At 47.1% G+C, this 144,179-nt stretch overlaps 1 protein-coding gene across 1 annotated transcript; it reads right to left on the reverse strand.

Moving 5' to 3' along the window:
* Positions 1-17,664: 17,664 nt before the first annotated feature.
* Positions 17,665-102,667, reverse strand: Dbx (homeobox protein Dbx). Its single transcript, XM_075689917.1, has 5 exons — positions 101,937-102,667; positions 72,790-72,930; positions 64,732-64,875; positions 47,964-48,283; positions 17,665-20,150 (listed from the first exon to the last, which is right to left on the reverse strand). The coding sequence occupies exons 1-5, from the start codon at positions 102,427-102,429 to the stop codon at positions 19,842-19,844; spliced, it is 1,407 nt and encodes a 468-aa protein (XP_075546032.1). The 5' UTR covers positions 102,430-102,667; the 3' UTR covers positions 17,665-19,841.
* Between the last annotated feature and the right edge of the window lie 41,512 nt (positions 102,668-144,179).

A 144,179-nucleotide genomic window follows, 5' to 3' on the forward strand; every position in this document is an offset into this window, starting at 1 on the left:
TTATGTAACATCAATGCCTCCTCTAACTACATAGAGGAGGTGGTGGTAATATTCTAACATGTCGCTATCGCATTCATTGCTTCGGCCTGCACCGCGTTCTCATATTTTCGCACGTACGTACGTGGACTTCACAGTATACGCACCGTGAACGGCAGAGGCAACTCCTTGACCTCAGCGGTCTCCGTCAGGGTAGAGACTCCAGCTGCGGCTGAGACCATAGCTGCGGCGCAAGTAATAAAGAAACCAGACGGGGACGCTCACGTCGTTACCGACTCGCAACAGGCCTGCCGTAACTTTACCAACGGACGAGCACCGTTGCTGGCGGCTCTCAGATCCTAGGCCTGAGGCTGGAAGAATCCCTTCGAATCACGTGGACTCCGGGCCACGCGGGACTGGAGGGGAAGGAGAGGGTGAACGCCTTAGCTCGAGCGCTAATCAACCGAGCTGGGCAAAGCCAATCATCCCATCAATCCCCTCCATTTACCTTTGTGTCCCTGCCATCCAAATTCGACCAACGCCTAGAGGTCCAGCGGCTCAACCGCAGAATTTATTCTCCCCCTCACAAAAAGCTCGGCACTGAAGAGACCGTAGCTCTCAGACTTAGCCAAACAAACACATTCTTAAACCTACACACATACATCAAAATATACCAACTAACATGTCGCGGCATCTGCCCCTCGTGCGGTGACATGCGCCCTACGTTTTTTAACATTCAGTATTGATTTAGACACAGTGAAGGTCTCGGATGGCAAGGCTAAGGGCAGAGCATCGTCTGCCTGACGAAGGCCCTGTCACTCATACATTGCTCAACCGTGAGGTAGCATATCACAAAATATAGTATACACATATATCAATAGCGTGGATTACACATACATCGCTTACGTTACAAACATACGTGCATTAAATACAAGAATCATTGTGCAACTTTCTAAGTAGAAACAGTTTAGGTCCAACAGAGTAATATGAATACGAAAAAAAGTTTTTTATATATACAAGCACAATAGGAAACCGACATAAGATAATTATACCTAAAACACATAAGAAACCAATTAGCACAATGTCACACTCTTCCACATCTCGTGGGGGTTCGGGGGCAAACCTTAACACTTAAATACACATAGCACGTCATTTGAGCGGTTGAGGGCACTGCTGACAGGCGATACCCTGGCGGGCCAAAAAGCCCTCGTTCAGCAAGGAGCAGCCATGGCCGGTGGAGTCCTGGAATGAGCACACCACCCACTCGACGTCTAGAGCGACGACCTTTATGGTTGAAATAAATGTTCTCTCTCTTTCTCTCTCATATATTTGACGTGAAATTCAGAGGCGGGCTACGCAGATTTAAGGTTACTCGTATCGACATGCCTTGGTAGGACAATTTGCAAATTCTGTATACTGTTGTTGTCCGGTGGTTTGCAAAGCGGCGCTCGAGAAAGGTTCAGAGTTCGTCCACATATAGAAAGTGTACGAGGCTCGCCTGTAGCGCTCCTCTACACAACTAGAGAAATAATTGGCCCGGTATTTCTGCCATGCCGACCGTGCATCCGTGATACTTCGCAGTTCACTCCCAACTCGGCTGCTCTGCGTAGATCCAAAACGAAACTTTCACTGCTTGGATGGAGGGGAGGAAGAAACCGCGAAGCTGACGCTAGACTCTCTTGGCCGAGTCCGACTGAGACAGAGAGAGATAAACACTTTATTTAGACTCAGTAATGGAACTTATGGAGGCTCTCAGTCCGGCGTTAGCGACAATGTTTATGCCTGCCTATAACAATATCTTGGTGAAATTTGTTCCTTTGCACATGAGCAGGTGCGTATATGGTGCAGGAGAGACATCGGCGCATCACGGCTAGTACTTGTATTCCTCTTTCACTTGTGAACATGGGCGAAGAGTTTCATTTGATAGGAGGGGTGGGGGACGTATTTTAGGGGGAGCCCAAGAGGGGTTTCCCATAATATACGTGTCTGGATCCCAAGGGAAGGGAAGCGTAGCAGGGGGCGGCAGAAAGTTAGGTGGGCGGATGAGATTAAGAAGTTTGCAGGGACGGCATGGCCACAATTAGTACATGACCGGGGTTGTTGGAGAAGTATGGGAGAGGCCTTTGCCCTGCAGTGGGCGTAACCAGGCTGATGATGATGATGATGATGACGTGTCTGGTATACGTTAATAAGGGGCGTAAGCTTGTAGGTTAACAAAAAAAAAAGCTCGAGAACAAGTTAAGGCCCGCGCAACGAGTGATGGAACGAAAAAATGTTACGTATAAAGAGACAGGAAGAGAGCGGTGTGAATCGGAGAATAAACGGGAATAGCCGATATTCTAACTGAAATTGCGAGAAAAAAATGCGGCTGGACAGGTCATGTAATGCGTAGGGCAGACAACCGGTTGACCATTAGGCTTACAGAATGGTTGCCAAGGGAAGATAAGCGCAGTCGAGGACGGCAGAAAATTAGGTGGGGTGATGAAATTATGAAGTTTGCAGGCACAAGTTGGAATCAGCTAGCGCAAGACAGGGATACTTTCAGAGCATAGGGAGAGGTCATTGTCCTGGAGGAGACATAAAAATAGGCTGCTGCTGCTGATGATGATACGTTAATATCTCTGACTATTGCTACGTCGCGTTACGTCTGCATTCGCGTGCTACAGATGACAAACAGCTGCTGACCCCGCTTGCTAGACTGTTGGCTGAATGAATAAACAAACTTGGAAATGAAAGCAAGTGAAACGCTCGAATAGCGCCAGCGTCTTGTGAGCATAACCAGTTGCTCGTACTGAGGAATATAATCAGACAGACCTCTTACTTCCACGTTCTCACGCAGCCTCAAATACTTGGAAGTTAGAATAAGGCAACAATGAGAACAGCAATGAGAGCGGCATAATGTGCTTGCGGTCACCCCAAAGGTACCCCTTTCTTTTTTGAGCAGGGAGTTATTTCTCGCCTCTGTGCCTAAGCGAATGCATGCAGGGAGCGGGAAGATAACGAAGAACTTACTTATGCGTTGGTCTGCCCGAGAGTCCTGAGCAATATCGAAATTGCGCGCAAATGTAAATAAACCCGGAATAGGACAAATTGCAATGCGTCAACGAGATGTTGCGCGATCTTGCATACACGGTATAGCTTGCTCGCATGTTCGTCGATTGGAGCGCAATTTGGTAAAATGAGACGAGGGAGCGGCCAAGAAAAAAAGAGGACGTGAGGCGAGCAAAATAAATCAGCACGGTTAGACTGCAACTACGGCAGGTTGGAGACACAGGCAACAAGAGCTAGATTGCAGAGAGAGAGAGAGAGAGAGAGAGAGAGAGAGAGAGAGAGAGAGAGAGAGAGAGAGAGAGAGAGAGAGTGATCGGAATAAGTCCTTGCAAATTGAATCTGGACTGTAGAAGGTACACTGATTTTGGAGGTTATGAAAGGACCCGCAATCCACCGCTGCTGCTATACCTGCTGCTATACTGCTGCTGCTGTTGCCAAGAGCGAAATGGAAACCTTGAAAGAGTAGCATTAGCTCATATTTCACCGCTGAGTATTAAATTATGCCGCTCGGGCATGGTCGGTTTCTTTCCGCTGATTTCTGTGCTTGCATTCGTCTCTTTGCCTCCGGTACGTTTTCTTTATTTATTCTTCTATTCCCGTTTCTCCGCCCAGGTGTACGCCTCTCGTATCCTTCCGCCCTCATACTATGCCATTACTGATTTCTACGTTTTCGTCGGCAACTCATCAACCTCGGCTTGCCTTAAGCACACGCGGTCGCCAAGCGAGTTCTACTGCGAGAATATTTATGTCGACTTCGCCTGAGAGGGGACGAAGGGGAAGCGAAGAAGAAGACGGGGGAGAATAAAACAAAACAAAAAAAGAGGGGGACATTCAGACCTTAAGCGAGTGAAACCAGTTTGAGTGCAGCCGAGCGTGCGCGGAAAAACGGGAGGCTTTGCGGTGACTTATGACGAGTATAAGAGTATAACGTTGCTTCGGTTATTACCTCCCCATGTTTTCATTTTATTTCGCGGCGCTTCTGTGTCCCCTTTGCTTCATCTTTACGCGTTGGTCTTCCCGTCTTTCGAAGACTGTACCTTATGCCGTAAAAGATTGACTTTCTGCGCGACGTATAAAAGATGTACGAAGCGAGAGCCGGCGAAAAGCGGGAGGCGAGAGAGTTTTGACTTCGCGCTTATTTTAATCCTCTTTTGCCACCACTTCGTTTCGGAAGAGTATAAGTTGGAAGGGAAGAGGAAAGTTAAAAAGAAAGAAAAAGAAATTGGTTCTGCGCAGTTAAGTTCCCTTCTATTCTTGCTCGGATCACGGGTCGAAGCTGTGCTGCTGTGTATTCGCAAATCGAGGCACTTGAATCATGAAGAGACCGTGATACCTCCTTGACTAGAAAAAGAAACAAGTGCTTTCAGTGCAGCAATTAACAGCGTCGATGTCGCGTATGTTTAACACTCAAAACCACGTAAAGCGCTACCCGATGAAGGTACAAAAATGATATGAGACGTTAAAGAGAAGTATTAAGTTGAGGTATGTCCGCAGGTAGGTAGGTAAGTAGGTAGGTAGGCAGTTAGGTAGGTAGGTAGGTAGGTAGGTAGGTAGGTAGGTAGGTAGGTAGGTAGGTAGGTAGGTAGGTAGGTAGGTAGGTAGGTAGGTCCTACCTACCTACCTACGGACCATACCTCAACTTTATACTTCTCTTTAACGATAGATAGATAGATAGATAGATAGATAGATAGATAGATAGATAGATAGATAGATAGATAGATAGATAGATAGATAGATAGATAGATAGATAGATAGATAGATAGATAGATAGATAGATAGATAGATAGATAGATAGATTTAGCTATAGGATCGGGTGAGCAATTTGGAAGAATGTGCTTCCTGTTGCTTCATTTTATTTCTATAAGCACTAAGTGATAAGATTACCCGAAAAATTTTGATTGACATGAACAAACAAAAAGAAGAAACAAATGGTGGATGACGTATATAAGTGGATTACGTTTATGCAATTACGAATAGACTGGCCTTACCACAAGCAGAGTCGTGTCATGATAAAGGGCTACGAAGGAGAAAGACGGGTGTCGAAGCCAGCTTGAAATTCTGGCGAAAACCCCTCGTTACTTCATACATTTCGGGCAGCGTCAAGTGGAGCCTTTGTAACTGTTCGTTCATAGAAATATTAATGCAGTGCGATCATAAATAAATGAGAAATTTACTTGGAACATTTGTGATCTTTTCCTGAAAAAGAGAACGGCCCTAATAAGCGAAGCTGATGTAAAGTTTCTGATGTCCCCTCGATGTCTCGGCGCCAAAGTTCGGGCGCGAAGCTCGAGAACAGAAGTTTGGTTGCTTTAAGAGGAAAAATCACGACTATAACCTGATTTACTGTTATCATTTTGTGCCTCATTACCAACAAGCGAATGGACAGAAGATATAACTAACTAACTAACTAACTAACTAACTAACTAACTAACTAACTAACTAACTAACTAACTAACTAACTAACTAACTAACTAACTAACTAACTAACTAACTAACTAACTAACTAACTAACTAACTAACTAACTAACTAACTAACTAACTAACTAACTAACTAACTAACTAAACTAGAAAGTAAGCAAGCGAGCGTACGGAACGAACTCCAAACAGGGTCGCGTGTTACCCTGACACGTGACGCACTGAGGCAGCGCCTTACGCTCACACAGACGCGCATGTGATTTCTGCGACATACCACAGAAAAAGTGATACGGTATTAAGGGTAACGTCTTCGACAGTACACAATGGAGCGTGTACACTGCACACCAAGCCATGGAGATGACCATGGATAAATAATTGATCATTGAAAATATGTGGGGTTATGTCTTTAGACCATGGGTCCAGTAATTAAAGAAAGCTGTTACTGTGTACCATAAATAGGAAAGTTGTAGATCTACTGCACTGTAAAAGAAAAAAGTGACCGCGTCTCTTCGTGTATAGCGGGAAATGACGCCAAAGCGCGGCGGCGAAAAATAAAATGCGGTTGCTGAAAGCATTCTCAAACATTCGTTGTATCGTTCTGGTGCTCAAATGTCACACTCAGCTGATCAGCCGATGGTAAAAGCCCTAATATAGCAACTACCACTTTTCCGTGATCACAACACTGCCTGATAAATTGAAGGTCCGTTTCACCGTTATGAATGTCGCATTGCAGAAAAGTAACCTTTCCCGTTAACGTTCCCAGAACGAAATCGCGCAATCTTCCTCCCTTTTCATCCACCTTTGACCTCAGGTAACGACCGCTAACGAAGGTGATCGTACCGCCAAGAAAATGGAAGACACATTTACGTCGTTAGCACCTCTCCTCGAATGGCGTTTATCATGGACACCCTCGTGAAAGAGACGGTGAATATATATATATATATATATATATATATATATATATATATATATATATATATATATATATATATATATATATATATATATATATATAGGGCGGGATCGAGGGAGGGAGAGATAGTGCACGTGCGCCTCTGTGGCGAAACCTGTCGGCAACGCGAAACTGGATAACGCGCTCGCGCGCTTTAACTCGTTCGGCTCGTTGAGCAAAATAGTAACTGCGACCAAGCGGGCCGCTGGCCACGCACGTCACACCGAATGCGGTCGCTAAATAAAGGAGTCCGGAGGGGACATTCTCCTCCGGAAAGATGAAAAGAAGCCAGGCGGGTGTGCGGCATAACGAGGGCGCTATATATACTTTTTTTTTTTTCTTTCGGAGGGCGGCGCGCCCGCAACGCACGGCGGTGGATCGTCCTTTTAGAGAACGCGGGCCATTAGGAAGCGATCAGCAGGAGCACTGCACTCGACGTCCCGCTCCTTCTCGATAATTGGCGGCGAGGGAAAAATCGGGAGAGGAGGGAAGAAAAGAGGAAGAGGGAGGGCGATTGAGAGGAAAAAGAACCCCATTGTTATTAAAACGGTTTAAATAGTCTCCGCCGGGGCCACCGTGACCGTCCGCAGCGGCAGCAGTGCGACCGTTTTGAATTCTCCCTCCGGCTCGCGGCCGCAAGCTCGCCTTCCTTTCATCCCCGACTTGCCTCAGGCGAGGGCTCCGTGCCCATAGTTTCGTTTTTGTTTTTGTTTGCCCGTGCGTTTTTCCATTTATTTGCAAGGGACCTGTGCCCATCCGTCGGTTATATCTCTGTCGTTTTCTGTTTTGGTTCACTTAGTTCTATATTCTTGCTTTACTCGGGGACATGTGGTCAGTTTGTTCTTTTACTATTTTTCTTCCACACACACTGAGAATGGCTGAGCGCGGACGAGCTTGCTAAAGATTTCACAGCAGTCAAGAGGTGGTTATCGAACTTTCTAGCCCCCATTGTCGGAAAGACGTTATTAAGGATTGCGACCATCGCGCCATTAGGAAAGTCAATTGCGAGCACGATGCTGGATGCCGCGCGCAGGGTAGGCGCGAGTCAGTTTTTCTTCCTTTTCTTCTTTTGCAGCCGTTTGATATTGCGCCTGCTTAGAATTTGATAATGAGTCGCTTTATTTCTTGAAGGTAATTAATGAGGACAACGGAACCACTTAAAGTTAAGCCCAGACTATCTTTATTATTTTATTTTTTATTCATGTGCTTTCAATTACAGGACCGCCGTTTCATTGTTTACGAATAAGAACTCATTAATTCCAGCGTTATTTGTGGACCGAAATTTAACGCTTGTCAGCTGATTCGAAGCATGCTGAAATGGATTTAGGCATGTTATGTTATCGAAATTGTTATGCCATAATATTAGGCCACTTGAATCATCGCTTTATTTCTTGAAGGTAATTAATGAGGACAACGGGACCACTTAAAATTAAGCCCAGACTATCTTTATTATGTTATTTTTTATTCATGTGCTTTCAATTACAGGACCCCCGTTTTATTGTTTACGAATAAGAACTCATTAACTCCAGCGTTATTTGTGGACCGAAATGTAATACCTGTGAGCTGATTCGAAGCATGCTGAAATGGATTTAGGCATGCTATTTTATCGAAATTGTTATGCCATAATATTAGGCCACTTGAATCATCCACCAAGCGCGGCAGTGCGGCTTTAAACTAGCTTCATAAAACTTGATGGCTGTTGACCTGATTATGGCAGTTCAGTCCAGTGAATCCTCATGGCACCTCACGTGGTAGGAATCCTGAGGCTAGCATCTGTACTGAGGTATCCTGCCCCAAAATGTGCAACGTTATACAGAACTGCGTTCCACATGGTTTTGATGCACAGTTCCTATTGAAGAGAAGATAGAGAGAGAGAGAGAGAGAGAGGTTAACTAGAGATTATCTCCGGTTGGCTATCCTGTACCGGGCGAGGTGAAAATGGATGCGATACGTGAGAGAGAGAAAAAGAAAAAAAGGGGAAGGGGACTACGTGAGGCGTATCGTTAAGGAAACAACTCGATCGGTAGTTTCTGAAGGTGCTCTACAAATCTGCGTATCATACTTGAGGTCCTCAGCCAAAAATTAAAAGGTTGGGTAATTAAGCTTAATCAGTTATCAATTTATGGGGAAAACAAAAAAAAATGGCTGAGTTAATATAGGCTATTGCGAATAGTTTGCATTTTGTTCAATTCGTTCCCGACGCGCCTTTCATATTTAAATTCAAGGCTCAAGTCATGTGGGACACCCTGTATATATCGCGCGCTTTTTCGATAAAGCTGTAAGTTCATCTCTGGGCTGTAGTCTCGGCCTATGACCCAGTTCACGTGCGCGTGCGCTGCTTCTCGTTCGCCAGAGATGCACCGAGCAACCCGAGTCTCCCTGCTGTTCCGGGGTAACACGGTATAGTCTTCGCTACGCGTCTGCGTCGCGCGCGCATCTCACGGTCCGGCGTCGCGTTGTCGATGCCCTGTCGATATACATGCACTCGGCGACTCTCCCTCTTTCTCTCCGTCTCGCGTGGCGCGTGTGATTGCGGTGTAAGGGGCGGACCGGCGCTCCTCTTCTCCGTGAGTGCGCGCGCGTGCATGAGCAGCGGCGACGACGTCGCAGTAGCAGCAGCCAGCGGCGTCGGAGGCCGCTGTGTTCGGGACAGGCCACGGGTGCGCAGGGGGAGCAGGGAGGGAGGCCCTGCCGTTTACAGCTGTCGGATAATTGAAAGCAATCAAACCGGGATCCTGGCACGATGGAGGGGAGAGGGACCGGACGACTGGTGCGTGCGAGCGCTAGAAGGGGGCACAGCGCGGAACAAAATGCATCTCCCCCCTCCCGTCCTCCCCACCCTTTCCTTCCCTTGGAAGTTCGCACTCGTCGGCGCTGACGGCGGCGGAGAGGCGAGGGAAAGAAGAGAAGAGATCGAGTCGCTGTCTCCCTTTAACTCCCGTCACCGCAGCATCGCAACTGAATTTGCGCATACTGTACTCACAACTACTGCTCCACCCCTGGTTTCCCTCTGGTTTTTGCTCCGACCCTCCGAGAAACACAACGATAAAAACACCTGAAATATTAACAACAGCAAAAAGAAAAAAAAAGAATAGCAGGGCGGTTCGCGTCTGATTTGCGTGTTCTTTACAACTTTCGAAACCCTCGTCCGCTCGGCGAGACGCGGCGGAAGCGACGCGCTCATGCGGTGTGGCGGGAAAAAATAAATAAAAAGAAGCCGATGGTCTGGCTCGCGCGCGTGCGTTGTTAGCCCAGGAATCGCAGGCAGCAGTATCTCGTTGTGGATGAAGGTTGGGAGTGATGGTGGTACTGTATGGGGGGAGACGTCAACCGAGGCGAGGGAGGGGGGTGTTGCTTATAGCGAGTGGCGGCAGCAGCAGAAGCAGGGGAGAAGTATGCGCGGCCGGAAAGCCGACGCTCGTGTCAACGCCTGCTGTGCTCCAAGGGGGCTTCGGTGCCTTTTTGTTTTGTTTAATTTCGTGTCGATTATGTTGCTTTATCCCTTTCTTTTTCACCGGAAGTGTCACAGGGGTATTGCTTTAACCCTGCGGTGAAAAGAGCGTACATTGAGTGGGAGCGTAGTGTTGAATTCACTTTGCACTGAGCGCTCTGCTAGTCCGCAGTCTGATGCCCACCTCACCGCATTCCTGCGTCTTCGGTCGATGCGGTTATTTAATGTGTAATGCGGAGCTTTTGTTAGATGGTTTTATCATATAGCGAGGCGTGTCATTTATGTAACTAGTGAGTTAATTAATATAACCAACTACCAATCAAACTGTTACACGTACGAGTCGATTCGCTCTCCCTGGATTGAGTTATAAAAAATGTATCGCTTATTGAACAAACTGGACTGATTACCCAGATGATCATCCAACTAATCAGTCGATCAACGAATGCGTGTCCCGGACTTAAATTTAACAGTACCGGTGCGAAGAACTAAAGCCTGGAAGCATCTCTGAAAGTTGTTTCGGCTACTTGATTAGGAGCAAACAAATGGGTTCTCGCTCATAGCTCGAAAGCCCACGTCATGGCGGTGACTAGCACGCTTAGAACCATGATGCACCCTAACTTTGGAGCGCCTTCTCTGAGCGTCCAATGGTGAAACGGAGAAACTAGACAAATGCTTACTCAACCTAGCCAATCTGGCACAAACGAATGAGTGACCACGCTTTGCTGGCGTTCTTGCTTTTTCGATCGCAGGAGAGAAGAGACATCGAGCACTGATACGGAAGAGATCCACTCTTGTGACATCATTTAATGCGATATTTCAATATTGAAGACATTTTGATTCACCCGTCTCGCGCGACTCCCTCCCTGGAAACGCGAGAGGCGTCAATTCTTCGAAACAGACGCGAAAACACCTTTCGGGAGGAAGAGAGACAAAGAAAAAGAAAAAAAAAAGAATAATGACGCGGAGGAGTATTTGTTGACGGGAACGTTGGTTATAGAGCACCAGGAAACAGGCTCGAGGAGCTCGCGACGATTCTCAAGCGACAGGAATAACAAGAATTAAAAAAAATACATAATCTACAAAAGATTGAGAAAAGGCGAAAAACATACCAGCTTCTCTACTCCCTTCACTTTTCAAAAGGCTGCCCGTATTATTGCCTACGGTCGCAAACACCTCCCCGCACCTTGAGTGCCCTGAAGCGAAGCCGCTTTTTGTGACGCGCCCCGGACGACCAAGCCGTCTGCGTGAAGCGAGGCGTTCGATTTAAAAGCCCTCCATTTTGGTACACCGTCTAGATTTCCTTTCTTTCCCACTTGTTATTCTCTATTCCGCCTTCCTTTATTTTTTTTTCAGGCACTGAGTGACTACCGTCTCCGCCTCACTCCCATCCCAGTTTCGTGTCAGGTGCGCTTGACTCGAGCATTGAAGGCATCGAAAGCGGGCCTTGCACCCGCGCTCAAGGGTTTCCATGTATATGTCTATATATATTTCTTTTTCTTCGCGGCACGTTACGTACTATAGGCATAGCCGACAAGGCGCCTGCTTCAAAAACCTTACGCTTATATATGATTGTCGTTGACGTGCTGCTTTAATATGCTTTCATTCTCCGTCACGTATTAACCTAAGCTGCGAAGGTTATACCGTAACTTTATACCAGAGCCACATTTCCTGGTAAATTTTCGAAGCAACAGGGAAAAGGCAGAGGATCAATGTCGAGAACCACGATCACTATGGTGGTTGAATTTTTCAATATTTTGCTTGCAACTTGATATAATTTGTAGTATATTTTGTTCCCCTATTCGCCTTACAAATATGAAGTCATTTTTTTGTCTGGTTGGCACGTTGTTCGGTTGGTCGGTGATAACAACAGCAACAAAAAGAACGAGCCTACTTTGGGATTTCGCGATGATTTTCAAGGAAGAGATGTGGTGCACTAGTACTTAATATTCCGTGTGAGACGCAGTGCCACCGGTGCTAGTTTTTCTTTCTTGTCGTCACTGCGAACCAGATTTATTTTTCTATGTTCTTTCTTAGTCATTAAGTTCAGATGACAATAATTGAGCTTGTCACTTTTTGTTTTTTGTTGTTGCTATATCTTTATTAGTTATCAACATTACTTTGCGTGCAACATTTACATGGACGACTCTTCTAACGATCGATTCGTCGGGTATCTAAAGGCCAACTGCAAGAAAATTTGACTTCGACTAAATTTGTTGTAAATGAGTAGTATATGCCACTGAAGCAATCTTGGCAAATCCGCAGAGCTGGTAATTGTGTAGGCTCTCTCTTACCAGTTTTTAAGCAGCACCTAAGCAGAAGACGCATGCAGCTGGTGGTTGTCGCTATGACGTTGGTCCCAGCACGCCACCTCCGAGATTTTTCAGCGCGCCGCGTAAAGCCGCATGCGCCGCCTAATCTCGGAGGCCATTCCGAGTAGCCGCGCCTTCTAGGTCACGCTTCACCCCCGGCGAGCAGTAGTGGCAGCATTCTCGCGACGCTTCTGCTCTTATTTGAAACGTCAGAATTTGCAGGAAGGATCTTGTGTGTATACGCTATGTTAAACTAGGCTTCTTACTTTTGTCCAAAATTTATTTGAACTTGACCTTTAAGCATGTGTTTTGTATGTATGTATGTATGTATGTATGTATGTATGTATGTATGTATGTATGTATTTATGTATGTATGTATGTATGTATGTATGTATGTATGTATGTATGTATGTATGCATGCATGCATGTATGTATGTATGTATGTATGTATGTATGTATGTATGTATGTATGTATGTATGTATGTATGTATGTATGTATGTATGTATGTATGTATGTATGTATGTATGTATGTATGTATGTATGTATGTATGTATGTATGCATTGCTGAATATCCCATAAATATGATCTCTGGCGCAAACAAGGAATGACGGAAGGGAACAAAGGAAGCGCCAACTTTCGACTGTTTATTCTCTAATGTACAACATGCAATATATACACGCAGGCGAACGCGCAACATACGAAACAGCTCCAATCGCGCAACCCCCTAATCACAGCTGGCTATAAAAAAACCCCTCTTTCTGCATGCAAAAGTAAAACTGATGCGTCGCTAATACAAGACGAACCTCGCTCTTTAACATGAAACACCTCTAACAATTCACGTGCCGTGGCGTCCCTTCTTCTTCCAAGAATCCGTATCTTGTGCAGTCGTGGCTCACAGGGATGTGAATTGCAGTGCTCAGGCAAATGTGCTTCGCCTTTACCTTTCAGTGACAGCTTCCCGCGCAAGCTCATTTTCGCATCACCCAGTGTGGCCGACATATGCCTTACCGCAAGACAGCGGAAACACATACACGACTCCGGTCGCACATTTTGTGTCCGGCTTGGCATCAACACAGGAGAAGCGCTGAGCAAGCGCAGATAACGGTGAGGCCGGAGGTGTTACCTCATATACACCATGTAGCCTACAACTTAAAGAAGGTTGCAGACAGACACGGGGTGCCAGTCGTATTATCTGCTCCACGCAAGCTCGCCCAGCTGTGTCCTCGCATTCTTTCTGAAGGGAGCAAGAAACGTGGTTTTTGCAAAGTGCATGCCTTGCATGTACTTGCAAAGTATGTACATGCATACATGCGCTCATACACATGCCAGTGTGCAAAGATAAGGGCGTATGATGGCAATCATAGAAAAAAGCTGATCGAGAACTCAACTATACACGAACGGACCTGTAGCACGCTCGTCATCCAACGAAAGGTGCACTGACAAGTGTAGACGTAAGTCGTTTTATTGTTTGTCGCTTGCGCCGTTGTAGTATTTTAAAGATGAAGTTGAGGTGCATATAATAACTGGCGTGTTTTTCCACGTCTCTGCATGGGGTGCAGTGGCAGCGGGAGCAGGTGCACCAAACTGCAGGTGTTGAGTCACTGAGCACCTCGCAAGCCTCGGCAGCCTAGTTCGAAAGCTGCATCGGGCAGTCAGCTTCCCCTGGGCGCTTTTGGTGCAGGGCTGGCAACCCATTGCTGCCAGAGGGCACTTTTTGTTTTACTCGTTTGTTTGGTGTACAAGCCTTTGTTATACATCAGTTGAATGGATGGCCTCTGTTAAATTTCCGGCTACTTATTGTTGGGTTCCTTATGAGCCTTGTTGTGTTCCAAATGGCTTTCTTTGCATTTAGGATTCTTTTGGGGAAAACACGCGCAGTGAGACGAAACGCTCTGTCGCTTTTAAAAGGCAACGTGCAGAGATAATTGCACTTAATCTACATAGCACTTTATAACGGCAGCAGAAAGAAAAAGCATGGATGCAATAATTAGGGAATCCATTCACAAATCAAAAAGAATAAGAACATTAAGAAAATTAATCTGGCTTCTAGGAAGTCAGAAAACGCGTGTAAGGATCAGAGGCCGGTGCAAGTACTGCCTTTGTTTTTTCCTAAGCCGATCCTTCTGCGGGTTGATATTTTCCACAGTTGCAGGTGAAATAATTTTGTTTTCGGACCGCTGAAGCACGTTTAGGCCGGTAATCATGCGCGCGTGCTTCTCCACACCAACCCTTGCTGCGCAGTCAACACTTCCAGTTATATTTCTTTTCACTACGTTCGCGCCAAATTCAGCGCATGGGCCTTCCCTGATCTTCCGCTGCCAGATTCACTTACAGCCTTACTGAACCTCGTGCACTTCCTTTCAGCGCATTTATGTCAGCCTCACGTGGGGCTCCTATTCCTCCTTGACTGCTGCAGAACCCTCCCCCCCCCCCCTCGCCTACTTCCTCCCCGTCCATCTCGCCGCGTAGACAGAGATGCTCGCGGCAGCATGCCACTTCTATGGTGAAAAAAACGAAAGCAATTGGAGCATGGGAAGAAAAAGCCCTATCAAAAGGTGCGAAGCAGAATGGATGCAGAAGCGAGAAAATCAGCTCCGTCGCTTATAGAAGTCTAGGAGGCGGTTGCGCGAAAGGAAAAAAAAAAAAAAAGGGAACGCGACAGTGAGCGCAATATGTGATGACGCTCGGAATGCGCGCGACCGGGCGGAACGCACTTTCGCGGCCGCCACAAATAAGACGCAAACGCACAACGCACTCGCGCATCGATGGTGCCGCCGGGCCTTTGTTCTCCCCCGTAGGAAAGAAGCGCTAACCGGCCCGCACCACCGCAGCGGCACGCCACGCCGAAGCTCCCCTTTTCGAGGACGCCTCCCGGTGCCGCCGCCTTTCGTTGTCATCCCCTTCTTCCCGTTATGCCTTGGAGATCGTCTCGCGCGTCTTGTTCTCGCCCTCCCCGCGACCTCGCTGTTCTCCTCAGTCGCGGCTCCGGTCGTTGGATTTGTTTCCTATTCGCTCCGGTTGCGCTCTCTCCGAAGTCTGAAGCGTTTCTCTTCTTTCTGCCGTCGATCGCGCCTTATGTCTTCTCCGCATTACTTCGTTTCCCGAATCTTTGTAGTTGTCTCCCCGATCGCTCCGGCTTCGATGTTGTGTGTGTATAGCTTTTTTTTTCTTTGCCATCTGTTTCTTTCTGCACTCCCTGAGGCCACGCTTTTTGTTCCTTCTGACCCATCGAACCACGATTTGCTTCTCGCATTTTTTTTTTCTCATCGTCACAGGTCTCGCGTCTCTGGTAGCGGAAAAATGAAGAAATGGGAACAAAAAAAAAATGCGGAACGTGATGCCGCAGGGAAGAAGCGCGGCTTGTTTGCGTTATGCTCGGTCGACGTCGACGCGCGCGCACGTATACGCCTCGCGCCAGCGCCTCACCGCTGAAGGGAGAAAAGGGCGACAGGGAGGAAATAGGGGTCGAAGGAAGGGATACTGGAAAGAGAGAGAAACAGGAAAGAAAGAGACGAGAAAGAAAGAAAAAAGTATCAAGATCAGAGTAGCGCGGCGAAGTGAAAAGAGAAGAAGGAAGGGGGGCAGGGCAGACGTGCTACTGCTGCTGCTGCTGCTGTCGGTGACAGCTCTCAACAGCCCCGCGTTCTGACCTCGTCTTCGTATTAACGCCTCCCCTCTCTTCTCCTCAACCTGTGTTGGGGAAGAAAGGGGCTTCTCCTTATGCGTATCTCTCTCTCTCTTTCTTCGTCTCTCCTTATGCTTTCCTCGTCTTTGCCTTTAATCTGAGGTGTCGTCGCCGTTCTTGTGGGAGTAACGCCCATTTGCTGCTTATTCTTTTGTTTCTCGATACCCCCCCTCCCCCCCCCCCCCCCCCCGTCGTGTTCTCTCTGCACTCACTACGGTCGGGATCATGATTGTTTATCTCCTTCTGTTTCTTTCCTTTCTCTCGACTGTCGCTGTGTTCGCGCCATTTCCTTTTTTTTCTTCTTGTGCCCTGCTTGCATTGGGTTCCTCAGAAGAGAATATTCTTACCTCTCCATTTGTCGCTCCCCAGCGTCCTCGCGTTCTCCTCCCTTCCAACGTTCTTCCTCTGCTTTCTTCTATCTTTTTTTCTTTCTTAAGCTGTCGGCAAGATTTTATCTTCCGCCTTCTCAACCCGCGGTAGTGTCAGTATCTTTGAAAATCTTCCCCCTTTGCCGCATTTGTTTTCACCTAGTGCACCGAGATCTTTCCTCTTCCTGGGAACGTGACGTGGCTTCAAGTGTCGCTGCTTCTTAAAATCTTTTTCTTACCCTAGAGGATTTAGGCTCGGTCAGACGTGGACGGAGCTCAGGAGTTTGTGGAATATGAAATGACACGTTGACTCTCAATTGTCCGGTCTTTATGTCGCGCCCTTTCAGCTCTTGTTGGTGCACTTACTTAAAGTGTTCTTTTCTTTCAGATTCGCATTTTCGTTTTTGTTTCTGAGAATGCGTATGTTATAAATTGCCTGGCACATAAAAATTAATTCTGTCTTGACACAAGCTGCAGTACTAAAAACAAGTTAAGAGAGGCTTCAGTGAGTTGATTAGCGTTTAAAAGCTTGCTTAACGTGAACATGGACATTTATCCGTTTTGTTTCCAATAATGGTTAACATCGAAATGATGATGTGAGGCCGCAGCCTTCTCCTCTGCTATAAAGTTTACTTTTAAGCGAAAAAAAAAAATAAAGCGAGAGCAACCTTAATGCGGTGCTTTCGTGCTTGCAATACGTCAGTTCGCAGTTTCAAAATACCGGTTGCCCTTAACGCTGTCTTGGGCTGAGAAGTCTTGAACTTCTACTTCATGACCGCCTGTACGCATGAGAAGGTATTAAGAATAACTTTGCAAAAGCTTATGGCTGTTTGAAGGTGTCTAAAGGATTAAGAATTGAACTAAGAACCATTATATACGAAGTACAGAGTGGAACTATTGCAAAATTGTGCGAAGTAGCGCTAAGTGTTCATACAATGCAGATATACCACCGCACGACCACAAGTAATCAATAACTATTTTAGTCGTGTGAAACACACGTCATGAGGACTTCTTTAACTTTTGATGCCACTCAGCTATGAAAAATGACGCATGAGCCATAACATACGTGCCCAGCAATCTCCTATGACATTATGGAATTATACAGGTGGGTATTGTGTATTTCATTGGAAGAAGAGGTTTGGAGGTATGTAAGTTTTTATTCAGACGCCAGTGTTATTCGAAATAAACTGATGATTTCTATGCTGAAGACCCACGTGACTGATGAGTAAGCACTGTAACTGACGAGACGTGACAAGGACATCTAGTGAAGAACTCGATATATCGGTAGTAACGTATTCAGCCTTCACTTTTTCCTCTGAGCGCGAACGTTGTCGTTCTCAGTGTCTCTAGCATCTCAATACGCTAAATAGAAAACATTCTGAATCGAAAAAGTTTGTTACATAAGGCAATGCGCTTCCTTCTTTGTTTTCTCTACTAAAATGCATAGGAATATTGACGGATTTTTCAGGTATACTTGACAGCGTATACATAGTCTTTTTTGTCTTCCGACAAGGTTGTGTTGTCCCATCGTACACAGAGCAAAGTTCGCATGCAAACAGCACAGCAGCAATAGGAAGAAATGACAGTCATACAAACTTCACGGGTTTATTGTACAAGTCGTGCAGATGCAGTCTCTCAACAAGAGAGGAACATGGCTTACAGAAGCACCTCACATTTGTCACTGGGATCACGTTTCTTTCTTGACCATCCTTTAGGTCAAAGAGTTTTTTTTTTTGCGTCACATTCGCATGCTCTCTTCTTCGTCTTCTTTTTGAGCCTCTGGTTAACCGACCTCACCGCACAATGGTCGAAGTGACCAAGCAAACTCTGCGTACTCGTGGTTAAACTTGCAGTAGTACTTCGCAACGATAGCGTAGTGGAGTGGGGGCATCCTTTTAGCAGTTTTGATTTGGCGAAGTTCGAGAGAAATTTCGAGTTTCTAATGAACGAAAGAAAGAAATGGGGCTGTTTTTGCCGGCTTCCCGATGTCGTTAACGCATAACATCATTGCCAGTAGAAAATGCAATGTTCGTCTGGAATATTGCGTTTGGAAGGATTAGCATGACTTTAATATTACAGTTTTCTGAGGTTTTCTTCAAGTTCTGGGCTGCACAAAAGAATCAAAAAGCGAAAAAAAAAATATAGTGAAAACGCATTGACTTCCCTGCTTCCAGTGTGCTCAGATGAAGTAAACGAGCTTTAGTAAAATATGGACTAGGTAAAAACACTTTTTGCACTGTGATATCCGCTCTATATTTTCCATATGCCTTGGTAACGTCTGGAAGTTTAGTTTAAAGGTGATATTCAGCATTTTAAGTGGCACGAGAAATATAAGAACCCACATCAATCGTCAAAGCGGCTGAAGACACAGCCGGCAAGGATGGGGTGCTACTTTCACTACCGCCAAATTCCGGCTTGTTGAACGGCCTCACCGATTGTGTACTTCTGGCAACGTTGGATTCATGGTTGGGAGGGGGGGGGCATCGATACGCCACTGGAGGTCACCAAGTTTGGCATCGAGTGTCTGACACCCGCCACCAGACGCAGTTCATCAATGGTTCGTTTGCTGTTGGCCGCTCTTTCGGGCAGTAAAGCCAAAGCTAAACATAAGCTCTTTTGCATACATAAATACCGTCAAGCCGCCTCGATGTCAAATCATTTCATGAACGCTATACTCTTCCTGACGCCCGCACAGACGTTGTAGGCGCCACGTACCCAGGGCACATTACTCGGGAGATCTTCAGAATTCTTCCACTGAAGGACGCGGTTATGGAGCCAACCCTTAGCCGATTTCATGTAGATTGCAAGAATCATCTGCTGTGCGCCGAAGGCTAACTGCACCAAACATTACTGAACTAGCTAAGTCTTTACTCGCGTGACGGCCGCTGACTGTACAGTGGATAAACCTTGCGCACAAACTAATCACTCGTTCATAAAACCGAGCAATAGGCATTTTACGCACGTTATTTGTCGGTTTTGTTTACAGTCTGGCGACACACTCGTGGTTCAGGTTTAATTAAATCGCTGTTGATCACTTAGTTCAGGTAGCTCTAGCAGCCTTCAAACCAGCGCTCAAGTAGCGGTCTCTAGACCAGTTGAAGTTGCACCGATGTTAGCCACTGCACACGTGTATTGAGAATTCAGGCTGCCCAGCTAAGGTGCGCGGTAAGACCTACAGGAATCGGCTCTTCCTAAGGAGTCCTTTCAGATGCGGGGCTAGTGTCTCTCTCGGCACCGGTTCAGACTGTTCTTTCTACACCAAAGGGCATCTATATCGCATGGAGCGACGCTGTGCCATTTCCGAGTCCGGCTTTGAGTCACACATCACAGAAGAACCCGCGTTTCTGATGAAAGGTCTCTTGACTTCCGGCGGTACACGAGTCGCCTTTTTCTCGCGTACGTGTTCAGTGTGCAACAAGGTTTTGTGGGAGGGCATCTCGACACCTTTCTCTCGACGGCGCTGGCTGTGCTTCCGATCCAGGGAGGGTCTTGCCACCGTTCAATGTCACGAAGGAAGATTGCAAGGTAGTCCATAACAAGTCACTGTACACGGGTCATATTTCAGTTCGGTATGTGCGCCGGCACAGCAGCGACAACGCAGGGGGACAACCGCTCGCGTCACGTGTCCCCCGCTCAGAGGACCTTGATCTCGACGTCTTCGTCGCTGTCCACGTCCACGGAGCGCCGGTCGTCGTCTTCGTCCCGCGAGGCCCTCATGAGGTGTTCGGCGAGGCTAGCGGCGGCCGTCACCGGCTGGTGTGGGTGAGCGCCGTGACCGTTGGTGGAGCCCGCGGCCGCCGTGGAGGAGGACACGTCGCTCAGGTCCGGGTTCGGGTTGCTCTTCGTCGGCAGGGTCTGCTCCCGGGAGCCTCCGCTGGACAGCAGCTCACGCTCCTTGGAGTTGCGCCACTTCATGCGCCTGTTCTGGAACCAGATCTTCACCTGGAGAGAGGGAATCAAGGAAAGAGATCGGTTAAACAAAGTGCGAAGGAGAAAAGGATAGATTCAGCACAATGAAAACGTACTAGCGTTGAATGTACAGCAGGGATAGCGCGAGACGTAGACGAGGGCAGCAACGCTGGTACTGATAGCGCTATCTCCAGCTCCATACAAGAGTTCAAGAAATAAAGCTGGACAAGGCAGACCTTGTCCCTGTTTCAACTGCTTGTATTTTGATAGAACCGTGTGCGTATATGTCCCGGCTACGTTGAATTTCCCTAACAAAAGAAAAAGAAAGGGTCTACAAAGTGTCGACAGTAAATAAGACAAGGTCACCGTACATGGTGGTTCAAGTGATTCGATGAGAAAACGTTGATTATATCTCTCTATCGCGTCCCTTTTTCATGTTCATTATTCAACCATATCGCATCTTATTCGTACCGTATTTCACGCGCAACTACGTCGACATCGCCTTCTTGAGCGTCGATACTTGGCTGACGCGTTATTCTTTCTTTTTCTTTCTGGAAGTGGGTACAATATAGCCAGATTTCAGACATGCCACACCAGTTTGAAATAGCAAACAAGAACTTGCCTTCAAAAGCACGCAAACTCGACGCGTACGGCGAAAGCGTGGCGCGTCCATGAACATCCGGGATATCGCGCACGCACGTGTAAGTTAGCGCATATGCTGCAGGTGGTGCTAGTAGTAAAATATCACACACTCTACGACTGTTTACTACCAATTTTACTCCTTTTTGATTATATCCTTAATTCCTGACTATTGCTACGTGTTCTCGGCCTGGAGGCGTATCGTTTAGTACAATGTTCATGTTCATAGGACATCTAAAAGTGACCTAACCGACCGTTTCTTTTTTTTCTGGAAGAGGTTACAAGATAGCCTGATCTCAGATATGTCAAACCAGAGCCAAGTAAATAAGGAAGAAATTCTCTTAAAAAAGTCAGCATATAGTAACGCTGCTTTATCCAAATCTATTCATATGCCATCATCTGGACTTATGCTTTATATCCAGCAGAATAACGCCGGCACGGTTCGATACAGCCATAGCCGAATCGAGCCGGCAGTTTCTTTTACTCTAGTGACTTTATTTGCCCTTCACTGTTGGAAAAAATGGGGGATTGCACCGAGCGATTGATTGTACAGAGCTATGGGTGGTACAAGGGCAAGTCACGAATGACTTCAGAGTGCCTGAAGGAGAAAGCTGTCACTCAGGCAAAAAAAAAAAGAACAAATCGATAATTTAATTATGCGATCATTTCAAGGCGAAAGTACTTGCTTTGCCCCGCTATTTTTCGGAAACACATTGCAGTTTAACTATATTTCCACTTCACTCGCTTGAAAAAAAAGAACGGTGGATTTTCACTCAAAGTGGCGGTGGATTTTGACTCAAGTTAGAGCAATATTAGTGGTAATAAGGCTGGCTCATTTTCCCACTCTATTAATTACAGAGGATATTCTTACACGTACGCTTTGATAATTAGCTTTATAGAGGGGCTGCTTTTGCTTCCCCTTCCTTTCTATAATTTCTCTCTCTCCCCGTCTCCCCATTCCTGCCGCCAGCGTCGTCCAACTTTCTTTCAACTTTATGCTCGATAAACATCATTTCGCGAAACATACGGAACCCACTACAACTTCCGGATTGTTGTGCAATGCCACTCTTCGTGCTATAGTAGAGGCCCACCGTGAAAAACAAGGCACAAAGGCACGCATGCCCTGTAGTACACGTGTGCACGGAGCTCTGTGAATCGCAATGTCAAAAACATGGCTTACTCCTGAGTCCTATGTCGCGGGTTCGGTTCTCGGTCGCGGTGGCCGAATTCCGATAGCGGCAGAAGGAAAAGAGGATAGTGTGCAGTGCTTGCGGTGCCCCTTCAAGAACCCCCAGGTGGTCGAAACTGATATAGAAAATCTAACCCCCCACCCCACCCCCCCCACTCACTATGGCGTCACTTATATCCCGCGAACTGCCTCGGGACGTTGAACATTATAACGACTGGAAAAAGTGGTTACAAGCTATCGGCCAAATGGTCGGATGACCGTGGTCTATAATGAAGATACATGCGCCGCGTTCGTTGCGCATAGGCAGAAGTTAGGAACAGTGAACGAGTAAATATAGTCGAGGGAGAGAGCGGGGGAGAGAGAGAAAGCGAAGAGTAGGGGGAGAAGGAGGGCACGAGACACTCAAAGCCAGGCCCCGCGGCTGCAGCCGTCGTCATCATCCCCCGGCGGCTGCCGCTGCGACGGCGTGTTCGCGGACCGCGCGAACTCGTTAATTAAGCGGACCTCCTTCCGAAATGAGCCTCCGCCGACGCCGTAATGCGCGCCTTTAGCGAATTAATATGTCGGAACGCAACGCGAGCGCACAGACGCGCGGTGCTCCCGCGTGGACCCTTCCCCCTGCTCGCGTCCCGTTTTTTTCTTCTTCTTCCCCTCCTTCCCGTTCCGTCGTCGATGTGGCCTCCGCTCCCTTTTCTCTCGCGCCACGTGCGGGAAGAAACCGCCCAGGCGTGGCGCGGTTGCGCAGTCGCGTTTTGCCGGAAAAAACGCGCTCACATGCACGCGACTGACGCCGTTCCGACGGCAATGTGGTGGCGACGGCAATTAGGCCGTCATCACTGCAACCCTATACCCTCCCCACTGGCCTCCTTCCTTCGTGATCTCAATTTTCCCCCTATTCCTCAACCCTTTCGAGTACACCAATGGCTATACGCTGTGTGCTATGCATTATGCCGCCATTTCCGGTTAGTTCTCGGACTCTCACCAGAGTGTCGTTCTTCGTTTCCATACTGACAGTTGGAAAGAGGCTAAAAAAGTGCGCCGAAAATTCGCCGAGCGAAAAGTGACACAGTAAACCTAATCGTGAGCATTCCGTTAACCGTGGTAATTCCATTTAATTAAATGCGAAAACACCCGTGTACTTAGATTTAGGCGCACGTTAAAGAACCCCAGGTGGTCAAAATTGCCGGAGTCCTCCATTACGGCGTGCCTCATAATCAGAAAGTGGTTTTGGCACGTAAAACCCCATAATTTAATTCCATTTAATTGTGCTCAGGGGTGCTACGCAGGATGCCCCGAATTTCTCGCTCGCCTGCATTGCTTGCTCGACGGCAGTGAGTGAACAAAGATGGTGCGCAGCACATGATAGCAGCACACGATAGAATGTCGAAGTAAAGTCGGGCATGCCAACACGAGTAAATCCTACGCATGCCGCGTCCTCGTTTCAAACACAGAAGGCTGTGCAGTGTTACGCACCGGCGCCGCTTATTGTTATCAAGACTATATCGCAATACTGGGACTGTCCCACCCATATACACACGCAAGCCGCTTTCCACGTCTTTCTGGGGCTCAAGATGGGCGTGTCTCCTCTTTCGGATGTAATCTGTCTATCCACCATCTATCGAATGCCAACAGTGCAGACGGGGCGCAATCTCACGCCAACCCTTTCTTTTTTATTGAATACTTTAAATGGTGCCATTTTTTTCTATAACTTACTCGGACAGGTAATGCACTGGGTGGAACAATAAATAAATGACAGAAGGCGCGCACAGTTTGACCACGTGACTTCTCCGTTTTCAGCTGCCCATGAGGTAATGCTATGGTTCTTAGAATATGCTCGTATATTCTAGGTACTATAGTAATGCCCAAGTCAGGCTAACCTAAGAATGAATCTGGATAAGCCAATGAAACTGGAGACGTATTAGGAGTTGAGTTTTGTGTCTTGATACTATTAGCTCATTCACCTGAGGGTGTCGCCAGAGCTCGCGGAAATCCCCAACTTTGCAAAACTCGGGCCTTCCTTCATAGCATCCCAGGTATTTACCTTAACAGCGTAAGTACGATTTCCTGCTTACGGAATTTTGGGCAGAGCTAACAGAGAATATCTGCGCTCGTCTAAGAGTTAAGGGGCTGATATACCCACCGGACATGGTCAAGCAACAGAAAGTCGCTTTCATTCCACGAAGCATTCCTCAATGAGGAGAATGAAACAGAATTGTATTGAATTCCTGGAAAGTTCATCCCGTCTCTGAAAGTCGTTCCGTTGTACTGCGAGCCGCAGTATCGTCTTAGAACTTCTGCAAAGAAAACTGTATATGTATATGCGTGAATAAAATTTGCCACTCACGCAACGATCTCAGTATTGAACCGTAATTATTGAACCGTATTGAACCGTCTCCGCGCACGTTATTATCGAGATCGGCTGGCCGTGAAGAGTGGGTGATAGGAAAGAAACAAAAAAGAAAAGATCGAGCCAAATAAGTTCTTACGTTAGACTGGCCACGGCCTCATTAGGTTAACACCAAACTGTGTACAACAAGTTCTTTTGCTGATAAGTACTGAAATTATGGTGACTGCCGAATGTACAATATCTTTATAGACCTACTACAAAAATCAGAAAATTTGCCAATCAGGAAACAAACTTGAAGGATTAAGTTTACAGCTGTGCAACTACACAACTAAAGCACTTCTCCAAACTTTGTGAGCTTTCTCTGCTAGAGCGCTGAAAGTCTAATAATCACCTAAAGAACAACAACGACCACGATATAACATACTGGGGAGTCGGGATAGGGGGTAATGACATGCTGTTCGCAGTAATTGAGTCAGGTGAATGCGAATCACTGGAATTTGGAGATATTTTGTTTGCACAGTATGATTCGGCGTATCCATATAAACAGTCCCATTGAGAAAGTGCTGGCGTGTCCCGCGCACTTTCCATTTCCTGCTGTTGCCCAAAAGAAGGCCTGGTCGTCGCGATACGGTATTATACGTGTACTGTCATTATTATTTTCTTTTTTTATGCACTGCAGTACCGCAAACTGGTGCGTATGACACACCTACTTACTAGGTATGAGAAGTCGATCTCACATCTGTATATAGCTGTCACCTGACATCTGTGTTGTTGCGTATGAGTAGACGCACTGAATAAGTGCGTATGAGTAGATGGCCGGGGGCAAGTCAGCGTCTACCTTCGGAGTGAGTGTCACGTTAGGGTTAGAAAAAGTCAACCTTTAGAAAAGCCTGGCGGTTCTACGCGTTCTAGAGACCGTTGCGCAATGCCTACAAATGTCTACAACACCCAAAGCCCGTCACGAATTTCTGACGTTCTTCGGTAATTTCGCTAAAGCCATCTGCGCAGACGTTCATCAAGACAAGAGTTCAAACCTTCTAGTTTCTGAAAGTGTTGTAATTTCTGTGACAACATTCGCCGAACAATGATGAATGCAAAGGGGCTAAGAGCACCAAAATCAAGTCGTGGCTTTAATACTGAATGCACTTGCTCCACTCGGAATACTTAAAACAAGCCCTTGGAAGCAGCCAGCTTGCTTGTTTTCCGTATTTCTCTAGATTTTTTCTTATACGAATAAATGGCTTGTCGATGTAACTTTTCTGTCGATACATCTATTTCTTCTCTGCAACGCAATAGCTACACATCACAAATGCAATGCATCCTTCGTTCTAACGCGTTGGCTTTTTCGCACGCCTCCGCTGACACGCCGCGAAGCAGCCTCAAAAGGAACAGCGAAGAACGACCGCGTGCTTTCCAAGGGCCGAGCTCCCAAAGCTCCTCATACCTAACCATGAATAATACATGCCGCGCCTCGGAGATAAAGCCCAAACACAAAACTAGCTCGCGCTGCCGCCGCTGCCACATCTTCGAGAGCAACGCGCATTCGCTCCTCCGCGCGCGCGTACACACACGCACGCCAAATACGAGATCCCGATTCTCTCGCCGCGACTGAGGGCGCCTTTTCCGAATTTCATATCGGAGTCAACTCGCCAAGTAGCTCAGCACCGCGTTTAGATGCCCGGAAAGAAGAAAAGGAGAAAAACAACAAGAAAGCGTGACGGCGTCGCAGGCACATCAGCGGCAGGCGCCCATTGCACATCGAGGAATAAACAAGGCACACAAAAGGCGACTCTCTTTATGAAGCGGACTACGAAAACGGCACGGCAAGAGTATAGTATGTGCGGTCGGTCCCTCTACCACTGGGGTCTTCTGCTTCGTAGCACGCTCTTGTTTTCGTTTATGCGCCACGTGCGTCGCCGCTGCTGCTTTTTCTCTCGCCCCTCGTATGCAGGCAGGAACGCCGGGCAGAAGGAAGCTGCATCTAGCAGACGAGGACGCGGGCAGGAGAGAGAGAGCGAGAGAGAGAGAGAGTGAGGTAGTGGGCGCAGCGTTTTCGTTTGCCTGGCTAACCGCGTAGTGTTTCTTTGCTTTTTGCCTCTTCCGGGCGCCAGGTTCAAGACGCGAGGCTGCTCTCGCTCGGTTGGGTGTTTCCTGCGGAGGCAGGCAGCCGCGACGCTCCCGCTTGAATGCGCCCTCGTAAGCGACGACAACGTCGACGACGACGACGACGGCTGGCCCGAAGTCGTTGATTCGTTCCTCTCTCGCTTTGTCGGTCGCTCGCAAGCGGCGGCGCCGACAGTCAGCCAGCGTGGCCGCGCGTGTGTATATGACGCACTCAATGGAAGAGGGGGGGCACGTGGGGGTGGCCGCGGCCGGGCGCCGGTTAAGGGGGCGACCGCCGGTGAATTATTCATGCAGCTGAGGCAATTCGCGCGATGCCGCGGCCACGTCGAGCCGAGCCGAGCCGAGCGAGAGGCGTTAGCGCAACCCGACGTACTGGGACGACTGTGCGAAGCAGGCGACGCCGGTGACGCCAGCCTTTCACCCCCCCCCCCCCCTCGAGTTCGCGCGCCAGCTACCCGAGAACACGAGGGGCCACGCCGCTGTCGTCAGGTTATTGGCTCTTTCTCGCCGAAATCCTTCTCTTTGCCGACATACGCGCACTGTTTCTTTTTACCACTGGGCGCCAAGTGGCCCCTTCTTGCTTGCCTGTCTTGCTGTCATGCAGGCTTCCTCGGTCATCGGATGCGAAAGAACGCGCCGCGGTGCTTGGAAAGAATAGGCAACAGCGCGCATCTAAGCCTCTCGGCCCGAGCGATACACGGGGGAATAGAACTGACTTCTCCTCTAGAAGGGCGCTGAAGGAATAATTCGAAGAGCTGGGCTACTCAAGAGCCCCGCAGTTAAGAGGAACCTTAAATTCGGGGGTTCCTCTGAATACATGGAAAATGAGAAATCGTTTTTCTCGGCAACCATTGCACCGAACTTGATTAGGTTTGCTGCATTGAAAAGAAAAAGAGTCACAATATAGTGACCATCGACAGCAAATTTTTGATTTATGCCGTAAATGTTTTAGTAAGAATTGTTGGAAATCACAAATTCTCAGAAAGCGATACTATCAAATTTTCAACTATGTAACTCCGCAATGAAAAACGATATCACAGCTCTGTAAAGTGGATCTAATGGTACACCCTCAGCAATCGATGTATATTATGCATAGCTCTCCAATAGAGTAACAACACGTGAACAGAAGGTCTGCAGAACCCTTTTAAACAATGCAACAAGTTGACGTAAGATATAAATTGATATTTTAAATTTGTCCGCTTTCGATGCTCTAACGGATGCAGTTCACAGATCTGCGATATCTGTTTATGGTGCAAAGCTACGAATTTGTAAACATTGTGCTTCAATTTCTTGAAGCTCACTAATTTTCGAAAATTGCTTTTAAAAAATTAGAGCTCGAAATCAAAAGTTCGCTTCAATAGTCATTATAACTTAACTTTCTCACTCAAATGCAACAAATCTCACTAAAATCGGACCAGTGGTTATCTCAGAAAAGTGGTTCTGCGTGTTACGTGCATTTGAATAGGTGGTATCTGAGTTGGGTCCGAGCTTAAGCTTCCTCTTAACACAGCTTTGAGGATGTAAACAATCAGGACTAAAATTGTTCGGTGCACTGGTAAATAGAACCAGCTTGATGACGGGCAGCGCTGACTGCTCGGAGACATGCATTTACCGGGTGTTTTTAGGAAGACAGGTAGCAATATCCAAAAACAGCCTTTTTTAAATGAAAGGACGGTTCCTTCGGAAACATGGCGTTAGGTGTGGTGACCAAAGGGTGGCGGGTGATACAACGTAATTATTCAGTAATTCACCAATAATTAGGTTTTACACCCTTAATTGCAGCGGACTCATCGTAATTGCTCATTGTAACGGTCCCACCGCTCAAATTGAAAGTTTATAAGTTAATTGTATAATTTTCGCTGATTAGCGACAAACTACAGCGTATTAGCCCTCCTTCCATGGTTGCCACAGCTCACGGCATGTCTCCGAAAGAACCGTCCGTTTATTTTAAAACGGCTATTTTTAAAGAGAGAGAGAGAGAGAGAGAGAGAGAGAGAGAGAGAGAGGAGAGAGAGAGAGAAAGTGAGGGAGGGAGGGAGGGAGGGAGGGAGGGAGAGTTATATGAGAAAGCCAGGGAGGTTAACCAGGCTGAGCACGGCAGGCTACCCTGCACTGGGGAAGGGAGAAAGGGGAGTGAAAGAGGAGAAGGAAGAAAGGAGTTCAGAGTGTCCACTGTTACACACACAAGCGTTCATCGCAGAGTCACTCACAGGTGGTCATACGGGCTGGTGCATTTCAAGAAACCCACCAGCGCCTTTGCGGCCTTGCACATAGCATACGCTCGAGGCCACGGGCCCAAAATCTTCTCTTCTGTGGCCCATCCTTTCCGTCAAACTGTGGCATTAATCTGGACTCCCGCACATGCGGGCCTTACTGGAAACGAGGCGGTTCATGTCAGTGCCCGAGGATTTACAGTCCGGGCTCAGGCATCAGATGTGTCGGACCTCGCCACGGAGGAGGCGCCGTTTACAGCGCGGGATCGGCTTATTGCCTACCACGACATCTGCACACACTACCGATTAGACCGTTTAACCTTTCCGCCACTCATGGGCAAATTCCCGCGCAGGTGTGAAGTTCTGTGGCGACAGCTGCAGACTCGCACCTTTCCGTCCCCTTACCTCCTCCACCGCATTCATCCCTCCATTCACCTTTCTCGCTCTTGTATATTCGGTCTCTCCCAAATCAGACTTAACCCACATCATGTGGGGGTGCCCTAAGCACCCCCTTCGCCCTTTCCTCAAGCAATTAATATCTAGTGAGGAGCAGTGGGAGGCTGCCTTGCGCAGCTCGAGGCCCGACATTCAGGAGGCCATCCTGGAGTGGGCTGAGAGGATAGAGGAGGCCTACTCCAAGTAGTTGCACTACAGAGGGTGGAAAGTTCCGATCTTGTCAATGTTACGACGGGGCTGACGTTGAACTTCCTGCAGACTGACATCGACGGAATGACTACTGCCCAAGTAGAGCTGGTTAAAGTCGAAGAACCTTCTGTATAAATGTGAACTCGATCGGAGTATGAATCATGCAGTCGATATAGAGCGGCTTGATACAGGGCACAAGTTGACAAGTCGGACTTCTTTCAACTCCTGAAATGGAAGGCCGCACTTGTGGCTGCCGGAGTCATCACAAAGGACAAGGTGATCTTGCTGCAGGAGTGAAATCGGATGGAAGAAAGGATCGGTACAAGGGTACAATGCCCGAAAAGGTTGCCTCTGGTCTACTTTCCGTGAGAGAAGCAAGGCGTTCAGACTGGAGTCGGTAAAGGTGACGGATATGATGTCTAAGGGTGTCTATGACGATATACGTACTGATGGGGTGTTCCCTGGCGATGGCAATTGTTGCGGCTGTTTAAGCGCATCGTGGTAGACCCAGACGTGTTCTAAGCGCTTGAACTTGCATGCTCTTAAGCACACTGAGATTTGTCTTCCGGGCGCTTGACAGCATCGGAGTGCTGTGGCGCAAGAAACCCACGAAGAGCGCCTTGTATAGTTGAAGCATAGAACACACCGATGGTCCTCATGCTTATCCAGCAATGGCTTAGAAAAGGTGACTGATTGAGAGGAGTCTCTTCTTTACGTAGAATACATGGGGGATACAGGAAAGGTGGCGGTTGACAATGATCCATAAAAATCTATGGGTTCTATTGTACAAGATAGGCTGGCCATTAATAGGTACCAGGTATCCCGTCACCGATTTTCGCGTGAAGGCGACTAATGCACACTTTTCTGTTGAAATTCCGAGGCCTTGTCTCTGAAGATAAGTAGACGGCATCGTTGCAGCCTCTTGCAACCTTGCGCGAACCTGCATGGAGACGAGTCACTCCTAAAGCATAGATGCAGATGTCATCAGCGTAAATTGACAGACTGACCGACTGTGGCAGGAATTCTGCCAGCCCAATCTAAGTCAGATTGAACAAAACCGGGCTCAAAACACCACCTTGTGGAACTTCACGGCTGGCGTAGTGGTCGGTAGTTCGACAATCATCGGTGAGTATAAAGAAGGGAGCTATTTTTAAACATTACTAAGAGTCTCCGTAGAAACACACAATATATGTATTAGGGAGTGCGCAATGGTTGTCTCTATTACACACCTGGCAGTATTCCTTCTTTATCTCTATGCTTTATTGTCTGCCCTGCGCCCTTGCTCGCCGTTAAATACTGGGGACATCTTTCATTAAATGGTCGTTAAACAAAAACCTTTAAAAACTATAATGGCGCATAACTTTTTTTCAGAAATCTTACCCTTCTGTCAGAAACAGACATAGGCAAAATAATAAGAAATATACTAAGGAACGATAGTTTATGCAGTGGTTTATAAGTAGCATTGAATGCTTAGCTACCCTTCTTCGCACTCTAACCATATCAGCCGTAGACTCTTCCGAGTTAACTTCAAGAAAATCTCCGCAGTCCCTTTGGTTTCGCCGCGTTTTCTTTTTTTTTCTCCGGCTGAGGATGACAGTCTGTACCAGTGTCACAGGATTCTCTTTACCGACCAGGGAAGAGGGCATTCAGAAAAATCGAGCACAGAATGTGTTTAACGCGTTTCTGCGCTTCGTGAGGACATGGGGACTAACTGACCTATAGAAAGTTGTCGTGTTTAACGTAGCTAAAGGAAAGGTCGGAGTGCCTAGAGTGATAACTTAGAGAATATCGCGCATATGTTCAGTCCCCCCTGCCCCCCCCCCCTTTTTTTTTCTATTTCAGCTCATCTTTCCTTCTGTCACCTTCAATTACCTTTAGGCACTTATCATAGCACATGGTATAACCATTCAGACTACAACTAATGACCTCGTCATTCTCTCTCATTTGTCCGTTTCATCTTCCTCCCTTTTGCATTATTCTGCACATAAATAATGCAACTGAAACCTAGGATTGAAAACCTACTGAAACTATCTGCCGATTACCATAATCCTATATGGTCACATGGTTATTTACGTGAACTTGCTCGCTTTCATACGAGATTCAACGTGATCATATAAAATTATGCACATAGGGCGTATCAGGTATGCGGGTTTTTGGAATAGGAGGGAGAAGTAGGCATCCCTAAAAGAGGCATCAGCTGGTTTAACGTAGCTAAAGGAAAGGTCGGAGTGCCTAGAGTGATAACTTAGAGAATAAATACGTTTGAGGTCCGCCCACCACGATAAACCTTCTATTAACTGGGCGTAAAGTTAAGCACAATGTCACGTGGCCTTTACAATCGCATTTTGTATTACTCCCTGTCGCTGACCGTATACAGTGACCGCTTAGTGACAGACATCCGAACAAATGCCATTATTTAGCGCAAAACAAATTTCGGGCGTTCCAAGAAGCAAGCCTTCATCGGCTGCTCATGAAACACGCCTAACGGTGGACCTTAAGGAAAGTGCTGCATGCAAAATATTTCCGCAGTCCTAAACTAGAATTTTTTTCATACATCGCGCAAAACGTTTTCGGAACACTGCACCGTAACCCACATTATTATTACCCTCAAAACGCATTACGTACACGAACATGCAGATGTGTGGAACAGGAGATCGCGACGGCGCTCGCATTATTCCCCGTTAAATATGGAAATTAGGTCTCTTCGGAGGCGATATATATATAGTACAAACGCGAACGGAGAATACCGCTACCTATGGCACATTTATCGGCGTCATAATCATAAAGCTAGGCTTTTGCATAACGGAAATGGTCCTTCCGATCTCAGCCACGTACACCAGAATGTGCCCCCGAGCGGAAACGCATTTGGCGCGGCAATATTGCCGAGATCACCGAGAAAATGGGCGCCGATATCGACTCTTGGCCTTTCGAGCGTCTCGCACGAAATGACGAGCATTCCTTCACGCTTCCGCGGTCAAAGCGGTTGTCGGGCGCTCCAAGAATATTCAAGGTGGAGTAGAGTGTTCAAATATGAAGCGGAAATATTTCTAGCATTTAGCGACGACTGTAGCCGTGTTTTCATTGGGAAAGGCCTTACTCCTAAATTAGACAAAGTAGGCTGCTGTTGTTGCTGCTGCAGCTGATGATGGTGGTGATAGCCGTGCAAACTTATTTGGACGTTTGCAACAGCTGCGTGACTGCGTTTTGCTACAGGACGTTCTTAACTCGCGAGAACCATCACCGCAAAGGCCGGTGCATGATGTCGGCGTGCCGTACTAGGTAGAATCACGTGACGGCGGCTAACTGCGTCCCTCACAGAGGGAGCAAGCTGGGAACAAACATTTGTCTCAAAACTGCGCTGTTGTTATGTTTTCCCACATTTAGCGTCGTTAATTACCACATTATTTGTCCTTCCATATAGGCGTCTATGGACGTGTGTGGCTATATCGGCCGGATGTACTCGTCTATATGAACGTGACCAATAACAATTAACCGTTCTGGTCTACCAATGTCGGACGTCTCTCACTAAAGCCGGCTTAATCTTTCCCAAACAATGACACGATAAGGAACAACGATTAGTATTGTGAGAGGCGGCAAATAATCGTGGTTTATACTATTTCAAATGTAACGGCTCCTCTTTACTCGAAGTGTTACTATGACGAAGCCTTTCAGCGTGACCTTTCCGGACGGCACTAAATCTGTGGATGGCTATCTTGAACCGCGAACTCACGATGCTAACTAACCGATACTTTCTGATAAAATATTTCCCCAAGTCTGGTGCTATACGCCACCCCCTCAGGCCGATGTCTTGCGAGTTATCAACTTTCCATGCGGGTTCGTGCACGGGTTCAGCTTGACCTGAAGGTTATTATGGTGTTCTTTATTTTATATATATTTTTTTGTTTCTTGATTTGTTTCATGATCCCCATCACTGACTCGTACCCCTGCTTAGGCCAATGAGCCATTACTTGTTATTAAATTTCATTGTCTCTTTCATTTGGTGCAACCAGCATTTGTATATCAAGTCTTTTTCATTGCAGGTTTAAGGCAGGCTAATTGCTTCAATTGTTTCTATTACCACTTGAGTCTGTCCAAAATTATCTACATGCCACGAACAGTGCTGCTTCAACCCATTAGGAGACCTCGGCATAACAAGGGAGAAATTCGGCTCAACGTCACATATTCGTTTTGCTCTGCATAAATAAGGAGTACGAATGCGTTAATTCTCAGAAAAGCCCATATAAATTTAACCTCCTATTGCGTAAACCTTGGCAAAGAAACGCTTTCTTCAACCTATACTTATTTAAAGCATACATTTCTGACAACAGTTATGCAACGACATGTGCCAACAATATGTGGCAAATGATATTACTACAATCAATACAAATGTTACATGTGTCATTGTAGACACTAAATTAAGTAATATATGTACACATAGGGTTCGTAAACCACACAGATACGATGAAGAAAATAGATATTGTACACCGATATGTTATGGGTAAATATATGTTTATTTTACGACAGAGTTACAGTATGTCCATGATCTCAGAACTTTTTCATTTCTGTCATATGGACGATGAGAAAGCTGAACCTAAATACCACGTTTTATTGCTGTAATGGCTGAGAAACGTTTGCAGGCAATATTTGAGCAAAACGCTTGAACGAAAAATTCGGACGCAGACGCAGGGAATAGAAGAGGACGAACGCTGGTACGCGGGATGATAAGGCACGAGTTTTCGCACGGAAGTTAATAAACTAACTAACTAACACTATTGTGGACCCTAGTTGCTTGGCACTATACATCCGTGCCATCCGTGAAGGAATGCGTCAAGGCGGTGCCGCTATTGAAATCGCTCTCGACACCAAGGCACTAAATCTGTAAACTTCATAATTAACCTCTTCACAAGGCGTGAAAATTTTCGGAAACTGAACCTCGCAAGAAAACAAAAGAAGAACAAAAGCCCGCGCGTCTCCTTTCCGCGCGAAGCGCCCCAAATAGGGGCGATGAAAGAAGGAGGCCCGCAATAATCGTCTCAAGGGCCGGATTTCACCTCGAAGCAGCTGACGCCCCGCTTTCGCCATGCAGCTTAACCAAGCGCGTTGTAATGAGTTCGGGAAGCGATCGAGAGAATGCGAGAGTCGGGGCGATGATGAAGGCTTTTCTTCCACGGCCGGATCTCGCCGCGGAGTGACGCTGAGGGAACGCTCGAGCACGCTCGATCGCTCCCTTCGAAGAGAAATTCGGGCGCTATTCATCCTTTGGTTATATGTACACACGGCGAGCTGTATTATATATACTTGTTACGCAAGGCACATCAACGCGACGCAAGCTGTTGATGGCGGCGGTACCGCATATACAGAGCGCCGCAAAACACCATATAACGGGAAACGTCGATGGCGCCTCGCGTCAGGAAGCTCGTGTCGCGGCTCGCTATACACACAGTATGCAGATAGGAAGAGACGCCGATATAAGCGTTTAATTCATGGCTCCCGCGGACGCGAACTGCTCAGCAGAGCGTGCGTGAGGTTCGGGCGACGCAGCTAGTATATATTAGCGCGTCGAGAGGTTGCAGCTGCTGCGGCAGTGAACGGTTGGTTAGGTTTGAGCAACGCACCATGATTGCCTCGCGGGCGCGTATCGCTCGAGACGCTGTTATCTGTGATCGCTGGCTGGACGAAAGACTCTTCACTGTGCGCAACGAAGCGTCCTCCCTCCCCGCCCCCTTTCAGTTTTTATTTAGGCTACCTCGGGAGCCATTTTGTTGGTTTGACGCCGGCGCGCACGCGCGAGAAAAAAGAAATGTCTTACAGTGACTTGCGGCGGTATACTTGGTTAGTGTGGTGAGAGCGATCGGTTTTCATTGTAGCGTGTCGTACCGAAACAGCCCTCGTGACGTCGAGTCGCTTTTTAATCGCACGTGTTTCACCGACGTTCATACAGAGTCAATATTTATCCATAGCGGAGATTGCATTTATCCTTTCCAGAGATGCTTTTTATATGTCGTTGCGATTTGGCGAAACAAAATCTAGCGTTTTCGTACTGGCAGTAAAACTCCGGACATATATATCAATACATAAACAATAAATATTACTTATTGCACACAATGAATAAAATAAATAAATTACAAAGATGAAGTAACCGAGTTTTGAGGCAGTTCTCGTACAATTTCTGCAATATAATTATGTTTGGGCGACGCGCATTCTGCACTGCATGTCGACAGAACTGTGTAGTGTCAGGTTCCCAGTGCAATCGCCGTAGCCACAAATTGTATAGAACTTGTTGTACGTACTGTAACGTTCATGAGAGCCATCACCTTCATATATATACACACACACACATGATGCCTGCACTGCGACGCCCCCCTTACCCCCTCCCCCCCCAAAAAAAAAGAGATCTTTTAGACTCCACCTTCTGAGAAACTCGCAATACGTTCGTATTCTGTGAAGCCATTTGGATATTTTAACGATTAGGCACTGAGGGAAAGCAGAGCACGTCCCAGTTATAACACAGTGGACATAATTTCAATAAGTAGCGTGTATGTGCTTCGGAACACACGGTCATGTGTATCTGTAGTTTAGCGGCTATGACGTCCTGCTGCTTAGTACGTGAGAGTGGGTACGTTTGCGAACTGTGGTTGCCGCATTCCGAGATGGGCGGAATGCAACAGCTCCTCGGCATGAAGGGCGGAAGGTGCAGGAAGCGAGGCGATTGCTGTTTAGAGCACAAGTAAAGTCAAGGTTATTCAAAATGCATGGTGGCGTAAGCTGTGCATGACAGCAACATCTTACAGCAAGAGTACCCAGAGTTTAAGTTTCAGGTATGAACCGAAATCAGTTGGAATTTGTTCACCTGCAGCAAGCACAACAATCTGCTGTAAAATTTTATAGATGAAGGTGTAGAGAGAGACAGAAACATAGATAGACATGGCTGACCACTTCGCGTGGACAGATGCTGATGCGCCATGGAACGTTCCTGGCTTCGCATGGTAAACGATGAACGGCGCTGCTCCTACACAAGCCAGCAACTCGAACTGTATAATACTCCAGCGACGTGATCCGCGTGGTACGAGGAAGCGAAGTACAAAGCAGAGCGTTCCTTTAGGAATTCAACAATTGACTATTAGTCGCTTCACCACAGAATAAACTACGGTACGTTAATCGATTCTGTTTGCGCACAAGGCAGGACGGCCTCTAGCGACGAACTTTATTCCCTCCCGCGGGAGGTGTTTCGGTGACGCCGCATTTAGCGAAATCATTTCGCGCTAATTAGAGGGCAGCGCAGCGCACAGTTTGTCACTCAACAGGATTTAAGCTCTTACGACACCCTGCAGACGAGGCGCGCGAAATTTTCGCCTGCCTGCAAAGTGGCCGCCAACGCGTGCCAGAAGCAAACGCCTCGACGCCAAAATCGCGCCACCGAGGGCACTTAATCATCATTACGTATCGGTGATAAATATGAAATGATCGCCATTAGGGGCTGATACTTTCCGAGATGCTGAAGAGAGAAAGAAAGATAATAGAGGGGCTGTAATCGAGCTCACAGCTGAGGTAACATTAGTGTGTCTCATTTCGCGGGCTCTCTTCCATTCTTTCTTTTTTTATTGCTTTCGTGGGTTCATATCGCTGTAATGATGACGACTTGTTCGCCGCGCTATAAATGCCAGTTTGCGTGCATGCTGCAACAGCGCGCTTGAGGGTGCATGCGTGAGAAAGGCCGAAGCGTGCTCCCAACCGTGTTGCGTCACCCTGTATACGCGCAGTCAGTGTGCTTCGGGAGGCATCCTTTATCGCGCCTTCCAATCTCCCAGCATGCAAGGTATCTCGAAACCTCCTTTTGGAAACCTGTTGGGCCCCATTTAGGTCGAGGCGGTCAGCCACAAGTGAAGTGACTGGGTCCACTATTCATCTAACGGTTAAAAATCTGTTGAGATAACGTTAATAAAGGATGACAGAAGAAGACAGCGTCATTTCAGCTGACACTTGCTCGGTTTACAAGTGTGGCTACACACATTACCGCAGTTCCTTAATTGTGGTAGCACGAGGCTAGCAGCGAAGTTATTGCACGTGCTTCTTACATTGAAATGATTATACCTTCACTATGCATGTGTGAGAAACAGCAAACCTTTGAAAAACAGAATCGGCATCGTCTCTTATTTCAAGCTCCACGGAAGGGGTGGACAGCGATGACTTTAAAAAACAAGCGCGTGTTGTAGAGCGATAACATCTGCAAAAATTCATATAACACTCAGCGCATAAGCAATGGCCAATGTGCGCTCAAAATTCGGAAGGCACACCCATAACAAATAAAGATAACATGCGCACTTTGTTCACGGACTGCTATAGGTGTGATCCGAAGGTTGCCAGAATCCCGCTGCCTTGCCTCAAAGAAGAGTAATATACGCCACTCCGCTGCTGGAGGTTGTGGCTAGTAAAGGCAGGTATAAAACGTAGAATGAGAAGACATAATTTTTTTAGGAGAGTGAGTTTATTCATGAAAACTTTTATAGAAAACGGTGCTCAAGAAGATCGAGACCCTGCCCCAACAAGCACTCACTGGACGCCGCTGTTGTAAGCAAAGAACGTAGTTAAGGACTCTGGGTTTTGATGCCGGTTAGAGATACCATAAATATGCGTTTTGCTCGCGGTAAAGAAACTAAGTTCGAGATTTATATGTTTCGAAGAGTGTTGCCGGGGGTGGTTTGTCAGTTGCAATTACGAGGATGGCTATAACAGTCAAGCGAGCCCGCGGTACGGGTACGCCAGGCACCAAGATGATGTTACTCACAGCGTAAAACACACAACAAATGGGTGACATAAATAATTAAAAGAAAAACTGTAAAAAGAATGAAGAAATGCCGATGCTTCCGGTCGTCATGGTTATTCGGGACCAGGATGTTCTGGTCAAGGTTGCCCCCGTGAAAAAGAGATAACATCCACAATATCACAAACGAAACGTACACGGCGACATTGTCCTCAGGGCACGTACGTGCTTCTTTGCGCTCAAAATACTAGACTCTGGGCAAACAAACATTTCTCAACTTGTTTTGCGCACAGTAAAAAAAATGAATAAAGAAGAAAGAATACAGCGCACGAGATTTCGAGGGTAGTGCAGCGATAGTCTGGCGAGATGGTGTGCGTTGCTCAATAGGGGACGACGTAAGTGCAATCGGTTGGGGCAACGTGACGCAAGAAAATTAGGCTGCATACGTGCAGAGTGCGGTCGAGATTTTATGGACTCTTCAGGAAGGCATTACCCACCTTCGGGTTTAACGTTTCAAGCTATACTCGGCGGCGTATATAGCTTTATATACGAGGCGCACGGGACGGCCGAGGATAGCGAAATAAGTTATAAGCGCCGGGGAAATGTACGTCTATCGGCTGAAGCAGCCAGAAACGAGCTACAGCAGCGAAGAAACAAGCCGTGCCCATAGCCGCTGCTGACGTATGGAGCGCGTGAGCGTATACGTGTGTGTGAGTGCGCACGACGAAAAAAAAATGGAGAGGTGATGAGGCGTTCCCGAGCGTGTAAGATTTCAACCGACGAGAGAAATATATGGCAGTGGGCGTGAACCGGCGGCGTTGCGAACGAGAGAAGAGCGGTTAGGGCGGAGAGGAAAGGAGGCCTTCGCGCCAGGCCCGACCGACCGGCTGGCGTTTCGTGTATACCATATACACGGCGGCGGGTAATTAAAAGCGCGCAACGTTTAAGGCATGCCGCCGATTAGCAACTCTTGGGGGTGGAGAAGAAAGAAAAGAAAAGAAAAAAAAAGAAAAGAGAAATAGAGACGCCTGCATACATATACTATATAGTATATCGCCTGTATAGACACGCCAGTTCGTTACAACTTGCGCCTTTCCCGCGGCACTCACTCCGGCGCGCGGTTTTGAAAGTGCCCCGAGCGCTCGTCTTTATTACCGTTCATCTGAGCTTTCGGTGCACGGTGCTGTTCGTAGTGAGCACAAACTTGCATACATGGTGATCTGGGGTGCGCGAAGGTATGCGGAGGGCTCTATAAATAACGACGAGGGCGGATTGGATAAGAAGGGAACGTGTGGAGAACCTGGAGCTCCCGCGCGCGCGCGCGCGGGAGCACCTCTTTGCACGTAGAAGTAGCTCGGGCGGTGCAAATCAGTGCGACTTTATTTACGACTTCGGCGAGGAGTGTAACAGATAACCGAGAGTCGAATGGTAATGGGCGTCGCTTTCCGAGCGAGGAGGAGGGTTGGGTAAACAGGGAATGAGGAGATCCCACGGGCGGCGAAATTTTCCGGGCTCCAGGTTAACGCATTAATGCTTATTGGTGCGGGCTAAATCACGGCGAATCCCTTTCTCGTTTCGTTCCGACGCGGGCCTCTGATGGCTCTATCGGAGCGTGCTATGGTTTGCATGCATTATGTGCCGTGCGGGCTGCACGTCGCTTGTTTTCGTTGTTGTTGCCGCCGAGTCCCGAGAGCGAGCCAGCTAACGGGCGTGTTTCGACGCAGCGAACGGATAGCGTATGCGCAGTCCCTATAGCCGCCAATAAAAGACCGCGCACGCACGAACACGCATCGATCGATGGTCGGACGCCGTCGACGCGTGCGCGAGTGTCTGTGCGTGCGGGCGTACGCAAGTGGAGGTTTATCATAATGTTAAACGGTGGCAACGAGCCATAGACTCGTGTAATCGTACGCGGCCTGTAAGTGCCGCGCTAGCGCGATGCCGCTTCGAAACGGTGCCGGCACGGGAGCGCCCGATCGCCTGTGGCCTGCAGTGGGAGTTGTTTTGTTCTCCGGTTTTAGCCTGTCAGCGCTGGAGTGTGCCGGTCCTTGATGCATCCGGCCTCTAGGTGGGAGCCACGGCGTTGGCCAAAAAGGTTCATCGCTTGGTGGGTTTCACGACATGTGCTTACCCGCGTTTAGGCCGAGATGCTGCGTGATGAAGCTTCTGAAGTCGAAGGTGACCCGCCGATATGGACGACGGACGGGCACTTATGAACAAAAGGTACTCTATGCCGCTGACGTGCAGGAAGTCTAGTACTTATGTAGCCCTCAAGTGTAGCATACTTCCGTATTGGCAGTCGAAAGGTGTGATATCGCGCACCGAGCTTGCCAACGCTGGAATAGATGTATATGTTGCCAAAAATCTAATGTTTGGGTTTTGATAGTTATATCAATGGGAAATTCTGTTTAGAGAGGCCGTTTCCTCCTTCATTATGAACTTTACCCATCCTTGATAATCACGGACAAGCTGACCTCATTGTGCCCCCCTCTCGATGCAGCGTTACGCGCCACCACTTTTAGGTGAGACGACAACAATAGACCCAAATATATGCGAGAAATAAAAGAAGAAAGAAACAACCGAGCAAAATAAGCAAACAAAAAAACGGCAACAAACTTAGTGTGCCTCGCCATACAGGCACACACACGCCCACACCAGCGGGCTTCCCCCCAGGACGCTTCTTACTGCAGAGAAGACCGCTGTGACGAATGTTTCTTTATGAATTTACGCAGGGCATGCAAGCATGAACTCCTTTTTCAAAGCATGACATTTCGCAAGTAAATATATATACATGAGTACAAAAAGTACGTGTTTTGTATTATTCAGCCAAATGTCACAAATACAGCCCGCATCGTTAGGTGTGACTCCTATGTTGGCACTACTGCCTTCCACGGCTGCGTAGACTTTAAAGGAAGTGCTCATTTCACGATGTTCCTGTACATATTAGTAGAGAGAACCACGAGGAAACGCGGCACACACAACGAGGGGCGAAGGACCAAAGTTATAGGCGAATGTCTTCGCCCCGTGAATCTCCGAAGCTTCGGCCCGCCTTGCGCTATCGAGAGCCGCGTGGAGGCGTGTGTATTCGGCAAGTGCGTGCGCACGCTTGCTGGTGCTCGGAGCTGCTACCCAGCTTGCTGCGTGCGACGCTATATAGTCGGAGCGGGAAGAGGCAATTAAGCGAAACGCGAGAACTAATAAATAGTCCTCCCGGAACACCGCGCCGCCGCAGCCGTCGATCTCTCAACGGCATCAGTGACGCCCCGCAATAAAGACGATAATGGCGATTCGCAGGATTCATCCCTGGTTCGCCGCTTGCCTTCTTTTCTTTCTTTCGCTTGCACTTAACCACTCTCTTGTAACCTTTACGGCCCTCGCCCGCACACACTGCATCCCTCGTGCTTACCCTCCTGCTCCAGAAAACTTTGTGAGCCATGCATGCAGAACTTCGCTGCCTTTTTCGGTCAGTTGCACCGTATGCGAACTGGATATACGCGAAAGCGAAGTGGGAGAAAATCACCCCGTGTGGTGTGCACGCAAGAGCTTCTGCAGGCACGCGAGCACGTGACCGAGGTGAGAAACAAAGCGCGCAGAAAGAACGAACGGAGGGGGGCAGAACTGTTGCAAAGGCGGTCGGCTTAGAGTGCCCCTCAAACAAATGCTAAGCTATGTTAGGTACCAGGAGCGTGAGGAAAAAAAATGCCAAGTAGCATGAAAAGCAAAAGTAGAAAACAACACGCAAAAATAACGAACTACGGCATAATAAGCGTGAACAAGAGCAGCCTGCTGAAGGAAGAAAGGAATAGTCTGTAAAGACCGCTGAGAACCGGGAGGGGGGTGGGGGTTGAAAGAGTGATGGCAAGTTGTCTTTCGACTCCTTAAAAACCACGCCCCGACTTTGTTTCCAGTTGTCGCGTTTTTAATTAAGCCTGCTCCCGCCGGAAAGGCGCATTAGCGAGAGGACAGACCGGGCGGAAGAGAAGGAGGGTTGATATGGGCCATGGGACGGGCTCTCTTCTCAGGGTCACGCACCCTGTCTCGATCGAAGTTCCCCTCTTCGTTGTTCGGGTGGCGAGCGCTGAATTGAGACATCCGAAAGGCGGGGAGACAAAGGAACGAGCTGACGCACAGGGCTTTGATGGCTGTCATGACCAAATAGCGTTTTTTTTTCATTTTCTTCTGACTTATTAATTTGTACAGGCTTCGAACACGAAAATACGGGAGGCATGGAAATCGCTTGTGTCCAGGTGATCGGAAACTTGTGCCAGTAATCACCGGTGTCTTATAGTAAACCATCGACTCCGCTGTGGGGTAACGTGTCCGCGACCGAAAAAGGGCAATTGACGCCACACTTTGACAGGTTTCGCATGACTCGATTCTTCCCAGAGCAGCGACCTTGGCACGTGTCACAGGCTCACGCGTCACCAACTCCTTGACGCTTTGGACAGGGGTTTATCGATTATGCTGTCAATTCCACACGATGTCGCGACCACTGGGTGATCTCCACCTTGAGAACTAAAGCATAACGCGATCTCCAAGATCTGGCTGCTCCGATGTCCCCATTTATACGCTCTTGACGGATAGACAGCACTGAAAACACCTTTATGCGTTGCGCCTACTATTTCTTTTTGCATCGGTTAATACACTCCTGGATAACATGCATTCCCAGTGATTACACTTAAGACCTTGCAAAACATTTTTGTCGGTTATTACTTTAATAATTCATCTTGCCAGCGCGATAGGGACGGGAAACAATGAGGATACGCAGACTCCACACAACGCTGGATGTTTGCGTACTATATAAGTATTATCAATAAGTATCGTCAAGAATACTTTCGTGATCGGCAGGAGACGCACTGACAGAGAACCAGTGGACCCGGCCTCAGCACTGGTGGCACAAAAGGCAGGCACGAAGAGGGGCACTGAGGCCCACGTGGCGGATTTCACGCAGCGGTATACAAGAGCCAATGTCTTTTGATAACACCTTCTTGCGCTGCCTCCCCGGTACCACCAACACCACCGGAGCGTAGACAGCGGTGATCATGGCATATAGAAACCAAATAGCATTTGCACTTCCCTCACTGAATCCTACCTTGCGTCTGATTGCCTCGATGCAGTTCTTCAGGCGTCTTAAAGCCTCGAGTTCTTCCTATTTATCTGTCATGGAAAAGCACACACCGACAATTAAAACAACGTTATGGAGGACATACAGTTGGCACCTACTTGGAGCACGAGGCTGCGAAGGATATCCACATGCATTACTTAGAAAGAAAATCTTGCTGTGAAGCATGAAGCTTCGGAACCTCGCACAACGTTCCAGCGGATGCCAACCTTCCCTTTTATGCAACTTCCTCCACCTTGGGGATTGAACAAATATCGTTCCTTGTAATGGTGTACTTATACTACAAGAGTGACGTCCTGGGCGTCCTATTTCTCTCTGGCCGTCTACAGCATAAGCTGGAACTAATGCTGCGTATGGAGCGAGAGGGTGACCATACCAGGTTGCGTTCAAGAAAGACGTAGCCAGGAGTCTTGCGAGACCACAACCTTGCATCTCATGTACGAATAGATCAAAATCAGCGCGCAAATCACACGTTCACATTGATAGAATACCTCGTCGGACCATAACCGCATTCACTAGATTTCGATCGTCAATGACAAGTCCTCACGGCAGCTTCCTGTACCCCTGTAGCGGTCCGCAGACAACAGTTTGAGAACTGCGCCCGTTATAGACAGCGAAAAATATCTTTAGAATAGCATGATTTGTTTTAAAATATACTTCTCAGTTTCTGCGCGGAGACAGCGTTTCAGGGTATGCGCAGGTCACGGCACACAGAAACCGCAGCAAACACGTTGTCAGAAGACGTCCAGAAGGCGTATACAGAAGACGCATAGTCGCGAAGCCAGGAACATGTAGGTGCCATATCAATGTGAAATATTGTGACCAGTCTCACATATCCCGGCAGACGCTCCCGTAACTGCAAACTCGACAAGTTTGTGTACATCCATGGTAGTAACAAAAACCGCGTCGCATAGGATGGCTAAAGAAACGAACGAAACGAAGGAACGAAAGGTAATCACCCGCTGAAAAGTAAGCGGCATTTGTGTTGTCAACTTCTTTCTTCATCCCACGTTTCTTTTTTTTTTTTTACGGTGCTTTCAAGGAAAGCATATGCGCCTGAATTTCCTCGGAGGCTTACAATTCGTCATTCGTGTTGTGTACGATAACCGTCGACAGAGCGCCAGATGCACGCGTTGCGGCGGCGTTAAGTGGTCCGGCTGGCGTGTACACGACATCGATGGCCCCCCCATTTAGGAACCGTTCGACACGTATAAAGCGACACACGAAGGAAATAAAGGATGAGAGGCAACGCCCCAGTCAGGTTTCGCATGGCGCATAAATAAGACCGGAAGGAAAAAAAAAATACGATGAAGATCGAACTACAGTATATAGTACGCACATCGCTATGCAGCTGCGGAACAAACGCCCTCTGGGCGTGATCATGCTCTTGTCCGGACAGAGTCGTCTCGACCAGATGAAGAAGCTGTAAAAATTCTAAAGGAGGGGTGGTGGGGGTTGGAGAGATGAGTACAAGAGTGAGGAAGCGGGCTATAAACAACTACATTAATAACAAGCCCGAGCGGTGAGGAGGAGGAGAGGGCGGCTTTAAGAAAGGACGAGGACGATAGATTAAGACGCGCCAAGAGTGATCGGAACACAAGACGGCGGGGCGACCCACTGGCTAGATATACCCTACACTGTCTCGGGCGTGCGTGCGAACGCGCGTGCACGCACTGTATATAAGCGTATACATGGATGGATGTGTGCGCGCTACAGCAACCCCTCTCCCCACCCTTCCCCCTTACGGATGGATGCTCTCTCGTTAATGCGTCGAGCCGCCGCCGCACGCATTCTCTGTGGCGCTGCTTGCCGCTGCTGTTGCGCCGTCGAGAAACAACGGAGCCGCCGTCGCGGCCGCCGCGAAAGTGGGCGGCTTTCGACGACGCCCCCGTGAAGCGACGGATGGCCTTATCGCGGATATTTATGGGCTTCTCCGGGGCATCTGTAACGCCGCCGCAGCGGACCGAGGGGTGTGGATCGAGAGAGCTCGGGGCAAGCGGCGCTTCGCCGCGGCAGGTTTCGGTTATGTAGTGTCGTTGAGGAGGAAGGCGATCGTGCGCGGCCAAGCCCCCTTTCCCCCGCACCACCTCCACGCCTGCCTGCTTACTTCCCTCTTGGTCCGCAAGCAGCAGTTCTTGAGGCAGCTTAGCGCTGCAGTGCCTTGCTTCCTCGTGAAGGCGACGTGGTCTTGCGCGCTCTGGTACTTTGGTCGCACTCCATCTTTCTTTTTTTGGGGGTTTTCTTCTTTGTCTTCTCAGCTTGAGGAACGGGCAGCGCTTGGAGTACGGTGAGATACGAGGGGCTATCGTTACGGGGCGCCTCGCGCGTCTATGTTCCTTGAGCGTTGCTCAGAGCGCGTAGTGCAGCTCTAGCGGAAACAGGGCGGAAGATGCAAAAAAAAAAAAAAAAAGAAACCAGGAAGACAAAACAAAGAAGGATGAGCGAAAGGGGTCGGCCATCTCTCTCTCTCGCTCTCTGACGCGTACTCGCGCGCGACCGAGCTTTTCCGCATGAATTATGGCGGAGGTGTTACCCGACTTTAATGTCTTCATCGAGCGCCCGGGTTATGTATAGCCGGGGCGTCTGAGAACTCCGAGATTATACACCGTCCGTGCACTGCGCCTCGCCGGCGAGCATACACGTCATTGTTGTTTTCAATCTCCCGCAACCATCGGTAAGTGTGTAGTGCATAAGAGCACAATTTACAGTGCATCATCTCCCCCCATCCCTCCCTGCGTTTTCTGTGTCATGAGCAAGAGATGGAACTATGCCTATGTTGCCTATGTTAGCTACATGGCCCCCTTTCTGTAGTCAGTTTTTATTAGGCACGCGGCTCACGCTCGTAACACTCTCCCCTCATTTTCGTCATCTGGAAACAACAGCAAGCTCGTTCCTCTCTCTCTCTCTCTCTCTCTCTCTCTCTCTCTCTCTCTCTCTCTCTCTCTCTCTCTCTCTCTCTCTCTCATTTTACGCCTCACTTCGGCTGCCCTTGTTTCTCTGTGACGTCTTCACTACTTTTTTACCTCTTCTGCCACCCTTACACGTTTATTAATATTTTAGTGCCTCGTATAGCTCTACGCCTTCCTCCCGGTGTATCCGCACCCTCCTGTGTTGTGCGCCGCTGCCGGCCGGTGTCGGGCGCAGGCACGCCATCTATCGCGAGAGACGCGAGCTGCCACACCCACCGCGGAATAGAGTTACATCGCCCGGCAGATGCGGCGCACGCGGAGATCATGCCCGCTGCGCACGATGACCATCATCGCCATCATCGTCTTTAGCGGCGCGGCGGGCGAGCTGGGAACAAGGTGGGAGGGTGCGTGCACCGCTCAAGAGAAGGCGGGCGGCCGAGGCGTAATAAAATGCTCCCCCACCCGACTCCCGTGCTTGGTGGCGGTGTGAGCCTTACAGCTCACTTCCAATGCAACGGACGGCATGCATAGTGCGTGGCCTTGCCTTGAACTTCCGTGCGTGGTGGCGGCGGTGTGGTTGCCTTGTGGGAGTCGTGCGCGAGCTCTCGTTTCGCGCGCTTCGCGGCGAGGTATAGCGTCCGCCACCACCTTGCGGGCGTCTTTGCGTGCTGCTTGTGTAGAGCGTTTGCTGGCGAACTCGCGGCTGTAGAGTGAGAGAGAGCAGGCATTTTACGCGCCCGCCCAGTGATCGCATGCGGGAGGAGCAGATGGTGGCCGAAGCGGATGCGCGAGCTCCGTGAGGTCTGTTTCGGAGAGAGTACAAGAGGGCATGAATATTGCGGCGGCGAAGGAACCTAATGAAAAGGTGGCGATGCAAAGTGATTGGGCTGCAATTAGGCGTAAAGACCGCAAAGCGTCTAAACAAGTTAGGCAGAGAATTCGACGGTACATGCGAAAGTTGTCAGACTGACAGATTCGTCAGGCTGTGCTGGACAAATTTGTCGAGGATACCAAAAAGGCACTTTTCCCAACAAGAAGGGGTGGTTAGTTTACTGGCAGAATATAGGTACACTCTAATAAAGTATGGCCGGGTCTCACGAAACTATTTGTGAGCGACATTGGCTTTTAGGAGGACCCGCCGCCCACTCAAGGCGGCCAAGCAGATAAGGGAACCATTTGATAGCGCCACACGCTATGAAGCAACAACTCTCATGCGTGCCAGCTGTCATGTTATGGGTTGAGGAGGACTGGTGCATTGAAAGACAAATACGGCGATCGGTGAACGAAAAACAAACAAACAAAGAAAAAAAATAACACGGCAACGTAATGGACGTGATAGTGACAGTGCAAAGCCATTAAATCCATTTTCCCAGTGTATCAAGCCTTTCATCGCGACAATATTAGTAGAAGTGAGGGATTCTCATGCCATCGACAGCAATGACGCATCGAAGATTCTACTGGCAGCCAATTGCATTGCGAGTACGAATTCTACCGGGGCATCTCCGCTGCACTGGACCACATTCGTGTAGCTGCGCGCGCCCGTGTATACACCATATACGTACAACACAATGAGAATTCTGACGAACCGCGTCACACGTGGTCATAAAACGCAGCTCTGATTATAGGCGATGTTATAGAAGATTCAGTTCGTGGGCACCGCCATCTCGGGCCCTGTTACGCGAACAATATTTCAATTTTCTGCGCAGTGAAATCAAATCGGCATGATCGAGAAACCCCGGACGCCTCTGTAAACCAACTTCACGCATACAAACCGACCGCAGTACTGTGTATGTTGTTACATACAGAACATGACAGCGCTGACAGCCCGAGATGACGGCACTCCAGCGCTGCCTGTCAAGTAGCCTAATGCACGGCGCTCGCGCGGAAGGCAGCTCACCTGGGAGTCCTTGAGGCCCAGTTTCTCGGCGAGCTTCTTGCGGTCCGGCTTGCTGATGTACTTCTGTATTTGGAAGCGTTTCTCGAGCCCTTGCCTCTGCGCGTCCGAGAAGACGGCCCGCCGCATCATTCCGCGCCTGGGTTTGCCCCTGGCCGTTGCAGCCCACGGGAAGGTGGCCGGCAACGGGAAGCCATGGTGCAGGGGGCCGCCGGCTCCGGTGCCCGGAGGACCACCGGGACCTCCCGCTCCTCCTTGCAGAGGACTCCGGCCGGGGCCGAGACCGAACTGCTCGCCGCCGCTCAGGCCAGCGGGTCCGAGACCTGCGCGATGAAAAAAGAAAAGGAAAAAGAACAATGCAGCAATTGATTTCAATCCCGACACCGACAAATCACAAGCGCTCACCCTCAAGGCTGCGGAAAACAGTTGACGTAGCGCAAATCTGGGCTGGTAAGAAAGGGTCTTTCGTTGTCGGGAATTTATTTTCAAGAACGTTCTTTAGAGAACAGCTGGCTTAGCGATTTGTTGAAGCTGTAAGGCACTACTCGTTGAACAAGGAGAGCATATAGGGCCAGTTCAGACAGGCGCGGCTTCCGCCTTTCTCGATGTTTAGCCGTTAGTCAGCACATGCGTCGTAAATTACTTGCGTTGACTGAAGAACATGCGCAACATCCCCCCCCCCCCCCTGCCGTCTTGCGTTGGGAATCTGGGATAATTAAGTGTAAATGACGTGTACGGCGCCCGTAATGACGCATCGGTGACGTTGCTCACCTCTAATGCTGGTTATCCGGTATAGGGGATAAATTATTCTGGCGCGAACCATGTACTTTGGCGAGGTTAACTCAGTAAACGATCGTGGTTTTAAAAAAAGGCTTTTGCTCAAGTTTGCGAAAAACTTAGTCGTTGAAATTTATTAGAGCTGACCCGGTAGTTCAGAAGAACGTAAAACCTACACACTCCATTTCTTAAAGATACGTCGAAAGAACCAGGGGCCGAATTCACGACGCTTCTCGTTCATGAGAGCTGTTATTTGCCATTGGCTACAGACACATTCGCTAATATATGTGAAACATTACGATTGGCTGGGACCTGCTCTTACAAATAGTTCTAGCGTAAAAACGTTTCTGTGACTGCGGGCTCTGGGGCTGAATTCACCAAGCTTTCTGTTCGTAAGTGGTGCTCTTCGCCATTGACCGTTTGCCTACGGTATTAATGTGTCCAGCATCATGACTGGCTGGAATTTTGTCTCACGAACAATACTTGCACAAGAGCTTTTTCTGAATACGGGCCCTGGCTTTTTATTTTTTTTGTGAGCGCGACGGGAGGGACGAGTTTATTTCCGAAGGGATATCATAGCGAGCGTGTGGTTAAATTTTGCGGTGTTATACTTGGAAGACATTCGGCTATATAAGGCTGAAAGATCAATAATGAAGGATGTGCACTCGGTGGATCGAGATGTGATACAACCTTTTGCAGCATGCACTAGACAAGGACGGAGACAGGGGAACACACACACGGACACGAGACGGTATAGCGTTTCTCTGTCTCCGTCCTTGTCAGATGAAGCGGACGAAGCCCGATCACGAGCCGACGCCATCCACGTCACAGCATCACTCCCGTTTCCCGCCGCCTCTCACAATCCCCCTGACACCCACAGAAGCTCCGGATAGCGAGGCCGAAATAAATGTTTCTCTGTCGCTACCTTTATCCATATTTATATATATATATATATATATATATATATATATATATATATATATATATATATGCAGCAATTATATCTGAAGCTGCAGTAGACTTCCTTCCTTCCTTCCGCCCTTCAGAGATTAAAGACTTGCCCTCTACATCGCTGTAAACCTGATAGACAGGATACCCCTCTCGTTTAGGAGTATTTTGGGACCACGGTAACTCGCTCCAGAGGCGCTGGAGGCCGCAAGAGTCCTTCTGCTGTTTACGAAGCCAACCGGACTGAGCAACCGTCTGTACCATGGTGATGATATTTACGATACGTCGGTCACTATACAGTGTACACTGACTCATGACTTTCTCTTATTCTTTTCCACCGCTTTCGCTTTCTCAACTGCATACAGATAGCCAACCGAGTTCACTTATAGTTCTACGCCTTTCATTCATCTTTCTCTCTCTCTGTCTCGGTGTCAACAGCGAACCAACTCACCCCAATTAAGCTGCTTCAAGTGATGTTGGAAACTGTTTCGCGCGCCACCGACCAAGCATGTTGTAGCAAGAGTTGCGAGTTTGAGACGGTGTATATAGCGAGCCACTCAGTTCGTCGCGGTTGTCTCGGCGCTTCAGCGCTTCAACTCGAGCGAGGCCGTTAGTTTGAAACGTGCTGCTCGTCACTCGCAAGTGTCCTCGAGCAGCGAACGACATAGCTGCACGAGCACGCGCTTTCATGACGTCAGCGCACGTCATATACATGTGCTGCGTCATCTCGGCGAACGCAACTAAGTGCACTCATCCCTGCAACAACGACCGCGGTGTCAAGGCACGCATCAGAAGTCCCCTTGCTGCCTCGGATAGCTCGGATGCACGCCTTAAAAGGGGCAAATGGTGTAGCAAGGCCGCCTGCTCGCAACTGGTAATGCTTGGGCAACTTGAAATGCTTTAGCTGCGGATTATGCTTAAGGCGATGGGCGCAAATGACTCCGTGTTCCAACGCTGTTGTAGCCATTCTGCAACTACGAACACGTTCGAGGACAAACCGCGCACAAGCGATCAGTGGATACGTTTATACTAACCAGAAGCGGCGAAGCGCAACTATTCAACACCGCATCCACTAGTCACTTTAGGAGCCGTCGATCCTAAGATTACGCGACTGGAACCCTCGTCGTATCACCCCCACTGTCCCTCATATGTGGTTCCCTCAGACTTTCTTTCTTTTTTTGTTTGCGAGAGGCTATGCTCAAACTCGTGTTACTAGGCAACATTTTATAACAACTTTAAAGACAAAGAACGTTTCAGCTCGCTTGTGTCGCATATCGGTGTCGTATCAAATGTCACAACTCTGCATAAAAACTTGATTAAAGACAGTACATGTCAAGTGTATGTAAAACGCTTATGAACCCTATATGAAAGTCCGTAAGTTATAGGTCACGAGCAATGTGATACATCTTATACTATTCCGCCTCTTTCTAAAATTGCAAGTTACAGGCCCTGCGTTTGGTTGCGAAATGATTATTAGCTGAAAGGATTCATTTTTCCCCGTCGTGGTGGCGTTGTGGCTTTGTTGTTGCGCTTCTGAGCCTGAGAGCGCGGGAGCGAATACCGACCGCGATGGTCGCCTTTTGATGGGGGCGAAGTGCAAAAGCACCCGTGTACCATACATTTGGTGTGCCTTAAAGAATGCCAGGGGGTCAAATTTACACCGGAGTGCCCATCACTGTAAAAATGTTTAAACCCTTAAGGGTGTTTTCTTGTCGCACTGGTAACACCCTTACCGTTAGGGCCTTAGAAAAATTTATAGAGGACGACAACGGCGCTCTAACTAGACAAGCGATGACAAAAGACGAAGTTCAAAACTTATGTACTCATTCCGACAGGACAGTTTCATATATCTCCCTGTGAAATACTCTTGTCGGATATTTCTGTGCGCCCAAGGCTGTCAGAATGATTACATAGTTTTGAACTTCGTCTTTTGTCGTCGCATGTCTACTTAAGCTATGTTCAGACTGCGGTCGTAACTTTAGCAAAGCGCGCATCTGTTGTAAAGCCCGTATCGCGCATTATACTAGGATTAAGGTCGATAACAATGCCGGTCGCGGCCATTGTAAGTTGGGGCGCTATAACGTAAAACTATTCCAAACTTTTCTATTCCAATTCTGATATCAGCCCTTCACGATTGGTCAAAAACTTTTTTTCGACCACCCCCACTTCACCTGTCGGTCACGCGACGTCACGAAAAGCGCGATACCTCCCCATCTCATATATGATGTGTACACAGTGATTATGCATTATTTGACAGAAAAAAGAAAAACAGTTATTTCTGATTCGACCCCTTTTCGCCATTAGCCCTCGGCTATTGGTAAAAAGTTTTCGGGCTGCACCCACTTCACCTGCCTGTCGCGCGACGTCACAAAACCGCAAGAACTCACCGCGTCAAAGTGACGTGTACGCGATAAAGATACATTAATATGCCGAACAAAACTGAATTTTCAACGGAATAGCCGCAGGCTGCCCCGTTCCGAAAGGAATCAAAGATGGCTGCCGCCGATCGCTCAGACGCTGGCTACTCGCACCTGGCGGAGGGCATGGGTGTATTTGCGTAGAATAGAACTTCTTGCGTGGCCGTGTAACGTTTTCTAGCACTTTCGGCACGTTTACCCCCTCATTCTGCCAACTCTTCTTTGCAGGGGGTCCGTTTTAGCGTCATTCCTGAGCTTCCGTTGCATGCCGCCGCGATTTTCGACCAGCCACCGCAAGCTAAATAAGGCAAAGCCGACCAATCGTTGACGCCGGCACCACCCTCTTCATCCGGTTATCGACTTTCAGTGCAGTGGCTCGGCCCCATCGAAACCCTCTCCACATGAGCGTTCTCCTCGCTTCTTTTCAGCCAATTAGATACGACAAGCCACTCAGTGCAGGCAATGTTATTCGTTTTTCAAGCAAACAAAATTGACCTCCTATGAACGAGGAGAGCGTTTGATTGGTCTGTTCAGACAACCCTGCGGGTGACCGCCCGCTGCTTGCGTTGGTGGTTACGCAAATTTGACGTCAGGAGATTGGAATAGAAACATATTGGAATAGTTTTACGTTATAGGGCCCTTGGATACGCTACGCTTCTTAAGGCTGGCCAATCAAAGCGTGAGCTGACGAGTTGCGTCTCAGTGGATTTCAACATGGCGGGACTATCAAAAATTTCTTAGCGAAGGCACCACATAAATACGGGCGCCGTTGCAGCTCCAACAACGCACACACGCATACGAAGTTATGGCTGTTGCTTCAACTGGGGATGCCGGAAGTTGTGTCACGAGAAATTTGAAACCGAAACTGCAGCGTTTGTTGGCCACGTCGTAACGGTCATGTCTGTATGAAACGTAAAAGTAGCGGACCTTCCAACAAATACGCTTGCGTGCGTAATGACTGTTGCACTCGTAACGCTTCATACGACTGTAGTCTGAACAATTCAGTTGCGCTTTTAGCATTTGGGCTTGCGTTTCTTGCGAAATATCTGCACATTACGTACGCAGTCTAAGCGTACCTTAAGAGCTCCGTTGTCGTCCTCTGTAAATTTTTGTAAGGCCCTAACGGTAAGGGTGTTACCAGTGCGACAAGAAAACACCCTTGAGGGTGTAAACATCTTTACAGTGCACTATGCTGTGCATCATAATCATATAGTGGTTTTGGCAAGCAAAATAGTATAATTGAATTTCAATTCCAAAGGTATTTATTCATTTATTTAATTCTTTATTTATTTATTTTATTTATCTATACTGTCAGTATAAATTGGAACCGTAACAGGAAGGGCATCTTCGTAGAACAGTCAGTGCGTACAGGAAATGTGCCAAATGTAAAAGAAAAATGAAATAAAATAAATAAAATGTACACAACATAAAACTTGGTTAAGCCACATAGGTATAAGGTGAACAGCTTGCGTTAATGAAGGGCAAGAACAGTCAGGAAACCACGAATACAAATGATTTCAGAACAATAAAATAAATACTTTACAAAAATGCCTTCATCTATCAAAATCCTTCATCAATATTGCGTAGGTTCATGCGACATCTACTTGTTATCAACTTTTCCCAATCTATAACAAATAAATCTATCAGTAAAAGGCAGACTCAGTCATGTGAGCTTATGAGTCGTAATAACGGACGTTGCGAAGTTTTGGATGCATTAGCTCATCTCAAAGACAATAGCAGCCTGGTTGAAGGCTCGCCTTTGCGACGACAAAAAAAGAAGAAAAGGAAAGAAACAGAAAGAAAGAACGAGAATTACAGACTTTTCGGGTAACTGTAGGCGTTAAATATGTTTTAACTACAATATTATTGTATACTATATGTGTAAAAAGCATAACAAATGGTCATTCGCAAACAGATAGATCAATGTATAGGTGTGGTTACGGCACCGTATTCACAACAACACAAATGATGGACACGCGCCGAGATGCTCGGAAGTATTTTTTTACTCGACCCCAACACTTCGCGGTGTATAAGTAGCTGGGTTCTGGTAGCGCCCCGTTTCGTACCTCTTCAATAAAAATGAATTCAAGTGTCCGGATCCAACCTCGGCCATTCGCCACAACAGCTCCATGCTCTAACACAGTTTCTGGGAGCCTTCTAGATTACTTTTAGTACGTTCATCATAGCGCAGTATGTGCAGTCAGTGCCGATATATGTTACTGTCTTGCCCGGATTATTCGTTCAGAATGCAGAAACGACACCTGCTCTATACAACATTAAATTGGTCAGTTTTTTTTTCTGCAGCTTGAATGGGTTAAATATCCATTCTTTGAATTTTGTTGTAACTAAGTGACCTTGTTGTCAAATGTTGTCAGCGTTCAAGATGCGGCCGGGTTACGGTTGGTGACGGCGTTTGCTGCATAGTGGAAAAAGGAAAATATTCGACGCGTTTCTTTTTCATCACATAGCGCAAATAAACACGGCCCTGATTACTACACGATACAAGAAAAAGTGGTTATCTTATGTCAAATTTACCGTACAGCTCAAAAACATGAAAGTAGTTTCGCGTTTTTTTTTTATTCTTTCGGGGCGTCGGCTGCCGCAAGAACAAGTTATTACAGCAACTTTCAGTGTCTGCGTTAGGCTGCACTGGGGCGCAGGCGAATGAGACACGACTACGAGACACGTTGCGCTTCTTACGCAAGAAACCAATAAAGGGATGCGCTGATAAAGCCTAAGAGCGCCTCTACAGAGCTTTATCCAACGATGTTGCTCCTAAGCTAAGTGAGGAAGATACTTGCAGCGTAAAGTTATGCACAGATTGGGAGCCGCATATTATGGTACGTAGACGGCAAAAGATGACCTGATCGCACCAAACGATCCAATACATGCGCGTGCGCACTACGTCTAAGAGAAGAATCTGATAATAATAATTAAAAATATTAAATTGTACCTGTAAATTCCGAACATCCACGTCAAGATCAATGCTCGTATTCACATGAACTAGACGCAATAGGTTTACGAGATATGCCCCGGTGCCACGCGCATGCGTGGTTGCATTAGACGCATATGCCTCGCTTCTGTAGGGTTCTACTGCTTCGCACATGGGAATGTAAATCATTATTTCTGCATGTATATAGGAGCTTTAATATTTGCAACGGGGTTTAACGCCCATTGAGCTTCTGTACAAGCTACCATACTCTCTATTTCTGCGATGGTACGTAGAGCAAAATCTGTCCCCAAATTGGCACGGAGAAGGACCGGATATTTTAAAACTGCGGATAAAACCTTAAAATCAAATCAAAGAACAAGAACTTTTGCTTGCGTAAAACTGCTACAACAAACCGAAATTCGGAGGTAGTATGGCAAAAAATTTCGGCGACTATTGCGAAATTTTCTCAATGCGAAATTTGAGCGCAGTTCCATACGTGTTCGCACTTCGCGAATCAATATTTTGTATTATGATTATATAGGTACACAGTTTTACAGCGAAGCTCTTTATGGTATAGGCTCGCGTGCATTTTTTTTCTGCGTCAACAAGAACTATCACCATCAGCAATGGCTCATACCCCCACAAGTAAACAAAATATGCAATGGCTCATCCCCCTCGTGATGCGGAGGAATTTTGAACAAAGGTAGGAACACACACTTATTTATGCACATTTGCGTGGACGACAATATGTATACATGTGTTCAAAATTCTGTCACCTCCGCGCCGTGTACTAAACAGCTTCGCTGGTCATCCTCCTTCACAGAGTGGAATGACTCATGTTTTTTTATTACGAAGAAAACGCTGTGAGTAGCGTAGCTGGCGCGGGCAATCTGTCTCGTGCGGCACGTTGCAAACGGAGCGAAGTGTGGTGCGACCTCTTCGCTAAACGGGAGAGCCACGGCGTGGGTGACGCGTGGGAGTGATTAACAGCAGCCGCCATGCATCTCGTGCAGCGCTTTATTTCCATACAGACGACGCGCGCTGCTCTGGCGCCATGTCGGAGCCCGCAAAGTCCGTCGTGCGCGGCACTACGCTTTTCCTCTCAGGCTTTCGTTCCACCAACGATGAGAGCGGCCCTCCGTCGCGGGGAAATCGTACCACAAGTGTCAGCGGCGACAACAACCAAGGGAGCGTCACATCGAGCCTTAATCGTAGCCGCTCGCCATCGACCCTTGCAGGAGCAGTGATCCCCATCACACACGCTGGTACCGTGGTGTGACCTCAGCAGCTGACGCCGCGGACGAGCGTAGCCATCCCCACCTCACGCACTCTGGCCCCACTCGGAAGCGCAGATGAGATCGCCTACGCGGCTGACGATGCCATGGCCGCCGACAACTCAGCGCATGAGCAGGCCGCCTCCGCTCCGCATCTCCACCGCTCCCGCCTCATGCTCTCACTAGCCTCCTGCTTCACTTTCCTCCTCGCGCGCACTTCTTTCACCTGCCACTGCGCTCCGCGTTCGCTCGGTTACGAGGCATTGCAACTCCGACGCTCAACGCTGGAACGGGTGCCTAAAGGCCACTTTATAGTCCGACGTAGCGTTGACGCGCGTGCCCACTCGGCACGGCGACGCCACGCCAGTGAAAGCGCAGCACTCTATACGACGCGAGGCGTGGCCGATGTATCCGGCGTCCGTCGACGTTCCCCGGCTGCAGCCGGCGCGAGGTGCGACATGCTACATTCCGTGGCGGCCTCGTCACCCAGAATGCACCGCGTCCGCGTCTCGCCCACGGTCTCGCCACTGGTGGCGGTGCGTTCCCCTGCACATTGCAGCGAGCCCGCAGTTTCTTATCATCCTGAAACTGTTAGTTTCGTATGAAATGGACGCTTTCGCGCCACCATAACGTGACGAACCTGGCGTCGCCAACTGCTCAAGGAATCACAAGGAATCACGCGCGACGGCCCCCGTCGCAGACGTTCCGGCACTTTATCCAGCCTTAAACGACACCCAGGCGCTGCCGGTAGGTGGCGCTACGGTAAGTCCTCGCGCCCAATATCTTTCTGCTTTTGACCACATTTTATACCGTTGTCATGCGTTGCAAGGTATTCATTCAAAGCTTTCGGATGAACCTACAAGAAGTGTTATGTAAAAAGCCATAAGTTGAAGAGAAAATGCTTTAATAATTTGATCGGAAACCTGCAACTGCCACAAATATTGCAGATATACTTAGATGCGAGAGGCGCTCTTGGCCAGAGCTATTATTGAGGTGCAAGAGATCCAGCAGGTCTCATTCTAAACGCATCGCACAATCATTTGTGTAGCAATACGTTGGGCAATAGATTGTCCAGTTCCAACGTGCCCATTCTCATGACAAGCGCTGTAAGTGCTGAACAGATATAAGACAGTATAGATAGAAAGAAATCAGTACACCTTTGCTGCTTGGTATGTAGCATCTGGACATCACAATTCGCTCCACATGTGCACGAGCTCGAGCTGGTCAGAGACACGATGGACCGATGCTAAATCTGACCATTTACTGCCTCGAAGCGAGCAAGCGAGCGAAGAAATGGCAATACGGAACCCAATGTGACGTCCTTGTGACAGGAAAAAAATTAAGAAAGGATCTTGCGTAGTCAGTGTCTAATGGCATTCGATACATGAGTAGTACAGTAGCGTTTGCTGTATAATAATAATAATAATAATAATAATAATAATAATAATAATAATAATAATAATAATAATAATAATAATAATAATAATAATAATAATAATTGTTGTTGTTGTTGTTGCAGCTACCGCGCCTAGATTGTCTTGCTTCCCGGCAGGTGGCTATCTCGGAGGCTGTTTACTGAACTAAAGCTGGGGCTAAGTTTTCACTCGGTGCAAGACGGAGCTTCCTATATTAAAGACTTCGTGAACGCTCCCTCCCCTTTGACAGCGAGACAAGCATGCCTAACGAAATTGCACGCGCGGTGCGAACAGTCAAAAAACGCGACTGTTTTCTTTCGTGCCTGTGATTTATGTGTGTCCTTTAAGTGGCGGTTGTGTCCCGCAGAAAGCATACCCACTAGGCCAACAACAAGTGCTGGCGCAAATAGTACTGTGCCACGTCCAATATATGTGAGCTCTAGAATACACGGCGGCACACATGCACATAGCATATGTATGGCTTGAACAGTGACTTCATTCGACAACCGTCGATCGTGCTCACCGTTAGCGTAGTATTTTGTTTATTGCTTACTGCGGAGGTTTATTCCTTCGAAATGGCAAGCCCGGACACTTGCCACGTAATACGCATGCGCATAAATATTTGCCGCAGTGAAGTAAACGGAAAAGACGAGAAGCCAGCAGCAAGCAATGAAGTTAGCGATGGGAGCAAGCAGCGCTCGTTCAGCGTAAATGTTAAGCGCGGTATCTTTGTTTACGGGCCAGATAAATGACCCGAAGAAAGGCGAGCAGCAACATCGTGTCCTCGTAAACGCCTCTCGCGACGTGTGAAGCACGAGAGGTGGGAGTTAGCGCCATGTAATCATGCAGCGACGAAACGAGGGCGTCGCCACTGTTTACGACGTCCTTGAGTTTTCGTTTATGTGTCTTTTGTTCTACCCTCTTGCAGCAAGCCACGCCCATTAACCCACATACATGGCCAGCGCATAGCCCCCGCGCACACGTTTCTTTCGAATGATAAACTTATGATTTATTTTCTATTCTCGCATCACCCATCGAATCATCCGCAGTTCAAAGACTGAGGGATGTGGAAGGCCAACGGACGTTAGCGCGAACTTTTTTCTGGCCCCATTGAACGCGCGCGAGGGCCTCGGGCGTTCCGCTTCGGAGACGCGCGAAAAACAAAACCATTTTCCCGGCAGTCAAACGGAATGCCGCAGAAAGAGGGCGGTGCTGTCATGGGTCTCGCCCCTCTGTCAGTATACAGTTCTGGCAACGCCTTCGTTTTTGCCTTCCATCGCTCTGCCTTTCGTGCCCGAAAGAAGGCGCGTGCTTGAAGCTCGCGAAAATTTTGACTCACGCCTCGTGAATACGACTCTTCCAGTTGTATTTTTTTTATCGAGCTGTTTCTCTGACGTTCGTTCAAAACAGGCGATGATGCATCGGCGTATAGTATGCGAGTCCACGGCGGAAATTCTCGCGGGGTCGTGGCCCCTCGCGCCATCCCATAACTATACACACTTCCGCCCCGATTTGCAGCTTAAAACGGCGCGGGGTCCCGCGCGAAGTTTCGTTAACGGGCCAATAACAAAGCCGAAAAAACAAAACAAAGGCACCACCAAAAAGGTCAGCACCGGCCGCACGCTTTGTTATACCACAGCAGCACCGCACGTAGGCGAGACAAAATGCTCCGAAACTGTGCCACAGAAGCTGCCGCATAACAGCGGCGGAGGCTATACGGGTGCTGCTGGCGCTCCCCCAAAACTGCCCATAAATTCATCCGCCTCGCGGCTCCGTTCGTAGAGCGAGAACGCTGTGTATAGCTGAGCGATATCCGCAGCGCCGTTCGCTCGCTCGGAAACGCGTTTTGGCGCACGCTTGTTTTGTGCCGCGAACGTGGCGATCTCGCGCACACTCGCCCGAACGCGCGTGCTATGCGACGTTCGACGCCTGCGAGTCCGATGCCGTCGACAAACGAGGGGAAACAAATGAAAGAAAGCTTTCACGCGTCATTTGTCTACTCGTCGGCGCAACGGGCGCGCGCGCGCTCGAGTCTCTCTCGCCTCTGGTCGCCATATAGTCGTCGGTTCGTTCGTTTGTATACGCAGCGCGCAGCACCGACCAAACGTAGAGACGATGAGGAGGAGGGAGGATTGAGGAGGAGATGGTAGGGAGGGGGAGGAGCTGGCAGCGGAAACAAAGCGAGCAGCGGCGTTGTTTCGTGCCGCGTTGAGATGAAAGTGCCAAAGGGGCCATGTTTGAAGAAACAATGGAGGGGAAAGAATCGGGCGATGGCCAGAGGGAGAGGAAGTGAAGCGGAGACAGGCGGAAGGAAAGGAACCATCGCGCTGCACGAGGCTTCTCTCTCTCCATAGATTCGTTCGCATTTTATTTCAGTTCGTGCTTTCGTGCCTCGAATGTCCTTGCAGTAGACGTTCAATGGCCGGTTGTTACGACGTGGAGACCTCCGAATGTTTGCTTTCGCTCTATTCCGCAGTGCTCGCGCGGTTGTTCAGCGCGGGCATAGCTCATGCAATGGGCCGTGTAACGCGGCATTGTAGCGTGCGCGTTAAGTGTGAAATGTCCATCGCTTGTTTCCGTTCATACTTGCTAGCTTCGAGGGATCAGTTTGCACTACTGCACGGTGGTTGCACTACGTCACTGTACTGCGCACCGAATGGGTTAAACCAGTGAAAACAAACGTGGCGAGGGAAACTTGTGGGAGGGCATGTTTCTATATATGTGTGGCGTTACTTTCACGTCACCTATAGTTGCCGACTGAGCTTCAAAAGCAGGGACAGTGGAAACTTCATGACGTCAACAAGTGACCGTAACTATACAGCGAGGTACTGCAGTGGATGCTACGTTACATATGTGGTTAGTGAGAGGACTCAGGAAGTTTATGTTGACTGATAGATGTATGTAAATTACGAGCATTCCGTTTGAACGTGCCAGCACATCGTTATTTATTAATTACGAGGTCTGGATCCGACCAGCTGGCGGACTCGATAAGCGTGACGTGTACGACTCGCTTCTGGCATTCGCTGATGAGTTTGGTTTGTTGTTCAGACTGTGAGGTCTATGCAGACATCTGACGCATATGCTTATCCCTGCCTTTCCACCCATTCCTATACCTGAGGGAAACATATGTATAACGTCAGTGCCAATTTCATGGACAGGAAATTAGGAAAATCGCTGATTGTTCGCCGCCTCTGCATCTGTTCTTTGCTTGCATACAGGCTATGTTCGAAAAGTAATGTCAATGAGTCGATTAAAAAAATCTATTAGTCAGATCAGTACAATGCATTAAAATGTTTCAATATAGGCTCCTCCCGCGTTGATACATCGCTTCCAGCGAGATTTCCAGGCATCGAAGGTATCACGGTAGGCCTGTTACGGAATGTCCTTTAGAGCCTTGGTGCAGACCGCTTTGGCTTAGTCAACTGCCCTGAAATGATGTCTTCTCATGGGAATTTTCAAGCGCGGGAACAAAAATAAGACTGGGAGAGTCATTTCAGGACAGTACGGTGGCTGGGAAACCGTTGGCACCTTTGAATTGGCCAGGAAGCGCGACACGAGGAAGGCGGTGTCGGCTGACGCATTGTGACGGTGAAGTTCCTATAGCCGCCCCCAATGTCAGGCTGGGCGGATTAACTCTTCGTTTGAGTCTTTTGCGCACTTTCACATAACATTCGGCGTTTGCGGTTGTATCATGTGGTACCAACTCATGGTGGATGAGAAAGGATGAGAAATAATGCAGAGAAAGGCAGGGAGGTTAACCAGAGGTAGTTCCGGTTGGCTACCCTGCGCAGGGGGAAGGGTTAAGAGGACACAACGACCATGGTCTTGACCTTTGACTTGCTCATTCTGGCCTTTTTTTATGGGCGAGGGGACGCCGAGCTGTGCCACTCGGCACTTTGCCTTTTTGTTTCGGGGTCGAATTCAAACACCCAAGACCCGTAACCTGTGTTGACATTGTCTAAAAAGCGGCGGTCACTTTCACACAAGTACCAAAGTTCCTGGGACGTTTCAATTCGGCGTGATTTTTGGTCGTCTGTTAACACTTTGGGCACGATCTTCGCGCGCACTTTTCGCATCTGCAACTCATTCGTCAAAATGTGGTTAACGGGACTTCTTGGAATGTCTAGTGTCTGTGCAGCTAAAAGGACACTCAAACGAGGGTCTGAGTCCGAAAAATCTCTCACAGGCGTCACATTTTTGTCGGTGATGGTCGCTGATGGTTGCCCAGCACGGGCTTCATTGCTGACCTCGTCAAGAGCTTGTAGAAAGGCTTTGTGTCACCGGTAGACAACGTTCCAACAAACAATTGTCAGTAAATGTCATCTTTAACATAGGAAAATTTTCCACTACGGACTTGCCAAGTTTCACGCAAAACTTGATGCTAATCCTTGGTTCCAACGAGCGGTGCATCACGGCTTGCACTGGAAATGAAGATTAGTGCCACGGGAAAGCCTGTCATTACACTAAAGATGGCCGCGGTTGACTGAGCGACTGCGCGGGCATAAGCTAACATGCCCCTCCACCAATCCCAACTGAACCTATACGCGCTGAGACGTGCAGTCGCTTCACAATATAGTCAATGACATTACTTTTCGAACAAACCCTGTATATGCTATACAGTAGAGTGGCCACTACGGGATCGGATTCTCCGGCATTGGCCTCCAGCTATTGTCTCACTAAAGAGCTGCGGCATTGTTTCGGCGTTCCACCCTTCTCGCGAGTTGAGATACTAAGTTTTACTTTTTTTTAAGTTTTCCCGCGTTGCCACACGCCTGCGATAAAATCAGGTCCGTCACGTTGCCTTACCACGAGGAAGCACGGATTGTTACCGAATGCAACGCGTCTCGACGCATATAGACGCGTATCTCGGTTGGAGATCCCGAGGTTTAAGCGGGCTAAGTTGGTCACGAATTCTCGCACGCGGCGCGCGCTTTCCCGCTGCATGGGGACCGCGGCCGAACACGACCGGCGCTCGTGGGTCAGGGAACCAGGGGTGATTGAGCGATCACGAGAGAATGATGAGATGCGTGCGCGCTAGCTGGCGGGACGGAGTCATTAATAACGAGCGTTACGCGATACGGCCGCCCTTAGACAAGGCGTCTTGTACGTGGCGCTTTCATGACTCGCGCCGCGCGAGCACAGGTGATCGAGGTGTAGATGCAGCCTATGGGGGCGCAGTGTTATGCATGCATGGCTGGACAGTGCATCGTTCCTTGAGCACGCGGCGCGCTAAGAGCGTTCGTCGGGCCATTAATCTGTCATCACAGCTAGATTAATCTGTTACATTCTGGCGCGCGCCAACAGAATGGCCGACTCATCGTGCTTCTCTGTATAGTTTTTGTTACTGCCTGCGCTCCATACCTCGCTTTATTCTCTGAAAAAAAAAAGTTCTCGCTCAGCGTGAAAGAAACACCAAGATCGTCTCACGCGCGTTCTATACTGCGTTCACATTGTTGGAACAATGATCGTTTAACCGTCCGCCTCCTCTCTGAAACTGAGCGGTAAAGATTTTAATAACGAAACCCTTACCATCACTGACAGATCCCTTCTAAGTATCCTTTGTCTGACTCTTTTTTTGTTTCTTTCACTTCTGCGCGATGAGTGAACGAGGAGGAGTCGACAAGATATTGGTGCACTCTATACGATTCTATCAGAACACAATACCCGACTGCATTCGATCGTTTTCGATGCATTCCTACGATATCGCAGGGTCTACAACGAATCAAATGGCTCCCGCACTGAAACCGTCCGTGATTCAGTGCACGCGCGCGCACATCAAAACAGCTGGGCAGGATAAAGGAGGCCTATTATTGGCGAATGAGACTGGTAAACTGTACAGATTTGTCCATGGATTCTTTTAAATTTCTTGCATGTCCCAGGCAACAAACACACGTGCTTGTACAATTGGATGTGTATTTAGAGTGAAAATGAAGAGTGTTGAAGCTACGAAATAACTAAGAGAGACGTCATCTATAAATCATGGCATGTTCTACAAATCGCACCAGTGGAGTGATCGCCGTGGTGCGCGCCGGTGCGATTTTTTCGATGATGCCATGAGATTTTTAACCGTAGAATTATCTAGCGTGTGCCGAAGCATCAGCACACCGGAACATTTGCCTAACACCCCCATTGGGACTCGCTCGAAGAGTCTGGAAAGCTTGCTCGCGCTGCCGTGTGCTGAGTCATCGTTCGCAGAAGAACGCATACAAGCACAGACGATGATGGTGAACTGGGGCTGCTTGCGAGAACATTTTATAACGAAAATAGCAACAAATTTAAGAACGCTTTTTATAGAACACATTCTTGAATTCGTTATTAATTTCGTTACTAAATGTTATTAAAAGATCAAGCCGCCCCTGGATATCACCACCGCAACCCTGAATATGCGTGACCGCGGAGGCGTTGCTCAACTTTTTAGCAGTGACACAATTATAACTGTTATAATTTAACCTCCTTGCTCTATCGAAATTTTTGTGAATGCTATCGCAAGTTTCATACCGATACAGGCCCTGTGCAATCAGATTGTATACGCGCAATACGAATAGTGTACGCATATATTACATATTCGAACCTTACAGAACCGCCGAGTACAGCATTGAATGTGCGACGAATGATCTCTAAATAGCACACGGACTTGACCTGTATGGTTCGATTCGGTGACCACCAATGGTTGTCGCCGATGTGGCTGTCAGTTTTCCTTCGCCTTCTGGCTAAAAATTCGCGCGCATTAAAAAGTTCGCGCTCATTTCGTTCTCCCTTTCCACTGTAGTCCCTACAGGCCCCGTACGTCACTGCTCCGCGACAGTACACAGTATATATGACAGGGTTAAAAGCCCGAGTAAGCGTTCACCTGCGCGTGGATGGTCAAGGGATGTATGTGGCAAGAAGCTTGGGAGCAGGGATGCCGATCGAAGGGTCAGCGCAAGAGAGTACAGACTCGTCTCTCGAGCAAACAGCTGCAGGATCGAATCCAAGCATACAAGGCACATAAGGCCGCGCGAAACTCACCGGCCAGGTAGGACGACCTGCAGGCGACCAGCGACTGCAGGGGAGACTCGAAGAATCCTCGCGGAATAGGCTTCGCCACGACGGGGTAGGAGCCGGCCAGCTGCACGGCTGCCGCCGCCGCTGCTGCCGCGCCGCTGCAAGACACTGCGCACGGACACCGCGCGTGGTTGAGAATGCCTGCCCCGTTACGAAGCGTTTCGACGAAGTATTGTTGTTAACCGAGCAACGTCCAAACACAGTTGCACACCAAGAAATATTGAAACTTGTCAACTTGTATTTCGGGCCATTGAAACTACATATGTTAAAAGAAAGTGAAATGTTATCTCAGCTAAAACCTAATTAGTATAGTATGACGAGTTAATTAGTAACTGGTTTGCTGAGGAATCCGCAACTGAACTCCCTCTCCAGAGTACCAAAAACGCTATGAGTCATGCTTTAAGCTTCCCGCGCTTAAATCACAAATTTTGAGGTTTCGAACTCAGCGCAGCATCCATGTATACGGTAACTTGGGCACTACAAGATTAAGCGTTAAAATGCAACACTAATGATAAGAAAGCTCTTTTTTTTTCCGACAACGTATTACACGTGGAAGCAGGTGTGAGGAATTGTGCGCTAATTAAGATATTTCACTAGATTTTGCTCAGTACCTTTTTAATTAAAGACGTTAGCGCACGTGCCTTAGTTGTGTAGTAGAAACCGGTGAATATCCATGACAAGCACAGACATTTGCGCCAAACATTCGCCTCGCAAGTCGTTGGAGTACCACGAGCCTAGGTGCATGTTATGCAGCTGGGTGCGCGCATATAAAAATGCAAGTTTCTGTCTGAGTGTTTTCTGTTTCCCAAGTGTTTTCGCTGGTCACTGAAACCAATTAGTAATGGAGCGGCATTGTTTCGAAACAGTAGATTAAACGAAATGGCAATTGCTGTGAAATGGCTCTGGTGGCTGCAGCTTCTTATTTAAATTTTCATTCCGTAGACCACAGTTTAGTACCGAAAAAACCGTGGAGACTATATCAAAAAAAAAAAAAAGAACTTTACAGATTCAATTTTCCCACCTCTCCTCTTTATATCTCCTCTTCTGCTAAACTCGCTTCCCCAAGTAGGGTAGCAAACGACGACGCTCGTATGATTGGGCTCTCTACATTTCTCCTTGCTTTCTTTCTCATCGCTCTTTCTCTCTTTCTTTGAGGAAAGATGTTTGCGCTGTGCAATCGGATTTGCCGTATACAACTTGATTGGTGTCTGCCGCCCAATCTCTCCGACAAGTCGAAGCTTTCGATCAACCTTAGCGCCTGCGTTCCCTAGTGGTGAACTTAGACGTCCGGTCCCCTCCTGATAATATTGGGCGCGTAAATTTGGTCGTCACAGCCTTGTCGTTTTATTCTTGACAAAGGAGCCCCCCCCTCCCCCCGCGACGCAACTGCTTCCGGTCGATTACCTTCTATACGGGAAATTGTTTTGCGGAGTGGACAAATAAGTCACACCTTCCTCATACACGAACAGTAGCGAAAAATAAAGAATATAAAAATAAACGATCAATGTATCCTGTACAAACAACAAAAGGACACTCGATGAGTACATCTGGTGCACCTGGTACATCTAGTCTCTATCAGAATCACTTTCAAACTGTCTTTGACGTCAAACCGTGGAGGCGACTGCCGGGCGTATTAAGGAAGTGTATAGACACATAGGAAGGCATTGATTCATCCCGATAAACAACTTCTATTGCGAAAGTCGTTGTTCATGGTTCAGAGGACATAAAATCGGTGTCAGTTTTACGCTTTATTCTCTAGACCAAATTTTTTCTTTTGACCGACTGACATGTTCTTCATTGAAAAACTGGCGTTGTCGAGAAAGCGCTGCGATCGATATAAATTGTATCTGGGTCCAGCATTATTACGATCGAAAGTGCCGCATAATAACAATAATAATAATAACAAAGCAGCAGTGGTGTGGTTCAGAATACCAAGTCTCTACATGGAGGATGTATGGGAACATTTCCGAAATCTCTCCTTTATTTTTTTTTTGTTTTTCACAGGGAATGCTAGACAAAGGGTTTCTCATGCTTCCTTCCTTTTCTTTTTTTTTTTAACTGAGTGAAGTATTGAGAAATAGTTCGAGTCCCTGCGTCAGTGTTTCTACCCAATACAGAAGAGAAGAAAGCGTGCTGTTCTTAAAATTTTATTGCACTTTATCTTTAATTGGGAAAAAGAGCGTACTCTCAAATTCGGTTGCGTATGAAAGAAATTTCGCTCGAGGTCGTTCAAGCGCTTGCTCCGATGATTTTTCGCGGCACTTTTGCCCATTCACCGAGAAAACCATGGCGAGCGTCGTTTCAGTGGGTGCCGAACTGACGTCTTGTGCCAGCTTGTCCCAAGCCTCGAGCACCAGCACACGACAGCCCGTCGCAACAACCAATTAAGCACAACAGCTCCAGCACGATAGCCCACCATAACAGTCGAACACAATGTCGAATCGCACTATCCCATCGCTATAGCGGCTGCGCGACCACCATTTGTGTGCCAAACAAAGCGCTATGCAATCAGCGCAAATGCTACACAGATGTGCATGGTTTCTGCGGATACATTTTTACAACGAGCGTAATACTACACGCAGCTTCTGGCGAGGCTTGCAGTTTCCGTAAACAATGTCGCTATCAAAATAATAATGTGACGGGTTGGATACGCTTTAAGTACAATTACGTGTAAAATCAGATGCATGTACGGCCGTACACAACTGACTGGTTGGTTTCCTCCGATTAAAAACGTGGGCTTTTAACGTTCCCAAACTGCCCAAGTCAAGTTACATTACAAGGCGCACCATTTACTGTTCAGGGCCATCGGTGCAGTGCGAATTGGCCGTGATCGAGTAATGATAGCCTACAGGTCAGGGGAACGACTTGCACCAACGCCCGGGCTAAATTAATTCCTTACGGTTAGCCGGGCGTCCACGCGCCGACTTACGAGCATAGAAAGGAGGAGAATATTGCGAGGTCGTTATTGCCCGGCGTTTTCATAAATGGCCCGGACACCACGCAACCAGAAGGCTTGACGACGCACAAAATTTGAGTCTCGCGATGTCGACACTCTAAAGGCAATTTCTCACGATCAGGAATTTCTAATGAGCTCCAAGAAAATATGTTCTACGTGTTTTTCTTTTCGCCGAAACGCATCGCGACCTACCGTGTTACGAGCCATCCGCTTCTAGTAACCGCGCTACTTTAAAAAAAAAAATATTAATTTTGCGTCGCAGAGTTCATATTTCTTTATTCGGACATGTCGATTACACATACCAGGTCTACCGGCCCATTAGGCAAGTGAAGGGTAACGGGAGGAAAAAAAAAAGAATAAGAGAGCTAAATATTGTCGAGGCAGCGTTATTTAAACCGGCACAACCAAAGGGACAGCGCGCCTGTGGACGGAAGGGGCAAGTATAAAAAAGTGTTCTCAAACGCACGTCATTTGCGGTTGTAGGCGGTGGCATACGTTTTTCGCTGGCCCGCACCTCCGTCCACAGCGCTTAAAGCGCCTGCGTACGCAGTCAAGGAACGCGAGTGTCAAAGTTTGCGGTTCTCACGGAGAATTAACCTTAAACATTAGTGGACTGCGCGCTGGATTTGCTTTTTGACTTTATCAGTAGTCTTGTCTTACTTTCACTGCGTGTTCCTTTTTTTATTTTCTTCGTCTTCTTTCTGTGGACTGAATCTTTTTCGAATTTGCGGGCCGCCTACGCGGCACTTTTGAGAGATTAAAAAGTCATTTATCACGCCACGATGAAAACTGTGCTTCGGTGCGTGCAGCAATTTTCGTACCATAGTTCGTCTTTTACGATTTCCTCTTCGTGTTTGCATTCTAGTTACTTTTTCGTTCTTTATTTTCGTCTTCCGAATGGAAGAGTGTACGCTATTCGATGCAAGCTTCCCTTACGGCGCATCTATCGCACGATTACGCGTGTACGATCAACCCCATAGATTTTTTTTTTCAAATGGGAGGCGCTCTAATCGGCAAAGGTTCTACCTACATGATTCAGCCTTTCCACATCCCGTCGTTTAATTAACTTGTGCAACACCTGCCGGCATTGCTTTAAACAACTGCGCTATTTTCGCAAGCAAAAGTCGAATTTCGAGAAGGAAATAACCAGGTATACAAACCGATGTTATAACCTAGACGCTGTATTACGACTGCATGTAGAACTTATACACTTATATTTTAGTTGTGTATGATGGAGCTGTCAGACTTGAATAACGTGCAACGTTGTGACAGAAATAAATAAACACTTAGGGCTTACGAAGGCGTACTAGCACGGCCGTGTTACAGACATGAGGAGGGCACCAATCGTACTCTTACCCTAAGTGGTGGCTCGGTAAGACATAAATGACGCAAGAAAAAAAAGCGAAAGACGGAAAAAACGAAAGACACTATTATATAGAGTTGCTCTTTAATCTACCACTGAACTCGTGTGGGAACCACACATCACATCGCTACCGAGCAATCAGGCGTGGCGGTGAAACCGCAACTAACTGTCTACTTCCCCCTTCCCAAGTGTAGGGTAGCGAACCAGATGCAACCTGCTTAACCTCCCTGCCTTTCCTCTTCTCTCTCTCTCTCTCTTTACAAAGAAGATCTGGATGGAAATCCCACGATCAGTTTTGGCAGCCGCGCTGTTTATGTACCTTTCCCGCAGTTTGTGAGTTGCCTGGAAATACACGTCTGTTTACGTAATACCTTCACCATTTTCCGCATCGTCACAATAATAATGAGACACATTTCACAAATGACAGCTGTACGAAAGGGTTGGCCTGACCATCGCCTCAATCTTTTCTCTTATTCCTTTCGCTATCGCTTGCGGTTCTACGTCGAATGGCGTGTTACATGCGAAGTTAATGCGCGTGACTTGCTATTAATTAAATGGTGGGAAGGCAAGTTTGATAATCATATGTTTCCTCTGTAGCCATTAGATCTGTGCACCCTGTATCTGCGTCCTACGATTCCGAATGAAATTTCTCCGAAATTTGTGGTGCTTTGAGTTTGTAATGCACTTAATTCCGCTACAAGGGCGTAGGTCGGCGGTGTGTACGCCTGTGTCTTGGTTGAATTTCCCTTTCCAATTGTTCTTTTTTTTTTCTTTCTCAGTGTTGGGCTATTTTTGATTACGTTAAATCGATAACGTCGCGCGTACCAAAGCTCCACAGGGATCTACACGACTGTTGTAGTAATAAAGGGATCCGGGTTAGTACTTTATACCACCTGAATTTCCTTAGCGCGTTCCTAAATCGAAATGATTTGATATTCTCTCGCCACATGGACATGCGTCCTCCGTTGCCGGAGATCGAACCTGCTACATCGCGATCGCGACGAATGCCACAGCCGCTGAACCAGCACGGCAGCTAATCGATGATACTGGGATATAACCGGCCCTTCGGTAGCCCCACTCCATCGCGGATTTTCATCACATGTATAGTAAACGGCGGCAAATGAAGTTGCAGTTGTGAATAGTTGAACATTCATTGACTAATTGATTGAAACTATATTAATTATATTTTCACTCACATAACATTGCGCAGTTATCTTTTTTTTTTTTTTACAAATGCACTCCTCACAGTCCGAAATAAAGGAGTATAATTTTTTCCAGTTCGCTTTGATGTAGATCTATGTTTGGGCGCTGAAGGGTTAAGCAACAGAAAGCTGACAGTGTGAATAAATATTGTCACGTAGTAGTGACGGCAAAGAACACAGCAGCAATACTGTGAATGACGAAACTAACTTTTATTGGGCGAACCTGTGCCCACAAAAACAGGCTGCATTTAAAACACACAATGATAGCGGCGAACACAGTCGGCGATCGTCGAAATCTGATGTGCCGGTCAGGCGCGTCGGCTTTTACACATGAGTAATCGAAGGTTCCAAGGTAATCGCTGGTGCCTGCGTGTCTTCCAGGAAATTCTACATAAGTTGCGTCGCACGTGCAATGAGATTACAAAGGCTTCGGTGACAACAGAAAACGGGTAGAAACAGCGATAACGTTCGAGAAACTTCCAATACATCCGGGTGCGTCCCGCGCCGAGCGATATTTGTTAGACATTGAAAAGCGGTCATCAAAAAAAGATAAACAAGTGCACGAGTCAATATAAATTTGGCCCTTGTTCCACCGCTACACCCGGCGCCAAATCTTTTACTTGCACGTTTTCCTTTACGCTTTTTAAAAAATCTTAAAGCGAGAGATCTGCCGGGGTGGGGTGTCTTTGCTGCGTGTAGACACATTTCCATCTACTCATTAAAATATATTTCTCCTTCTCAACAATCAATAAAGAGGAACTGAACAAGGGATGAAAGGGTCCAAATGGCTTTGCCACCTTTGAAGTCTTTGGCTTTGACACGTGTGCGGGGTCCTGGTAAAAATAAAAATAAAAGCAAAAGAAATAAAACACGGTTTAGTTCTTTATATTCTCCTCATTTTATTTCTGTTCTTAAGGTTGGCTTGTTATTGCACTGAACTTCCAAGGAGACATATTAGTCTCCGTCGTATCTCGAGTACATTAATAGACATGGTTTGTCCTCGTAATCACCGCAAGTGCTTCGAGAGCTCAATTTGCCACTGATTACGGCGGGCTTGCTATTTATTAAAGAAAGGTATAGGATACCAAATGTCTCGCATCACAGCTGCAGCGAAATATCTTCCTAAAGGAGCTACTCATTAATTACTTGCTTATAATGTATTCCAATACGGAATAGTGCCGAAATATAATAAGTGCGGCTGCGACGACACGGTGCGAAAAGGATATCTCGGCGTAAGGTGAAAGGGTAATGAAAGAAGCGCTACAGGAAGCCGATCGGTAGTCCTCGCCGTAATTCGTTAAACTGCGGCTTTCCTTAATTAAACGTCGAGCGAAGGCCCGGGTGCGTGAGAATTCTCTATCATTTGATATTCGCACGGTCACCACCCCGCAGGACTGAATAAATATGTACGCAGGGCAAAGATTCGATGTCCTCGCGGCTTCCTAGCGATAAAGGCTTCAGATCCAGAGATAATTAAATTTCGGGGGAGACACCCGTAAAGAGGCTTTTTATTCCTTAGCCATCTGGCCCCTGCACTCGCCTATATTATATTCGCTCGGTCGGGGGTGACTGTGGGAATTGGTGCGCCTATATAACTCTATATGTATGCTGTGAGCAATATTTCAGGGATATCTCGTACGGTTTAAACTTCACGACAATTGAGCAGTCCTTCGTCCATTTAGCCCCGTGAACATGGAAGTCCCTACGAGTAGTGATATTACCCATGGCTGTAAATATCGATTGATGTGCGAAGTTATAAAAACATTACCTGCGACTGTATCTTTGTCGAAGTAATCACTGCAGCTGCCACCAGCGGAGCGTCCGTCATGAAGACGGAGCGTCGGCCATGCAACTCCGCTTATTTCATTTTTTTCCCATTATCCTTGAGTTTGCGTGCAGACGCATATAAGATGTCTGCCGGCGCTGTTACGGAAACACTACAGTGCTTTCGTGCCGGTGCAGGTCATCAGGAAACTTGTTCAAAATGTAACCTCTTGATTGAAAACTCCATATACCGGTCGTCACGTGACTCCATCTATAGCACTTCGGTTTTGGAATATGTATAACTTATGACACAATTTCACTCCGCTGAAAACGCCCTAATGCACGATCATGCGCATATTTCGTGTTAAACCACCGTCGCGGATTAGTGATGCGCCCCATCAGTCATGCTGGGGCGCCTTGCAATAGCGGGACCAAATGCAAAACTTTTCATACGTATCTCAGGCCGAGCCTGACCCGTTCGTCGGCGCCTATGCGACTTACAGCGTGCATCGACCACAGTGTTATCGCAACCGGTACGCGCACCGTGACGTATCGTTATTATCGGTAAGAAATTTCAGCGCGGAATGCAGCGCGGTGATCGGAATAGAACGGATACGTCTATATGCGTGGTGTACGCCATGACCAACATTCGTATAGAAGATACGCTACGTATATGCGGCTGACGCCGAACCGGCCTTTCTCTGCAAAGAGACCGAAGAGTTGAGGGCCACACACACCTGGTACGCAGGGAATGCCACCAGGTACCTTCTCGTCCTTGCAAGGGGGATACTTTGGCCTTTCGGTCACAAAACACCGGGGAAGGAAGCCAGAGTTCGTCCTCAGTTGCTCGAAGAGGTCCCGAAGGTCGGGTTTTCCCCCTGCGAGTGGCAGAAGAAGAAACAGCAACTGCGATATGAGAATGCAGGTTCACGCAGTGGCCATCTACACACCGTTCTGAAGCAGAACAACTTTCTTTAACTGTCATTGGAGTTGAGTAACACTTTACAACATATATATATATATATATATATTCTCCATTAAGAAAAGACACAAGATTCAGTAGAGATACCAGCAGTCATAGAGGCATTACGTAATCAAGGAGTAAAGACCGTTTACCTTGGAAAATGTCTACAGAGATTCCACAGCCACCTTAATTCTACACAAGAAAAGTAGGAAGATACCTATAAAGAAAAGGGTCAGACAAGGAGACAAAGTCTCTCCAATGCTATTCACTGTGTGCTTGGAAGGAGTATTCAAGCTATTAAACTGGGAAGGCTTAGGAGTAAGGATCGACGGCGAATATCTCAGCAACCTTCGATTTGCAGATGACATTGTTCTATTCAGCAACACTGCAGAGGAGTTGCAACAAATGATAGAGGACCTTAACAGAGAGAGCATAAGAGTGGGGTTGAAGAATAATATGCAGAATACAAAGATAATGATAAATAACTGGGCAAAGAAGTAAGAGTTCAAGTTCGCTAGTCAGCCTCTAGAGTCGGTGAAGGAGTACGTTTACCTAGGTCAATTAATCACAGGAAATCCTGATCATGAGAAGGAAATTCACAGAAGAATAAAAATGTGTTGGATCGAATGCGGCAGACATTGTCAGCTCCTGTCTGGAAGCTTGCCATTATCATTGAAAAGGAAGGTGTACAATAAGTGAATTTTACCGGTGCTGACATCTGGGGAAGAGACTTGGAGATTCACAAAGAAGCTTGAGAAAAAGTTAAGGACCGCGCAAAGAGCGATGGAACGAAGAATGCTAGGCATAGCGTTAAGAGACAGAAAGAGAGCGGTTTGGATCAGAGAGCAAACAGGTATAGCCGATATTCTAATTGACATTAAGAGAAAGAAATGGAGCTGGGCAGGTGATGTAATGCGCAGATTAGACAACCGTTGGACCATTAGGGTTACAGAATGAATACCAAGAGAAGGGAAACGCAGTCGAGGACGGCAGAGACTAGGTGGAGTGATGAAATTAGGAAATTCGCGGGCGCTTGTTGGAATCGGTTGGCGCAAGACAGGGCTAATTGGAGACCGCAGGGAGAGGCCTTCGTCCTGCAGTGCACATAAAATACGCTGATGATGATGATTAGTGCATTGGCTTGGATCTATAGTCAATGCAGTATGTCACGACAGATGCGCATTCGCGTCGTGTTAGTGTCACACAACAGTGGAAAGCAAGTTGAATTAGACACATGCGACTAAGCGTTAGGCGCCTACGGGGATATTGCCGACGTGGCGCAATAGCCTAGCAGAGACGGATGGAACTAAAGTGTAAGGGGAAGTGAATCGTCAGGGTGATGCGTGCGAGAAAGAAACACGAGCGAGCAAGAGAGCGAGCGAGCGAGCGAGCGAGAGAGAGAGAGAGAGAGAGAGAGAGAGAGAGAGAGAGAGAGAGAGAGATGGCAAAGTGTCAGCCTCATTCTCGTAACACCCGAGTCTTTATGGGCCTGTTGACAAGCGCTGAGGGTCTATGGGAACGTCCGACAGAGCCGTAAGAACGAGCGAAACGAGCGACGTCTACTTGTCGGTACAGGAAATATTACTAAGCAGGAGAGACAACGGAGCGGCAGAAGCAAGCTGGCGTGGTGGGAGGGGTTGGGGGGGTGTCTGAACAAGGAGTTCAGATACATATCCTAAAGCGACGAAACGCAGCGGTGGATACAAGGCTACAGAATAAACCGAGAGGGGCGCCGAGCACGGTGCAAGACAGGCGAACACCACGTGTGCCCCCTATCGCTATCGCTCAGTAGAGCAAAAGATGCCTCGTCCTGCCGCTCCATTGTTTTGTTATCTGGCGCGCTAAACGGCGCGCTAAAGCTTGGCGAGCGAACGCGTCGAAGGGAAACACGAAACGGCCGCTGGCGATGACGCGATAACGGCGCGAAAGAAAGAAAATAAAAAGAAGAGAGAAGGAAAAGGGGGACAGGAGAGGGAAATATAGGGAGAGTGGGACCGAGGAATCGCTGCTTTTCCAGTGTCGGGTGCTAAACTTCCGCATACTGCGCCACGGTTCTGAGGGAGGGGGTCGAGTGTTGTGCGGGGAAGCGGACGCGGCGCCGGCGCGATCACTGGGCGCGCTGCTGCGATGCGTTGTTCTCCGGGCCCAGCGCAGGAGAGCGCGCGCGCGCCCCATTAAACGTCTATTTGCTGACAAATGACGCGCGTGGCTTGTAGCGCTGGACTGCCAGTCTCCTCTACATACACCCTCCCCCAATGCTCACGCTTCGCGCACTGCCTTACGCCCCCGTTCAGCCTGCCACCCGTTTGTCTCCCTCGCCCATGTTCAGTGCCTGTTCCCTTTCTTTCCCTCTTTTTACTACTACTACAACCCTTATATCTTCACACCTCGCAGCCCCCCTTTCGGTCCTACAGCAAACACACACTCTCTCTCTCTCTCTGTCGTTTGTGTCAGCCATGACAGTAGGGGAGAAGGAACAGACGCGCACGCGCGTTCGCGCACAATGTGGGCGGTTCCCACAGCGATCCGGTGTCGCGCCCGCTCCGAGTGCCTCGCTTGGGTGCCGAAGAGTGACGGGTACGATGTACAAAAAGAGAAGTAGAGAAATAAGCGTTCGATAAAATAGAGCGATAATAGGAGAAAGCGGGAGGCGAGAGAGAGAGAGTAACGGGAGAGAACCGACCCGTGGCTTGGAGATCACAAAACGCGGCACCGAATCTTCTCTCGCCTTGTCCATCTGGCCCTTCACTCTCCCCTCTCTCTCTCCCTCTCACTCACTCCCTCACTCACTCACTCTGACTGTTTTTCAGTTACCGATTCTGGGTCGTCGATGGTTGCGAACGCGTGTTCTCACCGCGCTTTTATAAGCAAGCGAATGTGCTCCATGGGAAAAGCACGAAGACCTGCCGGGGACGAAGGGACGGGGATGGTTAGCCGCGGCGTTTTTATGGCGGCCGCGTGCCACTGCAGCCAATGTAGCGACGATGGGCATTCGTGGCACGCGACCCGGATTTCCCAGAGTGATAAAAAAGGCGGTCGCTGTGGTTTAAAGGTCCCAGTTGGGGTCTATCGTGTCGACGTCTCTGCGGAGAGCGTAAAAGATGGACTCGAAGATAGGCGAGACCCTAAAAGAACAACTCAACGATGAAACACTCGCTAGAAATGCGTGGGAACAAAATCCCTTTTTTTTTTCTTTTTCCCTTTTGCTTACAGAAGGCGAGAGTAGAGAGGCGTAAACTGCTCGTAAATTGCACGCATTTCATAGCTGATTTGCGTCGTTACAGGCAATGATGCGTTTTAATGACTGTTGGTTCGACGAAAGGCGCATATGAACTGGAAGCATCGGCAGTTATCACTCGTCGAAGCAGTAAGGAATTTTGTTCGTGTTGTTTTCCTGGCAATACTTGTTTCAAGCATGAACTAAAGGGAAATAAATAGATAAATGCTGCCACAGGAAAGAATGTTCACAACTCACACGAAAGTCTTTTACTCTGCGCCTTCGCACGTGAGAGGTAAGAAGCCGGGGTTTGGGGTAATTTTAATTGGCGCTAGGTTCCTAATAAAAGATATTTCGATCTCAGGAAAAAAAATACAACAACTGCAGTGTCGTTGCTTTATTGCGCTATGGAGTGTACATACAAAGCTTATAGTTCAAACTGCCGAAAAGCTTTCCTCTGATGCCTTCGACAACTCACACACCTCCGGCTGCCTTCGACTGGAGCTTGGACAAGTTTCGGTTTGCCTCCACCATGCCCATCATTCTCAATTTTAATTTCAAAAGCATTTCCTTTCGCACCCGCAATACTTATTACCTTGCGATAGATCTGTAAGAGATGATGCTAGCTGGCTGTTAATGAAACAGACATCATTGCGGCACTTAAGAACAATGCAGAGGTGATTAAAAAAAAGAACAGGTACAGAACGCCCTCTCTGCATCGTCTTCCGGTGGACACTGACGCATTCTCACGGCAACGTTGCTTTCTTAGAGGTGTCAACGGCGACCCGACTCCCGTATGTGTTTTTCAGAAAAGTGTTGCATGCCGGTTCAGATCGGGCTCTTTTCGTACGCTAATCTGTACTTGAAGCTGCTAGCCTCGCGTGGAATTTCACCTCTCCTACCTTGGCTCCCCCTTTAATTATTTCAGTTATAGGCAGAAGTTGCGTGGTTTTCCCCCAACTTGAGTGTGTTTACTCAAAGTGTACGTCATCTGCAGTGCGTGACAATTCGTGTCCCCGCTACCATGCAAGCGTACGGTGCAGTCATCACGTGCTCTTAATATGCAGTGTGCGGGCCAAACAGAGTGTATGGAGGCGTATGATATCATCGCTTCGGAGCATGCAAATATCACATGATAGGCCGCAATCAAAACGGGAGCAATTTCGACCCCACATAACGGCGCTTTCGTTTATTGTTTGTTTATAGAAATTGAGAAGATACGTGTAGCTCTGGTGTTGGAATGCACCCGAAGGTTTGTAATCTTGCGCAACCATGCTGCAAAAAAAAATGGAGTTTCTTGACGCAATTCTGCTCACCGGTGCGCGTAACCCGAAACGCAAACTTGACCCTGTTTCTTAAATTCGGCGGCTTTAATTGCGTGCCAAAACTACGACATAATTATGAGGCGCGCCGCAGTGGGGGACTCTGGATCAATTTTGAGGATTTGGGGTTCTTTAACGCGCATCCAATGCACGGAACACTGCTGCTCTCGCATTTCGCCCCCACCTAAATGCGGCCGCCGTGCCCGGGATTTGATCCCGCGCCCTCTGGATATAGCAGCGCAACGCCAAATCCGCGACGCCAGCCCGGCGGTTAACTTGCCCTTTAAGAAACCCTTCAGAATTCTAAGCTGCGAAATCGTTCCGCTGCTTACGTGAGGAACGTGTGGGCAGTTGCGCGCAATCACAATATGCATCGCGATCGAGGGGAGAATTTCACACTCGAGTGTGGGCCGCGAAGTATTCCTGCTATTTCGCAGTTTAGCATTACGTAAGTATACTGAGACCGTGTGTACACACTCATGGGCGGACGTAACGCACTCACACCGGGCGCGAATAGTGAGAAAAACCTGGGACCAATAGTTTCAAGTTAAGTAACAAGAGCGTGAACAGAAACGCGGACCTGACTAAAAGAAGCAACGAGACATGCAGTTCTCCCTTTGCTTCTTTCGTTCTCGACCATCTCTCTGTTAGCGCTGTGTTACTTGAGATGAAGCTACACCGACTCGTTATGCTGCCGGCCACAACCCACCGAACAGCGCTGATAGTTTCCACCGGCTTGTTGAAGGCATGATAAACTTGAAGGGCAACTCCGCGGCGATATTGTAACCGCGCATGCGTCAAGTATGTGATTGTTCGTTATTTCTTTTCGCCTACTTTCACACCTAATATAGTTCAACTGCCCCAATTACGCAGCTTGATTTGAGAGCCACAAAACACACCGCACAAGAAACAGAAATAGACCGGCAAGTTGCTTCTTATGACGTCAGAGGTGGCGTCAGAAAAGGTATACGCACAGAAAGCGGCGCTAGTAGCCCCCATATTTTTAAGATAACATATTAATTTATCGAAATTAGAAAGGCTCTTGGGTGGCGGGGAACTTTCTGGCAAAAAAATATCAAGAAGATCGCAAAAAGAAGGTTAGTTGCTGTCAGAGCCTTTACACTAGCTGATAAGTTGCACACAATCACTCCTGGAAGAACGCTACCAAACTTTGCGTGTACAGACAAGTAAACAGTGATTTAGCACCAAGACTGCTGCTCCCGAGAAGGCGTCAAGAACTGTAGTATAGTATTGTGTTTGAAGGAGCACCTATCGGAATCGCGTACGCCAATATTTACCGTTATTGGCGGAGAAACTGCACAACTCTCCGTCACGTCGTTTGGTGCCCACGGACAAAGCATCCAGCGAAAAGTACGATACAACTTTCGTTGAAGTTGCCTTACCGTATTGCTTGAGCCGCCAGTAGCATTCGCTTAACGGGCGGTACTAAAATTTTCCGGACAGCTTAAGCGAGGGTCCCCCCAGTCTATATAAAAAAAAAGTTGATAAACTGCTGGCATGTGGATGCCGAAGTCGCCATGACGCAAGCGTGCACGTGTAGCTCGAAGCGCATACATTATCGCCCCTCCCTGCAGGTGTGGCGATCGGTCACACACGCATGAATATTCGCGAACCAGCACTACACATTCTGTCCGCCTCGTTGCGTATGTGGGATAGCGTAACACGGCACGTCGTCTTGAGGCGTTGCGCTGGCGCCGGAAAAATAAGGCGAAACAAATACTGCGCCTGCAGGCGCATCTACTTGAGGGTATTTTAATAGTGTGTTGATTGAAATCTGATGTCCCACTTATGCAGCAAAACAACTTGAAGTTATTAATCACATTCCCGCCAATAGTAGCGAACTGGAGCGAACTGCAGCGAATAGTAGCAAACAGTAGCGAACTGAGCGAGTTGGTATAGATTCGCTTTGGAAAAGCTGCTTAGAGGTTCTTCAGCTGTACGGATGACTCCAGCCGCCTGATGGTCGACAAGAATGTCGTTGCCAGATGCATTGGCCACCGAGCAACGACGCCATGGCAAGGCTGTTCAAGGACTGCCCCTGTGTGCAAGGATCAGGAGGTGAGTGTACCGAGCTTATCTATATATGATGTGTACAGGTGGTGGTGCAAAACTAGAAACGATTTAACGGACTTGCTTTCAAATGCCATTCGACCCCGTAAGCCGACATTGAAGAAGCCGCCATACGTGCCATGCTGAGAGCGTTCCTATGATCGATGAAAAAATTTGGAGCCCGCTTAAGCTTCGCCTTTAAGAGTGGAGCGCGATAGCATTCATAGATACCCGAGTGCGTCTCACGCTTCCTGGCAACTGCAGCTTATGTAACCGTAATGTTTACCGCGAAACGCTGAAGGCTTGTGCTACGCACGAAGGCGAGCTTTCTGGTTGAAGCGCGGCCTCTTGCGTGAGCCGCGATGAGGCGGAGATGAGCGCCAGCTGGAGGTGTTGCAAGAAACCGGGCGTGCCACGTTATGGCCTTTGAGATTTGCGCGCGCAAATCTGGGAGGCCATGGCCGCTCCATGATAGGTAGAAATGCTGGAAAAGGGGTTTGCGGTTTTCTTTTTTTTGTTTTCGTTTAACATAATTACGTTTTCTTGTATATTCAAATTACAGTCCGACGCTGTCATGTCTGTTAGTTGTGTGTAAGTCGCACTTTACGATTTTTGTGCGTATATTACCTTGATAAATTCAATCAGTTAAGTAATTTCCTTGCGCCACGTGCGGGGCCGGCGTTGTTGGGTATGCGTGGTTCGAAATTATCTTCGCCGAAGCGACGTCCAGTGATGGACGCAGGATGCGGGGAGCCGACGCCGAATTTTCTGCGAAACGGGGCCCTTAACGCTATCGCGTTAATAACTGGGAATAAGGGAATTGCAAGACGTTGGTGTATGTGCTCTTGTAAACACACACAAAACGTAGTTTTTGTGTATTGCTGCTGCTAAACGTGTCTCCGTGCCACTTTTAAACACCATTTAAATGCAACAAGATCATAAACTACAGGCTACTAAAGACACTTATACAAAAACAGACGCTTTCAGACACAGAACATGAGGCCCTGCATTTCTCCTAAACATTGACAGCAAGTCTAGCTTTCAGTATAGCTGCATGGTGGGCTGTAGTGGATTTAGAGAGAAAGCTCAGTAGTTGCTCATTCTCAATTGAAGGTCAGGCCGGAGTTATCAAGGTTATACTAGAGTGCTGGTCACACACATTAGTGCACGCTGCACGTCTGAATTCCTGGCTGCCTTCCGGATTTCAAGGATGTTGAAGTCATTTCACTTACGCGAGGCTAGCCAAACTTCTATAGCCGATAGTACCTTGAAATAATTTTACTTACAAAGAGGGAGACAAACAGATGGCCATAATCAGACCTATATATGAGTTGCTTAATCGCAGCAGTAAGTTAAAGTGTTCGCTGCTAAATATGGACGCAAACGCCGAGAACAATGACGCTGATTAGAGATAGGTACTGGCGTGAAATGTAATCGTTCAAGAAGTTTGCGCACCCCTTGCTTATGCGAACATTCATAGCTGAGATGATGAAGCCACATACCGCAGCCTCCGTTTGACACGTTGTTTGACAGGATAGCGGAACGCCAGCTACGTACGTAGTACACGAGACGATGATCGAAGCCAAAAGACTACCTGCGGCCAAGCTGAACTGGCGGAAAAGCGAGCGAAGGTAAAGATTGATTGCAAATTACGCCCTTGCAGAATTCGCACGGACTGCGACAAGTCCTCCTTGATAAGCCGCTTTAGTCGCGATGTGTGGCTTCAGATTTGCGATTGATTACACGAAAACTGGCTCTTGGCGAAGCAACCCGTTTGACGGGCGCGCGGGCCTAGCCTTTAATGAACGACCACTTCATCTCAGCATTGTGCTTGCTGATCAAGGCAGGATAAAGTGAGAAACACAGAAAAGGAAAGCGATATAGTAAACCGCAAGTATAAAAACAAAGAAACAAAAAAACATAGAGAAAAAACAGAACCCATCTGCAGGTGTTTATCATATGCGTTTATTTAGTCGGTGCATAATCAAAGAGTGTCATGGACGAGGGGAGTTCATGCCGCGAGCTTCCGTGAGGGATCGACACGGGGAATGCGGGAGATGGAAATTCAAGACGATGCGCAAGACGAGGACAAGGTAAAAGCGGGGGCCAACGTTTCGACATGTGGATTTGTCTTCTTCAAGGCAACATATGCTCTCCTCGGCACAGTATATAGGTATAGGCATACGGTTCTTCTAAAGGGGAAAGGGGGGACGGGAATTTAACGCTAAAAGGAGTAAAAATTGCAGCAATGAGCTCGCATGTACACACGCACCCGCGCGCGCGCGCGCACTTTTTCTCTCTCTCTTTCGCTCTTTCTAAATCGATAGTAAATAATCCGGCAGCGACATCGGACCATGCAGTCTCACACTGATTGAAAATATTTATTTGAATCACTGTCTCTTCGGCCTGTGTTGGGATACGAACAAGGGTAAGTAATTTTTATTTCTCTTTCTGTCGCAACCAGCAGTGCGAAGTTGGGCGCACACGGGAAGGTGCCCGCAGCAGGGAAGAAACATCAACGCGGCAACGGTGCCTCCCCGGAGTCGTCAGCTGCGAGCGAGAACACGAAGGACTCGCAGTGGCAGACAGATCCTCCACCGCTTCCGAGGGGCGTCGGAGTCGCACACCGGCGGCCCCCCCCCCCCCCCCCCCCTTGCAGCATACGTTGTTTTCGGCTTTTCTCGCCGAGGCACCTGGCCTCTTCTCCGTCCAGCGAGGAAGACTCGCGCCGCGGTGCAGCCAGGGGACGACGTCGTCCGGCGAGCAGGCGGCGCTGGCTCGCGAGCTTGCGATGGATGGCTTGCTCTCGCTCTCTCTCCCCCACCACCGGGGCCCCACAATTAAGACGTCGCGCAACGTAATTAGCATTTAATTGGCTGCCCGACCTCCGCGAGCCGACAGCCCGTGTATGCGAGCGCGTGCGTGCGTTACGCCGTTGCCGCCGCTGCATGTCTGCGCGATTAGTGGGTTCTTCGTGTTTCTCGCGTATTTTTTTTTGGTGAGCGCGCACGCGTGCGTTGCTGCGAGCGTTAAACGTTAGGCTTTGGAGAGCGTGCGGTCGTTGTACGTCTGCATCTCAAGAAGAGGAGGGGGGGGGGAGTATGGCGAGGAGGTGTGTGGAGTGTGTCCGTGCTGTGCACGTATACCTCTGTAAGCCCGCGCTGCCTTTGAACGCGTGCGCATTGCATTCAGCGGCTTTGCTCGGGAATCTTGGCTATGCCATACAGGCGCATGCGTGAAGATGAGAGGCCCGGCGGCCGGTGCTTTGGGCGCATTAGTAGAATTAGTGCTGCGGCTGCAGGGATTCAGCGTGCCGGGACTTCAACCGTGCGGGAGGGGTGCGCTCGGTTGGCGACGGGAACCTTGGACAAGGCGAGCTTTGCGGGCAAGACCAGCGTCCGGAAACATCGCCGCGTCGGCACGCGGGGTAATTTAATAAGGGTGGACTCGTTTGCGGGGGACTTAATCCTAGATGCGCGAAAAAGAAGAATGAAAAGAGAAGGTAAAGACCCAACCGAAGAAACAAAAGAAAGGCGTTGTGTTGAATGCTTCTCGATATGAGAAACGTCTGGATATGAGCGACATGACAACTCCAGGCTGCCTCGTCGCAGAAAGCAAAGGCGGAAAAGAAAGAACCGGGAGAAATAAAAACGCCCCTCGCGGTCTTTTCCTTTTATTTTCTGCTTTGTTCGTACTCTGCACCTGCGAAGGCTCTCGGTGTACTCTCCTGCGTGTAAAGTGTGCAATTTTGTCAGCGACATTACTCGCTACGTGTCCACTTCTCGCGACGCTTCGGGTAACGCGAGGTAAATTAGCACTTCCTTGCAGAGTATACTTGCTGCGCGTCGCAAATAACGACGTGCGTCTTTCTTCTTGTGCGTTACTTTCTGGTACGCTGATTTCTGACGAGAAGTGTTCCTCCCTGTTTCATAGTTAATTCTTCGTAACATGAAGGTAAAACAATGCTTTATCTTATGCTTTCAATTTTTTTTCTTTGTCTTCTTGGTACGTGCATTTTCTGTTCCTTGTTTTCGCATTCAGATGGCTGGCAAACGAGTAGTATATGTCCCATTTTGCAGAAGCGGCGAAGTACTTCCTTTCCTTTTTTCTTTTAGAGCGAAGCTTTCTTTGCCTGATTTGACGTGGCTGCAGCTACTGAGTCAGTCCGTATTTCGGCAAATACATGTATGGATATGTATATACGAAGTGTGTGTGTGCGCCGATTGGTATTACCGGCAACCGGACCTTTTTAGAATGCAGGGCGAGCTGTGCCCATTTGTCATGCGTTGAGAAAGAAAACAAAAAGCCAGAAAAAAGAAGAGAGGATACTACAGAAAATCCAAACATGTAGGTAGGCTCATGGGTCTATCTAAAGCACGTTGACACGGACAACGCATACCCTCTGATTGACTTCTTTTTCTTTCATTAAGCCATTCGTATGTGCCACTAGTTGAGTGCCCACTTTTGGCCAATGCTCCAGAATGGGTACGTGTTACTGCATACCTCAAAAGTTACACAGTCCTTCACGCAGCAACATATCTGCCGTACTTCTATGTAAGTACACTTGCCATAACCACTCTTCCGTCGGCAATCGTCACGCATCGGCTGTGTCCTCGTGATATCGTCGCGTAGCCGTCTCGCGCGGTGCGTCCGCCTGAGTTGGAGTTTGAATGTCGGTATAGTTCGTGGAGCCGTGTGCTGCATAAGCATCAAAATTGCACGAGAATAAAGTTTTGACCTTCGTGGCGGAGTAAACAAAGATACTGCGTGAACCTGCGCGCTGCGTAGGATGACATTCAACAAGATTCTACATGTCAACGTTAGTTGTATGGGATCTAACACGCGACGCTTGCACACCATGTGCATTCGAAACATGTGTGACAGATGTGCATTATTCTTCAACCTTGTCTTTAATACATCGCACTGCGCCTGCACTCTTGTAAGTTGACGCGCGTTCGTTTGTGAGCACAGGCTTTGGCTGTATTATTTTTTTCCACGAAGATTAGATTTAATTGGGGTATCAGCAGGAGGAGGTTGCAAACACTTGCTTCCTCCTGATATTCCATTTCACTTCGAACGTGCTAAGGCGTTATGAGTAACAGCTAAAAGAAAGTACCGATTAGCAAAGGAAAAATAAATGATAAATAAATGGCGACAGTCGCAATGTCACACTTGAGAGCGCGGTCGAAAGAAAAGGAAAAAAAAAGAAACGTTAGACGCACACACACTGTACGATACTGTGATGCTAAGTTGTGCAAAACGAAAATATTCAGCGAAGCAGATAATGCCCTTCTGGATCAGACCGCGGTTCAAGAACGTAGCCCTTAAAGAGTGAAAAGTTCTTCATTGCTGTAAAGTTGATGCACAGCTCTCGAGTCTGCTGGACATGAAGCGGAAGGTTCCTTGAAACTGATCGTGCCCTTTTTTTTTCTGTGCACATATTTCACTCATTTGAAATTCTATTTGGGATCAATGTTGTTTCATGCAGAACATCTGTCGCAAAAAGTATGGCGCGTCCAACTGACCGCGGAATGCTAATAATATTCGACCCAGGTTCCGCATTCCTTATACATCATTGCGCACGGAAGAACGTATATAAAAAAAAAAAGTCGAGCCCGCGGCAAATTTGCATTCAGTCTGAATACTAATAACATGACGTTCAGAGCTCATTAGCCCCCAGCAATAGCCGGCCTGCCAAACTTCGCTCATAACGTCACCAGTCGTTAAGTATATATAGCATGTTATCGCCTGCTATTACGTGCTCGAACGTATTGATATGCGCGGTTAATGGCCTGTGACGATGAACCATCAGAGTCGACGGTTATTGCCGTCGAAATTATGCGACATTGCTGAAACGAATAACGCCAGCGGTGGTACATATAGCGGCAGCAGTTTAGCGCGCACTTATGCACTAAATGCTTACTACATAAAACGGGACACGAATAGGGCCGCGTGCCGATCCAATGATCAGCGTATTTCCAAAATTACGTGGTACCTCTTTTCCACAATTTTTTTCGTCTTCTTTTCATAAGGTCAAATGTACTTAATAACAAAATTAGTAAGGACCATGTTATTTACACGAGAAGAAGTGCTCCGATTAAGCTACATTTCGTGTTCGCTAATGGCACCGACGATAGGAAATAAGCCTAAATAGTGGTCGGTGCTCGAGGTTAATACCTTACGGGTCGTATTTCACAGTAATGGTTCATAATTTCTTGCGGGCTTTCACGTTAAATATAATGTCGTGTAGTATGTCGTTGCATGTGCCAACAACCGCACTTAAGCCTATGTATACCACAGTGACTCGGTTTTCGTACCACACTTGAGGGCATCCTTTGACTTCAGACTCTTGCATCAATAAATTTATAACGCGTACGTTGCAAGTGCTTTTAAACTTTATATTCGCTCTATTGCGATCGATCTTACATGAAATTCAAGATTAGCGAATGTCACCGCAGCTCCAGAGGAATCTAACTGAAGCGTACGCAGGCATTTCGTCAAGAGCCCACCAAAGTGAAGAGAGCTTCGCTCACCCGGAGTTACCCGTTTCAAACCAAGGCCACGACATGAAGTAGTTTGAAACGCGTTTGCATTTTAACAGTCACCTAATGCAAATTGTTTCATTATTTTTTTTATTTTTCATTATTTCCTGTCAATACGCGCAAGACACAACGAACACATACCGTGGCTGTTTATGCCGATGTTGACGGAGTGTCATAGAGTTGCCACGTGCGCTCGAGTATCTATCTCGATGGGAATAGTGATAAGAGTACACAGACGTTTGCAGCTTTGAGAGCATTGTTATGTGCCGTATACTGACAGACGCAGGCGATGAACAAGTAGAACGACAAGAAACAGGGGACACAGGAACAGAGCCTCAACTTCCTTCACTGGGTTGACGACTAAGCTGCCCGAACGAAACGAAAACTATACGCGCTCAGGACGCGGGATACGACGGGAAAGTATAGATCTCCACGTGCGTGCTGTGGCACCCTGTGACTCCAGAAGGCCCTTCAATCGGACGAACCTTAACGCATCCCATTACCACCCGGAAGAGTAGTAACGGAATGGCATAGTGTCGGCTGCTTGTCGTGGTATGCCGGTTACAATGTAAACGTAGCATTACGCATGTGAAGCTGTATTTAAAACAAAATATTGACAGTATTGCACTAAGTTTGAAGCATCGACAACGATAGCAAGGTTTAGCATTGGGGTTGAACTCCTCGGGTGGTGTTTGACATATAAGCGGCTGTGACATGTGGGCGCGACGCATGCTGCGCGCAAGGCAACTCCCGCTCGGCAGAACAAACAGCCCCCTGGAAAGCTAGCAGGCGTCTCAGAACAATGGCGCGATGAGCGCTGCCAGCGGCGTTCGCAGGCGTCACACCAACTCGGTGGTGCACAAGATGAGACCAACATTGAAGAGATTTAAGAGCATCAAATAAAGAATCATGCCACATGCTTGCGTGAAAGTAGGAAATAAACAAAGCCGCATATTCATTTCGTTTAATTTTTAAAGTTCACTGACTACAGATATGCCATGTACAATCCCAGCCACCCCGTTTAAGGTAGCAAATTGGACAAGTGCCTAGTTGGTCTCCACTTTTCTTCCATTCTCTCTTTCTCCGCTTGCCATTTGCCATCGAGCGGTTTTGTTACCGAAGACTCTACCAAAAGAAAAAGAAAATGAAAAAGGAAAAGTGCACATCAGGTACCTGAATTGTGCATATCTTTTTTTTCTTTTGTGTAATGTTTTTTGCTAGCGAGTGCCCTTGTGTCCTTCATTTGATTTAATAAAGAAACAAGGTACCTCCTGTAAGGATACGGATAAGTAAATGTTCATCTTTACGCATGGTAAGTTTTTTGTGATAAGAGACAGACACGACCCAAGCGGAAAGAGCACTCATGCGACACAAATTAGCTCGAGCCCGTACGCTGTTGGCCTGCTTTGACAAGGTATTCTATGTTAAAAGAAAACGAGCATTTCAGACTTACACAGACCTCATACGGTTCAGAGTGGTACTTTGTTCTTATTTTCTCTATCATCTTGTTGCAATAGAGCACTAATGAACGGAGAGGAGTTGGTTGCGCGTGATCAGGGAAGTTAAATTAGTGCGACGTACATTACAATAATTGGCCCGATCGAGAGGGCAATTTCTTCGGCAGCAGTCACTAAACACGGTTAGTGTACGTTACAAGAACCAATAATATTTGTGAATAGATGGCCCTCAGGTTACACCGGAAAAAAAAATTCTTGCGAATAGGCTGACCTCAATAAGCGTACGCATGCTTTCTGCAGATTCCATAAAATCAGTAAGTTTCGCAATCTTCTGCTAAGTTTAGCAGCAATCTTCCCCTGAATGAAGAGTTGATGTGCTGTGAATAAAGAGTTGAGTTGTTGCTGCGACTGAGTCATTTTAGTGATGTTTTGGAGCAAATGCTAAAGAAAGTAATTTATGAGTTATTCTTTCCTTTTTTTTTTCATTTTGCGCTGTGGCGAGCGAGTTCTCAATAAGAAGAGAGGTCTCCACTTTCGAATCTGCCCCTCGACAAAGTGTTCGTTAAAAGAATTTCTACAACTACTCATAATTGTACAACTGCTCACAGCCTTTGCGACACGGGAAGCATAGCAAGAACGACTGCGAGATCAGTCTATTTAGTAAGAGGCACGATGTCTCCATACGCAAAAGCATTAGTTATTGGTTTAATGTGCGCATATCATATGGCGCATTGGGCAGGCATATATAATCATGTTTGCACGCACTTGTACAGTGTATTTTCGCTGGGCGTCATTCTACGTATCATTGTATTTTATACGCAGCAGTTGATCAGTGAGAGTAAGCATTTGCCATGCTTTTCCAACGGTATTATTATTTCCTGGTCCATAAACACAATCTATATAAAAACGACATTCTATTTTATTCGTTTTCTAAGGCCACTGCAAGTCCGCTTGAGCCTAGATAAGACACAAAAATTAAACCGGATTGCTCTCGCACACAATCGGCGTCGCGAACCACGAAAACGTAAAAAAAAATAAAAAAATAAAGCACAGCTTGACTCCCGTTGGAATCCAAACAAATGAAAGACGAAGTGAGCTGTCAAAAGTCGGCACGCCGCTGCTACACAGCGTTCGTCGCCAACTATACAGTCCTATTGCCCGGAGTCCTTCTGTCTGCAACGTGGCGGAGGAAGAAGTTTCTCGAGAACTCTCGACGTCGACGGCGTGTAGCTATAAGTCACCGCTCCGGAGCTGCATGTCGCGGACAAGAAGTTGAGTCAAGCCGGACCGTTGTTCTCAGCCCCACGGAGAGTCAACAGATCCTCTCTCCCCGCGCCTCCCTCCGCCACCATTTCTCCTTCAACGGTAGTCGCCGAGCTTCCAGCAGCCTTCTCATTCCCACAATACACGATTCGATCTTTTTTCTTTCCTTTCTTTCGCGGACATTTCCTTTACGTAGGTTTTCACGTTTCGTTCCTTGATTCCTTTAGCATCGTTTACTTTTAGCACCTACCGAAATTCCCTGCCTCTCTGTGCCTTCGCTCCCCTCTCCTTTCCCTCGAAGCTTCTGGCGGTGACCGGTGTCCCATCTGGCCTTCTCCGCTCCGGTCACTCGGGGAGCTTTGTTTAAGTCCCGATCCAGTCGTTCTTTATCGGTGTCCGGACGTCAATCTTGGTCCCCTGCCATCCACTTGACTATCTCTTCTTTTCCTTCATACCGCTCACGTTCTTTTCACTTTCTCGCCAGTCCAGAGCTTTCTTTTCCTTGTCTACAGTTTGTGCCCCATTGTCCGGCTTGTCGTCAGTCGCGCCGTGTTGTTGCGTGTCCTCCCCCCCCCCCCCCCCACCCATCCTCCTACTTCCTCGCCTTGGAATTCCGGGAGGGTTTTGTTGTTCTTAAAGACCCTGAGGTTAAAGAGGAAGGGCACGCGAGAATCGTAAACCGAGAAAAAGTGCCGAAGCACCTGTTGTCGCGTTCGCCGTCGGCTGTGTTCAGCCTTTGTATGGAGTTCCATGTGTTTTCTTTACACGAACGCACAGTCACCGGTTTCAGAGTTATATAGGAAGAACGAATGTGTGTGTGCTGTCAAACACTTACTGACGGTATGCTTGAAATAACACAACCAACTTTTGTTACGTGCTTGGCGAACATGTCTCGAAGAACACTTCTGTGCAAGAGTCTAACACAAACGCCGCACGATGTTGTCAGAGAATGTGCCGTCTGCTTTCTTAACTGCCACCTATGAGTTAAAAGTAATTTAGAGCATGCGTGACATTACCAACACAGAAAGTGTCAATTACGGGCGCGAATGCAAGGTTTGAATAAGAGCGTTTCGTGGAACCGTTCAACTGACCTGGTAATAATCAGTGCGCGAATAATATCGTCATTAGTTTCTCTTGCTTCATTTGCCAGATGTGAAGATTATACAGATAATTCAAAAGTATTCTTCATAACCAAATCACTAAAATGCAGAACGTGAGAAATATCCTGGCTTAACCAGATCGACGGTTAGGAAGTCGCGAGACCCTTATGCTCGGTGCATTTGGTGGTGTGAAGACTCATATTAGAACGCGCCCTCTATAAGTATCGACGGACAGTACAACGAGTAATATGCTCTAGACTTGTGCATAAGCTTGTCTTGTCAGTGCCGGACGATGTAGAAAGCGACTAACAAAAAAAGAAGGCCCCATATACCTAGTGTACCGCAGTGATATACACCGCATAATATGCGGTAATTCAGACTAATTCCGCCGTGTCAGCCACATCGCTAAGAGAAAGTAAATAAGCACGCATGAAAAACTGAGGAATTCGAGAGCCGAGAACATTACTTTTTATAGAGGTTACAGTACCGTTCAGGGGTAACAACCGCTTAAATAAGAAACGACGCTAAAATATTAGAAATAAAGAAAAATGTAGACAGAAAACAAGCTTGCCAGGACATTTGTGTGTGATAGACTGAATGTGAGATACCGACTATATCTGTTTGCAGAGTCAAATTTATTCAAAAAGCACCTAAATAAAGTAGGTTAAGTTTATAAAAAGCGGCGATGACTACCGATGGATATAAACAGGAGCGCCGAGTAGCCTACCTCGTAATGATTTTTTCGCGTCCAACTATACAGGATGATCACTTTTAGGTCTTACGGAATTTTTAAGAACAGTTCGTTGCCTATAACGTAACTTTAGTACAGAGTTGGATGATTTAGGGAGGTGTACATTACTTGCACGAGAAATCGGAACACATATAAACGAATCAACGAAAATCCACTAAATACATATTTTTAATTAATTACTTTACGGCGCATATTGCAATTTATGAGTTGAAGCCAGTGAGTTTGCAAGGCATATCCACTTGGAATGAGAGAGAGAGAGAGAGAGAGAGAGAGAGAGAGAGAGAGAGAGAGAGAGAGAGAGAGAGAGAGAGAGAGAGAGAGAGAGAGCAAAGAGAGGAAAAAATGGGAGGTCAACCAGACGAGCGTCCGGTTTGCTACCCTACACTGGGGGAAGGGAAACGGGGATGTATTTGGTTCCACACTTTGGTAAGGTATGTCTCGAAACTGCATAGTGCCATCCTTGAAATTTATTTCAAGTGGATACGCCTCGCACTCACTGGCTACAATATGTAAATTGCTATATGTGCCGTAAAGTAATTAATTGAGAAGTTAATTAGCATTTTTTTGTTAATTCGTTGAATATTTGTTTCGAGTTCTCATGCTAATAATGTCCGCCTCTTCGAAGAATCCAGCTCACGGACAAGAATTATGCTACCTGTCACAAGCGATCTTTAAAAATGCCGTAAAATTTAAACATGATCACCCTGTATACGGGTTGCCATTTTTCTTTATACAATACAGATTTTTCATAGAAAAAGCAATAACCGTGAGACACCTGTCCTGTTCGCACACAAGCTCTACGACGAGGCGGAAATACTTTAACACTGTTTAACTTACTCTGGAAATATTAATTAAATAGATTATTAATTAACTTATTTATTGTTAAGTTGCGGGCAGCTTCTTAAATGGAAAGCTTGTACGGCGTCACGATTTATGGCATACCATTCTTCTTTCTTTTAGAGATCCAAGTAAATTGCACGTGATATGAGATGTTCGTGATCGAAACTGAAGGCCAAATGCAGGCAATATCGAGACTGAGCTCTTCCCGCTGCGCGCCAGACGGCAACGCCCCGTAAAGAAGTGTGGGGCGAAGTTTGAATGAACGCATCCTGTGGCTCATCCTGACCAGACACACAGCGGTATATGCTTGCCAGGCAAAGCCTGCCGAATGAGTAGGTGCCGCGACTCGCGCGAAACGTTCGGTTTCCAACTTCGTCGCGCTTGTCGTGACTGGGCTATTCGGTCTGGTGTGATAGCGGGACCGCCTTTTCTGCGCTCCCGCGGCGCTCGGTTTCGTTATGGCCTGGATTTACCGTTGAAATGCGATGATAAATATCACTAATTAGGTGTGATTTCCCGAATGTTTAAAAATTTACGGGGCAACAAGATGGGACTATCTTCCATTTCGCCATTTATAAACAATCGCTTCTAAGGCACTAATAAAAAAATATAATACATTCTTGTTAATTAGCATTTTCAACGTAACTTAAGACACGGTAAAGTGTTTAGTCTTCGCCTCAGAGCTCGTATGAGAAGACGATATGTGTCTCACGGTCATTGCTGCTTATGAAAATATGTATTGCGTAAAAAAAAAAAAAGAATAGCTCTGTATAGAATAAGGTCCTGGTGCGTCCCGCCTATAACAGCGCTCACTTCCACAGCTCGTTTCCTCCTTTCGTCGCGTCTTTGAAATGTGCTCTCTTCGCTTTCTTTCTCTGCTAAATGTTACATACGAATAGAGTAGGAATGAAAAAAAGAAAAGGACCATGCATGCCGGCATCGTGTAACCCGGTGGCGACTGCGTTGAACGCGCTTCACCAAAGTGTGTCAATTCGTTGTCTGCAGCTTGAGAGAAAAAAAAGAAGAAAAACAAAAGGCGCCATAGGGCACATTGTCGCGTCGAGTACTCGCGGTGCTGTGGGCGTTGCAAAAGGTCACAGGCGCTGGGTTGCGCGGCTGCTATAGCACCCAATCTTACCACCACCTACGTGCTGCGCTACGAAGCTTGCCCCGGCAAGACACTGATTTGACGCCCGTTTCAGCCGATTGGACAGTCTTGTCTGTAGGCATAGATAGGTTTAGCTGGGGGACAGGGAAGCACCTGATTCCTGCAGCTCCATTTCACTGTTACATAAGGCGCTATACTGGACGTGAATTAGACGAAATGACGAAAATAAGTAATGATTGTAGAAGAAACAAAAAGGAAAAGAAAGCGAAAACACATATTGGACGACGTAATCCAACAAAGTGCGAAGTTGAACAAGTAAATAGAAAAGGGAAAACTGTCAAGTTCAAACGCATGAACGCTTTCGGCGTTTTCGGGCTCAACCGTATACGTAACGAAAAAAAATTCCACACTGCTCACAGTGCTTCAGTTGCATTGATAGTACCTCGACAAGGCCAATGTCTGTCTTACTCCGTCGTTATAACCGCGACTCAGCGTTGGCGGACATCGCGGCAAGGGCAACGATATGGTCCTACCTTCGTTTCACTATACCTGCCAGCTGCAGCAGTTCCCTTATCGTTGGATGGGGTCCCATACAAGCTCGAACTATGCCCGAAACTACGCAATGTGAAGCGCAAAACGCAAAGTGACATGTCCACTTGACTTGACCATACGTGTAGCTGTTGTAGTCAGGCGGCGTCAAGGACTGCCAGATGAGAAAACAGTGATTTCATCAATACATTCAGCAGCATTAAGAAAGATAGCCTCTACTATATATAACAACAGATAAATTATGACTGTCACTTCTACCAAGCTGACTGCCCTCTCGGAAAAAGGAAAAAAAAAAACGCTGACTATATACCTTTCATGTATCATGTAGTTCCGGGTACTTCTCTGCAAGCGCACCTCTTATAGTGTCGAATTATGTCGGCGCGAGAAAAAGAAGTGTGTTTGGTTCATTTGGCTAATGACAATAAATACAAGATCACATATCTGCGACAACCGCACCCTCTGAAAAAAAATAAATAATCAGGAGCAAAAAAAGAAAAAAAAGAAATAGAAACCGAAGCGTCCTTGCAGACAAAATGCCCTGAGGTATCGAACCGAATATGTGGCTAGTGGCGAGGCTGAGGTGTGCTATGGGCGTGCGAGCTGCTCGGACGCGTGCACCGAACCGGGACGTTGCTCGAGGTCGTGGCGAGGCGTGGGCTCGTATAAATTACCGAGGAAATTAATGACGCCGTTGTCGAGCATTGACGTTTTCATAGATACACCGAGATATTCAGTTCCATGAATGCGTGTTTATATGGTGTAACAAGCACACTGGACACCGCCAGTTGACTGCGTTTCTTTTTCTTTTCTCTCTCTTTATTTGCGCTCCGTGGCGTGCGTGCGTATAAGGGAGCCTCATTTGTGATGCCTGGAACCTAATAATCAACACAATTGATGAGCGGAGAAACTCCATCTGTGTGGCTTACTGCAGAATGCTCCTTGCTACCTGCACTTCTGATTGATTTAATCGATTGGTAGCATTTAAATCTCAACGAAAAACTAGGACTCTATAGAGACACTCCGCAAGGGAGGTTGTGGGCTTATGTTTCACGGCCTGGAGTTTCTTTAACGTATACACCCAGTACTCGCTTCGCGAGCACTGAGCGCAAGTGTATAGTGAGCACTGCATTCTGATCACACTAAAATGCGGCCGTTGGGGCAGGGAACTTAAACGGTGACCTCCACCGGGCATAGCTGCATGACGCCATGTAGACGCTGATACACTCCGGCGGCTCTCAGGGGTTGCATTGAACTTATACGTAACGCATATTATGTTGATAAAAGCGTACGCGTTTCTTTAATAACGCTTGCATGCTTAACACTGGCATGCACTCGTACTTCAAATGCCTCCGAATTACTCCGAGCTCAAAGATGAGCGAGTGGTTTCTCTATCGCCTCAATGCGAGACCTGTGTGGTTCGAAGTTAAGTCCAAGTCAGAGCGGAATCTAGAAATACTGTTGAGGGCTACGATATCCGCAGGCAGTGGCAAACGAAACTTTAAAAGTTGGAAAGCAAGAAAAATAAAAAATAAGAAAAATAAAAATCCAACCAACGATTATCCCGCAGCCATTACCTGTGTAAGGTGTATTCAGCAAGTATGTCAATAAACATACGCTGTTTAATATATACGTTTTGCTTACTAAACTCCATTCGTTGTTAGCCCGATTTGCAGGTTGAAATGGAGTGAAACTCACTGCGTGCTCTTCCAGTTGGAGAGCATTGTACTCCTTCCTTATCACAAGGAGCGCGATGAAAAAATGTACAAGTCGCACATTACAGTTATGCTGCTAAGCATTGGTTTCAAGAGTATGCGTTTGAAAACACACTGACCACTTCTAGCCTTTATCTTCAGACTCTGGAACTTCATAGCACGCTGTCGTATAGATAGGAACTACGAGTGTCACACGCAGCGTGCGGCCTAATGTGTGCGCAATAAGGTATACTGTGACGTGAATCCTATAGGCCAAATAGATCTCGTTATATACAGCTGCAGTTGAATACGCCAGATTGCTGCTTGCACGGATATAAAGGCGTGAATTTCTCTGTATACGTCCGGCTATATGTCCTGCTTCACACTGATGCGCCCTTGTAGTGGGAGCTATACAGCTGAAGATAGCCGCGCGAATGGATGCGTCGTTGTTTCACGTTTCTCTCCACATCACAGCGTCAGCCGCTAACACTTGGCACATCCCCAACCACGGTCCCTAGCGCCGACACAAGTGCCAGAGGAGGAGGCCTCTAAACTTTCATTCATGCAGCTGCTCTGTTTTTGATAGAGTGTTATGTGGTACGATCGAACGCTATTATAACAAACAAGCTTACGGGATCAAAATAGTCGACACGTACAAGGTAATTCGATATACCCAAACTCGCCTGTAAAGAACTGAAAGGATGTTTTGTGATGCATTCGTTGAATATACGGATATATTATACTGATATAGTGGAGAAAAGACGCAAGCAAGAAACCCATTTGATGAAAGCGAAACTGCGCGCGGTGGGCACTGAACTTTCTCTGTGCCTTGCACTGCTTCTCAGAGTCAATATAAGGCAGGCGTTCTCGACATACGCAAGAGCTTCCCTGAATGCCAGCACAGTTTACCGGCACACCACATCCTACGCGAACAATGCTTCTGCTGTAAAAAGAATACATAGCTTTAGATTAGGACGTCCACGCTTTGCGGTTTGGAAACCACTACGTGCACATAGAAAAGAACGAGAAAAGAGCCCAAAAGAGCGCGAAGGGTTTACTAATGTCCCCTGACGCTTTCTCGTCATTCTGTCTTGTTTCGCGCTGCACCACTTATCAGTACGAAAAGCAGACTAGCCCAGTCCACCTCCCTTCTAGCTAAAACTTAGCGGTGGCTTGAGCACCATATTATAAAACTCTCTATAACAACTTCCCCGAACGCACCGTTCGTGGCATGCAAGAGTATTTTTGGCACTGGTATCCAATGCCCAGCGTATCCACTGTCCAGTTCGTTATAATTTCTTTTTCTTCATAAACGATGTTATCGTGGGAAAACTGTAATAAGCTTCTGGTGTGACAGAACAAAAACAAAACAAACCATGAAAAAAGCAGTAAGCGAAAAATAGCGGAGGTATAGAGTATTACGCAACTCATGCGTAGCTTGCTATAAAATATAGAGCGCCTGTATCAGCGACGTGCAAACGTCCAGTCAGAGCGAGCGTTTATTTTACGCCTATTACCGGTCAGTAAGTTCCCTTTATACGATATAGAGAATAATACACTTTGTCCAAGTTCACTGTATTTGGGTTCATCTGCTGCGTGCAGTGATATATACGTACCACGCATTGTGTTTGTATGTAGTCGGCTACTTATAGTGCTACGTATACCGTGTATGAGCGGCCGGAGCCGGACGACGAAGGCAACGATTTACGAAGTTCCAGCAGCCACAGCTGCGCATATATATTGAAATGGTTGTCGTATATTCGAGGCAAGCCAACCCCTCGATCTTATCAACATATAGTTGGCCAACCAAATATAACCAGCCTCGATCCTGTAGGTGGCGTGGCTTCATTTTCTGCAGCTATCAACTAATGAGGATAATATAGACCGCAGTGGTGGATTTTTAAGCCCAAAAACTGCATTTGATTCGCATGAAGCGCCGAGTAACGCATTCTGGCATAATGTTGACTAAGAGTATAATCGCTTAAGCGAGTTGAAGGTTTAGTGAACATTCTCTGCGGTGATCAGGCGGCGGTGTAGGATCAAACCAGTAAACACCCGAACAACACCAGAATTTCCTAACCTCTGAGCCATTGTATAGCATAGTCATCATTTGCAGAAGCCGGGCGGCTCGCCAATAACGACGCAAACGGAGCGGCAATAACCTCACACGAAGCCACAGGGCAGCGCAACCAGTAAATTAAAGGAAAGGAGAAAAGTTCAGAGATTGAAGAGAAGCCCAGTTTACAGAAGAGGCGTGAGGCGATTAGGTTCGGCACATATATGACACGAGAGAACTTACAGCTAAGCCGCGTGGTGACGTACGTATAGTGGCTTTGACGTTGCACTACTATAAGCCCGAGAGCGCGGGATCAAATCCCGGCCACGTCAGCCTGATTTCGATGAGGGAGAATCGCAAAAGCGCCCATGTACTGCGCATTGGTTGCACGTTGAAAGAATCTACAGGTGGCCAAAATGAGTCTGTAGTCTTCCGCTACGCCGTGCCTCATAATCATATGCTGGTTCTGGCACGTAAAACCGCAATATTTGTTTAGCTTATATATGCAGGAGAGCTGACGCGTACCTCGTATTCACAGAGAGCTCTTATACGTTAGAACTGGTCGTAAGAGCTAATTTCTGTCAACAATGATGCTGGACATCTTATTGCGCCGGCGGCAAGCAAATGGAAAAGAGTGTGATAACAAAAAACATTGTAGTGCCCAAGCGTGCATGAAAATACTACTGCTGGTAATAATAATAACGTAACAGTAATCATTATTGACACAGCTGAAGATGAAAAGAAGTAACCGGGCCTGTAGAATCAGATTTAGCATGAGCATGAAAATTGGTAGGCATTAGAGTCGGTGGTAATTTCACAGTACAGGGACCACTAGAAAAAAAAATATGATAAAAAAATAAATTGAAAGCAGTTATAGACGCCCTTGTTTCCTTGCTGGCTTAGACTGAAGAAGATTACTGTGAATACGAAGACGATCATGACAGTGATGTCATGCATAGAAGGCAAACTACGGTATCACCACAAGGAGCACTGACATCACCCTGAACAGTGAGAAAAAGATGAGCGCATCATCAGATTTAGAGAAAATAAGATGCTGGAGAGTCACGTGAGTGGGGATGATTCAGGCCACCGATGTACAAGTTGTTTCTGCGTAGAGATTTGCGAAGGCACTGAGCTGTACATGCAGCGTCAAGCATAATCACGTACTGAGCATATCCCACCCGGATACTTGGACGTATAGAGAGAAAGAGTCAAACTTTTGCGACTAAGATGGAATAACGCTTCAGGACTTGAAAGTGGTCCATGATGTGAGAAGAGTATACCACGCAGATGCTGTGCAGGTTCTGACAGTGGTATTTCTTATACGACGTGCCGAGAGAGTGAGAGAGAGAGAGAAATCATGCATCGAAAGGTAGGGAGGTTACCCAGAGGTAGTTTCGGTTGGCTACCCTGCACGGGGGAGGGGTACGTAGAGGGACAAATGGTGATGGAAAAAGTATTCGGCTGGAATGCGTGTTACGAGCATATAATGTACAGGGAAAAAAACAAAAAAATATTGGCACAGAGGTAGGACACAACAGAGGTGCAGCATGCTCATCAAATGCTACATGTCGGGAGCCTTTACATTACTGACATTAGAATTAATTACATTAATTGACATTAGAATTTCTTGCCACCCTTTTTTTGGCATATACCACGTAATTAGGAGTCATAACGGTGCTCTATTTGCTCTTGAACTCGCAGCAACACTCGTCTTATCAGTAAACATAATGAATATTACGTAACATGCAGTTTTATGTGTGGGAGCTTTGACCGCCATGCATATACAACGATAAATCCACCTAGAGTACGTAAAGTTCATAAACGTGAAATATTGATTATATGTCATCATAACAAAGAAATATAGCCTACAAACCTATTGAGCAATACTACAAGTTGTCATTTATTCCAGAATAAGTACACGTATATAGAAATATACTATCATGTGGGATTATTGACAACGGCAGCATATGCCGTCATATTGTCTTTTTTAAATAGGCATTAACTATTATTGAGAGAAATGAAACAGGAACAGGCTTACCTACGTTTAGAGAAGAACGATTATTATTATTATTATTATTATTATTATTATTATTATTATTATTATTATTATTATTATTATTATTATTATTATTATTCTACACGTGCGCCAGCACTCAGACCTTAGGATTGTTCCAGGGCACGGTAAATAAATGAGTGAGTGAGTGATTTATTGATTCATTGTTGTTGTTGTTATCATAGCTAGAGACAAAAAGAAACGTGGGGAGGCCTGTCTAGTTTACTACCATACACAGGGACAGGAGGTACAAAAGGACGAAAATGAAGAGCGCGAGAGAATATAGCTCTTGTTTCGCAGGCATATGCAATGAGCTGAAGCAGCCCACATCACACTGAACGGGAGTGCGGTAAACACCTCGCAAAGTTCACGGTTGCTTAAGAAGAGAATGCTTGTGCCGATCTACGCCATTGAGGTGAAAGAGAGGCTGAATATCGACAGCATTCGGAAGCACAATATTGGCGATTTGGTTGCTAAGATGGCTTGTCCGATAAGATACATGCAACGATCGCTGCTGTGTGGCACTTGCAAACCGGGTTCGTTCTCATCCTTCGGTTGCATGACGTGCCCTTTAGATTTCGACACCTCGATATCGTAGTGACCTTCAATTATACAATCATAAGTGTGTCGGCGTACGAAAAGCAAAAAAAAAAAAAAAAAAAAGGAAGCAAACGTTGTCACTCACTGAGCGTTGCCCAGCAAGGAAGCAACATCAATGGAAAGTGCGGAACAGTAATTCGCCTTGTAAATGGCTGCCAGATGCAGATCATGCATAATTTATCGCAGTATTACATACGTATGTGTAGCGCAATTGTAGTGTTGTTATGCTTTAGACGTCCCATCGAAATAGAGTTGAGGGTGTGCGAAATCCCTGGAAAACAATCGCGTGCATTTCAGGCAATCAATACCTGAAAACGATCGCAAGAATCGTACAACTGCGCAATTACACAACGTAGTCGGTCAGAGCTCAGGTATATCGAGAGAACCTTCGCATTTTAGCTTTGCGTGAAATGCGGCTAATGTTTTATTCATAAGAAAAAAATATATTCATCTATGCTGTTGATGAACTGGATAAATCCTAAGGTCTATTAACTCTATTGTCCTCTGTTAATTGTGAATGTTATTCGATTTTAAACTTCTGTCGCAACTAGAGGCACGTACTATCACTTATGCATGGATAAGTCTTGAGTACTACGCGGGAAGCTCTTGTCATATCAGAGAGAAGCTACAAGATAGCAAATGCAAACCTATTTAAAAAAAAAAATATTTCCGAAGAGCGCGATACAAATGTTGTATAGTTGTATATAAGGTTGAATATGAGTGTACACGGTTGAAGTGTATTGACAAAAATAACCAAATGGTAAATTGTTCGCTACACACTTATGTGAATGTATAATACTATATGTGATTGTGTTATCTTGTATACCATTGATGAAACGTCAGAAAGAACCAAGAGTGTGTAGGTTTCAAACATAAGACGTATACTAGCCTTTTCCTTTGTAACCTTAACAAGGAGCAAATCAGGCTATGTTCAATGCACGCTGGTTTCATTTTAATGTCTGCTTCTTTTATTTTTTTAGGAACTTTAGTGCCAACAAAATGAACACGCGATCATTTGCGTGCTACGCTACTTACAAACTCAGAAAAAACGAGGAAGAAATGACATTCGAAAAGAATTTCAGATTCTTTGCTTTGCATGCTATTGCGCGATAACTTTCAACTCAGGAACGAAGTTTCTTATTTAATTTTTTCCTTTCATTGCCGTATGGTGGCGTCCTATTTGAATGTTTACAGCCAGTAGTTATCATAATTAACGAAGATAACAATTAACAAATTGTTCTAATTCTATACTTGAATAAGTGAGGTCTTCTACTTTTAGAAATGTTTTCCCACTAAGGAAAGATGTTAAATAGAGCAGGTGATTGTTAGGACTTTGTATGGAAGGTAAATTCGGTCACACGGTAAGCGGGATCGTCACTCCGCCTTTATGTGAAGTCCTAAGGAGATTGTGTTTATACGAAGCTTATGAACATTACCCTTTTATCACATTGATTTCTACCCGTCTATGCTCTATAATAACTGTCTAGAATATTACGTTTGAGTGGCATGCAAAATGGCACGCGGTATATCGGGATGAACATTCACGTAGCCGTCACGGACGGAGGTGAAGGCGCGCTGATGACACCCGCAGTTGTCGCTGGAAGTAGATGACTATGACGGCTGCTTGCTTTCTCCAGCTGGGGAGGAGGCGCAAGAGCATGCAACTTTTCATTGAAACGACGTACATTTGTGAAATGTGGGAACGGCGAAAAAAAAAATAATTTCAGTGCGGTGACTTGTCTGCCCCATACAATGGAACATGTTATTTTGACGCTTCTTGGCGAGGCGCACGTGGGTCGATCCTCGGCCATTTCTTTTCACAGCTGTACTGAACACGGCGATGTAGAACCCGCCATTTTTTTTTCTTTAACTTGGCGAAGTGATCCTGAGGGAAGCAGTGACTCGAGGGGGATCAGAACTGCACTGCGTGCGCAGGACCTCCCGCTCCACTTCACTTAGACGTGCAGGTTTGAAAGGCGTACTGCACCACGGAAGAGTTCGTCGACCACGAACTACCAGCTCGATGTCGATGGCAACCAAGGCACTTGCGACCGCCAGAATGATGCTCCCAGCTAAGTATTCAGCAGCGCTAGCGAGATTCCACAAACGCCCCCCGAACGATTTCCCAGTCGTTGTGCCAACACGAGCGCAGTGTAAACCGGTGCGCGACGCGCTATTGCGCAGCTGTCACCAGTGTGCCGAGCGAGAGCCACGAGGAGCAGACAGCCTGCAACGTGGTTCTTCCCGCCCGCGGCAATTCCCCAACGGGAGGCAGCGGCAGAAGCGGCAGCAACCCACCTGTGGCCGCGGCCGCGGCGAGCAGAGACGCGGCTGCCGCGCTCCTCGCTGCTCCCCCGAAGAAGCGCTCCTTGTCCCGGCCGTGCACCGCTGCCGCTCCGTGGTCGGCCAGGATGGCCGTCACACCAAACTTGAGCGGCGGCGGGGGCGGGGTCCGCAGTTCGTCGTCGTCGTCCCGGGGCGTCATGCCTCCCGACGAGGAACAGCAGTCCAGTTGCTGCTGGTGTTGCTCCTGCTGCTGCTGCTGCTGTTGCTGCTGTTGCAGCTGCTGCTGAAGCTGGTGCTGGAGCTGCTGCTGCAGTTGCTGGTGTTGGTGAGCGACGGCCGCGGCTGCGGCGACTTGCTGCTGGTGGTGCGACACTAGCGAGCCGACCACGACACCGGAGGCCGGAGGGGACGACGCCTCGACGCCCCGCGCCAGCAGGTTGTCCACGAGGAAGGAACTGTTCGGCCGGTGCGTGAGCGTGAGCGGCCCGGCGGCCGTCGGGTACATCGGAGCGCCGTGCGCGTCCCCGCTCCCCGCTATGAATTATACACGAGTCGGTTCGCCCCGCGCGGTTCCCGGATCAATGCATGGGGGAACCGGGCGCCCGACGGGGGCCGACGTTCCCATTGGCCCGCCGGCCCGGCCCGCTCGCATTATGCGGGGGCCGCCCACCGCAGCGGACCTCGCCGCCGCTACGCGCTACCGCTGCCGCTCCGAGCACCGCGGCCGAGCCGGCCGCGGCAGGAGCCCCGCTCCCTCCATTCCTCCCTCTGATCCGGCCGGATCGCAGAAGGGTGGCAACTCTTCGCTCGCTACAGCTCCAGCCGAGCTCATTCGATCGGCCGATTTTCTCTCGAGAGTATACGCGCGCGAAGCGTGGTGCGGGCGAGTGAGGTAGTACGCGGCGGCGGTCTCTGAGGTGAGGCCGATTGCGCTTTCACGAGCTAGCGCAGGTTTATGCGTAGAGGAAGCGGCGCCGGGTGATGCGATGCGGAGTCCGCTCGCAATGTTTGCCTCGAGCTCACAGGTGGAATGGTGGCGGGGAAAACCGACGCTCTTTCACCGCGGCAGACTCCGCTGTAATTAAAGAGTAGTGGGCGACTAACTATGCGGGCGATGCAGATTCCCGGAGGTGTCGCGGGGGCGTCGCGTTATGACTTTGGGAGAGGCTGAAAGTTCTCGGCGCAGCAAAACGTACCGTATACGCATGTCCTAAGTTAGCACCGGCAGCAATGATGCTTTCTCGACCGGTACATGCGGTCTCTCTTGTACGCTATGCACAGTCACCAGTTTGAAACTGGTGCTATTCAGTAGACTAATTGACTTCCTTCAGTGCCCGTGACATAAACAACACCGCGATTGTATAAACACTCATATATTATTGCTATAGGTTGGTAAACACTTCGAAAGAACATTTCATACCATCGTAGACCTGCGACATGACTGTACATAAATCCAGTAGCTTACCTTTCTGGCTGCGTCATAAATGGGCTAGCAAAACGAATTAGTCATTTTTTGTTCACTGAGTTGCCGATACCGAAAATAAAGTGGAACATTTCCGTGTCTCACTTATGCTTCTTCCTTATCTCTGCAGGGGTGCAGTATATATATAATATTGATCGCTATTGTTTCGACGCAGTATAATTCCTGCTTCCTGCTTGTACTACTTCAGCTTAATTCTTTCCCTTCTATGGAAAAGTAAAGTGGTAAGTCCTGAGATGCACCACAGGGGTTGGGTCTACCCAGAACTGTTCCTAAAAGAGAAGACGTGTAGTTAATAACATATGAGCCATGCAGTGGCGCAGCCAGAAATTTCGTTCGTGGGGGGCTCACGTTGAAGCTCGGCCTCCTCCTTATAGAATTTGTCGAGGGATCAAATACATGAATAATAACTGCGTTGTCATTGCAAAAGATGCTGCAAACGAATTCTTGAAAGCTACGCACTGTCGCGACAAGTAAAATATGTTTTTTTTTCATAAAATAATATACTCGCATGTCCCAAGAATTGTGCCCGAATAACTGATATCAATGCTTCCATGTTTTTTTTTATATTTAATAAAGAAAGAAAATATCGCATGGAATTTAGAACTATATCAGTTCGAAACTAGCAAAGCAGTGCCTGCCGCTGATATGAAATATGTAAAAGCCATGAAATGAAGAAGTTGAGGACAAATATTTTACTGAAACTTTGTCATTCAAAAGCCTTGTATATATACATTTTTGCACATACGCAACGGCCAGGGAAAAATCTCAGTGACGCTGTCCTTTGTTACAATGTATTGCGCAGGAGCAGCTGTCACCGGTCGTGTAATGTGAGTAATTGCACCGAAATTATAGTCGCAACAGAAAGCATATATATATATATATATATATATATATGAAGCAGTTCTGCAAAGTATACGAGGGCGTGTCAAATGAAAGTGGGCCAATGCGAATATATGACGACGGAGTACTTTATTTAATAGTAGTCTCTTTGAGAATTTAGACATTTGTCCCATTGACTAAAGAGTCGCGTGATTCCCCTCTCATAAAACTCCTTGGGTTGCTGCTTCAAAAAGTCTGTAACTGTTCTTTCACGTCATCGTACGACACAAATCTGGTTCTTTTGAGCTGTTTCTTTCAATTGCCCCAAGATGTGGAAGTCGCAAGGCGACAGGTCTGGGCTGTATGGCGGATGTTGCGGCGTTTCCCACTTGAACTTTGCCAGTTTTGTGTTAACCACATCAACGACGTGGTGACGGCATTGTCACGGAGCAAGATGACTCCATTCGTCAATATTCAGCGTCGTTTGTTCTTGATCGCGACACGCAGCCGATCCGGCGTATCACAATATCGGAAACGATTGATAGCCTCTTCAGGTTCAGCATATTCGATCAGTAATGGGCCCTCAAGATCGAAAAAAAGTGAACAAGACCTTTCCGTCGGAAATGCCGGCCATTGCTTTCTTTGTGGGTGGTGAACTCGAATGTTTACACTGTAAGCTTTGCCGTCGTGTTTCAGGCTCGTAGTAGTGGCACCATGATTCTTCCCCCGTCACAATTGCAGACATTGTCATTGTCAATGAGACCCTCATTGTCATACCAGATCAAATGAGTCAAGGCAGTGCCGAAATTCCCCATCTTCTGGCGGTGGTTCAAAATCTTGGGCATCCATTGCGCACACAAGAGCCGATAACCGAGATTTTCATGAATTATGGCGTGAACCAAACCGTAACTGATGTTCACACGCTCTGCCAGTTCATCGATGCTTATCCTCCGTTCTTGTCTAATCGGCTCATAAACCTTTGCAATTATCCTGGGGACGATTGCACGGTGGCTTTGGCCCGGTCTTGGGTCGTCTTTGCAACTTTCACGTCCTTCTTTGAACCGCTGGCTCCAATGCTTTACAGTGGCCAATGAAATGCAATGTTGAATGTACACGGCAGGCATACGGCGACTAAATTCTTTTTGGGAAGCACCTTCAGCTGTCAAAAAACTTCACGACCCCCCGCTCTTCAACTTTTCGAGCGTCCATTATATAACGCAACCATATTCAACCCAGTGTATGAGAGCATTATAGAACATTTATTCTCACACCTGCGTGTCCCTTTTCTAAGTGCTACGCGCATGCCTCGCAGATAATGAACCAAACCATTATTGAGAGGGGTGCGTTGGCTCACTTTCATTTGAATCGCCCTCGTACATTAGAAATGCGAAGATACAATGGATATACAAATGCGAAAATACAACATTATAAAGGGCAATAAAAGTGTCATTGGAAACAAAGTTCACTGCACTTGCACACAAAACCTCGCAACAGGATATTTAAATATACGTACAAGCCTCTAATAAATCTACATATCTAAGAAAAGGTCACTGCATATAATGCGTCCGACAAGGCAAATAAACATGTTGCGCAATCACAGATTCACAGATCACAGAATCCTAGACCCCCCACTCCTTCCACTCCCTCCGATGTATCGCGCGCGACGGAAGGCAGCGCGCTTCCTCCCCGTTTTTCTCTCTTGCGCACACAAGACTGAGTCACCATCGTTGGCTGCAGATCTGTTACGCTGTCACGGCGCTGATCTGGCGCTGTCACGAAATCTAGCCCGAGTTCGCAGTGTTGACGCCAAAATATCTTTTAGAGCGTGAAAAAGACGCCATTCTAGACAAAATCCAGAATGATTTCTGGCGCCGGGTGTTGTTTTGGTCGGCGGTGCATGACAGCACGAAATAATTTCGGGAAAGGCTGAACCCCCCCCCCCCCCCCCGGGCTACGCCCCTGGAGTCATGCCATTTCGCAGTTTACGATGCGCATTTTCGCGTACAGCACACAGAGCCAGAAATAAAGGAAACAGAAACATAGACATGGTATAGTCGGTAATAAGCGTTTCGTAATAAACAAATGCACTTCATACATGTATTTTCTTTCTTTCTCCTTCTGGTATCCTTTTATATCCCGGTATTGTGGTATTCCGGCATCAACTGACAAAATGCATCAAAAGTGGCTGTCGGGAACAGAGTTTATGACTTGTTGCAAACCTATGCGAAAAAAAATCGACTTAGTGAAAGAATGCAACCAAGCTATCACAGTTTCTTATACACTTATATATGTGTGTATTGCGTGGGTCAGGAAAGCACCATTATTAAGCCAATCGAACAACGCTGTTTGTAACGCACAAGGCTGTTTCATCCACTTACCTTGCTTTCCGAAGCTCTTGCAACATTATTTGCACAACCTGGAGGCGTCAGGCTAATTTTATGTTGGCTTTTTGGCACCAAAAAGTCAGCAATTTTAAACGGAAGCTTATTTCTGCTTTCCATCGATTCTTCCATTCTGTGCGAGTGCGAGCAAGACTATGTGAGAAGAGGAGAACTGTGACTAAAAAATATCGTTGTATGGAATGTGCTTCCATAGAGCCTCTGTTGCATTTTCCTGGTTGCGTTTTCTTTTCTTTTTTTTTCTGTCATCTGGACCTGGGGCACCGTTAACCATGGACCTCTGAACGCGTCGCGCCTGGTTTCTACGCTATATTAGATGGGATATTAGGCGCAAGGTGCTTAGAACACAGACTCTAGCCCGCGATCTACAAAAAAACTTGCGCCTGGGTAGCTAACGGTCGACAAGAAGGCAATGCTTCATTACCTGCACTAGGAAACCTTGCATGCATACAGTGCGCGCGCACACGTATGCACGCACAAACATATGCACCAACACGCACGCACACGCACACACATTCACGCGCACGCACACACAGCAGACTCTGACCTTGAAGAACACCAATGTCAGTGAAGCAGTCTTTTTCGATCAGCTGTATTAACAATCTTCCATGGCCATTATTATTCCACACATTTTGAACATATCGAACTTGGCCCGCAAATTTATACTGGGCGTCACATTTCGTTTCTCCAGGACACAACGAGAACATATGCATATGACGTTTGCATAACGCTTTCGAGCGGTGCAATAAGTAATTTGCTGCAAAGGCCGTGATTATTACACTCTTCTTATACTGTGCACACATGGCAGCCATAATGTGCCGCCCCCCCCCCCCCTTAACTCATATATTAGATCGGGCCACATCTTGTTCTCCCAGGCTAACATTATATGCAGTTCGTAAAGAAACACACATAACGCTTTGGAGAGCTTCCAAAGGCAACTCACCGCAAATGCTGTTACTTACCTCACATACTTCAGAGATTTTACCAACACGATACCTACATATAACAGCGTTCCTATTTCTGGCAAGATTAAATTAAGGGCCACGTTTGCTTGTCCGAGGAAACGGGGAAGCATTTCGGACAACGGCTGGATAACGAATTTGAATCCTTGCGTGACTTACTGCAAATGCAGTCATTATTCTACTCACTATCATCAATCCCGTGTTCCGTAATTCCACGATATATACTATAGGTGTTACATGTTACATTTAACGAGCACACGTTAAACTTGGAACGCATATCACTCATAATGTGACCCTTATTCTTAATAAAGTTTAGTTATATGCGATTTGCAATTCTGTCAGGATAGCTGACAAAACTTTCAAGTGTTTCGTAAAATATACTCATGACGTTTTGGATCACATGCATAATTGATTCACTGCAAAGACGCTGTACAGATAACCGACATATCCTAAACTTTGCCGGCACCCGTGAACAGACAATACTAGAGCACCGTCCCGACCGATCATCGGCTCAGAAGGCAGTGAAGGCACTTTTGTGTTTTCCCAGAACTTCTGGTTTGCGCAAGCGGCTTCAACTCAAGTGCTGTCCGTACACGTATCTACACCTTTTCTCTCGCTTCTCTCTCTTCCCCTTCTCCCATCCCTCAGCGTAGGGTAGCCAACCAGACTGTTGACTGGTTAACATCCTTGCCTGCCTGTATTCCTCTCTCTCTCTCTCTTGCCGGCACCCATATCATGGCCCGTATATCCAATATGAATTTGGTGCCCCGTTCAATACACCCAAAGCAGCAGGAAAACGTTTGACCCGTTTTGTATGACGCCTGACAAATAGCGAAAAAAAAAAAAAAAACGAGTGTTCAGCGTCTGCAAATCCAGTAGTTAAGCCATCAACTTAAAGTTGTGTGCATTTCTCCTTTCTTTATTTATTATTCCTTCTTTCACCTTTTATTCCCTTAAACCCTTTCCCCAGCACAGGGTAGCCAACCAGTATTTGCACTGGCTAACCTCCCTGCCCTTTCCGCTCTTTTTTCTTCTTGTCCTTCAAATTGTGGTTGCTTATCGCCCTTAAAGGGACAAGTACTACGGATGAATGAATGAATGAATGAATGAATGAATGAATGAATGAAACTTCATTTGAAATGGCTCTTTGTCCATGCCATCCGACACCAAAGGGAAACGCTATACCTGTTTAAAGCAATAAATTACCCTTTCAAAGCTATTTTACGGATTTTCGTGGTAAGACGTTGAATATTAAAATAGAAAAATGAAGGCCAACGTTCTATTTTTCGAATTTCATGCCGGAACCTCGGCGTCGGTATATACGCCAGTGTGACGTCAGAAATTTGCAATTGTTCTTTTTTTGATTAATTAAATTCTGGGGTTTCACGTGCCAAAACCACGATTTTATTGTGAGGCACGCCGTAATGGGGGACTCCGGATTAATTTTGACCATCAGGAGATCTTTAACGTGTCCCCAAAGCATGGGACACGGGCGTTCTTGCATTTCACCCCCATCGAAATGTAGCCACCGCGGCCGGGATTTGCTCCCGCGACCTATTGCTTCGCAGCGAAACACCATAGCCGCTAAGCCACCGCGGCAGGTGTGTTTCCTTTCTTTTCTTTTCTTTCTTTTTGTTGCCATTTGGGTCATTATGATGTCGTAAATGTTCTAGAATCTTGCGTACTTCAATCTTTGGTTCCTTTAAAACACAATGTAGTCCATCATTGGTATGAAATAATTAGATAGGCCTTAGCGAACACCATAAAAAAATATGTGACGTCATGGCGAGCTGGTGCGAGAACTTCAAGGCGGCGGCGCTACCGTTCTTTTGTTTTTTCGCTTTTTCATCAACACTGTAAAATAATTTACACCCTTAAATGTTAAAAAGCATGTAAACGTGTGTAGAGAGAGAGAGAGAGAGAGAGAGAGAGAGAGAGAGAGAAGGGAAGAAGGAAAGGCAGGGAGGTTAACCAGACTGAGTCCAATTTGCTATGTGTGTAAATGTGTAAATGTGTATATAACTCATACACTTAGGGTGTCAGTTATATAAATCACACCCTAAGGGTGCGATTTATATAATTGACACCCTTGTCTATAACTAAGGGTGTGAGTTATAGACACATTTAAAACCTTTTTCACTTGTAAGGGTGCAAATTATTTTACAGTGAAGGCTCCACTCCTGGTATAATGGCGTTTTCTTTTTTTTTCTTTTTGTGGTATTGTACAGCGGTAGCTTACTCACGTATTATTTTTTTCTCTGTAGTTTCCCTTTTAGCACCTATCTCTATCGGGCTTGAACTCGGTGCAACATTCGGGCCTACCAGGACGCAGGGAGAAAAAGAAAAGGCATATAACGACTATATGTCGAATTCTTGTACGGGTATTTTTATAGAAAGGCCCGACGTACGCTATTTAACCTATATCTTCAGCGGTAGCTCAGTGGCTATGCATGACGACGCGCTGCTGGGTAACGAGCTCCCAGGCTACTGCGCCGGCCGCATTTCTTTCGGGGTGGAATGCAAGGACGCTAGTGTACACCATGCATCGGATGCGCGCTAAAGAATATCAGATGTTTCGAAATTGATCCGCAGTCACTCCCTATATCTATACTGCGTGACTGAGAATCAGGTCGTGGTGATGGCACACAGACCCCGGAATTATTTAAAAATTTCAAAATCTGATCGTACATCACTCGTCCCATGCCCCCCCCCCCCCCTCTCCCCTCCCTCTTTCCCGCGTGTACTGAAACTCGATTCCTCATTTAGTTCTCTAGGGACACCAAGCAAACAGAGCATAGGCGCTCTGTGTCACTCCTCCAAAAGAGAAGACGAGAATGCAGCCATTATTTGCTCATCCTCTAATTGTAGAATATTAAAAAATAAAGATCGCTGAATGTGCGAACGGTCGTTATACATTAATGTTATCCACTAGGTAGTTCGGGAATGCTCCTGAAAGCTGTAATCATTTCAGGACGTTTCTTCACAGTGCAGTCTGGTCATTTCACTCCGTGGATAGGTTATCATACTTCTCGCGAACTGCTGCGCAGCTCCGTGGGACGTGGAAAAAGACGGCTTGTTCTGTTTTTGTTACTGTGAGTTAGACTGCCTTTGTGAGCGTTTCGATTCTGTTTTCGCAACGAGTACGTTTACCCTTGCGCCCGCCCGCTCGGGCTGGGACGCAAGAGCTTTCCCACGGCCTTCGCACGCGGCGTGCGAGTCGATAAACAGCGCCGCGCCACCGCCGCAGTTTCAATCCAGAGCTTGGCTTGCGATGGCGACGCGCATGCGTCCTGTTTCAAAACAAACCGCGCGCGTAATCGCGACGCCTGTTGTTCGAGAGAAAGCGCGAGCACTTGGAATTGCGATACCTGCCTGGAGGCTGCAGCGAGACGTTTACACGTAAACATCCATATAGACCGGGTGTCCAAGGCCCCCTGCAGGCAAAGGATGTTTTTTTTTTTTGTCTCCAAGTGAATGGATACCTTGTTGCATTCGCGCGCCAAGGCTCGTCTCATAATATACGGCCGGTGGCGCGGATGTTATACGGCGGCGGCTGCGCCAGCATCGTCTTTCGATGAAGACCGCCTGTGACGGTATGTACTCGCGTACACAAACAGAGAATGACAACGTGCGAGTCGTGTGGCGCGCACGAAAAAAAAAAAAAAGAAGAAGAAGAGTGCCAACCTTTCGATGGCAGAGCTGCTCGCTCAGAGGAAGTCGGCCAAGCTCCACAGGCACACGCGAAACTCTGTTTCTGTGGTTTGCGGCTTTATTGTGAAGAGTAAGAAAAAAAACAACAAAAGATTTGAAAAAAAAAAAGACCGTGTGACCACATTCAGCGCTGTAGTACAACATACCGCGTGGTTCCTGTTTGCCCAGGGCAGCATAGCCTGCCGGGCTCAGCCTGGTTAACCTCCCTGCCTTTCCCTTATGACTTCTCTCTCTCTCTCTCTCTCTCTCTCTCTTGTTTGGGAGCGCGATTCTTTCTGGCCGTTTTGGCAACGATACCTGCATCTCCTGTTGCCGGCAGTTACCAAATAATAACAAAACCGAAACATGGAGCAACAATACTTAAGTTATTCTGGCCTATAAACAATTGAAAGGTGTCTATAATAAGTGCACCGCATACCATTTACCCTCAGTGCTTGCTTTCTTAGCAGTTGCCTGTTATGGGTTGCCATATAAATATACTATAGCAAGTGAAAAGGCTAACACCTATGCCCATTCAAATGCGTGTAAAGCGCAGAAATGCTTTTATGAGACAACCGATGGACCAATTATAACTAAATTTGCTCAATTCTAGAGAGAAAATGAAGTTCTAGTGAATGTAGCAAGCATAATTTAGATTTACTGCCTGTAATCTTTCTACAAGAATTGACGGAAATCGGCAAGTTAGAAAATATGATAAATCGAAGCAGGAAGTTTACAAATACGTAGCTTTGTACCAAAAGCAGGTATCGAAGTTTTGTAATCTGCATTCATTAGAGCAGCTAAATTCGGACAAAGTTTATATAATAAATTAGAGCTTACGTGAATTTGTTATGATGTTTAGAAGGGTTTTTCAAAGGTCCTAGTCACATATTAATTGCGTAATTCAGAGTGGTTTGTAATAAATAAATTTTACCTCTTTTAGATGCATTATTAGGTGCATTTGACAGAATTGCGATACCATTGTGTGCTAAGTTGTAAGGTTGTAAACTTGATAGGATCATTCATGAAATTTTTTTTATTTTAAACAATCTTTATAAAACATTGACGAACTATATAAAAATATGTCGGCTTCCTGCAGTTAATATACTTTAACTTTTTCTTGTATATGCAACAAACCTCGTAAAATTCGGTATAGGGGTAGCCGAGGAAATCGATTTCTCCGTAACCATGTATTTAGATAAGAGTCCCCGAGCTAAAGCTTTCTCTTAAGCTGACAGCTTTATCATGACGACGATAGCATACTCTTGGTGACGGCGTTGTGGGAAGCATCATTCTTAGCAGGTTAAGGAAATAGGTAAACATAGAAAATGTGAGGGTGGGGATGGGGGGGGGGAGAGGATTAAAAGGAAGGAAGGAAAGGCAGGGCCAACCAGAAAATGTAATGCCCTTCAGCTGTACGGAAGTCAACTCTCACAGATTATCATACAGCCGTCTGTCGATGTTGAGAGTAAAGGACCGAAAGTTAGGATAGGGATAAGGTTATATAATATAGAAAAGCGCTATATACACCGATATGCAATTTGCGATGAAGATAGCCGACTTTACAATAATTTATCTGGTAGTTGGCAGCATTAATGCACCGGCGAGACACTTTCGTGAACTTGCGGAACAAGTGCCATGCAACACAATGGCCCCAATTGGGACTTTATTGCTTCACGTACAACGCTGTTGGTTGAAGTGTTTCAACGCTGAGTCGCAAGGCTGGAGCAAGGCGATCATTAATACCAGCGGTAGAGCCCACAAATAAGCCCAGAGGTTTACCGCTAATTCTGGATGTTGAGGAAGGCAAAGAAACAGCTAGGAGAGCTCAGTAAAATATCTTTGATGTAGGTGACGTCTTACTCGCTTTATTTTCCTATGATCTAGGGCTTTCCCTCCGTGATAGGATCCTGTCAACTTCTGCTAGCTGGGAAAAGGGGCCAACCAGAAAATGTAATGCCATTCAGCTGTATGGAAGTCAACTCTCACAGATTATCATACAGCCGTCTGTCGGTGTTGAGAGTAAAGGACCGGAAGTTAGGATAGGGATAGAGACTAAATGGTGTCTGATTACATGTGACTTGTGCTTCTTACTGCGCACATAAAGTTGGACAAACGTTTCAAGTTACACAACATTATGCAAACGCTTCAAATGCAGCCGCTTTCGTCTCTGCTAGGAGTGTCAGTAAATTACCTGCAGAGGATGAAGTTCTAGTGCCTTCATAAGGGCGTCCAATTTCTGCCCTTTGCACGCCTTGATCAACAAACATAAGCAAACTTTTTGCTGCGCTACCGACTCGTGTCGATTCATGCACTTTTCCTTTTTCTTGCTCGCTGCTTAAAGCTTGGCTCTCATGCCCGAGGCCAATACACGTCAGCACTGCCACCGTGAGGCCGAGCTCCTTTAAATATTAAGCTTCACTTTCAATGTTGTTTACTTTCTGTGGCGTTGGTGTCATAGCACCTTCTTTTTTTTGGTGCGCATCAACTTGGAAGTAACGCCGCCCTCTGGGAAGTTGAGAAGCCCCTAAACAGTAAAAATAAGAAACTGCAATTATAGACAGTGGATTAAAACGAAGAGAAAGATGCAGAAGTGAGGGCGACGTGACATAGGAGATGGAGGGCGGATAGCTCAGGGGAAGCTTGGCTTGGAAAGCCTGTCGGGGGATTGAAAAAAAAAAAAATAAAAAAGCGCGATGAAGGTGAAGTGCATAACAAGACATTGAGTGTATGTTGGAAGAGCTCGGCCCGATATCCGCGATCTACCGAGGCGTCAACGAATTGGCGGCTCAGTGGTGGTCCACGGCTGTGCGCGCCTGCGATGGCACGGCGAGAAAGAGCAGCGAACGCGGCAGCGGATGCGGGGAGGTGAACGCGCATAAACTGGAAAGGTTGCCTGCTGCACGCATGTCTCCGACGCGTTCGTTCAGGCGGCTCTGAACTTGGATGCCCGCGAGGCGCCGAGATCGAGTGCTCACGTCACTCGAAGTGAGGTGACAAGGTGAATGAGGCCTGCAATGAAAACAAGACAGGCTCGCGAAATAAAAAAAGAAAAAGAAAAGAAAAAGGAAAGGTGTGGGAAAAAAAAAGAAACACATCACAAGAGAGAGAGAGAGAGAGAGAGAGATAATTAAACATGCGACAAATAGTTGGAGACGATGTGGTATTCTGAAACCTTCTTTATCTTTTGCATAATTTTGCTGTAGCGGCTGAGTGAGGTGCTCGTCACACGTGTTAGTCCAGTGATGCGAACTACTTGTAAAAAAAAAAGAAGAATAAAAACGCCCCGGCGAGACGCGACGCTCGAGAATGAGCGAATGACGTCACGTAGCACGCAGCGGCGCCTGTTGTTAAACCGCTAATAACCTCTGTTCTTCTCGTACCCTGAGGCCGAGTAGATGGTTCTGAAAGGTGCCGACGCGCTCGTTTCCTATACGGCGGAGACAGGGATGCAATTACGTTTAAGTGGTGGCATTGGTTGCGAAGAAAACGCATCCTAAGCAATCACCGCAAGAAAGGCGTGGAGCAGTGGCACGGTGACTGAGTGTTTAAACCAATAAAAAGTCTCAACGCGCTAACATTAATCAGCCGTTAACTTGCGGTGGTAGCACATGAATTGCCACCCCTGCAAGCAAAGTAGGAAAACCGACGCATGCAGGCACGATGTATTCCTTGCTTTTCATCCCATCGTAATAGTAAGAGGCGATCTTTAGTTTTGTGCACATGTCCTTAGCAAAAGGTATAGTCGGCTGTACGCACGCATGTGGGAATCGTCCGCTTGAGATTTTGTTTCCTTGTAGCTATGAAGAAAAAGAACGGCAAGCAAATGCATATCGCATGTGGAACGCATCCTCGGCGTGCACAGGAGTAGCCGGGTGCCGTCACTGCATGTAATTCGTTCTTCATCGTTCGATCCAAGGTCGTTCAGAGTCCATTTTGGAGCGTCTTTCGTAAGATGCAAATTAAAGAAAAAATCTCGCAGCCCGTTAGCCTCCACAGAGGTCGCAGTTTGCATATTTCGAGACAGGTAATCGCATGAGAAAATGTGACCTAAGTGACAAGAAAAAAAAAGAGAGAGAGAGAAATGCTAGGCGCCCGTGAAGAGCCTCATTTACTGGCTTAGTTTTTCTACTTTGGAAATGCTAAAAATTATGCGCAATAAAGAAAGAGAGAGGGAGAGAGAGAGAGAGAAAAAAGAAGGAAAGGTCGGGGAAGGACAGCTCTATATTTGCAGACTTCAGCTAGGTAGCTTGTTGCTATCGTAAATTTTGTTTGTAAATGTTGTGGTAAACACGTTTACGAAAGCGAGAACTCGGGCTCAGCAGCCTTGAAACTGGATTTCCGATTCCACAAGATATCTGTCAGGTAAGCGTGGTTACATCATCATCATCATCATCATCATCATCATCATCATCATCATCATCATCATCATCATCATCATCATCATCATCATCATCATCATCATCATCATCATCATCATCATCATCATCATCATCATCATCATCACCATCATCATAATCATAATCATAATCATCATCATCATCATCATCATCATCTGTGCTCATGGAGATGATCGTGCCTTTTCTCTTAATTCATAGATGTGTCCCAACTGATGGTTCAAACAAAGAATAGAGTGAAAAATAAAGAAAAAGAAAGAACGCAGTGGTAACAGTTCTAAAGGTCACACACGCACATGCAATATGAATACACCGAAAGAAATGCTACTGAGCGCTTCACAATATACAACAATCTTACAAACTGTGAAATGATGTCCATTGTTGGAGGCGTGTTTCAAGTACAGTTACCGCGAACACGCACAGAGGGGCCACGATAAATCGACAAGAAAACATATTTTAGAAACATTTATACGTGCAAATGGTAAAAAAAAATTAATTACTAACACAAATAGAATGCCTCATTACGATCAATGCTTAAATAATACCATTTAGTAGCTCTTTAAGAAACTGTACGAATGCGCCTGCTGCTGTGTGTTGCATCTTTAAAGCGATAATGTTAAGGGCTCCGCGTCGCCGAAAATCCGGTGGACAGCGTCGGACGTCACTTCGGCAAAAAGAACTTCGAACCGTATTCCGCACCACGCATACCCAACCACTCTTCTACCATCAAATTTGCTCATACCTTGTTTTTCATTCCTTACAAAGTTATTCCTCAGAATATTGAGAACGACAGCCCACAGACAAGTGCAATAAAATAAATTTAAAAAAACGCCAACAGTGCATATCGTTTACGTTAGCTCTTCGCAGACTGAAATATTAAAAGTGCGAAACAATAACAGGAGATCCACCCGCGCAAGAGGCCGCGTTTCTACCAGAGAGCTTGCCTTCGGGCATAGCGTTCGCCACCAGCGTTTCCCGGCAAACGTTACGCTTACATAAGCTGCAGTTATCCGGAAGGACGAAAAGCAGTCAGGGGTCTTCGAATGCTATCGCGTTCCACTTTTAAAGGTGAAGCTTAACCGTCCGCCATCTCTCTTTATGGCCGTCTACCCCCCAGATTTTGTCCGGTGAAAGTGACCCCCTTTTCCAGATCATGCATCTTCACAGAAAATCTCGTTCCCATCCCCCACTGTAGGGTAGCCAACCAGACGCATTTCTGGTCAACATCCCTGCCTTCTCTGTTTATTTCCTTCTCCTCATCTGACGGCGAGTATGACTGTTTTTGCTGCTTAATATGTGTTATATGTCTTCTTCAGTTTCTTGAAATGAGCGCACAATGCAGTCATTTGGCCTGCATTTGGGCGCCCACCAATGATGACAGCGATCAGCATGATCATCACAAGGTCCGCTTGGCGACGGCCAGTCGCATATGGTCTTTACTCAAAAGACGTGTCGTTAATATGAATCCTGAAGGTTTAAACTAGAGTCACATAATACATGACTACTATGCACGAAGGTTAGACACCAAGAAAACACACCTTTATGCCGCGTAACGACTCAGTGATGTTCGGACCTTTGATCTCCCATGACGCGTGAAGTGAGCCGACAACAAAGGCCGGAAAACGCGCGAAAGTTTGCAACCGCCTATCTATCTATCTATCTATCTATCTATCTATCTATCTATCTATCTATCTATCTATCTATCTATCTATCTATCTATCTATCTATCTATCTATCTATTGATTGATTGATTGATTGATTGGAAGGTCAAATGGATTTTAAAAATTTTCAGCTGTATATCAAGTGTCACGCATTTCGGTCACAATAGGAAAGGTTGGTGTCCACAGTCGTCTACTACGTTCGATCTTCTTCTTGCTTAACAACAATAACAATAATGCAAAAAAGAAAAAAAAAAGACCCGCCGCGGTGGCTTAGCGGCTATGGCGCTGCGCTGCTAAGCACGAGATCGCGAGATCAAATCCCGGCCGCGGCGGCCGCATTTCGACGGGGGCGGGAAAAAAAGAAGAAATAGAGAGAGAAAAAAAAATGCGCGTGTCCCGTGCACTTGGGGGCACGTTAAAGGTCCCCTGCTGGCCAAAATTAATCCACAGTCCCCCACTACGGCGTGCCTCATAATCGAATCGTTGTTTGCCAAGTGAAACCTCAGAATCCTTTCATTGAATTCATTGCTTATTAAATGATGATAGCCTGATAAAGTAGGTCCACAAAGCAAGTTATTTCACAAGCGTCGAAAGTAATTTTGTTTCGGGATCGGTTGTACTTACAGGCACACAAGACCACGGGCACAGTGCCCTTATGCTTTACTACAAGAAAGAATGAAAAAAAATTAATAAAAAAAACCCCTGGTAGTGCACTGCAAATGTAATCACGTCTCAAGGCATGCACGAATGATAAATTTCATTGACGGACAATGACAATGAAAGTTGACTGACACATTGGTGAGCGGCAGAAAGGATGCGCTCGGTTTCTGTAATTAATCTTAAGTTATTCATTTACCTCTGCGTACATACGGATAACGGCGTCTTCTAAAAGGGAGTAGAAATGCATACGTTTTGCAGTGAAATGCTAGAAAACCATCATCCGATACACTTTTCATTTTATTTCTGTACTCTCTCAAAACGCTCACTAATGAATCTTCCGGTCTGACCTATGTAGTATTTCCCACAAGATAGCGGAGGGCGATAAACGACCCCGGCAGTGCATGCGACGAACTTATCTCTATGCGTCTTGTCGGAGACCGGCTTCTTATTGTCTTAATGGGATTAGTAGCTTCACAAAGCGTGCCCAACTTCGTTGGGGTTGAAGTAACAATGTTGGAGTTTCCTCGGCGCCATATCTTCTTCAGGCTATGCGAAATCTGGTGGATACATGATATCACGGCAATTGTCTTCTGTTCCCTGTAGACTCCTCAACTGGCAATAGTCCTTACGCTGTTCCCTGGGGACTCCTCGAACGCATCATCATCATCAGCATCATCATCATCATCATCATCATCATCATCATCATCATCATCATCATCATCAAGGCTATGCCCACTGCAGGGCAAAAGGCCTCTCCCATACTTCTCCAACTACCCCGGTCATGTGCGAATTGTGGCCATGTCCCTGCAAACTTCTTAATCTCATCCGTCCACCTAACCTTCTGCCGTCCCCTGCTACGCTTCCCTTCTCTTGGAATCCAGTCCATAATCTCCTATATGAATACAACAATCAAACCTCGAACGTATACCTGCTTGAAGAATGCATCGGTTGATGCTGATGGCAAGTGTCTAAGCCTGACGGTACAAAGAAATATGAAAAAGGAAACGAGGGCGACAAATAATGTACCTTACTAACCGTTACCAATTTATTACTGCAAATAATCACCATTCATCATTGACTGATGTTCGCTCTGGTGTGCCTCAGGGATCAGTACTGGGGCCCTTACCTTCTCTGATTTATATTAATGACCTACCTTCTTCATTCACATCTCACATTCACTTATTTGCTGACGATTGCGTGATATATCGTGAAATAATTACTAACAACGACACTAATGCACTTCAGTCTGACTTGGACTATGTGATTGATTGGTGTAACACTTGGCTAAAGGAACTTAATATTAATAAATGTAAAGTCATGTGCGTGCAAAGGAACTCCGGTACCCTTTCTACTTACTATCTGAATAATATTCCTCTGGAACCCGTTAACTCGTACAGAAACTTAGGAGTTCATATAACTGGAAATCTAACCTGGAACCTTCACACTGAGTACATAATAAGTAAAGCTCATAGCATACTTGGTTACTTACGTCACCCGTTTTCCAAGGCACCATCATCCTTAAAATTATTTCGGAAATTTAGGACGCATTAGCGCGTCCTAAATTAGAATACGCTGAAGGTGTGTGGAACCCGTACCATGAAAACCTTATTGCTTCACTTGAGCTTGTTCAAAATAATTCAGTCCGATACATATCTTCAAATTCTAAACGCACCGTTAGCATCACATCAATGACATACAATCTATCTCTTCCATCACTTGCACCTCGCAGAACAGTAGCACGTTTGACCCTGTTTCCCAAATTTTATTGCCATTCCTTCCTTCACAGAAACTTCATTCTTCAGCCTCATTACCTGATAAGCCGCATCGATCATCGCCATAAGGTTGGACTTCAAACAAGCAGCAATAAGACTTTCAGCCAATCATTTCTTCCCACATCATCACGGCAGTGGAACCACCTTCCCCGCGATATTGTGCCTATCGAAGAGCACAAACTCTTTCGTAAAGCATTAGCTAACATTGTATAATTAGGAATTATTAACATGTTGCCCGGCTTGCCTGACTATTGAAGAGTTCAGGATTGCCAGTCAGCCTGGAGAGACTGTGAAGGAGTACGTTTACTTAGGTCAATTCATCACAAGGAACCCTGAACTTGAGAAGGAAATTCATAGAAGAATAAATATGGGTTGGCCCCATACGGTAGACGCTGTCATCTGCTGACTGAAAGCTTGCCATTATCACTGAAAAGGAAGGAGTACAATCAGTGCATTTTACCGGTGCTGACATGGGGGGCAGAGACTTGGAGACTGACAAAGAAGCTTGAGAACAAGTTAAGGACCGCGCAAAGAGCGATGGAACGAAGAATGCTAGGCATAACTTTAAGAGACAGAAAGAGAGTGGTTTTGATCAGAGAGCAAACGGTTATAGCCGGTATCCTAATCGACATCAAGAGAAAAAAATTGAGCTGGGCAGGTCATGTAATGCGCAGGTGAGATAACCGCTGGGCCATTAGGGTTACAGAATGGGTACCAAGAGAAGGAAAACGCAATCGAGGACGACAAAAGACTAAGTGGAGCGATGAAATTAGGAAATTCGCGGGCGCTAGTTGGAATCGGTTAACGCAGGACAGGGGTAATTGGAGATCGCAGAGAGAGGCCTTGATCCTGCAGTGCACATAAAATAGGATGATGATGCTGCTGCTGCTGATGATGATGATGACGACGACAATGATGATGATTATGATGATGAACATGTTCGTTTCCTTGCCGTACTTGCAAACGACTAGGGACAACAAAAGTTAACATTGTAATAACAGGAATTATCAAGGTGCTATTTTGTTTACATTATTTGTCGTACTTGCAAACTATTAGGCAGGACAGTACTTAACATTGTATAATTGGGAATTACTAATATGCTAAACTGTTTATTTTTCGTATTTCATTGTTACGCTTCCCGTTTCAACACTCCCCTCTGTAATGCTCTCGGCCCTTCAGAGGGTTATAAATAAATAAATAAATAAATAAATAAATAAATAAATAAATAAATAAATCGTAGTAGCAACAAAATATCAAGTTAGTCAACATAGACTATAGTTTTACAGAAGGCGGGCACCACGTGATTACCACCATAGACCGCGTCGCACACTCTTCCAACTTCTACTGCAGAGTGCGTGCACGCTGTCACCATCTGACGATTGGCTGAGATCGAGTCCAAGTGCCGTCTCGCTCCAGGATATGCGCAGTCCGCTGTGCTGATCACTCAGATGTGGTCGTCGGAACATTTCGGACGTACGCAGTGTAGCGCAAACGGGGACGTGGCGCTACTAACATCTGAGTTGTAGTGCATTATATATATATATATATATATATATATATATATATATATATATATATATATATATATATATATATATATATATATATATATAGTGTGCATTCATGGATGGAACCTCTAACCCACATGGGTACGAACCAAGAAAGTGGATGGGAAAACGGCGTCACGGTAGCTTAATTGGCAAGAGCATCGCACGCGTGCTTCAAAGACATGGTTTTGTATACCACCTGCGGCCAGTTATTCTTTTTTTTTGTCCACTTCCATTTCCATTTATTTATCATTTCTTCAATTGGTATTAGTCACTGCTGATAATTTCTCTTGTCATGTCCTTGGTGCCATTGCTTGTTGGCTTTATTCATATGGTTAATAAAAATCGGGCGCCCTCGGTTTCCTTACTCCTGGTTCACACACACACACACCATATATATATATATATATATATATATATATATATATATATATATATATATATATATATATATATATATATATATATATATATATATATATATATATACTGCGATCTTAAACAAGATCTTAGCAGCGTGGTACACGAATAAGTTCACGAAACAATATAAATACAAAAATGGGGAATTGCACTCAAAAATTGTTCAAACAAGCGCTTCACACAAGCGCAAAAAAAAAAAGAAAGACAGGCGCAAGGCACAGGCGCAAGGAACAGGCGCAAAAACAAGCGCTTCAACGTTACATCAGCGATCTTTCCCAATCATACAGTAAAGCAGTGCTATCACTGACAATCTCAGCAAATGCAAAATAAAAAAAAGTTAAACATATGTTTCGAAAAGTGATAATGAGTCCTGTGTTACAGTTTTATCGGCCAGCTTATTCCAATCTACTATAGTTCTCGGAAAAAAGGAATACTTGAAGCAGTTGACGCGTGTTGTAAATGGAGTTACAGCTAGTGAGTGTCGCTGTCTGGTGTGTGTATATATATATATATATATATATATATATATATATATATATATATATCGCAGCGAATACCGTTATATATCTCAACCACAAGAATGTTTCAGTGACAAACTTTTCATTATATCAATTGTTGCTAACGTTTTTTCGTGGGTTATCACCGTTCGCAATCCATTGTTGCGTCGCGTGTAGTGGCACATCATCGTCACGAGCAACAAATCACGCAAGCCCGACAATCAATGAGGGCAGAAAAATCTAATCTAACGAAGGCGACTACAGTTGAAAAGTGCGTCGCCGACACGGTTAAGGTAAGTGCTGCGGGTCGCGCCTTCCGCATTTCCAAGCGTCGTCGGCTCCTGGCGCGCGATTATATCAATGCGGCGCAGCCCCTTCGTTAAGGCGAATGACTATGTGCATATAACCACCGCGTGTCCCCGCCGACTGCGATGCGCGACGCGCGCGCATGCGCCGTCGGGGTCCCTTCCGCTGCCGCAGCTCCATCCGGCACCCGCGCATGCAGCTCGCGTTTCCTCGTCGTCGTCGGGGGAAGACCTGGGGAGACGGCGGCAGCTCGCGGCGGCCCGGGATGGCGGTGGGGAGGCGAGGGCCTGGCGGCGCGCGAATAACGCAGCGGCCGTCAGGAGCTTATTCATTTCCCCTGCAGCGGCCAGGCGTCAGCGGCAGCTGGCGGCGACGAGGCAGCGCCGTTTTATTTGAGCCTTGATTGAGAGGGGAGCCTAATTACCAGGAAACAAGGCGACTGGAACAGCTCCCCTCGCGACTCGAACCCCGCCGAGCGAGCGCGTCCTTTTCCTCCCGCCCTTTCCACCTTACTTCCCTCTCCCCTCGCTTTTCCTTCCTTCCCGCTGCCTCTCCCCTTTTCCCGTGCGCGCCTCCCCTCTGGCGTTCCCTGTTTCCTTCTCATCCTGGAAGGAACCTCCGCGGACGCCATCTCTCGAACCCGCTACCTTATATAGCCTTGCTGCGTTGCGAAGTTCCCCCTTTTCCCGCGAAGTTGTCACTACCTACCCTTTCTTCCCTCGTATCCTTACCGCTGATGATGTTACTTTTATTCGTTGCCTATTCCTAATTTACCGCTACGATCGCTGAAGAGCGCGTGCGCCACTGCTTCCTTCGACGAGGGACCTTTTACTCCCACCCGGGCCACACCCTTCTCCCTTGCAGATCTCCCTCTTCATTTCCATCTTGGCGGCCCGCGTGAAATCCGTCGAACGTGCGACACTAGCGCCGCTTATAAATCGCCATCTGCAAGCGATATTTGTATTTAGCGTGCACTCTCCAGCCTCACCTTTTCTTTAATATTCTCGCCCGTTCCTTTTTCTGCGCTGTACAGAGGCTTCGCATCCAACTCCCTAAGCACTCTCGGCAATCTTCTTTCAACGAAACCCTCTCTCGCTCGCCTTTACCCACCGACGATCTCGCGTCGTTGACTCGACGATGCCGAGCAGCGCGCGCGCCGCTTCCCTAATTGCCGCTGTCTGCACGTCGGCTGCACGTGCGGAGGAAAGGGCCCGACGATGCTGGAGTGGCTTCACGGTGCGCGTAGGCCCTCTCGTTCTTTCTCTCCTGCGAGCACCGCTCGCACGGATAGGAGCTCATCCCTTTCTCACCGTCTACCCACCCTCCCATCTCATTCTCCCTTTCATCATCCTCCTCTTCCGCCCTTAGCCGGCAAATCTGAGCGCCTGATGCAACCACCGTGACGCCTTGACGCCGAGCGGCTGTATAGGCGCGGTGCTTGCGTGCCTATGCGTTCCGAGCCGCCCGTCTATACATGGAGCCCTCCCGGCAGTCGCGCACTCGTTGTCGAGAGCGGGGACTGAAGGTGTATATAATCTCCATTGAGACAGCTCATTCGAGAGGGCCGCCTTTGAAGCCTCTCGCCAAATCGGCTGCCGTTCGCCTATCGCTGCAACGTAGAGGGCACTCTTCATAGAGAAGCCGTAGGATCTTTATGGATGTAGCTGAATCAACCGATAGAAGTGCTCGACCAGAACCCCCCATTATGTGGCGGTTACTGTACTGCAGGACCTATTATATGGAAGAGTGACATTTAAATGACCCATAATCTCGGCATCGGCTCACATATTAAGCGTCAATGCCCAATTCTGGTAAGCATGAGCGTTGTTGATTCGAGAAATGAAGAAATGGCGTTCGTGGTCCTATTTCCTCCTCGCAAGCCGCGGGTCACAAGTTTTACATTGAGGCACACTGATGGGCTCTTTCCCTGCTACATGCTTCCAAATCTACGTTCTGTACACCAGCGCATTGCAGCGCGCCGCATTTCCGCCAATCGCTACTTCATTATGGTTTGTAACTGGGAAGCTGGCTTTCTAACTTAACTATAATGTTTGCAAAGAAACATCCTTCGCAGCGGCCGCTCATGTGGCTTTCAACATTCTTCCTACGCTATGGCATACTGGTTTGAGTGACAATCGAAGAATTATAGGGAGTAGCTTTGCGCACACAACCACACTACTACTACTACCAACTACGATTTGTGCCTACGCACCGCAAAACACATCACGAGAGGTGCCGGCGTTCAAAGACGTTCACTCCGCCGTGACATCACAGAAATAAGCGAACGTATTAGCGTGACGCATCCACACAAATTCTTTTAGAGATGGACATTGGTACATATGCTAGTGTATTCTTATGTTGGGCTACCGACTACAGCAAATATTGCATGTGAACGATGTACTAAGTAAAGGTGAGGTGAACGCATGGTACAGCTTATCGTATAACCACGAGGTTGCTTTAAAGTGTCGGTAGACAAGCGAGAGACTGAATAAATAATTTAAAGTTTTATGTAAATCAGAATCTGGACGGATGCGTACCTTGGAGTGGAATGTGGGATTGTGCATGCTGGGAGAAACCGCAGCGGGCGCACTAGGAGATATGGTAGCACATAACGATCACACTGTGTCCGTATTTGCATAGAGAAGTTGGTGTCGATTTTGAGAGAAGCAACCAGGAACATCGTCTTTATATTGGGATAGCAATTATATGGGCACTAGGGGCAAATTCTTCGCCATCGCTGTGATGTTCCGCGTAAAGTCCAAGCGAGATAAGATTATTCCCTCCTGCGCTGTGTGCTGCAGGTGCGAGGCGAAAGCAAGTGAAGGTGAGCCGAGGAGGACGCTGGCTCTATGCGTGCCGTCTTCCCCTAAGCCCGATGTTGAAAATCGTGATCAAGCGCGCGCTAGGGGGGGCAAGCGAGCTCGCGTCTTCTCCTCTAGCCCGGCCGTGGCTGCTTGTAGCGCGGCACTCGCACCCTATCTTGCCGGCAATGTGCGGTGGGTGCAAAGCTGGGACGAGCCTGGATGGCTGGTGACATTATGTGTCCTGTATTTCCGCGCACTCAGTGCTGCAGGTCGCGCAATCTCAAATTCCGCCTTTCTATCAACCCTACCTAGGAAAATGTTAGTACCGGAGCAACTTTGCTCAAAGTGCTGAGATATGTTGATGATTTTCTGATCGTTGTGAAGAGTACCAATTTTCAACAAGCGGTTCATGATGTACTTCAAGTTTCGCAGCCGCGTTGAAGCGAGAGGCAGGACGAAGCGTTCGCTCACCGCTGTCGACGCCTTCATCACTCCAGCGTTGTGACAGCGAGTGCACGCGGTCATCGAGTGAGCCATGTTTAGGCTTGCCTGCGCGAGCGTGAAACCACGCTTCATAATTTAATCAGTAAGCGAATGCTTACTGCAATTTTTACGGCTAATAAAACTACTGCAACTACTTGCAGTATTACTGCAAGCAGTTGTCTAGTACTTTGATTCGCCTTTCGAGGGAAAGTGCTTTTTTTTTTGGTTCGCATTTCTGCATTGATTTTCACCGGTCGCCATGATGACGTCAACATCACAAGTGCTTGTCGCGAAGAGGACACGGCTGCTTGTATGTCTCGAAAATTGCAGTTAAGCTAGACAGTTCTTTTGTTCTTGATGATGATAATTATTGCTTAGTATAGGCAGTTTGTGCGTAGTGCGGCATTTACAGCTGTTCGCATATATATATATATATATATATATATATATATACAGGACAGAAAGTTTGCTGTACATTGTACACAACGATACCAAAATAAGGCCCGTGTAATATATGGTTGCAAAGATATAAGAGATATTAGGTTGGATGTTCTCGTTACATGCACTTTTAACAAGCCACCTTCCACACACCGTAGGAAAGGCGTTTCACGTCAAAAGCAAGCAAGCAAGCAAACAAAGAAAATTATGCGGGCACTTAAGCAATTCTTATGATGTGTAAATGCGACAGCGTTACTTATCCCTGAATGAGTCGCTGAGGTATATCGCTGAGTTTAGCGTTGCGGCTAAATGTTGCTGCTTTTGAAATCGCATCAACGCTATAGAGGACATACCGGCCATATTGCGGTCGCTCAGCTGAGTTTTACCTGCGGAGTTATCATTAAAGCAGTGTTTCACGCACATTGCGTTGAGTGTTATTTCTCGATGACACCACTTTTCAGCACGGTGACACCACTTTGCCGAGCAATGACAGTACGTTTCCGAGCGGCATCATGGTGTTGACACTACATGTCTTCATAGGGTTCGTATGCGAACTCCACCTCACACTCTAGGGGGGGGGGGGGGGTGATGTTGTACTCGTCGTTCGACGGCTACCTGAAGCGCGTTGCATCTTATTCGTCGCCCATGGCCTCCGGTGACGGAGTCTGCGGGCTCCCAACAACGCGAAACGCAGAGCGAGCGGCTGCAGCTCACTCTGCCATTAAGTGAATTGCCCACGAGGTATACAGAGTCCGACCACGTGCACAGGCTCGAAAATATTCATCGCTTTCACCTGTTGCAATGGTTGTGCAATGCAACAATGGCGCAGTGGTTAGGGCAACCGGCTATGGAGCGGTCGCAGTGGCGGTAGGGCAGAGGATCGAATCCTCACCGTGGCTACTTTATTCTTTAGTTAGATGAAGACGTAATTTGTGTGCCGCTTTTCTGCCACATCTTTGTGCCGCAGCTTTTCGACTACGTTGTGGTCGCACAAAGAGCCAGGCAATGGTCTCGCATTAAAAAAAAAAAAAAAATACAGCGGCCGTGTTGTCCGTTTCTCTAACCCTGCATATGCGCTCTTTGGCGCATTATGCCGTCACACCAACAAGCCCAGCCGAAAACCGCTAATCAAGCGTGTTGAACGTGGCATGAAAAATACATTGGACAATAAATGAGGTAAAATAAATAAGGAGCTTAGGACGATAACAAGAATTAGTACCGCCGGCATCGATGCCGCCATATTGTTTGACAGCCAGCACGCGGTGGATAGATGCGCTTAATCTCGCTACGCTTATCTGGAGAAGTACAGTGGAAGCTGGTAAATAGGAGCTACAAAATGGCGTACATGAAACCATTGCAATACTACTCATTGGCCTTAATCAAGAAGCGACAGCACCAACATCCACGCGCCTGCACATTCAACACATCAGAGAGGCTTATAAGTAGCGAAAGAAATTGACGTATAGCGTTATCCCAAGAAACCGTGTTAACGGCATAGCGTATGTTATAGGGTCCCAAACACTGCCTTTGTAATTTTATGCGCAGGGCCTATATATTGACCGATAACTTTCGATTTGCTATTGCTAGATGTCCTTATTATCCAATGCGCTCAAGGGAAAGAGAATAAAAGCCTCAAAGTAAAATTTCTATTCTACTAGTTTTACCGACACGCTGCGCTTGGACATATAGCGCCTGTCCTTAGATTTTCAGCAGCTATTATGCAGTGGTGTCAACATTACGCATCTCATAAAGCAAGGATATTAAGGACATTTAGAGATGGCGCGTCCCAAGCGGCTTTCCGTGCCCGAAACTCCAGCCTCCAATTGCTTTTTTTTCTACACCCGGCCCATAGCGTCCCTTAACTTTGGGTCTCATGTTTATAAATATCCTTATTTTCCGGAAATATATATTATGTTTGATGTTTAGCGAGGTCATTACAGCGATGTTCAGCAAACGTCGGAAGCGATAGAATTTTCATGAAATAGTACATCGTGATGGCATTGGTGCGCAGTTGTGAGCTGGAAGCGGAAGTTGGAAGTGGAACTACGAACCATGTGACGTCATTAACACTCAGCTGCTTGCTATCAGTCGTCGACGGACAAGATGCGCTCGAGCTGCTCAGCAGGTGCTGCCATGGCGCATCATTTGACATCGTCACCAGAGAGGCTTTCGCCGGTAACGTTTTCGTATTTCCTGCGCAAATCAAGTTTCTCACGGCGACCTACCGGCTGGCGGCTGATACGATGTCGCGACCGGGTGAAGAATGCGCCATAATATGGCCATCACTACCGATAACCGGCTATTCTAAATTTGAAATTCAAGTCAACGCTCGATTTTCTCCTACGGAGTTTGATGGGAGTAGTCAGGCTACAGCAGAAGAAAAAAAAGCCAACTTTGCGTGCCACACAAGAAAATGTCACAATTGTGACGCCTACTGGGCACTTGGAATAAAGGCCAATCATGCCGTGCGCTGTGAGTGAATCAGATGGAACCCACGACAAATGCGTGACGTCGTCAAACAAATTTTATCTTTCATACAGCGAGGCCACCTATCAGGGGGAAACCCGAGCATCTATTGGGGCACGATAGAACGGGGAGAAAAAGGAAGAGACAGCGTTCGATATACGCGTCGACTTGACATGCGATACGACGCAGGTGAAATAAATAAAATGAAAGAAAAAAAAGTTTCCGTTTATTTTTTTTTCCCAAGTCAAAGTGTAATCTAACAGCTCCGGGCTTACATCTTGGTAAAGCGGTGACGAAACTAGAAGAGGGAATCGAGAAGCAAAGGTAAAGAAAGGGAAAAGGAAAGAGAACACAGGAAGAAAACGAGAAAGGGGAATACTGCCTAGAAATACCGCACCGAGTGAGGAGAAACTGACGCGTATTGGCGCCCTAATGGCGACTAACGGCAGTTTGATAGTGTGGGCTCGCAAGCCGCCAACTTGATGCAGATGGCGTCGGCCATCTTTGGCCCATTAGAGCGTCGCTGTCCGCCGCTTAATGCGACTTTGATGGCCGTTGTCGAGTCACGTGACGCACCCGCAAGGAGCGCCACCTCGCGCCGGATACGTGGTTTCGTTCTCTCTTGTTTGTGCGCCGTTTACTTTACGGACGCTTTCCCATGCGGCTTCCAAGTGCTGCGTGGAAAGAAGTAGCCGCCTGTGTACCACCTTGCGATTTCTTTGCTTTGCCTGCGAGCGTCAGTTCGGCGCATAGGCACATATTTTCCTGCTTTACATTCGTTACTTTGTATTCCTCCGCTTGTTGATTTTGTACTCTGTTTGTATAAACACGCGCGCTGTCCGTCACGTCTCCCGGCGGGGCCTGTGGCAGCAGCAGGTTATGCATGTATGCATGAGACCGTTGTCGATTCGCCGCCGCCGGCTGCGTGATACCATGCGCGTAAAAATCAGGAAGCGCACGCGTGCGTTAACGACGCCGGTTCCCAAGAAGTCCGACTGAAAATTACTTTAGAAGAGCTCTTAAACTGAGAGAAATCCTGGCTGTCAACTTCTTAATGACGTGACGTTGTCAATTAAACAAGCGATGTACGAACTGCGCGCTCTGCACTCTGTCCACGGCGCGCTCCAAGAACTGGGGAATTCGCTTTACACGACTCACGGTTTGACGATGCTTGCTTGGACCGTGATCACATTTTTTTTTCTCTGAGATAAATTACGAGTAGAACTGTTTACCCGGGCATATCAGGAGATGGTCGGAAATGGAAACGAACAAGCGCAAAGGAATGCCAAACTATATATATATATATATATATATATATATATATATATATATATATATATATAGTTTTCTCATTCATACATTTAAATATACATATAAACATGCGCGATAGGTGAGGGAGCAGGCCATAGCTTCCTGTGTATGCCTTTAACAATTTTCTATTCACATCATGCTATGATTGAGAGGCTCGATCAGAAATAATTAGGACAACTTGCGGTTTCTAAATGAGCACCGAAATTTTATTGTACGAATATTTTCGCATGGTCGCTTTCATGGAAACGCGGACTTTGCTACCGCGCATCAAATCTACAAATCGTAGAGTATAGTAAAATAGTGCAGATAACAAATCGATGGAGTGATCCAGGCTTAAAAAGGAATATCAGCAACAGTTCACCTGCACCACCGAAGTATCGCAAGTTCACAATGGCACATGCTGCCGTTTCAGTGGCTGAAAGGCAACTACTGGGCGCAGAACATCGTCAGGTAAGCGAGATCCTGCTTGGAGTGAGCCTTAAGAAGTCCATGTAGTCTGATGTCAGCAGAAAGTCAGGAGATCACGAAATAGGGGGAACAGGGAGGCTGGGCTACAGAGGCCACGTTGCTTCGTCAGGAGAAAATTTCAATGCACCGCAATCAATCAATCAATCAATCAATCAATCAATCAATCAATCAATCAATCAATCAATCAATCAATCAATCAATCAATCAATCAATCAATCGTTAATCTGATCACACAACGTGGTGTAAGATAAGAGAAACGTTCACGAAGAGATCATTTACTCAGAGTGAAAATCACATCTCTCTTCAAAATAATTCTTAGTGATTGTTAAAAAACGTCAGTGAAAGATTGTCACATGAGTTCGTAGGATTTTGGCACCCTAAATAAAGCTAACTGAAGGACTTGCGAAATCATGGGCGACAAGAGAGGGGGATAGTAAAGAGACATATTACATAGCTTCCTTGTTTGTGAATAATCTATTTGCGAGGCATGGAAATTGATTCAATAAGACGCACCGCATTAAGAACCACAGAGTGCACAGCAAAAGTCACATGCTGCTGAGAACATCATTACTCTAATCGTATAAATAAATATCAATACAACTGCTGTTAGGTACAATATCTAAGAATATAGTCAAATATCTCACAAGCTTTTTCTGCGCACTCCCCTAAGTGTACCGCAAGCTTCTCAATACGGAGCACCGAGGTGTTATAAAGAGCGTGAGCAAGCCAACGGGTGCCCTACGCGTACAGATCTTTGCACGCTGAACGTCGTGCCAAGCCGAGCCGGGCGGCAGCCCCACGCCTTTCGGCGCAGCCTTTCGACCAATCGATGTATTGATGAGGCCGCATAGTCGTCGTTTATATACGGGCCTTCTCGCCGGAGAACACCCTCATATGCATGCGCATCCTGAAAGCGGCTGGCTAGTCGCTTTGCCCGCCATCGCCTATTGCCGCCTGATGCTCCGAAGGCATGAGGATGGAAATGTGCTCCGACCAGGAAAGGATCGCGTCTTGCTGCACTTTTGGTGGGCGCCCGGTCCCTCCCTAGAGGGAGTTTGTGTGGATGTACGGCGACTGGTGATCTTGCTTGCTTTTATTTACTTATTTTGCTTTTCCCCCGTCTGGGACAGCCCTTTCCGGGGTCGGCTGCACCCGACACGGCCGTCATCTGCCACGCTCACAGCGTGTTATGTTATGACGCGTCGCATTTAGATGTCCACGTACGCGTGGGCGCCCGTACCTCTGAGCACGTCTGTGGGCTTGCGTCGTCTGCTTGCTTGTCTCTGTTTGAGAGCGCGAGTATGCTAGTGTGCGCGTACGTGTAAGCTTCAGTATGCACCCTTCGCTCGGTTGTTATTTTCTTAGCTCTTCCTGTTTAAAGAGGATAATCCTGAAATCACTAGCGCTACTTAATTTCCTGTCTGCAAGATGTGTGGTATGCACGGAAAGTTGTAGAAACACCATTACTTCGCTATGAGTTATGTATAACAGTACCCTTCGCAAGCGTAAAAGCTGCCAGCTTATCGCAGTTTCATAACTTTTGCACTAAGGACACAGTAAAGAGGATTGAAAGAAGTACTAACTGAGAAGCTGGGCATGAATGTTTAAAAATATCATAAAATGCACCTACAATAGGGCTTGCCCAGGGGGTGCCTTGTGGAGCTGAGAGTGCCTAGATTAGGATAGGAGTCAGGAGTAGTGGGCCGTCTCTAACACCATGATGCGCCGAATCCCAAGTTTTGTAATGATCTTTAAAAACCCCGTGTCATCCCGGATGGTAACGACTGAGTGAACACGGCTGTATACCTAACGACGTAAAACACACCTACACCTCTTAATGACAGTGAAGCCTCATTCATGTATTTCTTTCATTGACAATTTGCCGTAATATATATCGGGAATAAAAGAAGATCAAATTAATGACTAGAACTCTGAAAATAAGTTTGCAGGGGCATTGGTGCCCTTTTGGAATGATGCAGTCCCACAATGCGTCTACCTTTGAGGTTACGCCTGGCTTCCAATTCAGCCTTTCTTAATATCTGCAAATCTGACCACCCGCTTTCCAGGGACCGTCCGAAGCAGGTGTCGAGCGCCCGACGTTGCCACAGGAGCCGCTCGAGCCACTTGGGGCAAGAGCAACTGAACCCAACCAGGAGAGACATTTGTCCTGCAATGTACATCATTCGCCTGATCTTGTCGTTGACGGTGATGACGAAACAGGATCGACCGTTTTTCCTTTTCCTGGTCGTAACATTCATTTTGGTGATAGTGCAGCTTTGTCTCGGTGCACTCGTGGCCGTGACGTATGTTTTTGTCGCTGCTCGGCCACTTACTGCACGAAACTTCTCCTGAGCTGGCACGCGAAACTTTTGCTCTTTGGGTGCGTTCATGTGACACACGGGAAATGCGGTGGCGGTGGGTTGGCCGTTGTGATTTAGGACTTCGACCGGCTGTGGCATCTCCGTGATCTTCAGCGACGGTTATGGATACGCGTGTGGGAGCAGTAGGAACGCTTTCATTTTTATTTTACTTTTTCGCTACACACACTGGACGCTCTTCCGGACGAATGATCACGGAAGTCTTCTGTTTCTTGCATATACGAGGTGGTATCGTGACGTTCCTAGACTGACTCTGTTTTCATGTAAGTAATTTATTCATGCGCATTCAAGCACTGTAACCTTGGAAATAGAAGGTTACAGCCCCGGATGATGTCCTGGAAGTCCTCTCTTCAGAACGAGTCGAGTACCTTCTGCGATTTGCGCTTACCTTTAGAAACTGTGTAAGAACGCCAACCTTTGAGCTGTTTATTTTCCTTGGTTTTGAGAAGAGAGCGAAATAAGCGAACTTTCGCGTACGAGTACAACCCTGGGACGAAGCAACAGTCATCGCAGTGGAAATGTGCGACGTCTCCATGACCTATATAGAGCAGACGTCTTGTTGCAAGGCCGCAGCTCTGCAAAGTACATGCACACCGTCTTTTCTGATCGTTGCGGCACTGTGCAGAAGGAACTCATCGCGAATTGCCAGACAAGGCCGCAGTGAGTTTTACTGCCAAGTTTTAGGGCGCCCGAGATAGGATGTTCAGCGAAAACGGCCCGATCTGGGGCGCACGAGAAGTTGGATGCCGCAGGTAGGCAATGCAACCGGTAAACTGAGCGCTCCGCGCGCAGGAGTTTCCCATAGAAAACAACATGATTTCTCTTACCCTATACTCGCGAGGTCTGGCTCCCGCTTACTTCACTATATTTCCTAAATTTAAAACCCAGCTCTAAGGCCGCCACTTTGACACGACTGCTGAGATCAATTGGGAGCCGCAGAAGGTACTCACCTTGTATCAGAAAGCAGACTTTGTAGTGTACGCGCTTTGTTCGTGCTTGTATCCCTTTCTTTATATCTCCCCCTTCCACTCTCTTTTTCTTTTTATCCACCTTAACCCTTCCCCCTGCGCAGGGTAGCCAACCGGAACTACCTCTGGTTAACCTCCCTGCCTTTCTCTGCATTATTTTCTCTCTCTCTCTCGGCCACATATTCACGAAGGGTAATAAATGCTGTGAGCGTTGTATTGCTGTGCAAGGAGACAAATTCGAACGTGAGATTATATTAATGGACGTAAACAAATTACTGTCTTCAAAACAGAGTACATCTTGGAATTTTCTGATAGCACCTCGAATTGGAAGACAAACGAAACGCGAACAGCAGGACACCTCAAATACGAACACAATAGTAAGCCGGTTTTCTGCTACTTCGCGCCATGCCAAATTGTCGCTGACTGCTTCTTCTGTGTACAATGAATGATGAATGACATGACAAAATTTAAAGCGACTACAACATGCCACCTTTAACATTGGTGCCAATTTCGAGGTTGCTCAGTCAAGATCTAAATTTTTACCGCCCATTTTCGATTTGTTCCTAACTACGGTAGCCGAAATATGTATGTATAAGACTTTAAAATATAGCAGTGAAAAAAACTAATATGAATTTATTGAAAGAGACGAAAGAGCGAACTCGCATTTTCTGTCGAAATTAAATCTATTGAACTCCTTCCCGTGTTTGTCCCGCAAAGACCATAACAAAACGCAGAGTGCCTGTGCGTGCACTCGACCTCACCGACGTCATACTGCGGCAAATTTTTCACCCACGAAAATTGCACAAAATAGCAAGGCGAGCGTTCCCGTTGATACACACAGTCGCGAACGGATGCTTGCGCTACCATTAGCATTCGTATGTATACATCTTGGTGCGTGGCGCCCCTTGATATGGAAATAGCGGCGGTGGCGAATGTGCAACTCCGTTTCAAGTTGGCTGCGGGCACAGCTCGTTAGACGCGGCAACTTCGTAGGCGGAGAAGAACGAACCCGAAAGAAAGCACAGAAGAGAGCTCCACAAGCGGTCGTATATAGGAAGGGGCGACGCGCCATCGATAACCCAACTGTCTCCAAGCGTATACCGGGACGCTGCACCTGTCACCACACGTCTGTGAAAGAGTTGGAACGGCGCTCGCGTTTTCGCATAAAGGCGTCCTCTGCTTCGCTTCGAGGCATGCATGGGCACCCCGACAAAAGAAGGGCGAACGAACGGGAGAAGATGCGGAAAGTGAGAGCTCGAGTATATTTGGCGGCGGGCGAAATTTCGACGACTGTGCGTTCTCGTTGTGAAGCAGCGAGGAGCTTCACGAAACGCCCGGGAAGGAGAGAAAGAAAATGTGACGAACGGCAGGCATGTCGCCAAGACGCATGTCCAATTTGCTATACTCTACACCGGGGGGAAAGGAGTTAAGGTATGGAAAGAGAGAAAGAAAGAAAGACAGAAAGAACGGATGGACGGCTTCTTGGGAGGAGGAAAAAAAAATGATACAGGCAGGAAAGGTGGTCTGGGAGGATATATATATTACGCTGCGCCGTGCTCCCATATGGGCTGCAGAACTGAGCGTATTTTCCCTCTCCTCAAATCACGAAGAAGGATATATATATATGTCTGAATGTAGGACAAAAGGTAAACTGTGCGCATCCACGCTCTAGGTGCACATATGACTAGACACGTTCGGCGCATGCTATGTTTATTGGAACAGATTGCAGCAGATGCATCTGTGCACGCTGTATAAATTGTGCGGGCTTTCACCGAGGTCCTATCGAGTGCATAAATTAAAGCGCGGAGAAAAAATAACCATTCCTTTTACAGCTGCAATCCTTGAAATTGCAGCGCGTTCGCAGGGAACGTTTGCGTGTACTTTGTCGAGTTGGAGCACGAAAAGTTGGAGCACGAAAACGTGGGAAAGGACAGGGCAGAAGACGGGACAAAGGGCAAGACAAAACACAGACACTAAGTCAACCAACCTTTGGTCATTCGTGAGAATTGCGAAGCTTTTTACATTCACGAAAACATTGATTCATGGGTAAGCGTAACTTCTACGTATATTGATGTCCTGCATTGGCGTCTGTTGTTTATCGAATGCGTGGCAGTCTGCCGATGAAATCGAAATCGTTGATCCTGTTTTGTTTGTGCTGTATCCAATTCAATCGATATGCAATTGATATTGGTTGTTCGTGAGCGCTACATATGCAGTTTTTCGCCTCTTCTTGCCTTTTTAGCTGCTCTTTCCACCCTTCAGCCGGTTTCTGTGCTTGCCTGTGTACGTGCATGTAAATGCAGACTAGCCAGCGGCAGTATTTAGTTCCGAAATTACGTCTAGGTAAATAAAACACTTCCGTACGCAACACAGTCACAAGTCTTAGTGAAGACACGCGAGTTATACATTATTTCTGTGCATCCGCATTACTGATCCCTGACCGACATTAATGAAAAAGATTGGCTGACGGTTTCTCTCTGGCTAAGCACGAACTATTGCGCGCTAGCACCGTTAACCCTAGTTTCTTTCATATTTTGTCTTGGCTTATCATGCGTACATGCCACTCGGTCACTGCTAGACTCCAATGAACCTCTTTCCTGCCATCTTGGGTTATTGGGTATACATGCCAGCAGGTGTGTGCCGCTCTTCAATGAACGTATTTGACGAAGCGCGCGGCATACTATCCGGCAGTCTCCTTCACCCGTCGAGTCCTCATAGTTTGAACGTTGGCGTCTACGCGGCGTTGCAGCGGTTCGGGAGTTTCGTTAGCCCGCGCGTTTCTCCTGGCCTCCGCATCGGCGCCGAGACGGCGTTGCCTCTGAGCAAGAGTTTTATTTGCAAGTTCACGACATTTTCTGAACCCGTCTGCTTCCAACTTCTCTCGTTTGGCCACAGCGTCAGAATCAGTCCGACGCACGCTCATGTTGGTGCTTCAGCCGCATTCTACAGTGCGTTCTGTAGAACCCGGCGTCCCGCGTCGACTGACCCAGATGCGCCCGCCGCCTAATCCATGGTCCACCTACGAAGAATTGCGACACGACTCGTTCTGACGCGCTGCTACAGTATCCCTGCGATGAGGAGAACCGCGCGTGGGGCTTAACCCTCACCGACCGCACTATGGGCCCAAAGGGACCCACAGTGCGAAGTATCTTTGCATTGCGGAAGAGTACGCATTTGGGTTGGTTGGTTCGTGAGAACGAGCAGAAAACAGCGCTAAACGACAGGACGAAGAGAGGGACACAGACCACAGCGCTGACCTAAGGAGTCTCTTCAACACCTTCGCTGTGACTGTCCTCGCTACAATTTACAGAGACGATCGCTCGAAATCGCGAGAGCTCGATTTTACCAGAGACCTCTAACAGAACTCATTTTAGAATGCCGAAAACACAAACGATCGGAGCTGAGGATGACGATGGCACTGTTGCACTTTTTCAGGGCAACGGAATCGGACAAGCGGATGTAGCCTGAACAGATGTTTATAGTGCTGCAAGTGCTACTGTGCTGTGTGGTGACGGTATACGGTGACAGTATTTGACTGTGCTTATATGTCTATGCTACCTCCTTGGCCTGCGGTGTGCGACACTCGAGGAATGCTTATACCCCAGTGGTTGTGCATCTAAACGTGATCAGGCCCATCGCGCCCTACTAACCTTTCTGGAGCTAACTAACTTAAGTTCACGTTTGTAGCGTGAACGTTCAACATTCTGTAGTAGCGTGACCTTCAGTGACCGGCCCTACTGTGTGTGATCTGTACTGTGTCCTAACGCTTCTTCCTTCGAAGATGGGAAGTGGCGGGTTTAAACACCTTGTAGTGTATATTGTGAACCGACTACCAGTGAAACGGTGATTGCGTGCAGCTATACTTGGCGTCTCATCGTGGAGCGCACAATTAGCCGCGTAGCAAACTAGCCATGGATGTGATTGATAATTGTGGAGGCTGTTCGATGCGGCGTCACTTTAATTCCGGCTGCAGAGTCGAAACTCGGCGGAACAATGAGCTAGTGTACTGTGTTCTACTTTAGTCTTTAGATTTGTCCTGTTGCTCTTCCTTTCCTCTTTCCTCCCTTCCTTCCTATCTTCCATTTCTGTGTTGCTGTCACCTCCCTTCAGAAGAGTAGGCAGGCGTTGTGCCCCTTCCGGTGGCAGTTGCCAGCCTGCTCCTCGCCTTCCCTTTCCTGTTAACTGTATATATGTGTATATGTGTTCAAAACAAATAATAATAATAATAATAATAATAATAATAATTTCTTTCTTTATCTCTACTTTGCTATCGCTTTACTACCCCCCTCTCTCCCCTGAGTAGGGTAGCAAACCGGATCTACCCATCTGGTTAACCTCACTGCCTTTCCCCTTTCTTCTGTCTCTCTACAACCAAGTATCTTTATTCTTTCAGTCAGCATATATATACTCTACCACTGTCGCGAAGCAAAAAAAAAAAAAAAGCTACAGAAATTCAGCATGTGCAGGGTGAATAAATTGTAATCAGCGAGGTAGGAAGGCTATCTCCTTCGGGAGGAGTGAAATAGAGGGGAGGCTTACACATGCGTCGCCGCTATTATGGGTGCGAGAGGCTTCAGAAGTAAGACGTGCGCGGCCATCGTGGTATTTTGACAAGAAGGTCACATTTTAAAAAGACGGCTTGCAGCCGCATTCATTGCAATGCGCTAACAACTGACTGTCTCTAGCTTGTTTTTGAAGCTTGTCTGAGTGTGTGCATGTGGTCGTTGATGCACTGTTGTGACTGTGTAGTTTATAAGATTCCTCTTTCACGCAAGTGTTTCTATATCGGTCAAACGGGGCCGATACATCAATGACCGCATGCTCGAACAGTTATACAAGGTTCAAAAACAAGTTAGAGATAGTCGACTGTTACTACATTGCAATGAATGCCGCTGCAAGCCGTCTTTAAAAGATGGGAACCTTCTTGTCAAAATACCACGATGACCGCGCACGTCTTATTTGTGAAGCCTTTCACATCCATAATAGAGGCGACGCATGTGTAAGCCTCCCCTCCATTTCCCTCCTCCCGAAGGAGGTAGCCTTCCTATCTTACTGATTAAAATGTATTGACCCTGCGCATGGTGAATTTCTGTTGCATTTTTTTTCTGCTTCGCGATAGTGGTACATCATACTATATAAGCTGACTGAAATAATAAATACACTTGGTTGTTATTCAGCGCTGTGGCCTGTGTCCCTCTCTTCGTGTTGTCTTTTAACGCTTTATTCTGCTCGCTATCTTTGGATGCCACGCCTGCTAAACTACAACTTCCACTGGGATTAAACTAGGACTGAACGGAAGTTCTTTGCCATGTGGAGAGCGCCTATGGGCCATCTCTCCTCTACGTGCGCTCGCTGCTTTTCCTGCTTGGGTTGGAGGACTCTAAAATAGACCTACAATGTCACGACCAGGACCACCCAGACAGTCTTTTATATTCGTTGAATATGGAGTACACTATAGGTGCGGGCGGTCTGTCGTCACTGCCGAGGTGAAATCTTTCGCGCGGAAGGCGATTGCCTACGGTGCTTCTTCTTCTTGTCCTTGGTTAGCCTCCCCATCCCCAACTCTTCGCCTTTTTTTGATTCTCTTTTAGTCTACCACACGTGTATGCCTCTGTTGAAGAGAAATTCTCCCGCAGACTGGCACCTGCGGAATAATAATAATAAAAAAAAGCAACAACAAGAAATGCTTAAACACCGTCCCGCTGTCGTCCTTTCTGTACTCGGCACCTTCAGCCCGCCCTGTTGAAACGTCATCTCCCTCCCTGAATGCGCTTATTTTCCCCTGTCCCCTCTGTTCCCGTTCCATGTCCTCCCCTGCCTTTTCGTGACCATTTCAGCGTGACCCTTCACGTTGGTCCGGAGTCGCGCTGTCTGGCAGCGGTGCATCGCCAGTGCGCCTGACTGCTGTCGCTTTGAGTGACAGGCGGGTCCACTAGTGGTGCGCCGCCTGCCGTGACATTGAGCTCGTTGTTTGTTGTCGCCTGTCGCGGTGATGAAAGTGGGTCGTCGAACGCACCCACCGTTTGCTGACCTGTGTGAAGAGTGTTTGTCCGCTTGCGCTGTTTTCAATACAGTGTTTGCGAGATCGGTTTCACGTATATCGCGCCTTGCTGTTTGGAACTAAGATATACTGAACGCTGTATTTAACCCGTACCGTTAATTTTCCTGAAAGATCGCCAGGTTTTACCAGGTGCTCCCGCTCACTGAAGCATTTAGACACCGATTTCTTGCGCGAATGTTTATAGCCCCTCGTGAGTCGTCGATCGGCCAGCCCCTAAGCTTTTCGTTGCATTTGATAGCACAGAAAAACTTGACTCTTAGGTTGCAAAGTCTACAAGCAAGTTACTAGAATGCTTAGGGTACTACCTGAGATCAGTAGCCATCATACTCCTAGCCGTAATGTAAGACGGCGTATAAGCGTCTGACCAGGCAGTGATGCTTGTTCTAAGCGACATGAAATTAACGACTGCTCGCAAGCAGCTGCAAGAAGTTTTGTATGATCTGTGCTTTTATGCATGTTTTCAGACAGGCGCCGATGACTATACTTCGTCGCGCTAGACAACCTCTAGGTCAGCAGATCGGTTCAGTGTTTAGTTACTAATGTAAGATGTTCTTTCTCGCGTTGTTTTATGTATTTTGCTCTGGTCTCTCGATTTTATGCAATAGAATTTGCCAATTATGAAAGTAAAAGTTATGCAGAAAGTTAACTTTATTCTGCTTGTGCGGGATAGAACGATGCTATATGAGGCATTAAATTGGTGGAGCGTGAAGTCTTTAAGTGGCAGAGGCAACGCTGTTTGCTGTAAAGCAGGATAGCGGACGATTACTGTCATTGCGTGATATACATGCAGTAGTTTGTGGGTAACATGCCTGATATAGTAATAAAGTGCCGGAATTGCGTTTTATTCTTCAAAGCTCGGGCAAATTGACCTTACGACGGCACCTGGCCGAAATTGGCAATATACAGGCCTTTTACAGCGAGCGGTCTGCGCACCGCGCTCCAGAAGTCACCACATGCGCGCCTCCTTTAAGTGCCCTCTGAGTCGGGAGCAAGCAGGCACTGGTCACCTCAGGCCGCTAAAGCAACGTTCTGCCGAGGGTCAGGAAACCACCCAGTTCTATTTAGTTAAAATGTGGAAGAGCAGAGGGAACCCGTGCTCTGGCGTGAACTGCAAGAACTGGGACAGATACTTGAAGGTGTGGAACGCGATTGCCTGCGGTCTTCGCCTTCCCCGGCTGCACAGTGCCCATGTTTACGACCGTTCGTCGTGCATAGCTTTCCGTAAGGCGAGCACACCAGTTTCAAATGCCAGCACTGGATAGCCAATCTTCGAAGAAGGAATTTTTCCGTCGGAAAGCGTTTGCCAAAAAAAAAGAAGATAGCCTGGAGAATAGCATAGCAGCTAACACAGCCTTGCCAATCATCAAAGTTTACATTCACAGTACACAGATGTATACGTGCTTCCTGGACATAGCAGCCACGATGTGGGACTCAAACGGCATTTGATGTCAAAGACAAGAACAACATTTTCACTCTGAACGAGAATAATTAATACACTGTCAATTGGAAAGCTGGAATAAGCAGAAGGATGGCATACGGACGCACATGCAAATGTCGTCCTGTTTCGAGACTGGACTTTCACTTTGTGCACTTCATGCAAATGTGACAGGTCAGAAATGAGAGAATGCACTGAAGTATGCAATTTCAGATAGGCATCATAAAAGTACAGAAGTGGTAGCCAGTTCAAAAGTGGAAACAGCCTGTTGTGGTACATAGTGTGAAAATAAATATCACATTAGATGAAAACAATTATTACGCCAACTTGGCATCACAGAGACAATAGCTTTTCGAGATTTTCTGTACGCGACTTTGAACTGATTGACAAGTGGTAGCTCGCTTTGTGCTCTGGTCAGCTGCGGGTAGGTGGAACGATTGCTGGCAATACCAGGCTACGCCACTTGCAACAACAACACAGGGTTACCCCAATCGCTACTAAAAAAAAAAATCACGGAATGTTGAGCCTCGATGAACCTGCAAGCCAGGGCTATGCATCCTCCCCGCGCAACTGCTACAGACATGCTCGAGCAAGATCCACTTACCATAGCAGCGAAGTCAAATGGGGAATAATCGCCGGGCACTTCGTGTTTTCTTACTGCACCGCCAATCAAACGGCAGGCGATCGCTCGTCAACTTGCAACTTCAAAGTCCGCGTGCATGCGAACGCATTTTACTCTACGCTGTAACTCATCCGAAAACAATTCCGAGGTTATATGATCAACGCTGGCGACAAGAATGACACGGCCGGAACCAGCCACCATGGTCGGAGCAAGTCGCAAACAGGTATTTTTTTGCGCGCACACACACGCCTATTCTCGAAAGAAGTTGTTGCGCGTCTAGCGAACGATTTCAGGCGCACAGCCGTATCAGGCTTACAAATATTGGCGGCGAGGAGTTACGGAGTCGCCATCTATCGCAAGCGGCTCGCTGGCGTAGTATGAGGGATCACGTGGCGCGCTCCTCATAGGTTTTGCTGTCAGCGCTCACTAAAAACACCACGCGCGAGCTCTTCCGGACATTTCTGTAAGTACTTTCGAAACGAGAGAAGCTTTTTACTGTCTAAATAATAATCTTGGGCAAACTGAAAGAGCACAATCGTTTACAGACGCTATCTCTTTACCGAATACGTACAGTGAACGCCACTGCGCGCGGTCGCCGCGATGGAGTCTCCTGAACCGGCTTCTTGCGTGAAAGGTAGGTAAACGCTGAGAGCAAACTACATGAAATATGTTCTTATAGTGTTTGTATAACTAAATGTAGCGTAATAGAATGAAGCCTCAATGCAGCGATCGCACAGATTCGCAGCGACCGACTGCGCCTCTGCATGCTTGTCCGCGCACTGTTTCGCTTTCGCCGCGTGCTCGTTTTCGCACTGCGCCATGAGCTTTAGGCCGCAGAATATGAGCGTTTGACAATATACAAGCAACCATTGTTGCGTGGGCGCTATCAGAGCTGTTCAAAAAATAATTTCATTGTAGAGACTTCGACGGCTACGGGGACTGTGATGTACGTGCCGTCGCGACGATTCAATTTTTTTTTATTCTAAATTCTTTTACCTTTCAATATTATTTTAGAGTTGCGTCACACTGTATGCTTATCGGTGTTCTCAGCGTGCGATTTCCCGCTGCTCCTTTTTTGTAATCCAGTGCACTGATCCATAACACAAACATGACCATATGCCATGCTTTCTATTTAATGTGCTTCTTACCACTCCCTTTCCACTCCACTGAACTTGCCAGTATCTATAGCATCGACAAGTTCATAGACCAAACCGTCGTGACATTACTCGGGCAATGGACTCGGGCGAGCGTCGACCTCAGTGCGCGTTTTCCGAACATCACAGACACGGCGCCGTAGCAGAAATCTTCCTCGCGTCTGTGCTTGCTGGATACTCGAGTTGTAGCCGATGACTGTTTGCCGGTTTTATGGTTCGCGAGCCAAGCTTCACGCGGCTTCTTGTCCTGCGCCTACGTGTGAAGAAGGCTGACATCGGCCTCCGTTACGTACGTCCGGCACTGCGGCACCGAGCAATAGCCTACCATGTTGCGCGCCTTCAAAGGCAGCCACTACCTATTGTAGTGCTTTCAAGCGTTGTAAAGGAGACACTCGAAGCGGGGAAATCTCCCCACTAAATGAGGACCGCAGCGTACGAGGGAATTTAAACTCTCGTTTTCAGCTCGCTTCGGCGCTCCCGAAGCAGCCGACGCGGCCGCTATGTCCACGTGATCCCTCCTAGCACGTCACGCCGACGGTGGCGCCAGCTTTTCCAGTGGTGGAGCTCGAGGCCAATACCGCTGCACAGACTAGAATACTAAAAATAAAGGAAACAGCAGGATGCGACATTAGTCGCTTTCAGCCGGTAAGTTTGCGTATACGGTAAGATTGAAGTGCAGAAATATCATATAAAGGAAGTACATAGCCTGCTTGCACTACCTCTACAACAGTGGCCAAGGTATTGTCTCGTCTACCTACCCAATGCTAATCACAGGTGGCTAAAATAGTCGCCGCGGCCATTGTGAAAAAGTGAGCAAACGCCGGGCAGAAGGCGCTCAATGGCGGACGCTGTCACGTGAACAAATATGACGGCGCCCATAGCTACAGGGCTGCAAAAGGTGCATAAGGGTATCCAGCTATACAGTAAACCCTCGTTATCTCGAAATCGCTTTATTATAAATAGTTCTTTATTCGATGTTTTTCGGAATCCTGATGGCAGTGGACGGTGTTTAGTCCAAATTAGTTAAAGTGAGATGACGATGAAATCCGCTTAG

The sequence above is a fragment of the Dermacentor variabilis genome, chromosome 4, assembly GCF_050947875.1.
Source record: "Dermacentor variabilis isolate Ectoservices chromosome 4, ASM5094787v1, whole genome shotgun sequence".
Taxonomy (NCBI): domain Eukaryota; kingdom Metazoa; phylum Arthropoda; class Arachnida; order Ixodida; family Ixodidae; genus Dermacentor; species Dermacentor variabilis.

Excerpts from the sequence above, each read along its gene's own strand:
- Dbx (XM_075689917.1), bottom strand. The coding sequence starts at position 102,429 with ATGTACCCGACGGCCGCCGGGCCGCTCACGCTCACGCACCGGCCGAAC. Across the intron at positions 64,876-72,789 it reads TGGCATTCCCTGCGTACCAG|TGTCTTGCAGCGGCGCGGCA; the intron begins GTGTGTGTGGCC and ends GTCCGTGCGCAG. Across the intron at positions 48,284-64,731 it reads CAGGTCGTCCTACCTGGCCG|GTCTCGGACCCGCTGGCCTG; the intron begins GTGAGTTTCGCG and ends TTCATCGCGCAG.